General features: G+C 43.9%; 1 protein-coding gene and 1 long non-coding RNA gene across 5 annotated transcripts; one reads left to right on the top strand and one right to left on the bottom strand.

The window, feature by feature from the left end:
• The first annotated feature begins 21,405 nt into the window (after window positions 1-21,405).
• LMO1 (LIM domain only 1) lies at window positions 21,406-88,932 on the top strand. Of its 4 annotated transcripts, none has more exons than XM_072619520.1 (5): window positions 21,407-21,968; window positions 71,009-71,226; window positions 74,456-74,669; window positions 80,689-80,814; window positions 88,430-88,932. In XM_072619520.1, exons 2-5 carry the CDS (start codon window positions 71,205-71,207, stop codon window positions 88,533-88,535), a joined length of 468 nt encoding a protein of 155 aa, XP_072475621.1. In that variant the 5' UTR covers window positions 21,407-21,968; window positions 71,009-71,204; the 3' UTR covers window positions 88,536-88,932. The 4 variants fall into 4 exon arrangements, with proteins under 4 accessions (XP_072475623.1, XP_072475621.1, XP_072475622.1 ...); XM_072619521.1 differs by lacking the exon at window positions 21,407-21,968 and adding an exon at window positions 28,368-28,938; XM_072619522.1 differs by lacking the exon at window positions 71,009-71,226 and having other exon boundaries at window positions 21,406-21,968.
• LOC140510713 (uncharacterized) lies at window positions 30,034-35,467 on the bottom strand. The gene is made up of 3 exons (XR_011969350.1): window positions 35,131-35,467; window positions 30,589-30,777; window positions 30,034-30,494 (listed from the first exon to the last, which is right to left on the bottom strand). It is a non-coding gene; the product is annotated as an uncharacterized lncRNA (long non-coding RNA).
• Window positions 88,933-129,939: the final 41,007 nt, after the last annotated feature.

Here is a 129,939-nt window from a genome sequence, read left to right on the forward strand (position 1 = left end):
AAGTGATCTTTCTGGGACTTAACATTTTCATCTATAAAATGAGGAGGATGGGTTAGCTCTATAATCCCCTTAGAGGATTTTTTTTGTTCTAAGAATCTTCTCTATGCATTCTCTCCCAGAGATCATCATCCCCAACTGTATTTTCCCTTAATGTGCTTGTACTATTACTTTCCATAGGCACAAACATTTGCAGTTACAGGTCTAATCATACCCTCCTGTTCCCATTAATCGGGCTTCCCTGCAGGAATGAGTGTCACTTTGCCAGCCTTGCCCCTTGCATGGACTCCCCATTCCCACCCTACTGCCTCCCAAGCTGTAAGACTTCTCTTCAACTTGACTGTGTTGACTACAGGAGGCCTCTGTGCTAATGAGGTGTGCCCCCAGAAGGGACTAGTTGAGAGTGATGACCTCTAGTAATGACTCTCACAAGGTTAGAGACAAGGAAGATCTGACTGAGATGGTAAGAGAGAGGCCAGCTTGGAAGAACCAACTTAGAAGACCTAGTGGGTAGAAGACCAAGTCCCCACTGAGCCTTCATCAGATCTGGTGACCATTGACTGCTATTGGACTCAAGACAAATAGGCCTGCTTGTCCCTGGAGAGGTCCTAGACAGAGCAAAGGTAAGGAAGGTGAAAGCCCCAGACACTCGTGAAGTTTGGGGTGGGGTGGAACAGACAGAAGTAGCACACAGTCTATGCTTTATCTTGAAAGTAAACCTCCCCCCAAGAGGCAAGGTGACCATGGAGGCAGGATGGTGTAGGAGTAGAAAGACACACACAAGACTTGAAAACCTGAGTTAACCTTTGGGTTTTAACAGCTAATAGCTATAACAGTTAATAGCTATGTGAGCACTCTAAAGTGGGAAAATAATATTTGCCTTATCAAACTCAACAGCATGGCACTTCTTAGTGGCCCAGACAAACCTCTGAAACCAGAAGCTTCAGGTGAGTGGCCAAGCTGTATTGATGAAGGGAACTTCCACAATGAGAGTACCCTATACTAGTGAAATCATAGATTAATCCCTTCTCACCCCAAAATTTTCACTCATAGAATATCATAAAAAAGGGACTTTGGACTGTATCCCCAAGAGATCATAAAAATGGGAAAGAGTCCCACATGTACAAAAATATTTATTGCAGCACTCTTTGTGGTGGCCAAAAACTGAAAATCAAGGGGATGCCCATCAACTGGGAAATGACTAAATAAATTGTGGTATATGAATGTAATGGAATACTATCGTTCTCCAAGAAACGATGAACAGGCAGACTTCAGAGAGGCCTGGAAAGACTTATATGAACTGATGCTGAGTGAAAGGAGCAGAACCAGGAGAACTTTGTACACAGCAACGACCATAGTGTGCGAGGAATTTTTCTGGTAGACTTAGAACTTCATTGCAATGCAAGGACTTAAAAAATTCCCAATAGACTCTTGAAGCAAAATGCCTTCCACATCTTGAGAAAGAACTATGAAATTTGATCACAGAATGAAGCAGACCATTTTCTTTTATATTATGTTTTGTTTTGTTTTATGATTTCTCCCATTCATTTCAATTCTTCTATGCAACATGACTAAGGTGAAAATGTATTTAATAGGAATGTAGGTGTAGAACCTATATAAAATTGTATGCCATCTCAGGAAGGGAATGGGGAAGGAGGGAAAGGGAGGGGAAAAAAATCTAAGATATATGGAAGTTATTGTAGAACACTGAAAACAAATAAAATAATTTTAAAAAAAGAAAAAGAGACTTTGTAAACTTTATCATATAAATGAGAGTTACTATGGATTGTGTAAAGACAACACACCAGTGTACTAGATGTATGAATGTGCTAGATTAGTATAGTGACCTTGGGCTTGCCCTCACAAGGTCAGAAACATGGGAGAGCTGGCTCATATTACAAGAGGGAAGACCATTGGGTGGAGCTGTGAACTGGTCCAAACATTCTGGAAATAGACAAAGGAGATATGAACTGGGAAATCTTCAGCCTGGGTTTCCAGTCACAGAAGTGTCATTGACTCACTGGGTGAGTTTGAGCAATTGCCCTTCACTTTCTGGGCCCCAGTTTCCCTGTTTGTAAAATAAGGGCATTGGATCAGATGATCTTTAAAGTCTTTTAAAGGATTTCTGCCAATGTCAGTGATTCCTTAGGAAATGACTACACGTGCTCCCAATGCACAGAATGGAGCCACCAGATTCTATGGAAAGGGAAGTCAATTTTAGACAGGCAATGATGAAGGGTGATGAAAGAAGATTGATAGAAGAAGGGAGATGAGGGATGGGGAAAAGGTCAGAGGGGACCTATACTGATTAGGTCAGTCTTGGATTACTGAAAATCTTCATGGAAACCTCTGCAAATATGGGGCCATGAAGGTAGCTATTGGATTCTGCCTTCCTGATTCCCCAACTACTCTCTGGACCCCCAGAAAACTAGAGAGCCTGTGAGATCTATATCATAGATCCCTACTAACTATAAGCCCCGTAAGGGCAGGGACTGAGTCCTGGCTAAACACTATCTCCCTTAGTTCCTAGGATAGAGCACTGCACCCAGTAGGTGCTACTTAACAAATGTTTCTGAATGGATGAATGAATGAGGTTATTCCAGCAGGATGGAGTCAGCCCCAAGTCAATACTGGACAAGCTTTTATCTTCTTTAGGGAGTATATCCTAGCTCACTAATAGCCATGTTTCCGACTAACACCAGGGCAAACAGAAACTCCTTTATTTGTGGGAAGAGCTCCTAAGAGCTTCTGAAATCTTTATGGGGCTTTGATTCATAAAATCCTCCAGTTTTTAAAGCTTCCCAGATATTGTATTTCAAGAAAGACATGGATGGAGTTCATCCAGAGGACAGCAGGTGAGGGAACTGGGGAGAATGCCATAAAGGAATCAGGTGAAGGAACTTGAGATGCTTCAACCAGGCAATATTTGGTTGTCACCCAGAAGACTTGTGAATACCACTCCCATCAGATTATAAACCTTTTGAATGAGTTATATTTCATCTGTGAATTTCCCCCAGTGCCTAGCACAGTGCCTTACACATAGTAGGTACTTAATAATGTTTGTTCAATTTATTCATTTTGGTTGGATCAGATGAAAGAATGAGGACCAATGACTGGAAACACAAAGGATGCAAATTTTAGCTCAATGTAAGGCAAAACTCACTAACAGCTATCTAACCATTAATTAATTTATTAATACTTTCATCCATTTATCTCTAAAAGTATTAACTAAGGACCTACTCTGTATAATAGAGCCCTGGGTCAGGTACTGGAAGAAATAAACAATTTGGATAAGGTATGGACCTGGACCTCATGGAACTAAGAGTTCAGTAGATGGATTGGACACAAACATTCCAATTCACCGATATTATGGTAGATCTATGTTCTATGGACACTCTTTTCAGCAAGGAAATTCATAGGTCGTCCATGCCTGTCCGTCCTGTGTGACTCTTACCATATCCTCCCATAAATTCATACCTGGGGGTGTGAGGAACAAATGTGCTAGGGAGCCTTCCTGTACTTCTCTTGACATTTTGAGGATACCAGTAGAACATGCCAGCTGTCTGTTGACCATCCACAATACCAACCCATTCACTTGTTTTACCTTAGATTTTCCACGATGACATCCTCCCCATCACTCCTCCTTCATAATTTCATGTTTGTAATGAGTTGCAAAGGCAATTAGATGGTTCAGTGCATAGAGTGCAGGGTCTGGACTCTTCTTTCTGAGTTCAAGTCTCTCTTCAGACAAGTACTACCTATGTGACCCTGGGCAAGTCACTTCACCCTCTTTGCCTCAGTTTGCTCATCTGTAAAGTTGGAGAAAGAAATGGCAAACTACTCCAGTATCTTTGCCAAAAAAATCCCAAAGACGGTCATGAAGAGTCAGGCATGACTGGAAATGACCAAACAACAAATGAGCTACAGCCAGCTCAACCCCACCATGCACTTCCCCATTGCCATTTGGTTGTTCCACAACTGACATCCCTCAGGAATTGTCATGCACCATGCTTCACATCTACACAACACCACCAGATGATTAGTGGTGTTAAAAAAAATGAAGACAAAAGATAGCATTAGTCAATGTTGAAAAGGTGCACCAATATATTGTTGGTAGAGTTGTTTTACATCAACTTTTAAAATTTTAGCATTTTAATGTTAGCTATTATCATTACCAGAAGGTAATGGTCCAACCATTCTAGAAATAAACTTGAAATTATGCTAAGAAAATTGCTAAAATATCCACCCACTTTGTCCCAGGGATCCTACTGATAGGCATATACCTCATGGAGGTCAATAAAAAGAAAGGTCCTGTAGACACTAAAACATTTATAGCAGCACTTTTTGTAGCAGAAAAAAACCTGAAAACAAATGGATGATATCAGTCAGAACTGCCAAATGAAATGGAATATTGCTGTAACAAAAGATGGATTTGAAGAATACAGAGAGAGCTTACATGAACTGATACACAGCAAAGTAAGCCAAACCAGGAAAACTGGTTTGCATGATTGGCTACCTGAATGTAAGTGGAAAAAAAAAAACCAAATGAAATAAATGAATATAATGAAATAAGAGGTTTTGAGCTTAGTGAGAGGAGTGGAATTAGTAATTATCTTGCAGAATGGTAGGTAATTAGAACTAGAAAGGACCTTTGAATATCAAATTTCAGAGCTGGAAGGCACCTTAGAATACAGCACAGAGAATGTCAGAGGTAGGAATAATAGCTAAGCTTTACATGACACTAAAGGGTTGCAAAGAGCTTTACAAATATCATTTAATTCTCACAATAGCTCTGGAAGTAGATGCAATTATTTTTCCCCTTTTTAGAGATGATAAAACTGAGGCAGACAGAGGTTAAATGACTTGCCCAAGGATATCCAGCAAGTGTCTGAAAGAGTATTCAAATTAAGGTCTTCTTAACTCCAAAACCTGCACTGTCTCAGGAGGGACTGAGTTCAAATCTCACTTCTAATGCTTATTAGCCATGTGACCCTGGACAAGTTACTAACATCTCTTGAGCTTCAGTTTCCTCATCTGTAAAATGGAGTTAATACTACTTGCAGTACTTACATCACAGGGATACTGTGATCCTCTAATGAAATAATTCATATGAAGTGCTTTACGAATCTCAAAGTTCTGTAGAAGATTCATAATCGTTCACATTTATATAACATTTTAACGTCAGTCATTATTATTACTAGAAGGGCAGTGACCTCAGAGATACCACTTCTTTGATGAAGATTTCCTTAGCTACCCCCATTTGAGCTTGATCTCCTCAAATTTCTCATTGCACACTCCCTGGACCTCTTATGTACATTTATCATACCCTCCTTTGTATCAAGTTATTCTCACACATGTCTTCCCAATTAGATTATAAGATCCTTGAAGGCAGGTTCTGAGTTATATCTAGCTTTGCCTCTACAGAGTTGAGCACAGGGCCTTGCAGATAGTAAGCACTTGATTCCCTTTTGCTGGTGGGAGGAAGGAAGGAAGAGAAAGAAAGAAATTAAGAAAGAGAGAAAGAAAGAAATTAAGAAAGAGAGGAAGGAAGGAAGGGAGGGAGGGAGGAAGGAAGGAAGGAAGAAAAACTCAGCCTTCCTCCTGAACACTTAAGATGTCACTTAACTGGGTGGGAGAATGGAACCTCTCTGTGTAAGACTGCCATGTGCCTCCAAACCCTTGCATCACTAGAGTAGTGGGCTAATCCCTCCCAAACCCATGTTCCAGGCACAAAAATGCTATAAACAGTGTCTGACCTTTGAGATTTCCTCCAACCTCAAAGCTGACCTTAGGGACCAACTCGGAAAGCCCTGATTAGAATTACCTTCTCGAATGGAAGGAGGGGGTTAGAGGGGAAAGATCTGGCTTTCTAATTAGATTGGAGAGTGGGATGGGGAGGAGGGAGAGAGTCAACAGGAGAAGTAAGTGGCTTCTGTGAATGAACATCTGTAGGAAATTAGGAATTAGGCCTAGTTTCATATGGGACCTATTAGGAGGGAGGACTGGGTCCTCCTAGCCATAGCTGCCCCTGGGAGTTTCACATGATCTAGGCCTCCTAGTCTAGCAATTCAGCATGAGATGGGGGGTGGGAGAGAGAGAGAGAAGGGGGAAGAGTTATTCCAGGGAATAAGTTTAAGGACTAATATATACATTGCCATTTGTCATCTCCCGCTGCTGGACCACATTTCAAGAGGGAGCCCTGGGTTCTCTGGCCTTCTTGGCAGCCCCGAGGCTCTCCCCCACAGTATTTCAGAGCCTGCTGTTGACAGGGGGCTGTATTTTACCCATCTCCTGTTTAATTTAGTAAGCCCAGGTATGATGATGGGAATTAATTAGGGGAGGGGTGGAAGTGCAGTGAGTAATACACTTTTGATATTCACTTTCAAGGTACATTTATATCTATTGATCTATAAATACTTGCGGTAGATTTATGCAAATGTGATATACTGGCAAGGTAAGGCATTACAGACAATTTGCAAGGGTGTTATGGAGTAAATCTCCATTTAAGGCATCCGGCAGCAGCATGAGTGAATTAGAGCTCAGTGTTCGAACCTCTAGGCGGAAAAGAAAAGGCAGCAGCTATGCCCGAAGGAGCAGGAGGCAGGAGGTCTGGGATCCCAGCATCTGAAGACTTCAGCACTGGCCCTGATCAGCCTCCTCTTGAGACTTTCCAGTGATGGAGCACCCACTACCTCCTCTAAGGTAGCCTGTGAGAATTTGAGATGGCTCTGACTGTTAGAAAACTTACTTAGATCAAGCCAGAATCCGCCTCGACACAACTCTCACCCACTGCTCCTAGTTTTGTCCTCTGAGACTAAGCAAAATGTTTCCAATGCTGTTCTCCTCCTCTTCTCTCTGCGTCCTCCCCACCCCCAGCCTGCTAAAAGGCTGTAGGTTTGGGAGCCAAAAGACTTGGCCTCTGTCACTCACTCTCTCCATGACCTTGGGTGAATCACCTCTCCTGTCTAAACCACCGTTTCACCATCAGCAGTTCCAGAGATGTCATCCTAGAGCTACGAGTTATAGACCAATCGTGGTTAAAAGGGATTTTAATGATTGCTGAGCACACAAGCACACACCCTGCCCTCAGTTTTACAGATAAAGAAACTGAGGCGTGGGGAAGGGTAAGAATTGACTAAGGTCATTCACAAGAGCATCTAGTAAGCCAATAAAAAGCTCTTGGTGGACTTGAACTGTGAACACCCAAATACTTCTGTTTAAAATACTTGATGATTTTAAAGCAATTATCCAGAATTATTGGCTTGAATTATCCAGAAAATTAATTCTACGTGCATGGAGACATAGGATAAAACATTCTACAGGATTAGAGGGCAGATCCAAGATGAAAGAGTGGCAGGATGCCATGCATCAGGAAACCTCTTCCCAAACTTCTCTAAACAAATCTAGGAAATTCATTAGAATGAAGACTGGTGGAATGGAAGTGACTCCAAATTATTCAGTCCATCATCTTCATTTTGTAGATGAAGAAACTGAAGTCTTTGGTCCTAGATCAGGGCTTCTTAACCTGTGGTCTATAGACCTCTTCCTCCTTCTCCTCCTCCTCCTCATCTGAAGGACTAGCCTTACTAACACTGAAGAAGCTCATTATCTATTACCAATCTTGGCCACTAGGCCATTTTACAGATGAGGAAACTGAGGCAGGTGGAGGTGAAGTGATTTGCCCAGCTGCCCCTTTCTCCAACATGAATCCCAGCTCCTCTCTCCTTACCTTAGTAGATACATCCTTACTAGTGAGAGCAACGTTGAAATCTCCCAAGTTGGAGATGAGGAGGAAAGAAGCAGCTCTTGGTTCAAAAGGGAAGGGTTAAAGGTGAACAAAAACTCACATGGAAAGGGACCATAGGATCAAGGATTTAAAGCTAGAAAGGATCTTGGAAGTTGTTTAGTCCAACTCACTCGTTTTACAGATAAGGAAACCTCCAAAGAGGTTAATAGCTTACACAAGGCCACATAGTAATTAAATGCAAAGCTGGATTCCAACCCAGCTCCCTAATTCCAAATCCAGTGCCCTTTCCATGGTGTCATACTGGATGAGTCTGGGCTCCAGAGATGCCTGCTAATTCCATCCACCTTGGATCTCAACTCAAAACCTCTTCTTTTGCTGTGTTTATTTATTTTATGTGATTTCATTGCTTCAAGGATCTATGGTATTATGTCATTTACTCCTGAAGAGGGTAAATGGTTCTTTATTAATTTCTGTGTCCAAAAATAAGTCCATTGTCCAGTGGTCAAGGTTAGTGATAGATGATGAGCCCTTCCAAAATCTGTAAGATTGGTCCTGCAAATGAGGTTGAGGATAATGATGAAAAGAAGATGAGGAGGAGGAAGATGATGATAACTCATGTTTCTATAGCACTTTAATATTTGCAAAGGGCCTTCCTTGAAACAACCCCATGAGGGCAGGAGGTCCAAACCTCAGTTTCCCAATTTTACAGATGAGCAAACGGAGACTCTAAGAATTGAAGTGTCATGCCCATCAACAATAGGGGCACAGTTCCTCACTTGTCCTGTACTCAAAGCTACTTCAGCTTGGTAGCTTGTATTCCTCCAGTAGACCTTTGAGAATTCAGGGCCACCTCCATGTCATGCTGAGTTCCTGAGGGAAGCTATCACTGGTGACTGATAGAACAAAACAGAAGAGAATGCAAGATACCTGCTATGGGCCAGGCACTGTGCTAAGTGCCTTACAAATATTATTTCACTTGATCTTAGGTGCTTATCTTATTCTAATTTGTATCTTCTTTAAAGAATAGCTCACCTTTCTATGCATGATACATTTGCCAAGTGTTTCATATTTTAGGTGGCTAGGTGGCACAATGGATAGATTATTCTATTTAGAGCCAAGAGCTCAACTTCTTCTACCAACACTGGCTAGTGTGTGACCTTGGATAAGTCACTTAAACTCTTTTAGTTTAAGTTTTATCTGTTGTTGTGAGGATTAAATGAGATAATATAAGCAAATCACTTTGCAAACCTTAGAGCACTATGTATACAAATGCTAGCTATTGTCATCCCACCTATTATCTCATTTTATTCCTACATTAGCCCAGTGACTATTGTTGTTGGCAGTGTTATTGACATTTGATAGATGAGACTTTATAAATAAAATCTTATACTACCCTTATTGAAATATAAACTCCCGAGAATGGTGATGGGAATTCATTTACCATATCACTTTCAACAATTTTTCATGCTTCCCTTTTGCCTTTACAAATTCCTTAGCCTAGCATTTAAAAGCCTTTCCCAACTTGACCTCAGTCTACATTTCCAAAGTCATTTTGCATGACTCTTCCAAAGTCTTTGGCATTGTCAGACAGTTCGATATCAGAAACTGATAGGATTTTATCAGTGACAATGATATGAAAGAGACTATAGTCTTGCCCCTGAAACCTACTACATGTCTTGTGTCCCCTATTAGATGGTGAGTTCCTTAACAGCAGAGATTGCTTTACTTTTCTATCTGCATCCCAGCACTTAGCACAGTGTTTTGTACGTAGTAAGTGCTTAATAAATGCTTTACTCATTCATTCAATAAATATTGATTTTGTTATTGATTGCAGCCAAACTAGCCTATTTGCCTGCAGTCTATATCAAGCATTACATCCATCTATTTTCTTTTTGCCTTTGCATGAGCTGTTCCTATGCCCAGGATTCTTTTAAGAAGGCAAACTAGACCATTTTTACCTCAATTCTTACCTAGCCTTTAATCACTGAATGGGTGTTGCCTCAGTCAAACTGAGACCTGGGAAAGACCTTAGGCCAAGGTCAAGGCCAAGGTCTCCCAGGCTTGACCTCTGTCTTACCACTGGACTCCAAATGACTCTGGAGGAGAAAGTGAAGTTGCTCACTTTGCACAGCCCTGCCTCACTTAAACCCAATTCACTTGCAAGTCAAGACATCCCCCTCCCGTCATCATTCATCCTCTTCAATAATGAAGAAGAAACACCCACAACAACCTGTGCCTAGAATACATTTAGTCTTGAACTCAGCCTCTTAAAACATTTAGTTTCCTGTTAGTGAATTATACAACCATGTTTATTTAGCCGTTTTGATGTTTATTTAAGCTAGGAGGTTATAGGGGCTGATAGAGATAGATTTGTGGAACCTCAAGGAAAGGGAGGTTTCTGAGATTTACTTGATAAATATTATTCAATAAACTAGTATAGGGGCTCAGAGCTAATTTGCTAAGTAATTAAAGTTGCTTTTCTCTTAATTACTTTGAGGAAATGTCAGAACATACCCTTTGACTACTTTAGAATTGGGAGAGGAGATATAGTAAAGAATCAATTGACAGGCTGAGAGGTGTTGCTTTGGTTTGGTCGCTGGCTAACGCACATACTAAACTCCATCTAAGCTATATGTGGGGTGAGAGCCCCTAACCCCTGCTACATAAAAATAAAAGCTCCAAGGAGTGTTAGAGAAAAATAACAAATCTTTAGCTTCCTTCAAGGCTCAGTTCTGTTGTCACCTACTATAGGCAGCTTCTGGTTGTTTGTCTTCTTTCCCTCCTCAAATTATCTTGTGCTTCTTTGGTTGCACATATGTTATATTCCCACAAGAAATGTAAGTTGCTTTAGGGCAAGGACGATTTTAAATTTTGTCTTTGTTTCCCTACTACCTTGCACAATGTCTTGCACATGGTACGTAGCTGAATTGAATCAATTTGAATTGTCTTGATATGTCCCTTGGTTCTAGCACACAGTAGATGCTTTTAAAACCTCTGGGGACTGAAAATGAATGAATGAGTGTTCCTGAAAAGACCTGGCTTGCGACATCTCCAAAAACCTTACCCTGGACCACCTTCCTAGACAGATGGAGTAGTGGAGTGAACATTTTGCCTTGGAGTGCAGGCAATGTCCAGGTCCTTCTCCCAGTGTCTTTTCCTCTAACTAGCATCCAGATATGCACCAAGGGGCAGCCAGCATAATCCCTGAAAAGAGTTCTCCGATTAAGGCCGCTGGCAACAGCTAAAAGTGATGTCTTGTCTTTTCCAATGTGGAGGTTCGAGCCTTCTATTGTACCTCCCACCTGTGGCCTATTAGAAGAACTAGGGAGACTGACACTGCCTTAGTCTCATTATAACAGCTGCTGGGACCAGGTTACTTTCCTATGGTTATCACCCCCAGGGAAAGAGAATACCTTGGTAACAGCAGTGCTTCTGGGAAGCAGCTGAGACTGTCGGGCAATTCCTTTATCTCTAGTATTTTCTCTGGCAATAGGACTGCCCCTGCCTCTGCTCTACCACACCCACAACCCCAAACAGATCCAACCAGTGAAACCCCCAGGGTCTTTTCTCCCAAACAAACATAGAGCTAGGACAATAATGGTGATGATGGCTGACATTTTTAGAGGACTTTAAGGTTTGCAAAATACTTTATATATAAGGATATACTCTATGGATGTCTGATCAAGCCCCAGAGATAAAGAAAAACTCATAAAGAGGAGTAGAACATAGGATATATGTATCAGGGATGGAATTTTCCAAAAGAATTCCTCACCTTTGCATAGTGTTCCATGGCATTTCATACCTATACTTAGTGGGTATGGATCCTTGAAAGTATCCAATCAAAATCCACCTTACAGTTCTTATAATCTCACAAGTACTTTTCATGTCTACTAGTATTATATAGTTTCCACTAGCCTGAAAAGATGGATCATTTCAATACCTGCAGTCTCAGAGAGTCACAGAGAGCAGGGATGCTAGCGGGAAGGTCTTCCAAGTTGGTCGCGATGAAGGGGAACAAAGTGAGCCAAGGTATTTCAAGAGTGTGGGATGAGGCTGGGATCCCAGTCTGGGAGCATTTCTGGAATTAGAGAGGAAAAGAAATGATACATTGTGTTGCCTGAGCCCTTACCATAAGAGTCCTTAAACAGGAGCTTTACCACTCTCATGTTTAGGGTTGGAAAAGAGTTTCCCAATATCTTGCTAGGATAAGAAGTGCCCCACTCCCACCAAGGGATTTCTTTAAATTGCACAGATGAACCCTTCACCTGAATGTCATGTGAGATAGGAGGCAGGGGATCTCTTGAGAAGTTTTTGCCCCAATCACATAAGAAGAATAAGGCAAGAAGAGGGGTTCAGGCTTTAGGGTGAAGGGTGCCCCTTTAGGATAAACAAGTCACCTGCCTTTATTGTTGGAAAAAGACCAGGGCATTCACAGACTGAGAAAAGACCTAAGAATATACAGAAGAGAGAGTCCAAACAGAGACAGACAAAAGGCTGTTCCTCCATCTCCTTCCCTGCTAATTTAGGGAGTTATGTGACTGGCATTTGTGAGGCTCTTTGGGTGAGAAAAAGAGAGAGGAAGAAAAGAAGAGAGAGGAAGAGGAAGAAACATGGGAAGAGTTAGGAACAGGAGAGTTTGTGGGTACATGGAGAAGGAAAAGGAAATAGGACAAAGAAATGAGAAAGAAATTAGGGAGAGAGTAGGCAAGAGGACAAAGAGATGGGAGAAAGGAACAGAGAGGTGAAAGAGAATGACAGACAGGCACATTCTGGGCAGAATACTTCTTCTGAGTAACCACAGTAGAAGGTAATCTACTTGTGATTAGGGATTGTTGCATTCTTTACATTTGTGCCCTCTGTGTCTAACAGGGTGTCTGGCACATAGTAGGCACTTAATGACCGTTTGTTGATTGATTAGATGATTCATAATCCCTACATCAACCTCCCCACAAATTTATTGTGAGGAAAGTGCTTTGCAAACAGAAATCTGAGCCATTAGTGGTATGTCTGTGTGTGTGTGTGTGTGTGTGTGTGTGTGTGTGTGTTTAAAGGATATGCCCAAAAGGTACCTTTGCTTATCATATTTAATAAGAGCTATCAACCCTTGAGAGAAGCAGTGTAAGGATCATCATAACTATTGTACAGATGTGTTAACTGAGTCCCCAGGAAAAGAGTGATTTCTCTAGGGTTACAGTTTGGGAAATCTTCCTCTGTCATCTAGATTTTTTGAGGGTTGAAGAAATCAAGTCCCAGAGAAGGGAAATAACTTGCCCAAAGTCACACAGGAAGTTAGTGGCTGAGCTGGCATTAACACCCAGGGTTCCTGACTCTCTGGCCAGTACTCTACACCTAATTCAAAGATTTCTCCAAAAGAAAATCACTATTTATACTAGAGCTCTCCTTTACCTCTACATACTAAGCATGACTGTATATGACACTCAACAAAAACAAAAATGTCTTGGGGCCCCAGAACCAAGAAGGCATGATTCTGAGAATGCAAGATGGAATGTTTACAGAAAGTCTTCACATCTGGAGATTCCAGCAGATGCTTAACTGACATACTGAGGGCCATCTCCAGCCATACCTGACCACTGGACCCAGATGACTCTGGAGGATTAAGTGAGGCTGGTGACTTTGCACAGCCCTGCCTCACTTAAATCCAATTCACTTCCAAGTCATGGCATCACCTCCCTGAGGTCATGGTCCTCTTTGAAGGACAAACAACAACAACTCACATTTGAGCCCAACTGGTGGCTAGAAAGGAAGCTAAGGCTTCTGGGCAGTCTTAATGGATTTCAGAGTCCAGGTATTATGTTTTAATTTAACCAAATAAAGCTCACTTGAACTCTCACTCTGAGACTATTGATTCTTCCTTTGTACATGATTCTAACTAGCTGAGTTATAGGGATTTTAGCTCATTGGAGATTAGAAGAGTTGAGAGAAGGGATCGCCAATAACAAAGAAAAGTGAAAGCTAACAGTGTAATAGCACCTGGGAGAAAACAAAAAGCAGGCCCAAGAACATGAAAAGCATGGCAGCTTGGAGTAATTTTTTTTTTAATTCTAATTTATTTATTTATTTTTAGTTTTCAACATTCATTTCCATAAGATATTGAGTTCCAAATTTTTCCCCCATTTCTCCCCTCTGCCCACCCCAAGACAGCATACATTTTGATTACCCCTTCTCCCAATCTGCTCTCCCTTCCATCACACCCCTCCCTTCTTTTATCCCCATCCCCTCTGTTTTCTTGGAGGACAAGATAGATTTCTATACCCCATTGCCTGTATATCTTATTTCCCAGTTGCATGTAAAAACAAATTTTAACATTCATTTTTAAAACTTTGAGTTCCAACTTCTTTCCCTTCCTTCCTACCTAACCATCCTCACTGAGAAGAAAAGCAATTCGATATATGTTATATATGTGCAGTTATGCGAAAGACTTCCATAAAAATCATGTTGTGCAAGACTAACTATATTTCCCTCCATTCTATCTTGCCCCTGTTTATTTGATTCTCTCTTTTGATCCTGTCCCTCCTCAAAAGTATTTACTTCTAATTATGCCCTCCTCCCATTTGCCCTCCCTTCTATCATCCCCCACCCCCACTTATCCCCTTGTCCCCTACTTTCCTAAGATAGAATCTCATACCAAATTGAGCATGCATGTTATTCTCTCCTTAAGCCAAATGTGATAAGAGTAAGGTCCACTTTTTCCCTCTCATCTCCCCTCTCTTCCCTTTCATTGAAAAAGCTTTTTCTTGCCTCTTTTATGTGAAAGGTAATTTGCCCCATTCTATTTCTCCCTTTCTCCTCCCAATAGATTTCTCTCTCACTCCTTGATTTTATTTTTTTAGACATCATCCCTTCCTATTCAACTCATGCTGTGCCCTCTACCTAAATGTATATAATCTCTCTAACTACCCTAATACTGAGAAAAATCTCAAGAGTTATAAATACTATCTTCCTATGTAGAAATGTAAACAGTTCGACTTTATAAGTCCCTTGCGATTTCTCCTTTCTGTTTACCTTTTCATGCTTCTCTTGATTCTTGTGTTTGAAAATCAAATTTTCTATTCAGCTCTGGTCTTTTCATTGAGAATGCTTGAAAAACTTCTATTTCATTGAATGACTATTTTTCCCCTGAAGTATTATATTCATTTTTGCTGGGTAGGTGATTCTTGGTTTTAATCCTAGTTTTTTGACTCCTGGAATATCATATTCTAAGCCCTGCAATCCCTTAATGTAGAAGCTGCTAAATCTTGTGTTATCCTGATTGTATTTCCACAATACTCAAATTGTTTCTTTCTGGCTGCTTGCGATATTTTCTCCTTGACCTGGAAGATCTGGAATTTGGCTACAATATTCCTAGGAATTTTCCTTTTGGGATCTCTTTCTGGAGGTGATCAGTGGATTCTTTTAATATTTATTTTACCCTCTGGTTCTAGAATATCAGGGCAGTTTTTCTTGATAATTTCTTGAAAGATAATGTCTAGGCTTTTTTTATTATGGCTTTCAGGTAGTCCACTAATTTTAAAATTGTCTTTCCTGGATCTATTTTCCAGATCAGTTGTTTTTCCAATGAGATATTTCACATTGTCTGCTATTTTTTCATTCCTTTGGTTTTGTTTTTATAATTTCTTGATTTTTCATTAAGTCATTAACTTCCATTTGCTCTAATTTTTTAAATTAATATTATTTTATTTGTTTTCAGTGTTCTACAATCACTTCCATATATTTTAGGTTTTTTTCCCCTCCCTCCCCTCCTTCCCCTCTACCTTACTACTCCCTCCTTGATATGGCATACAGTTTTATATAGGTTCTACACATACATTCCTATTAAATACATTTTCACCTTAGTCATGTTGCATAGAAGAATTGAAATGAATGGGAGAAACAAACCAAAACATAGTACAAAAGAAAATGATCTGCTTCATTCTGTGATCAAATTGCATAATTCTTTCCCTGGATGCGGAAGGCATTTTGCCTCAAGAGTCCATTGGGAATTTTTTAAGTCCTTGCATTGCAATGAAGTACTAAGTCTACCAGAAAAATTCCTCACACTGTGGTTGTTGCTGTGTACAAAGTTCTCCTGGTTCTGCTCCTTTCACTCAGCATCAGTTCACATAAGTCTTTCCAGGCCTCTCTGAAGTCTTCTTGTTCTTCATTTCTTATAACACAATAGTATTCCATTACATTCATATACCACAATTTATTCAGTCATTCCCCAATTGATAGGCATCCCCTTGATTTCCAGGTTTTGGCTACCACAAAGAGAGTTGCTATAAATATTTTTGTACATGTGGGACCCTTTCCCATTTTTATGATCTCTTGGGGATACAGTCCTAGAAGTGGTATTGCTGGGTCAACAGGTATGCACATTTTTGTAGCCCTTTGAGCATAGTTCCAATTGGTCTCCAGAATGGCTGGATCAGCTCACAGCTCCACCAACAATGAATCAGTGTTCCAACTCTCCCACATCCTCTGCAACACTTATCATTTTCCTGTTTTGTCATGTTAGCCAATCTGACAAGTGTGATGTGGCATCTCAGAGTTGTTTTGATTTGCATCTCTCTAACCAATTGTGATTTAGAGAATTTTTTCATATGACTATAGATATCTTTAACTTCTTCCTCCAAAAACTCCCTGTTCATATCCTTTGACCATTTATCAATTGGTGAACTCCATTGTAATCTTTAAGAAATTATTTTCTTCAATGAGTTTTTGGACTTCCTTTTCCATCTGGCCAATTCTCCTTTCTAGGACATTCTTCTCTTCATTGACTTTTTGTATCTATTCTGTCATTTGAGTTAGTATATTTTTTACAGTGTTATTTTCTTCAGCATTTTGGGGGTCTCCTTATCAAGCAGTTGACTTGTTTTTCATAATTTTCTTGTATCACTCTAATTTCTCTTCCCAGTTTTTCCTCTACTTCTCTTACTTGATTTTCAAAATCCTTTTTGAACTCTTCCATGGCCTGAGACCAATTTATATTTTTTGGAGGCTTTGGGTGGAGGAGTTTTGACTTTGTTTTCTTCTGTTTGCATGTTTTTGTCTTCTCTGTCACCAAAGTAGGATTCTACAGTCTGATTCTTTTTCCAGTTTTTGCTCATTTCCCCAGACATTTCCTTGACTTTTGAGCTCTTTGTCAAGGTGGATCTTTGCTTCCAGTGGGGGTGGAGGGTGTACTGTCAGCCACTTGATTCCCTCACAATCTGTGGGCCTAGAACTCCAGAAACAGTCACTGTCTCTGCCCTTGCTGCAGCCATGGCTGCCATGGTTTCCTCCACTCCCTTCCCCCTCTGCCACCCTGGGGCTGGGGCCACACCACTCTACTCTCCCACTCTGGTCCCACAGGCTTTTTCCACTGACCTTCCAATTTGTCCTTGGTGTTTTGGGATCCTGAAGTCTGGAAACTGCCACTGGTATGAGAGAGTCAGTCTCCCCATGGCCTGCTCAAGTCTTGTCTGTGCCAGTGCAGCCCACACTGGACTGTGCTCTACTTCCTGCATGGCATGGTAGACACTTCCCGGTGACCTTCCATGTTGTCTTGGGCTGGAGATTTGCTTCACTCCATCATTCTGTAGGTTGTGCAGCTCCAGAATTTTTTAGAGCCACTTTTTACAGGTATTTAGCTGGATTTGGGGGAAGCACTCTAGAAAGTACATGCTGTTACTCCACCATCTTGGCTCTGCTCCAGCTTGGAATCATTTAATGAATAGAAAGATGACTTTATACATTTTAATAGTACTCCACCCCATTACAGCATAAAAAGCTCCTTTATTTGTAATTCCAATATTTCCAGTACCTAGGACAGTGCCCTAGAAGTTAGTGGATACTTCAGTCATTGTCAGTTAATGAGCTTTTATCAAGCATTTACTTACCATGTGCCAGGTTCTCTGCTAAGTACTGGGAACACAATAAAGCAGAAAGAAAGAGTCTTTGCCACCAAGGAGCTTACATTCAAGGGAAAAGACAACACATCAAAGGGTAAGATGGGAGGGTAAGATGGGGGAGAGAACCAATGCATCCAGATCAGGGGAACAGTAGAGTCCAAATGCAGGCTTGAGAAGAATGAGACCTGACTGGCCTGAGTGTCCTCCTTAAATAGAGATTCTGAGAGGAGTCAAAGGATTGGAGGGTACTTCCAATGCATGAATTCCAGGATTGGAAGGAAGCTTCAGGAAGAAAAGCTGTGATATGGGAGAGGAAGTCTGGAGGTCAGTCTGGGGAGGAATGAGACAAGGCTAGCCTAGGCACCTTAATAAATGCTTGGTGATTGACTGTTTGATTGATTGATAGGTATGGATGGATGCTCATAGCAGTTGACCCTGGACCATCAAGAGGTTAAATTATTTTCAGTCTGCTCTGTTGACAGAGGAAGTCTGTGATACCATCCACAAAGGATGTTTTTAATGATGATTTGGTGCTTGAGGAGGATGTGAAATAAGGGGAAGAAACAATCTTCAGTTATCAAGGAAAATTAGTCTCCATGAGTGTTCTGCATAGTTTAAATTTCCTCAGAATTTCAATCATTTTAGATCATTTAGGTCAAGTGACATAAGAATCTAGAGGTAGATGGGGCATAAGGAAAAGCTTGCTAACATGTAGGGCTATTCCCAACATGAAATGGATTGCTTGGGGAAGTAGTGAAATCCATATTGGAGATCCTCAAGCCAAGGTTGGATGACTACTTTTGGGGAGTATTGAAGAGTGAAGTTCTTGTTTAATTCTGGGTTAGGCTAGGTTTATGAGTTCCCTGCTGACTCAGATTCTGCAGTCCTATTGCAGCCAATTCTATTGGCTTTAGAGATTATCAACTTCATTCTACAGTGGAGCAAACAGACCCAGAGTTGGAAGAAGCAATACTAGAGCTTAGTTTCAAACTTAGGTTTCTTGATTTCACTGCACTTGTTTCTGGTGATCTTTCCCCCATATCATCTTGCTGCCTCCCCAGGTAAGTTCCATGGGTCAGACAATGAATCTTTGTTTTTAGAATGGTCCATTCTTGGCTGCTTTCTAGGTTCTGTGCTTGCCATGGACTTTCTGAAGCTTGATTTAAGTGGAACAAATTCTTCAGACTTACCTTCCATTTCCCCTCCTATTTTCCCTCCTCTACATTACAGAACGACCATTTCATGATGGCACAGTGGAAAGAGTATTGAGTGCAACCTGAGTTCAAATCCTGGGTCTATAAGACACCTTGGACAGGTCACTCAACCCTTTTGGGTCTCTGTCTCATTTGACCTAGATGATATCTAAGGACTCTAGATCTATGATCCTCTAAACAAACACTGTTTGTAAGCCTTGTAAGCCTTCCCTAGAAGATAAGTAATGTGTCTTATTATCTCTATACTCATTAGCCCTGCTCCACCATGCCAAATTCATAGCCATCTTGGTCATACTTGTCACTGGTGTGGATGAACAAGTAAAGCAGCTTTACTTTGGCCAACAAGGCTCAAGCTCTAGGATGTTTGACCAGCTTGGGGGTGGGGGTTAGGATTGTTAGTGGCCTCATCTGATTATTTAATTGTTAGGCACTTGGTAGTTCCAGGAAAAAGAAGGAACAAAATGTCCTGCCTTCCAAAAGCTTATGATCTTGAAAGTCAGATGACAAGAAATTCCACTGGAGATCTGAATTCTTACTCCAGCCCTCCCATGAAATTTTCTGTGTGACTCCTGAGCTTCAGGTTGCCTCCTCTAAAGGTGGGTGGGGATTATATTAAACTAGAGGTTCTTAACCCTTTTGGCAGTCTGGGGAAGCCTTAAGACCCCCTCCTTAAAGTAATGTATTTTTTTAATAATTGAAGGAATTACTAAATTTCAGTTAGATGTTAACGAAAGTAAAGATGTAATTTTTCCCTCATCTTAGTTCATGGACCCCCTGAATTCTTACCTTAGACACCAGTCAAGAACCTCTGGGTTAAATAATCTCTAAAGTTCATTTCAGATATAACACTTTATGGGGGAGGATAAAGAGTTGCCAAACAGCCCCAGCTGATGGGACACCTTAGCAGCCAAACACAACATAGATTCAGTAAATAAGTAACCCCAAGTTGTTATCAATGACAACTTCTGTTTGGACTCCTCATGTTTTTCCCTACATTCATATTCCTCCTAGTTCTCTCTATGCACTAGAATATATTTCTTCTCTTTCTTCTTTATTTATAAGAGGACTGGGGACAGAGAAGGGGTAACTGGTGGGCCCCTCTCCCCCTCCCAATTAAATAAAGCCTGTATGAACAGAGCTAATATTAGTTTCCTGATTTATAAAAGCCAAATGGATTAATGGATCAGCTCATTCATTGCCTGGGGGAACAAAAAGAAAATCTTCAATACCTCTGTGCACATTGAGAACAGGAACAATGAGGGTCTTTAGAAAGCAGAAACCTAATTTGGGGGAATCAATTACTCTCTCGGTCTCTGCGTCTCTGCCTCGGCAAGGCTTCTCAAGCTCGCCTCTCTCTGCCCCTAGCTTTCTCTGGCTCTGGTTCCGGCCGTTTTAAAGGAGATTTTCTGGAACTAAAATTTAGAAAAGTCCTTCAGCTCATTCTAGCTCGTCCATGTCCCATGGACTCCAAGGCAGTGTTTGTGTATGGTGCTGATAGGGAGGGAGGGGTTGGGGGGGAGGGTACCTCAGAGGTACCCTTGGAGTTGGTTTTCTGAGGGGTAGGGGATGCGTTGTTAGTGGAAATATGGACTATATGTTATGGGGAGGACAGGGGAGAAAGGGGAACTTGTTCCCCTTTCTCAGACCCGTCGGATCAGGACATGGAAGGCAAGAAGCCTTGTGTGCATCTGACGGCATGGGGTAAGGGTGAAGATGGGTGGCAAGGCTAAACTAGTGGGAGTGACTAAAGGGAAGAAGGGTTCTCACACATTCTGAGCCCAAACCAGTGAAGAGCAGCCCGAAAGGGGAGGGGGCGCTGTACCCCCACATCTCGGGAGGTCTCGAAAGTCCTTCTGCCTGAGGAGGCCCGGCTCTCTCCTTGCCCTATCTAATGAATTGTTCCAAGTAGTTCTCCGCCCCCCGCTTGCTTCCCCTAAAACGGCTGGGCGCTGCCCTCTGCTCTGGCCGGTCATTGAGGTATGGGGGTGGTGGTGCCGGGGAGAGTGGCAGTGGCTTATTTTCTCAGAAGCACGTGTGTGTGTCAGGCGCTTTTCTGCGGCTCTGCGCGCACGAACACACACACACACACACACATACTCTCTCTCTCTCTCTCTCTCTCTCTCTCTCTCTCTCTCTCTCTCTCTCTCTCTCTCTCTCAGACGCACGCACACACACACATACACACACACACACACACACACACACAGACAGAGACACGCACACTCGGGCTCCGCTTTTGTGTTTTGTCAGAATTAATGAGAAAAGTTCCCTTGCCCTAGGGGTAATTAGTGTCCTTGGAGTTAAATAAGCTAATACTTAGGCACCTCTGGCACAGGCAATTATGTTTGTGTATTGAATAATTGATTCAAAGGGGGGGGGAAGGGCCGCTAATCAGATCTGAGCATAATGAATTGATTTAATTAACAGGGGAATCTGAGGGTCCCTGGGAAATGCGGGCGTTTATTCAGCAGCTGGAGAGGGCAGAAGCACATAAATTGCGAGCGGGCGGCGGCGGCGGCGGCGGCGGCGGCGGCTCCGGCTCCTCCTCGCTCCCTCGCTGTCCCTGGCTGCAGCTTCGCCCGCCTGCCTGCCGGCCTGCCCGCCGCCGAGCAGCTGCTCCTGCCCCGGAGCGAGCCGGGCTCCGGGCTCCGGGCTCCGGGCTCCGGGCTCCGGGCTCCGGGCTCTGGGCTCCGGGCAGGCTCGCGCTCTCTTCTGCTCCCTGCCCGGCTCCCCGGCTCCCTGGCACACGGCCCGCCCAGCTCTCTCGCCAGGCTTCCCTTTCACAAATTCATTATTAATCTTCCCCCCTGCGCGCCCGCCTCTCGCTGCACAGCAGGGGCCCGGGCTGGGGAGCCGGAGCCGGAGCCCGAGCTCGAGCCCGAGCCGAGGCAGGGGCCAGGATCCAGAGCGGGAGAAGCAGCCCGGGCCGGGCAGAGGGCGCGCTCGGAGAGGGCCGCCGTCTCCCCAGCCCCGTGCCCCAGTCCCGGTCCCCTCTGGGGCGTCCGAGCTGCCGGGCAGCGGCGGCGTCTTGCTCACGCTCCCCCGGGCGGACAGCCGCAGCTGCCGCGGGTGGAGGAAGAGCCGCGGCGGCCAGGACAATGGTGCTGGATAAGGAGGACGGTAGGTGCCCCCGCTCGGCGCCCGCTCCGTGCGCCCCGGGCCTGGGAGGAGGAGGGGGCCCGGGCCCGGAGAGGGGGAGGGGGGCAGGCTGCGCGCGCCACCTTCCAACTCCGTGCCCGGCAGCCCCGGGAGGCAGAAAGTGGATTTGTGGTGGCTTGAACGGGGCCGGGATGGGGGGCTGGGAGGGGGGGCGCAGTACGCGTGAACGCCGGGGCCGGCCGCCCGCACCGCGCTTAGCCCGGACCCGCCGTGGTGGACAGGCCAGACTTTATGGAGCCCCCCCAACTGTGTTCTGGGGCTTGAGGGGGAGGGGAAGGAAGGGGAGGTGTGGTGTGCGGCGGGGCGGGACACGCTGGCTTCTCCCCTGGGATCCCGCCCGCGATCGCTTTGCCCAAACCGACAAAGGCGGGGGGCGGAGATTTACTTTTTAAAGGCGGGGGGAGGCCAGAGTTGACCCCAACACCCCTGCTCCTGATTCGAGTACTCCTGGTCCAGAGATCCCTTTTGAGGAAGCCAGTGGGGGAGGGGAGGGTCACAGCAGTGATCCAGGGCGGACTAGGACCTGTCACCAGGATCTGTCCAGGAGAGAGCCCCATGGCCTCCCCTTTAGAGACCTGTCCTGCTGCTGAGGGAGTTACAGGGCTAGGGGGAGACTCCCTTTTCCCACTTCTCCCTCTGCCCTCCCCCCCACCTTCCAACAGCTTAGGCAGTCCCAGGAAGCTCCTCTCCCGTCTCTCTCACTCTGCCTCTCCATTTCCATTCCCCAAAATAAGGCCTTCAAGTGACCTTCCCACCGTAGGTAGACACGGAGCTCAGAGCTCCAGGTAACACCTTCTAAAGGGTCCTTTGGGCATCGAGATCCTTTTTAAGAGACAGGATGAGAGGGAGCTCCGAGATGAGGGAGAGAGAAATCCTCAGACTGTATTCTTGTCCCTGACCCACAGTGGTGCAGTGAGGTTCTCGCTTCCTCATCCTCCAGCCCATTAAATTGCCTTTGTTTTCCCAGACTTCCCTTGGCTAGAGCTCTTAACACGGGTGGATACTTCCCTCTTCTATCCCTGCAGATGCCTTCCCTCCCAGAATAAGGAGAGTCTAGGGTCCGAGGAGCTATACTAGGCACTCCAGCTTTGAATAAGGAGAGTCTAGGGTCCGAGGAGCTATACTAGGCACTCCAGCTTTTGCTGGTGAACTTCAGAAGAAAAGTACGCAAATTTCCGCCTAACTCTCCCCAGCTGGGCTAAGCTTCCTATTATTGTCCTGGGACTGCTAGTCTCATAGAGGGATTCAGGTCGGTGATACATCGGCCAAGAATTCGGTGAAAGTGGGCAGATCACTGGACCCAGAAACAGAAGGCTTTTGCCTTTTTACTACTCTCCATCCCAGGGGATCCTAGAGCATCCCCGAGTAGTACTTTTGGGTGGCCAGAGCTATAAAATGTTCCAGGGGGAGGGAGGGGCGATGGGGAATATTCATGACTGCTTAGAGAGGGAGGAAGTCGATAGTTCAGTTGGAAGATAGTCATTTGAACCCCAGTCAGCGCTGCTGGTACTTGCCTGGAAAGATTGCAGAGCATTGTGCCTTTAGGATATTGCCCCCTGACTGTGCCCTGCTGGACCTACCAAGCATAGGACTTCTTAATGGGTTATAAGCCGGATGATGTGCTGTCTTTCTTACTTCTGATTAGTAGGGATGCAGGCAGGCACAGTTAGGTAGTTCAAAAATTAAGGACTGTTAAATTCTTTGTTCCTATTCAGGTCTACTGACCTGTAGCTACAAGAGTAGGTGCAGGTCAGCAATGGGAGGGAAACAGGCTAGCTAGGGGAGGACTGACTTATTGGTTCTCTCAGTATTACAGATGTGGTCATTAAACACCAGGTCTTGCAAGTGGTGTGATGGAAAGAGGACTGGTTACACACACACACACACACACACACACACACACACACACACACCTACCTTTCTCAGTCTCCAATGCCACCTAAATGCCAGTTGCTTGAAAGGAAGAGGAGCTGGGGATGATTCCTTAGGGCTGTGTTCTCTTTTGCCCTCAAAGGCAGCTGGGGCTGCCAGCAGAACATCGGTCTTCTTGTTCTAGTCTACTTTCCACACAAGGCTCAGAAAATCTGGGAACATTCTGTATCTATGTGCTTTCACTCTAAGCTAGTTTTAAAAATCCCAATCTACGTAAATTTCCCAAAACTCAGTTTGCAGCATGAGAATTTCTTAGTTTTTATGTTTATGGGGCAAAATGCTTGTGTGTGTATGTGTGTGCACACGTAGCACCTACGTATTTGCCTTGTTCTAGGGGGAGGCAGCTGAAGCCCTCAGTGACTTTACCCCAGTCTATAGTGGGATGTGAGATTTGAGAAAAGGCATTCTCCAGGCCCATGAGAGGCCTCAGGCTCTGAGTGCTCCCTGTGGAACTCTTAGCCATATTGACTATGAGCTCCTAGAGTTATTTAGGCTAAGTCCGATGCTCCCAGACTTACGGGGTGAGATGTGAGGACAGCTCAGAGGTGCTGGCTTCAGGCCATATTAATTTCCATGACAACATTTGGTGCCAGATCATAGGATCCTAATGTTAGAACAGAAAGGAGTATTCAAAGAAACAGGCCCAGAGAAAAGTGACTTTCCCAAGGTCACAAGGCAGCAAGACTTTCAACTAACGCTGATTGTATTTCCTATGTCCTTTCCACTGTACCATACTGTCTATTTGTTCCTGAGTCATATAATCCTGGCATCTGAAGTACTCTACTCTAGCCTCTGCCTCAGTACAGAAGTCTGTCTCACAGCATCTCTGACAATATTCATTGAACATAGGCTTGAACACCTCCATTGACAGGGAGCTTACCACCTAAACCTAAACCTTACCACCTGTCCTAACCTCTTTCTTGCCTTCCTCAGGCCCTAGAGACTAGTTCATCTGCTTCCTACTGCTACCACCAGACATGGGGCAGTTTTCTGTTGGTGTAGCTTCTCTTTTCAGTACTAGATCCACAAGTCAGTTCTCCTATAAGGCACAGGCCCCTCTGGACAGCAATTTAAACATTTGGCTACCTGTGAGTGCTAGGTCATTATTGTTGGAGTGGACACTTCAGGAAAAAACTGCCTTTCCTGACCCAATGTGATATAATTTTTCTGCCTTAATAGGGATTCTGAGACTGTTGAGGCCACTGCATGGTAGGCTGCAGAGAGCCATCCAAGAAGTCTGCAGGATACGTGATGTGACTTGTATGTTGTGAAATCACATTGGACTATATCAGCAATGCAGGCTCATTTTGTGTATCTTGGGGGACACCCAAGGGTCCTCCCTCTAGTGGAACCCGATATGATATCTGAAACATGATTCCAGATCAGCAACACCAAAGCATCCACAGATACACGAATTTGGGGAAGCAAGAATGGGAGCTTTTGTTCTCAGTCACAAGTCTTTCTAGGACCTGAGAGCTTATCTAGCTTAACCCTGTCATCTTACAAAGGAGGAAACTGAGGCTCAGGGGACTAAGGGATTTTACCAAGAATCAAGATTTTAACCTGGGTCTTAACAATAGCAAATTCATTGTTCTTTCTACGGCATCTGGTTGTGTCTGTCCCCCCAGGGTAGACCTTCTCAATGAAGGAGATTGACAATCCAACTTTAGTCCCTCTGTCCTGCAGCCCCAGGGGATGGGCTGGGATGGGCACTGCTGCCAGTCCTCTCTTCCCCTCCTTTCCCCAAATCCCAGCAAGTGGGATTTCAGTTCACACAACTCCTGCCCTGGTAGTGTTTAGATATTTTGTCCAGCTCTCATGGATTAATTATTGGAATTCTAGCTCTTTGACTACTAATTAGGTATCTTGGAGATTAAGGAGGAATATGATGTTGAAAATGAACTTCTTAGGGTGTTGAGCATATGTGGAAAGGTATGAAATAAAAGAAAACAAGCAAAACAAAGAAACTAGAAAACAAAAAATCCTAGCCTAATTCCATGATAGGAGGGAAATTTCTTCTTCAAATAATGTGGACAAGGAAAACGATGGTACTGGAATGATAGCTTTGAGTGAATGTCTGAAGGTTGGGATGTGAAACTTTAGGCTGAATATCTGAAAGAAATAACACTCCACTCAAGATTGGTCACTCAGAGGACCAAAAACTCTGGCCTTGGAAATCATGGATGATTGTTGATATGTCAGGAATGTGCTTTGGGATTGGGGGGGAGGGGGTTCAATGCTGAATATTTTTTGAAAGGATATACTTGAATATGAAATTCCAGGCTCTGGGTTATTGCCATGCCATGATTTTTGTTTGTTTGGGGAGGCATATAAGTAGTGGATGGAAAGTTTTCTTAATTTGTGGCTTGGGAGTCCCTTTAATGGGTGAGAATTAAATACCTTTTGAGGGCAGCTCTCTATCTTTGGGTACATCAGGCACATTGCTCATCTCTTCAAACTGTCACCAAGGAAAGGGAAAGAGTCCTTGCTGAAAGCTATTCTGTGCCAAATGAGCTACTTAGCTTCAGATATATCCAAGGACTCTTTGGATTAAGCATTCAAAACGTAGGGGAAGTGGGAAAGCATCAGAGCTGTGGATAAGGAAGCTAATTAAAAGCAGGTTGTAGAGAGGAATTGCCTGAACTTCCTTTTGTTTTCAAAAGTCTCACCTCCTTGCTTGGACCAAAGAGGGCAGAGCCCCTGAAATGAAGGCAGATGTGGCATGGGGTGGGGTACAGCATGGTCTAGTGAAAAGGCTACTGATCCTAGAGTAAGAATATATGAGTTCAAATGCTGGCATCAACACTAGTTATGTGACCCTGGGCAAGACATTCCCCTCACAGAGCCTCAGCTTCCTTTTCTGTCATATTGATGATAATAATCATTGCATTTCCTGCATCATAGGTTTATCATGAGGAAAAGTACTTTGTTAACCATATTATTCAATGAAGATCTACAGCTCTAGTTTTCCTTTGTTGCTAAAAATCATTTCATCACTTGAATGGTATTTTGTGGTTTACAAAGTGTTTCATATACTATATGTGATAAATTATATGAATCTCACGACAACCTTATGGTGAAATCAGGATAGATATTATCCTTGTTTTGCAGACAAATTGCAGTATTCAAGGTTTCCTTATTCCTATACCTGGGGTCTTTCCACTCATTAAGACAACCTGTTTCTTCAGAAATTTTCAATATCCATCTCTCTGTCAATATGCATTACCAAAAAAAAAAAAAATGCCAGAGTACTTGCAGTATGCTTGGGTCTGCTGTGGGTCTAATCTGTCATTCAGAGCTGGTTTGAACCCAATTTGGGGGCAGACGATGGGGGTAGAGTGGTGTTTTCCCCAAATGTAAGAAGGTAGAGTAGACTTAAACCTTATGCCGAACTTGCATGGCCCAAGAAACCACTTGGGAAGTCAGAATAAGACTCTAGACCAAGTTCTAGAACCATAGTATAGACTAGGAGGACTTGGACCTGTTGTCAGAAAGGTGACCTTCAAAGACCTGGGTTATTCCACTATTCTTTCAGTTTTAGAGATGGGGAGCAGAGAAAAGGGAAAGGTGGTACATGCACTGCCCCAATCACTAATTCCTACTTTCAGAGATTAAGTCAGACACCAAATACCAAAACTTGGCATAATGTGTGTTAGAAAGAGGCCTGGCCCAGAAGCTGTGAGACCTAAGTTTGAATCTTAGTTCATACAACCTGATTTTGTGACCTTGACCAAATCATTCCCCTCTCTAGGTGGAATCCCCTCCCCCTATGAAATGTGAGTTGCACATTCCATTAGGGTTGGAGAGTTGCTGTTTGACTAGAGAGGGAATGAACTCTTGAGGCTGGAAGAAAAGGTGACTTTATGATGATAAACATGCAGCCCTGGAGTGGAGTGGGACAGGAAAGGGGCTGGAGGCTATGTGCCTCTCTTATATAGCTGAGGGTTACAGTGCACCTCTGGTCCTGAAACATCTGCCAAAAGTGATGGGGAGACAGAGAGAGAGGGAGGGAGAGAGAGAGACAGAGAGAGAGATGGAGAGAGAGGAAAAGAGACAGAGAGAGGGAGAGGGGGGGGGGAGAGACAGAGACAGAGAGAGAGAGAAAGAGAGAGAGAGATGGAAAGAGAGATGGAGAGAGAGGAAGAGAGAGACAGAGAGAGAGGGAGAGAGAGCGAGAAAGAGAGAGAGGGAGAGAGAGAGCGAGAAAGGGAGAGAGAGAGAGAGAGAGAGAGAGAGAGAGAGAGAGAGAGAGAGAGAGAGAGAGAGAGAGAGAGAGAGAGAGAGAGAGACCTGTAGGTGGTGCTGGAGAACCAGGCAGCCTTCCACTCCCCATTAAACTCTTGGGGAGGGGGGGTAGTGTGGGAGGAGGGGGGCTGTCTCTGGGAAATGTGCGCATTTATTCAGTAGCAAGAGTGCAGACCTCATAAATTGAGAGAGAAAGGCAGCGGTAGCCAGCCTCCGATATTTCCCCTCCCATCTCTTTGAATATAATTTTAGATTTAGATTCAGATTAAATCTAAGGGGAAAGCACTTTATAAGACAGAGCTGTGTAGTTGCGAGAGCCAGGGTTATGAGCTATCAAATGCAGTTACATTAAGACAGATTATACTGGGCAAATTGAGCCATTTAGAAGGTGAGAATCAAAGAAAAACTCTGAGCCTCTCTTCCCTCCTACTCTCTCCTCTCCCTCTCTAAATTGCAGCCCCTAGTCTCTTGCAATTCTGAGGCACAAAAAAGTAGGTGAGACTGCTTTTGTATCTGCAAAGTGCTTCACTTCTGAATGTAATTCTAGCTGAGTGCAATCTAGGTTAAGAGCTGGACAACCGGGTAATTAGAGCTCACTGGCTGCCAAAGGGCTGTCCGCTGTGCTCTAGCTCATCTCGGTTCCTAGAGCCGAGACCTCTCGTCCCCGGAGCGGAGGCTGCAGCGGCTGGAGACGCAACGCCTGCGCTCGGACACTTCGTGCTGCCGGAGATGATGGTGTTGGACAAGGAGGACGGTAGGTAGGCTGAAGAGGCCACCCTACCCTACTGGGCTCCTTCTTCTCATGCCTCCCCATCCCATCCCGGCACTGTCCCTGCCTCTGCATGGCAGCTCTCCTGGCATGACCGGACAGGGGCCAGCAGGCACGCGAGTGTGCCTCAGTGCCAAGGGCCGACCCGCCGTGTTCGCCCTTCTCCCTGGCCTTAATGAAAAGTAATCTAGCCCAGAAGGCGTCACTCCACGCTCTGTTTGTTGAAGGATGTACAGTAGGAACCATTTCTGCCCGTTTGAATCATCCAGGCTGAGAGCCCAGTGACTCATATTGGTCCGGGCTTTCGAGGGCTTCTTTATATAGTTAGGGTGGGCGGGAGGGTGTGGTGTGGTGCGGTGTGGGGTGTGTGTGTGTGCATGTGGAGTGAGTGTGCATTCCTCTTTTGGAGTCAAAGGGCAGGCACTAAGGGCCCCCTTCGCTGCCCGATTGCCGTGATCATTTTTCCTATTCTGTATTTTGTCTTTGCGGCTTCCCTGCCCACCACAGCCATAAAGCCGGCAGCCTTAACCTAATCTTCTCCCTAAGCAGTGGGAGCAAATTGTCAGCATCCCAGAGCTCTGGGGGGAAGGAAGAAGGAGGGTCGTTCGAAAAGTGCACGGTGTGGAGAAGCAGCCCCGAGGTGTCGAGGGACTGGTCCAAGACTGCTCCCAGACTCACCTCTGAACTTTAGCAGCAGCAGGCATGTAAAGGCACAGAATGCAATCCCAGCACAGAGCTGGGATGAAAGCTTTCCAAACCCAGCAAATAAGTAAGAAAACTGCTCCATTGCCCCTGGAAAGGTCTAGGAGGTGGATTCCCGCCTCCCCGCGCCCCCCCCCCCCCCCATGCTCCATTCTGCAGTCTCTGATTATTGGACTCCTTGGGTATTTGTTCTTGGGCTTTGCTGTCTATTTCTCTGGGCTCTCTTGGAAGGGTAAGTGAAGTTAAGACTGGGAGCTTTGTAATGGCATATAATAATTTCTGTGGTCCCCAAGAGGGGCCTGACTGGTTGGACTCTCCTGGAAATCCCCCCCTCCCCAGACCTTGATCAGATGGGAATCATACAGAGGGTTGGTGGACTTTGGAGCAAAGAGATGGCTGGGTTTATTCAACAGAGTTGAAGCTCATCGGGTCAGAGCCAAAAATGAAACAGAAGAATTATTAGAGATGTGTTGCATAGGGCCCCCTCCACTGGTTAAAGAAATTGCTTGTGTCTGACTGCACAAGAAGGCAGTTGTCAGAGGCATGGATCCCAGCATCTCCCTGGCTAGGTGTGTGTTTGGGGGAGAGAACCGAAGGTACAACAAGAGATCTATGGGAGGAGAAAACAGGGGCAGCAATGTCATGAGTAGTCAAAGCTGGAACTCGAAGGCAAGACCCTCATGTACCCATGGAAGCCAGGTGCAGTGGAACATAGGGGTGCTGATCTGACCACATCCAACCCTTGCCAACACAGCCAGTAAGGTGTTTCCTCCAGAGGCCTTTTCCCAGTTAACAAAAACTGATGAAGAAATCCTTGGAGTGGAGCTGAGACAGGACACCTGCCAACAGAAGTGACTGCTTGAGTGGGAGCCCCCACCCCCAGCCCCCCATTCCCATCTCTTACCGTCTGTGGCTAGGATCCCTTCTTCTTACCCCTCTCCATCAGCTAGCAGACAAGAGAACTCCTCGGCGAGGCAGCCTTTGTAGGCTCAGTTGCAAGATAGGGTGATTTCCATTAAGAGCACTGATTGTGAAGTCCGAAGGCCTGGGTGCAGGTTCTGTTACTTACTATTTGTGTGACCTGGACAGGTTCTTGATCTTTTCAGGCCTCTGTTTCCTCATCTATAAAATACAATGTTGGACTAGGTGAGTTCTTAGATCCCTGCCAGCTCTAAATCCTATGAATTGGGAGGGTTGAGACATCTCAGTCATAACCAATACCATGGCCAAAGTAGTCAGGCCCAGGACAGCTGCATACCTCTCTGTTGGAACACCTACATCATCAGCGTCAGTGATGCCTTTAATATCATTTTACAGATGAGGAAACTGAGTCTGACAGAAGTTAAGTGTCCAGGGTCACACAGCTAGTAAATGTCTGAGACAGCAAACTCAGATATTCCACATCCAAAATTCTATCCACTGTACCTGGTTACAGGGTATCCAGGTGGGCTTCCCCCTGACAGAGGCACAGGCTTCTTCTCACCTTGAGGTAAGGTCCTGGATCCGTGGTGTTCATTGGGTTCTTAGGCCACCTGGCCCTCTCTTGGTCAATCAAGCTGATGAATCCTATGACTTTCTAGAAACTGTGCTGTCCCCCACCCTGAGCTTGAGGCCTGTCTTTCTTGTCCAAACTCACACCCACGCTTATAATAACCACAAGAGAAGTTTTATTCAGCAAGGATGAATTCAAGGATATTCTCCTACCTTGAACATCAATGAAGGACCATACCCTGAGCCGTACCCCTGGGCACTCCCAAGACTTGTGTTCTGCCAGGCAAGTGGGGGGTAGTGACAATGGGTGAACATGGAATTTAAGGGATTTGCCCCATGGTACGTAGTGAGGCAGAGATGGAACTGGGAACTAGGCTTTCTCCTGTCTGGAAGTAAAACGGGGACTTGTCTCTTCATTTCTGTATGGTATCCTGATGGCATGCTCCCAATCCAATTTAAGAGCTAGAATTGAACACTTGATTGCATTGGTGTAAGAAACTACTCCAACTAGTGCATGTCCACACCTCTAGAAATTAAAATCTTAGAGAGTTGTTTAGATCAATGATGTCAAATTCCCATATTGGATCACATATTGACTTAGACAACCATGAATTAACATTGTTTATGGTGTATTGTATTTTTATGTATTTTGCTTAAAAATTCCCCATTATATTTTCATTTAGTTTAGGCTGTACTGCTTATGGCCCAAGAGCTACAGGAATTTGACACCTCTGGCCTAGAGCATGGAAAATGTAAATGACTCACCCAAGGTCACACAGCTAGTATGCCTCAGAGAGGCAGGACTGAAACCCAGGTCACTATTCACTACTGCATATCACTTCTCAATTTTAAAATGATTGCCATATTTCTTGTAAGATGGGACTTGGCCATGAGATAACCACAGAAGTTGTGTGTGTGTGTGTGTGTGTGTGTGTGTGTGTGTGTAGAAGACACTAGATGTATGGGGCAGGTAAAAGAATTCATAGAAGGAAAAGATCAATACATTTCGGTTTGTCTATAGAATAGACCTTTTGTACAATTTGTGTCATTCACTAATCCCACTGTCTGAAATTACAAGTTCATATTTAAGAGCTGGTAGGATTCTGTCTGATGCTAAGTCTAAGCAGCAGAGAGATTCAACTAAATCTGATGGTTTCAGCCAGCCATCCTGTCCTCGTGGCAAAGAGGAGAGAGATGAGGCAGCTGCCAAGGTGCAGGAAAGATGGACCGTAGGTGTCCAATCTTCTCATTGAACAGGCGAGGAAACCAAGGCTGAGTTAAATGGTTTGTCCAAGGTGAAACAGGTAGTAGTAAGTAGAAGAGTTGGTAATAAGAACCCAGGACCTCTGGCTCCAAATGCAGCACTCTTTTTCACTAAACTATGATGTTGGGAGAATGAAAGGGCTGGTAGCCCTAGAGTTAAATACCCAGAATTCTATAACTGCAACTGGGGTAAGTGCCAGAAGTGGAAGAATCTGACTCTTCACTTCTGCAGCAGTGAAATAACCAGATAAGATGTGTTTCACATAATTCAAGGGCTCTTGAAATGTTCAGAGCCCAGGGCTCTGATGCTGACCAAAGAGCCCCCTGTATGAAGTAAGAAAGAAGACTAGCCTGGCAGGAAGACGCTATAGAATGCAACTTGGTTTTGCTCAAGTCTACATGACCTAGAGTCTCTCCAATCCCATCCCTCCCCTCCCCTAAGGGGTATGGGCAGCAAATGCTGAAATCTGGGTTTGGGGATAGAAGGAATCATTGGTCCCATCAGCAGCTCCTTCTGAGAAACACAAACTCTTATGTTCCCTCAAAGGCCCACATACTATTTTTTTTCTTGTGGTTCAGAGCATGTTAGAGTTAAGCCTAGTATCAAGAATCTCCCAGTGTTATTCAAGGTTCTTCCTCTTCTGCCCATCTTCTCTTCTTACAGAGAAGGACCCCAAAACAATTGTTCTATCTCATCCCCTCACCCCCCATTGCCTCCCTAGTGTTGTAGACAAGTAACAAGTAGTCAATCAACTTTTATTAAGCGTTTATCATGGGACAGGCACTGTGCTAAGGACTGGGGATACAAAGAAAAGTGAAAAAAAAAGACATTCCCTGCCCCTAGGAAGCTTACAGATTGATGGGAGCTGAATGGGGAGGGGGAGAAAGATCCTTCCACAGGGACCCGGGGGCAAAGTACAAGAAAGTCAGAAACACAGCCAAGGGAGGAATAAAGCCCTGACTCATCCCCAATTGGAGGGCCCCAGAACATCCCTGAGCAAAAGGGTCAAAATGGGATATTCCAAGGTGAGAAAGAAGCTGAGTTGTGGTGGTAAAGTTTAGGAGAATCAGGAGCACAGCCACAAAGGAAATGAAGTTCTGTGAACAGGTCTCCCAACCACAGTATGGATTTCCAACCATGTTTATACCACATTCATCATGGCAGGCCTTTAGAAATCAGCCTCATGGTCCCATTGGAATCCTCTGAGGATCGTATTCCTGATGGGGAACATGAAGGACCCCGGGGTTCCAAACTAGCCACCCTTTTTTTTATTTCATAGGAAGGGGTCTATTGAGACAGAACAGATTATTTTCTTTTTAACATAATCTCTTATAAATAAAAAAAGATCTCTTAAATTTTTTCCTTTTAAAATCTACCTTCCCCTTTTTAAAGTCTTCTTCCCTTGCTGAATTGTGGTGCAGTAATCCTAGGTTCCTGAAGCCTTTGTCACTGCTCATCGTTCTAGAACTGGAAGCATGCATAAAGGTCATTTGGTCCAACCCCCTCACTTCCCAGGTAAAGAGACCTGCCCAGTGTCCCACAGCTAGTAACAGACATGGGATCTGAACCCAATTCTCATGACTCACCAGTTCAGCATTCTTTTTTTCTTTTACAAATGAAATTTATTTTGTATATAAAGCAAATCTACCTTCTCTCTTTTCTACTCCTTTCCACTCAAAAAAAAAAAGAGAAAAACTCTCATAATAACTATTTATAGTCAAGCAAAACAAATTCCAGCATTTAGCTACATTCCCAAAAAACATGTCTCAATTTAAATCTTTGATCTATCAACTCTCTGTCAGGATATGAGAAGCATATTTCATTATATGTCCTTTGGAATTTGTGGTCAGACAGTACATTGATCAGAGTTTCTTCTAAGTCTTTCAAATCTGTTTATCTTTACAAAGTTGTATCGTATAAATCACTCTCCTGGTTCTGCTCTCTTCACTTGCATCAGTGCATACAAGGTTTCCCAGATTTCTCTGAAACCATCCTTTCCTTTTATCATTTCTTCTAGTACAATAATATTCCGTCACATTCATATTCCATAAGATGCTCAGTCATTTTCCAGTTCTCTGATACCACTGCAGTAGTGGTAGTAGCAGTAGCAGTAGTAGTAGTAGTAGTAGTAGTAGTAGTAGTAGTAGTAGTAGTAGTAGTAGTAGTAGTAGTAGTAGTGGTAGTAGTGGGAGCAGCAGTAATAGCAGCTAACATTTATATAGCACTATGTGCCAGACATTATGCTCTATAGACAATGATGTCATTTAATCCTCACAACAATGTTGAGAGGTTGGTGCTATTATTATCCACATTTTATAGATGAGAAAATTGAGGCAAACAGAGGTGAAATGACTTGCCCTAGGTCACACAGCTAATAAGTGTCTGAGGCTGGATTTGAACTCCAGGCCCAGTGCTCTATCAAGTACACCACCTAGATACCTTCACTTCAGCATTCTTTCTGCCACACCATGATGACTCCTCGGATGTCATCGTCCCACAACTTCTGGCAGATTCTGCCAAGCTGGAAAGGCTTCATTACATACTGTCCATATTTGACAGGCCAGCCTGGCTCAGAATGGCCATACTTCTCCCAAGAAGCTCAGCCACCAAGGGACGCACTTCTTATCCATAAATCACAACAAATCTTAAAGAGTTTGCAATGATCTGTGTGGATGGAAAGCCTATCTACACAGAGCAAACGGCGACTCATTAACATTTACCTTACTGGGTAGGTGGGTTTTGTTGGCATCATTGGTCTCTGCTCCAACCCTAGTTATAAAAGACGGGGTTATTCCTGACCTTTGGGACTGGAGACATGGCTGCGCCTCTCTTGCCTCCTTTCTCACTGCCTCTGCTCCAAAGTCCTTCTTGCCTTCCTGGGTTAAGAGAAAGAGGATATGATCAGCCCTCCAAGATCTTTCCAAGTGATGACTTGAGGGGAGAAGAACAGTGATAGATACTCTTGGTCTCTCCCTTCCCTCATTATGCTAGATCATCTGTTTTGTTTTGTTTTGATGCAAAGGAATTTGGAGAGCTGTGGAGTAGCACACAAGTGGTTTAAAGCCACATATTTCCTTCCCCTCCCAAAAGCTTGAAAATCTTACCACCTCCCCAAACTGAGTAGCAGGCTCTTGGAAGAAGCTTGTGCTCCAGTTTGCTCCAGAGTGGGTGTGCAAGGGACTCGGGACTATGAAAGAGCAAAGCAGTTAACAGTGGTGCTTGGCTTTCATGTTTCACTTCTGAGAGATAATAAAATATCAATCGGGCTTTGCTGTAGCAACGGTTTTTAAGAGACTTTCTGAAGTATTGAATTGTCAGATTTTTTTTTTTTTGCTTTTAAAGCACAGTGCATTATTAATAAAGTAATCCATTAGGTCGAACGGTGAGGGTCACCACAGAGATGGGCAGTGAGTTCAGCTTCTCAAATGGTTAAACTTAGGGTTTCCAGATTAATTGCTTTTATTTGGGAAGTGGTTCTTGGTCTTCTAGGCCCAGGTTTACAGGAAGCTCAGACACAGTGCTTTAGTGAGTTCCCACTGTCCATTCCAAAGCTGAGTTCAGTGCAACCGATGCTGTGCAGGTGACCCCACCCCAGCTCTAATGTAAGAACACAGGATCTTAGGTCAGGAGTGCTGAGGTCAGAGTCCCAGCTCTGCCCCCCATCCCCAGCAAGCTGTGTGACCTTGAGCAAGTCTTTTCATACCAGGCCTCATCTGCAGCTCAGATGAGGAAAGGAGATTCGGGTGGGACGTAGCTCGAGGTGATTTGGTGAGGACTGGTGAGTAGGGAAGGACAGGAGATCAAGAAAATATTTGATCCTCAGCTGGCCTGGAGTTCTGGAAGGAAAATATAGATGTAGGCAGCTAAGCTATGTGCTTACCCTTACAACCAAGTTGGGTCTTTTATGTCCTGAAAAGCGAGGACAAAGGCGTGACCCCCTATTAAAAAATGAAGAGGATAGCCATGTGGCATAATGGGGCAGGGGAACCCACTGGATTTGGAATTGGAGGGCCTGGCTTCCAATCAAAGCCCATCTAATTACCATTTGTGTGGCCTGGGGCAGGTGCCTTTCCCCTCCCAAGATATCAGTTTTCTCATTTTGTAAAATCAGAAGGCTGCACTAATTCATCTATGGATGCTTCCAGCTGGAGAGCTTTTGCTTCTGTCTTTTAAATAATAAACTTAACAAGTAAACAGGAACAGCCCCCATTTCTGCAGCATTTTTAAGTTTTACAAAGTATTTTTCTCCCAATAACCCTGTGAGGTGGATGGTGGAAGTATGGCTGTCCTCATTTTTAGATAAAGAAAATGATGTGCCCAAGGTCACACTGTAAGAGTCCCGGGACTTTGAACCTGGGTCTCAGTGACTACCCCTAAATCCTGACCCATGACAGCAAGGGCTAGTCGGCCTTCTTTCATTATGGACTGAATGTATAAAAATATCATGGGGTATTTTTAATAAAAAAGTGCTGAATGAGAATGAAATGGAAAAAAAATGAAACTGGATGTGGCTAAGCTATATTTTTAAAATTAGGCTTCTTTTTTTTTTCAATTAACAGAAGTCTATTTTCTCTTCCTCCTACTTTCTGCCCCATCTACCCCCAATTGAGAAAAAAACCAAAACCTTGTAACAAATATTAAGCTATAAATTGTTAATGCCATTGGCTCCAGGGCTATCACGGTGGTTTTAAGTTGAGTTTGGAACCCTTTGGACCTGGGTACCATTCTGGGCTGGTCCTATAGCACCCTTGAGTAGGCTTAAACACTCACTGCACCTCTGTCTAACAATATAGATATGGGTTCGAGGCCAAAGAGAGACTGAACTTGTCAAGGGCTGGACAGCATAGTGTATGGTATCTGGTACTAGGCTTCAGTAAAGGGGAGCATTTTAAAAAGTGACTATACAGAGCCCTCTGATTGCTCACCACTGGAGGACACATAATTTAAGTAAGATATAGTCTCTGTCCTCAGCTATAGTGTCCACAGTTCACTATAATATGCACTCTTGTATGATCATGTATTAGAGATAGTTTTGTGAGGTCATAAGGATAAAGAATAAGGCTACTAGTGACGAGGTAGTTTGGGAAAGACTTCATAGAAGAGATAGCATTTGAGTTGGGCTTCAAAGGGTGACTAGAAATTCAGTTGTTAAAGAAGAGGAGGGAGGGCATTCCAGAAACAGGGAACAGCATGAGCAAAGGCTTGGCAGTGGGAGAGCTGGTATGCACAGGTGGAGAGGGAGTAGTATATCCCAGGCCTGGTTGGGGGGGCAACCTGTGCTAAGACACAGAGATGACAGCTGGGACTGATAGAGGTAGAGTGCAGAGTGCATGAAAAGGAATAATAATGCGAAAGGTGGGCCAGAGCCTAGCTACTGGGCAGGGTTTTCAGTCCCAACCTGAAGATATTGCTTTATCTAGACACAGCAGAGAGCTATTGAAGCTTTGGGGGTTTGGAAGTGATGTTGTGAGCCTCCGTGCACCCTTGTTCACTGCGTAGAGGATAGATGGGAGATTGACACCACATCATGGGCTCTGTTCTGAAGCTCGGACCAGTAAAATACCTGGTACTTGTGCCTTGGGGCAGACTGAGTCCATGTATGGTGCCAGCCTCATGGCCTTACCCGTCGGTGGGCAGGGGATGAGAGCCTAGCACTCAGTTTCTTATCTCCAAGGTCCCAGATGTGTAGAACATCTGGTGTGCTAACTCTCCAAATATATAATGGATCACCTCAGAATATGATGGGCGAGAGTCCTCTTTGGTGAAAGCTCCAGATGCAGAAGATGCAGAATCTTAGGGTCTTAAGACCCTGGGCCAACTTATCCAGATGATCATATTCCCAGGGACTGTAGTAAACTCCTGATTTTTGATGGAGGTGAGCCCTCTTCAGTGAAGGGCCTTGAGCACCAATTGACTCCCTGAGGAGGACAGTGTGGCTAGGACCCCCACACACACCCTCATACTAAGCCGTCAGAGCCCCATGTTCCATACTGGTGCCACCCCTCCCACCCTCAGCCTCATAGCTCAGTGGACACGAAGCTCTGTTTGGAGTACTGCCCATGCCTAACCTTTAGAGAGGAGGCCAAATCCTGTGGTGACTGGAGGAGGGACTTTGCCAGGTGGCCCTGGAGGACTGGCTGCATTTAATGTTCCAGACACCAGGCACCTGGACCCCTGCAGAGAAGTCAGATTGCTGAGCTCTAATAAATACCCAGCAGTAATTACATACTTTTCCCTTCCTCCTTCCCACATCTCCCCACCCCCCAGCCCTCGCCCACAGAGATCTAGAGATGCACACACTCACTCTGAGGTCAGCCTGATGCGTATGTGGGCCTCCAGCCCACCAAGCCCTGATGCCAGATGGGAATTGGCTTTGGGAAAGGAGAGGGGGCTCCTGTCTTTTTTCCTTTGTGATCTCCCAGTCATTTGCCTACGCACAGCAATAAAAGGGAAAACGCAAGTAACATAAATTGGTCTGTCTTCCTGAATCCATGTCTCACTAATGTACCCAGATTAACTCAACTGTAAATTGTCTCCTTTGGATGCTGGTGTCTTGCTAAAAGTTTCCTCTATGATTCATGATTTGGATTGCTTTTAACAGCTATTGGCTAAGCAATATGGTAAGGGTACAAGGTGATGCAATTGGCATTAGTGGGAGGGTGCACAGGAGCATATAATGCAGTCAATACTACATTAACTACTGCTGCCCAATTACAGAAACGGGGAGAGTGGCTTTTAGGAGCATTAGGACTCCGTGGAAGCGCTGAGATCACCTGCTGCTGCATCCCTAAAAGCTTCACCCTTTGTGTGCTGGACTGGGGTCCAAACTCCCCCACTAAGTGGGCCTGTCTTAGAGGGGAAAAAGCCCTGCCTTCCTTTCCCCCCACTCCCCCCACCCTTCTAGAGCCAATCACCCCAAAGATGCTTTTAACACAAGGAAATGGAAATCTTCCTCTACTGGGAGCTGGCCTCTCTTCTTCTAGTCTCCTAGAGGAGGGCAGGCTCTGGGTTAAGACATTAAACCACCTTTGGGTGGCCAGGTTGCCTCCACCTGACTCTGAATTCCATTTAATTCAAGGGACCCTCTTTAGAGCAATGATGTTTTGGGTGTCCTCTCTGTGGGCCCTGCAAAATGAAATTCTATTTTGGTCCATTACCCTTTATCTAATCAGCATATGATTGTTTACAAGAGGAAGCTGATCAGCTCTGAGTGGTACCCATAGAACAGAATATCTGAGAGGCTGGCCCCTCTGAAGTTAATACATGTTCAGATGGTACACATATGGCACCCACCACCATGGCTAGAGCCCATCAAAGCCAAAAGTAATTGTTTGGGAAGTGGAGAGGTGCTTGTTCTCCAACAGGTCAGGTTAGGGGCTTTTTCTGAATAGAGTGTGTCTTAGTAGGCTCTGTCTAACCATCCAGGTCAGTCTTGGTCTGACCCCAATCAACCTTTCCAGCCCTATGTCACACTCCTTCCCTGCATTCCTGCTAGACAGGATGATTCCCCATCCTCTGTTCATGGCTTGCTTCTCCCCTCCTGTCTCCATGCCCTTGCTCATGGTGACTAGAATGGACATCTCTCCAACTAACTGCATCTCCTACCAATCTCTCCTCATTCAAATCTTTCCCCATTCCATGAAACCTTTCCTAAATGTGACCCTGACCCTCCCCTTGCAGTCCTCTCCCAGTGAAAGTGACCTCTCCCTCCTCACATCTTTTTAACTTAAAATTTCCTTTTCATTATGAATTTAACAAACAGCAAAAGATGAACATTTAACAGAAAAAGAAGATTCTATATGAAACTGTAAATTTCTATTATGTATTTTCTGAAAAAAGTGTATTAAATTTAATAAGATAGTAACAAAACTGTCCTGCTGTATGAACTTTATAGACTTAGTCTCACTCTCCCTGGCATCATAACTATTTATGACCTTGCTGTATCTGCACCCTCCCCATAGAGATCATAGATCTAACAGTAGCAGGTATTTATATAGGGCTCCAAGGTTTACAAAGTGCTTTACATATGTTATCCCAATTGATTCTCATAACAACTTTATGAAGTAGGTGCTATTATTATCCCCATTTTACAAATGAGGAAAGGAGGTTATGGGATTTGCCCCCTGACGCACAGCTAGGAAGCGTCAGAAGCAGGATTTGAATTCAGGTCTTCCTAAAATCAAGCCAACACACTATTCAATAATATATCCCCTGACTGCCTCCAGAACTGGCAGGGACCTTGGAAGCCATCAGTCCATCATCCTTATTTTACAGATGCATAAACTGAGAGCTGGCCCAAAGTTACAAAGGTAGTAAGTAACAGAGTAGAATTTGAACTTGGGTGCCCTGACTCTGGAGCCAGTGTCCTTTCTACTGTACCACTCATTAGATTATGAACTCCTTGAGAATATAGGTGTTGCGACATACATGCACACATACACATGAGAAAAATGTTCCCCTGGTATTGAGCACAAGGTTCATATTTAATGTGCACTTTGTCAAATGAATGAATGATTCTGAACCCTGTGTTTCTGGCCCAATAGGTGCTCCCTCTGTCACCCCAAGTTGCTTCGCCAGGGCAGACTCAGAAAAGAAAGCCCCTCCCTGGGAAGAAAACCTCTTTCAAACTGTGAATTTAAGGAGCAGGAGTTCACACAGTAAATTATTAATATAGCAATGACTTGAACTCAGGTCTCCCATGCTGCCATGGCTTCTCACCAGGCACCAAAATGTGACAGACACCAGGCACTTGGAACCCCACAGAGCAGTCAGATTGCTAAAAACCCTGATAACAAAGGTTAGAATCTCAGACTAGGACTGTTCATGCTGGATCCTAATCCAACAGTGCCAACAAGGATGGACCCAGGTTCCCACACTGACTCTCCAGACTAACCAGAGGGTGGGGCTTTCTCTCCAAATTCAGCAGAGGCTCCTGGGTGGAAAAGGAGAATCTCCCACATCTCCAGAAAGCCAGGCTTACTTTAACTAGCCAAAATCTTTTGAGAGGTAGGGCGTTCTCTTATGAGGTTCAGCTGAGCTAAGACCAGTGCTGCCTAATAGAGGGAAGACCTTTCTTAAAAGAACCTATAAAAAGAGCATTAGGTCACCTGGAGCTCTCCTTGGTGCTGGGATTAGCCTTGTGTTCGGCTGCTTTGCCTGGTTGAGCCTGCTTCCCTCCATGGGCTCTGGTACGCACAGATTATAAGCGAGGAGACATCCAGCCTGCCTGACTCAGGATTTGTCTGAGTCCAGTGCTGCTCCGGTGACCCCCATGCTCTCCTAGAGTCGAAGAGGATAGCCTAAGAGGTAGTGAGTCCTTCATCCATTTAGATCTTCAAGGAAAGACAACACCCAGCTGTCAAGGATTATTGAAATAGATACCTGCTAAGGTCTCTTCCACTTTCGTGATTCTGGGAAGTCTTCCCATTCCTGCCATGGTTTAGAAGTCCACAGACATAAATGGTACTGATTTTTCCTTTGACCAGTGTATTTCCCTTGCCTAGAAAGCTTTCTCTCCCTTGCCCTTCTGCCTAGTCCCCCTCCCCTCTCCAGTCTACCCACATTCAAGAGACAACTCAAACTCCCCGTCCTCTATGAAGCCTTCCCAACCTTCTCTGAGCTGTGCTGCTCACTCTCACTCTGGAATCCTACCTGAGATCTAGCACCCACTAGTTCAGTGCAGGAGATCTCAGCATGTACTCTTGGCTTTTCAGTATACGTTCCAGTACCACCTGTTCAAAATGAAAGGAAGCACATTCTAGAGTTAACTATGCACATGTGCAAAAGAAATAAAACAAAGGGAGACAAGTTCTGAGATTCCTGATTCATGGAGATAAGTTGTTACAAATGGAATTAACATTTTTTGGAATATTTCAATGTGATAATATAATTATTTGACAAATAGCTCCCATACCTTATTGGCAAGTTTTTTATACTTCATAGAGGTAGAAATACCCCAGGTTAGAAGGCCCTGATTTAGTGCTTAATTATCCCCTGACTACTTAATAAGACCAGAGTATAAAATGGCAGAGCTAGATGACAAGTTAGAGCACAGAGCTGGACCATCAGAGCTGGAAAGAATAGTAGAATATAGAATGTTAGAGTTAGGAGGGACCTCAGAGATTGCCAAGAACAGAAGCCCTAAACATTGTTGGTGTCGTGGACCTCTGGCAGCCCGGCAAAACCTATGTTGTCCTTCTCAGAATAATGTTTCTAAATTCATAATCACAAAGGAAATCAGTCATATGGAAATGCATTTATCCAAATATTTGTTAAACAAGTTCACAGAACCCCTGATCTTGTCCAACCCTTTTGATCTGAGCCTGAGGTTGAGGAGGGGAAGAAACATTCCCAATGTCACACAGAATGTTAGTAACAGACATAAGTAAAACCTCAATTGTCTAACTCAGTGCAAGGATCATGCTAGATCACCATGCTGCCACATTTAAAAAATGTATCACTCTTATCTATCATCCAGAATGAAAACTCTGTCTGCCCACTGGGTAGAAAGGATTGTGTGCCAAAGAGAATATGCTGGCTGGGTTGGTTAAGTCTGATGGCATTGAATGCCAGACTATGGGGAAGGAGAGAAATAAATGTCTGCCCCCAGAGGCAGAAGGCAGACATATCAAAGCCTCTATGGATTAAGCATCTCCATCCACCCACTTGCCTCCCTCCTCCCATCACTATCTAGGATGCCACCAAGATAGCACTGACAGCCTGTTCAGGGGCAAGACCCTCTCCCAGAATCTCCAGTTCTCTCTAAGAAGGATTACATGCCCCCAGTACTCTAGTGAAACACAAGTTCCTGGGAAGCCCTGGGGGATTCCTAGAGACCTGAGAGAACTATCTCCCTCTCTTCTCAGAGGTTTGTTGCCAGGAGGAGAGTTGCTTCCCCAGCTTGACTTGGCTAAAGTCACATTAAACCTCATACTGGACTGTTATGTGCAACTTTTTCTCTTCTTTCCCCAACTCCCAGAATCACAAAATTTCAGAGCTAGAAGGGACCTCAGGGATAACAACCATCATCATCATCATCATCATAACTGACAATCATGCAGTTCTTTATCATTACAAAGCACTTTATACACGTTTATCTTATTTGAGAATGTATGAAGTTCTAGATTATGAATTAGAAGGGATCTCAAGCCAATACTTTCATTTTACAGAGAAAGAAACTGAGGCAGAGGTATTAAATGCATTCCCCAAGGTCACACAGACAATCATCACCAGAATGGAGAGTAGAATCCAAATTCCCTGATCCCCCCACACACCCCCGGCCCCATTCCTCTAGCACAGCTCTCCCCCTCACAAGAAATAAATCCTAATTTAGAGAAAGTGAAACGGCTGCATTACCAAGACTGACTCAAAACACATGAAAATATGTAGATGGCTCTGTGTAATCAATTCACTGGTTAGCCTTTCCTGGTTTAAATGCACACCCTTTAAGTGGGCTGCTTCGGGAAATTTGTACATTCATACAATAGCTGATTGAAAAGCAATATTTCAGATAAATACACGCCGGCCATCTATCAGTGGCTGTAATAAAACCTAGGCTTCAGGCTGTGATTTTATTTTGAAATAATAAGAATTGGTTTATTCTTTTTACTTGAGTTACCATGGTAATTCTGTCGTGGAGCAGTGTTATATTGATTTAGAAAGTGGACAGTAATATTTCTTTTGTGTTATTCTGTTTCTCGAGGTTGATTTCTAATTTCCACTTGGAGATTACTTTTATAAATTTCTTAAGTCCTTCTACTTTTTTTTTCCTTGCACGGTGTAATTTTCCTCCCTCACACTGCCATTTTCTGAGCTTATTGGTTTGCTCTTATTTTAAATTAAACTTGCTGGTTTCAAATATTGAAATGACATCTTTGTCTGTGTCTGTACCTAGGTTTAGCAAAATATTACAGTCTGATGTCTTATGCTTAATAATTTAAGGGAGACGCTGTGTCTGCCATCATGGGTGCTGGTAAGTTATGACTGAACCAACACGGGGCTTAAACTCCTGACATTTTAATATTGTGTGGCTGGAGCTTCCCGCCCCCCCCCCCCCCATTCTGCTCCTTGCAGGAGAAAAATCTACTTGGTCACTCAGAATATGAGTTTTAATAATTAAACTTGCAGGGTGGGCACTGGTTTCTCTTGGAGAAGAAGGGGGGGTGAACCCATGGGTATAGGAGAACCCTAGAGGGCCCTGATATTGGCACCTCCCTCACTCTTTGGAATGTAGGTATCCTTTGCCCCCATCACTATCTTTTTTTTCCAATCCTTCCCCTTCCTCTTCTTCTATTCCACATTCCTCCCCATTCAGATCTTCAGAAACTTTCTGCAAGGGCCCTCAGAAGGCATCTGGCATGATTAGTACCTCAGCAAAAATTCCTTTCTATAGCATCCCCGATATCCAGCCTCTGCCTGAAGACCTCTGCTAAGAACTCACTACCAACCACACCAGATAGCCCTTCCCACTTTTGAGTAACTGAATATTGAGGAGTTTTTCTCTTATATCAAGTTGAAATTTACCTCAAAGACTGTATCTCATATTTACAATGCTCTCCCTTCTCATCTCTACTTCTCGGAGTTCCTGACTTCCATCAAGACTCAAGCTCAAAAACCAGGAGGCCTTTCATGATCTTCACTCTCTCCATCCCACAACCCCAATATCAACTCCTCCCTGTCCCAAGATTACCTCATGTCTACTTTGTATGTGCCCACAGGAACTTATAATATGTATATGTTATTCCATTTCAGTCTTCGCATCCTCCGTGCCTAGCATAGTACAAAGTAGGGGTTTAATGAATGCTTGTTGGTTGATTTACTTCCCCTTGTTGGTCCCAGTCTTGTTCTCTGGAACCAAGTTCCACAAAATGGTCTTCCAAATACTGGAAGATAGCTATTTTAGGCCATGTCCTCCCACACACATATATGCACACATGCATGCCAAGTTGATTTATATAAGGACAAAGCTACTAGCAACTTAGGACTCTTGACATGTGGTAATGAATTTAAAAAGTCTGTATTTTAGACCTGGATCCACCACAAACTTGCCATGTTGCTCTTGGGTGAGTGGACCAACACTTCTGGGCCTTAGTTTTCTCATCTGCGAAATCAGAGAGATGGACTGGATGATTACCAAGGTCCCTTCCTTCACTGACATTTTATCGTTCACAATTTTGAGGTGGCTAATCCTCATCCTGGTGTCACGACTAACTTGCTGGGTGACTTTGGACAGGTCACATCAGTTCTCTGAAACTTATCCTCCTTATGCATGAATTGGGAAAGTTAATATTTCCTACTTCTCAGGAATGCTGTTAGGTTCAAGCAAGATAATGGATGCTGAGCTATGCTCAAGTGATTAAGTATGAGTGACTTTGCATTTCCAAGCCTCAGTTTTCTTCTCTACAAAGTGGACATGCACTGTTTGCCTCAACAAGATTTTTATGAGGAAAATCCTTTGTCATCTTTAAAGCCCCACAGCAATGTGAGTTGTTCGTCAAGTGTCAGAGAAATAGCAGTGAGGATTATTTCAGGCCCAGTGTAAAAAGGACACAGTTGTTGTTAAGTAGTAATAATGGTATCTAACAATTATGTGGCTCTTTACACAGCTTCCTTCTTTGGGTTCTCATAGCACCTCTTCCATTTTTCCAATGAGGAATTGGAGCTCAGACATTTGATGACTCAGTATCATAGAACTCCAGCTAGAAGGGATCACCAAGGTCATCTAGCATACCTCTTTTGTATAAGGAAACTGAGGTCCATGGAGAATGACTTGCCTAGGGTCACGTGGCTAGTAAGAAGCAGAACTGAAATTGGAAACCAGGTCTTTTCCTGTGAAATCTAACACTCCCTTACCCTCATCAGGTGGTCAGACCTGGATAACTTTCCCTTTTGATGGAAGAGGGCTGAGTGTGCTTTTCCTGGAGCAAGAATTCTGCCCTTGAAGGCCAGAAAAATCAGTGCAGGCTGGGAGACATCCTCCATTTAAATGTAGTATCTACTGCATAAACTTACCCAGTAAGAGCTTAATTAGTGGTGTGTTGAACTGAGTAGAAACTAGTCTGTCTTCTGAAGAAGGGATCCCACAAACACTTCCCAGCCTCTACTGGAAGAGTTCCACTGACAGATACCTCATTAGCTTCCAAAAGAGCCCCCCATTCCCTTATTGGACAGCACTGATTCTTTTTTTTTTAAATTTAACCCTTTTATCCCTTTTTTATTGTTTTTTTAAATTAAATTATTTTATTTGTTTTCAGTGTTCTACAATCACTTCCATATATCTTAGATTTTTTCCCCTCCCTCCCCCTGCTAATCCCCCTTCCCTCCCCACTCCTTCCCTGAGACGGCATACAATTTTATATGGGTTCTACACATACATTGCTATTAAATACATTTTCACCTTAGTCATGCTGCATAGAAGAATTAAAACGAATGAGAGAAGTCATAAAACAAAACAAAGCATAATACAAAAGAAAATGATCTGCTTCATTCTGCGATCAAATTCCATAGCTCTTTCTCTGGATGTGGAAGGTATTTTGCCTTAAGAGACCATTGGGAATGTTTCAGGTCCTTACATTGCTGTGAAGGACTAAGTCTACCAGAAACATTCTTCACACACTGCAGTTGTTGCTGTGTACAGAGTTCTCCTCGTTCTGCTCCTTTTACTCAGCATCAGTTCATATAAGTCTTTCCAGGCCTCTCTGGTCCTCCTGTTCATCATCTCTTACAGCACAGTAGTATTCCATTACATTCATATACCACAATTTATTTAGTCATTTCCCAGTTGATGGGCATCCCCTTGATTTCCAGTTTACGGGCACCACAAAGAGAGCTGCTATAAATATTTTTGTACTTGTGGGACCCTTTCCCATTTTTATGATCTCTTAGGGATACAGCCTAGAAGCAATATTGCTGGGTTAAGACAGCATTGATTCTTAAGATATTTTCTCTTATACTTTGCTAAAATCTGCCTTTCTCTGCCACTTTCCCCCATTACTTTTAGTTCTTATTTCTGGGCAAGTGCCCCTTACACATGACAGCCCTTCAGATAGCTCAGGACAGTTACCAGATCTTCCCCCACACACATTTCTCCCTCACCCACTTCCCATCTTCTCTAGGCAAAGTATCCCAAGTTCCTCCATCCCATTCTAATCCAGCACAACATTCAGTCCTCTTATCACCCTGGCTGTCCATCTCTAGACCCTCTCCAGCTCATCTCTGTCCTTTCCCAAATACAATACCCAGAACTGAACACAATAATCCAGACACCGTCCCAACTCCCTAGATGTTGGCTCATCTGGACAAAGGACCAAAAGACTCTGCTTTTTTTTTCCTTTTTAACTAATTGTAATTAAACTGCTCTTTCAACACTACAATGCAGCAAGCATTTATTAAGTACCAATATAACTTTAAAAAAACATTTTTGCTCCTATACAGAGCTCCATTTGTCTTCATAAGAGTCTTGTGATAGAGCCCCAGCAGCAGGGGTATTACTATCTCCTCCTTGCAGGTCCAGAGAGGGGAGGTGACTTCTGTCAAGATGGCAAAGCAAATTCATGGTAGAATCAGAGAAGAGCTGGGTATCCTTTGACTCCCCTGTCCGCTGCCCCTTCCCCTAGGCCAGACCTGATCTATAAGCAGAAAAGCTAGTCTGTTGTTTTTTGTTGGTTTTCTTTCCTTTAAAAGGAGGGAAACTCATTATGAATAAGACAGGCTTTCCTGGAGTACCTGCTCCCTTTTTGCTTGAAAAAGGTCCATAGGTTAACAGAGCTTTGTGAAAAGAATTAGATTAAAAACTCATTCAAATGCAACCCAATTGTCCAGGCCTTGATTGGCTGCCTTTCTGGATAGCATCAGGGGAGTCAGGCCCTGGTCTGGAGAGCATTTGGGTCAGAGGTAGGCACAGGAGAGACTTGGGTTTTATCCCCATTGCTCTATCATGAACTCTTCAAAATCATGGGTAAATGAGTCCCTTCTCCTCTCTGGGCCTCAGTCTTCCCATCTGTAAAATGAGGGCATTGGATTTAGATCATAGAACAAGAAGTAGGAGGAACCTCAGAGATATTCAGTGCAGCTTCCCAACTTACAGATGAGGAAACTGAGGCCCAAGGAGTTTAAGTGACCTGTCCAGTCATAAAGGTAATCATCAGAAGCAGCAGTTGAACCAAGGTCCTTTGCCACAGTCAATGGGCTTTCCCCTGTACATTGCCTCAGTGTCAATCCTAATATATAGGTAGTTAAGGAACAAGCCAGTGGGTTGGAGCCCAGCAGAATGAATGGCTCTCCATCAGTATGTTCCAGGTTGTGATATAAGGCCCATGACCCCTCTTAGTCTGGGGCCACTCTAGGAGATTACTTCTCTGTGGACTAACCAGGATAACATCAAGAACTAATTTTTAACATTCCCTGGAGGGGTGGATGGGGCCAAGGAGAGGGAATTTTGATGACCAAATTCTGCAGGAAAGCCCGTTTGCCCTTGAGGCTCTCCTTTGCCCAGAGGTGCTTTGGGCTATCTAGAAGTGAAGTAGGAGCTGAGGGATATGAGTGTTCCTCTCCCCTTGACTCTGATCATTTCCCTAGAATCTAAAGTAAAGAAACCAAACATTAGATCACTGAGAAAGTAGAAAGAACTCTGGGCTGGGGAATCAGGAGGCTTGGTTTTGCCACTAACTCACTGGGCATCCTCAGGGAACTCTGTTCCCCTCCTCAGTCCTCACTTTCCTCTCCTGCACGTTGCATTTCTGCTGGATTGGACTCCACCTATGACTATCTCCGCTCAGATATGGTAAACTCCCCATGCTTGTCTGCCCTCCCCTTCTGTGTGGTCCACAGATCCTGCCCACCTCCAGATCTCATTTTATTGTTACTGTTTAAAGAATTAGGATGGAAGAAAGGGGGGAGGAGGCAGTGCCTGAGACCAGATGGTATCAGCTAGGAGAATGGGTAAGAAATAGACTCCTAACTCCCTCCCCTCAATCATTTTGTCCATGGCACTGAACTGCTCAGAGGGAGAATGTCTTCCTGCATCATCTGCACAAGTGGTCAGGGCACTGGGAGACCTATCTGTGGCTTAAATCTGTGGACCATCAACTAATAAGACTGGTAACCCAGCCATTAGCAGAATGCGGGACCCAGAACAAACCAGACATTGGAGACTAATGGAAATAAGCTTCTATATCTCAGATATATGAAGCACAGATGCAGTAGGAAGTGTGTGAGTAGGTAGGGTTTCAGCAGAAAGTGTTTGAGAGGTGTCTGAACCTGGCATGATAGGAACAGAAAGGTGAAAACTTCTGGAATCTCCCTGTTACTTATGGAATGATTCAGTCTCCTCCTCTCATTTTGGAATCCTAGCATGTTAGAGCTGGTAAGAGTCTCTGATATTATCTAACTCAGCTTCATTTTACACATAAAGAAACTGAGGCCCGGATAGGTGAGGTCATTCACCCAGGTCTAGAACCCAATGTACTGGGCATGGTAACAACAGTCAGCACCCCCTCTATTCCCCCCACTGCTTTCCTACTATCAAACCTTTGCTCCTGCTCTTACCTGCTCCTGGAATGTCCTTTCTTCCTATACATACAAGTCCTATTTATCCTTTAAGGCTCAGCTCACCTCCTCCATGTAGCCTTCTCTGACTAACCCAGGCAGAAATGGTTTCTTCCCTCTTCCAGCATTTCATGCCTCTTATGGTTTGATTTATAGTTACCCATACATGGGTCTTATCCCCCTCTCTGCAGTCAGGGACAGTTTCATGTCTCTGGATCCCACATGAAGCATATCTCACTACAGCCTGGAATTTCTGCAGCCTCACAATTTGGAGAGTCATCGAGAGACCTTGTGTTTTGTATAAACATACATGTGTTTTCTCTGCCATTAATATGTAACCTCCGAGAGAGCAGAAATTTTTGCTTTTGTCTTTGGACCGCCAGTGCCTCCTAGTCCAGTGAGTGGCACAGAGTAGATCCTTAATAAATGCCTATCGATTGATGGATTGACACTCCCATGTCCCATACAGGTTTTATTTTGCTTCAGAATGGAATTTTGGCAACCACACAGTTTGAGAAGAGTGTCTGGGAGCCTATGCTCTCTACATAGGTAGATTCATTGAACAGATGACCCGATAGAATTTATATTTAGTTCACTTTCAACTAAAGAACCTACTTAAAGGTGGCTGGAATTCTCGGAAGCTCTTGGGAGGCAATAAAAGAAAGAGTACTGTATTTGGAGTTAGTGTGTGTTCGTCCTTTGTTGCCAAAGAAGACTATGCCATCAGAGATGACATGACTTCCACTTGACTTTGTTTTGAGTGAGAGAGGGCTGTGCAGGTCACCAGCCTCACTTCTCCTCCAGAGCCATCTGAATCCAGTGACCAGATATTCATCAGGACGACTGGAGATGACCCAGAATGAGTCAATTGGGGTTAAGTGACTTGCCCAAGGTCACACACCTAGTAAGTGTCAAGTGTCTGAGGTGAGCTTTGAACTCAGTCCTCCTGACTCCTGTACTGGTGCTCTATCCACTGCACCACCTAGCTGCTCTAATTTGGAGTTAGTAGACCTGGGTTCAAGATAAACAGGTCTGCCACTCACTATCTAATTACTTTACTTCCCTGGTCCTCAGTTTCATTATCTGGAAAATGGGGGTAATAATCTTTGCCTCCTCCCAGAGCTGTTGGGGGCGGGGTGTCAAATGAGATCATGGAGACAGAAGACTTGAATTTGAATCTTAACCCAAACACTTACTATGTGACCATGAGCAAAGTATTTCATCTTTTTGGCCTCAGTTTACTCAATATAATGTCTATATTGAGTAAGCACTTACCTAGGGTAGGCTAGGCTAGGCTAGGCTATCTAGCAGCCTGGTACGGTAGAGAGGCAATCTCTGGATCAGTTTCAAGCACCCTCCCTCCAACGTTTACTGTCTTCATGACCTTGTACAAATCATTTAACCTCTCTGAGGCTCGGTTTCTTCATCTGTAAAATGGGGGGGGGGGGCGCTAGACTAGAAGGCTTCTAAGACCCTTCCCACCTCTAGATCTCTGATCCTAGGAAGATGCAAGACAGGTACCAAATTTGCATTGGTTGAGACAATTTCCTTACTGGGTGTTCCTTCCTCCAACGAAATCTAAGGGGTGGACCCGAAAACAAAATCTTAAAGGTGTTGTGATGAGCCCTGGAGACCTCAAGATATAAATGAAACAGACTCTGCTCTTGGGGACCCTATGCTTGCTGTGGGAATTCAGTGTGTGCTGATGACATAAATACAAGATAATTTGAGCAGAGAAAGCACTTTAAAAACTGGGAGGATCAGGGAAAACTTCCTGGAGGAGGCAGCAGTTGATCTGAGCAGTGAAGGAAGGAAGTGAAACAGGATTCTAAGAGATGCAGTTGTCAAGAGGAGGGGCAGGGGGGTCATTCCAGGCATGGGAGATGGCCTGTACAAAGGTCAAGTTCAGAAAATAGTTAGTCATCCAGTTTGGCTGAAATATTGGGTATGTAAGGAGAAGTAATATCAGATTTGTCTGGAGAGATTGGGAGTAAATGATGATCTGAAGAGTCTGTATCTATCCTAGGAGCACTAGGCAGCCACAGATACTTCTTGAGAAGGAGAGTAACAGGGTCAGACCTGTATTTTATGAAGAATGTTCTGCCCACTGTATGAAAGAATGGAAAAGGGAAGATTCTAGAAGCCAAAGAGTCAGTTAGAGGCTGTTCCATTACAATACTCCAGGTGAAAGGCAACGTAGGCCTGCCTGAACTGAGTGAAGTGATTCACCTGAGGTCTCACCAGTAAGAAATGCAGCAAGATCTGAACCCAGGCTTTGAGATGCCAAAGTCAGGGTTATTTCCACTATACCATGCTGCCTCTGAAGCTGTAAGTCTGGGTTGTGGAAAGATGAGAGGACCCCACAGAAATGGGAAGGTTTGTTTGGAGTGGGGATTATAAGGGGACATAGAAGATTGCATTCTGGACATCTGGGCTCGAGCTTTTGAGGGGTCATAGTGCCACTTCTCGAAGTTGTGAGGGGCCCCCGATGTACTATGTGAACTGGGAGGCAAGTGCTGTAGAGAGTGTGGTTATTGTGGAGTGCACCAGGCCCTGGGAGAACAGATTGAATGGGGGGTGGGGAGGGCAGGTTCTTGTCCTCTGCCTCCGGTAATGCAAACAGCTGGAGATATTAACTGCTGGCAGCTTCCACTGGAGAAGCCAAGACAGCCCCTTAAGAGCAGTGGCTTTCCGATGCCTTCCCTTCCCCGGGGCGCCGGCCAGCAGCGCCTCAGACTCGCTGGCTCTGTCTCCCTGGACCCCATATGCAGCTGCTTTTCGGAAGCCACGGGGCCCTCTGCGGCCGGGAGATGGTCACTCCCACCGGCCCCATGGCCTAATTGTCCATTCTCTTCCCCACCCCCAGCACTCACTGTGACCATGTAGTCATGCGTCATTAGAACTAGAGACAGGCCAGACCAGCCTCCTGTCAGCCCAGGGCTCTTGGCTGCCAAGGGCTTCAAGTCATGTGAGGCCAGGAATTGGGTAGTCAGAGCATTCCCATCTGAATAAGGGAAACTGAGGCTCAGGTGCAAGTCATCTCATCCACACCCTTCATCTTTTCAATGCTCAAGGGCACACAGTAAACGAATAGAACTGGATTTGCCCGCAGATCCTTTGTCTCCACATCCAGCCTTCCTGGATAATTTTGGTAAAGCCTTTAGCAGCATGCCTAGCACATAGTAAGTGCTATATAAATGCTAGCTGTTATTATTATCAATATCGTTTTCCACTGGGCCTTCTGCTTTCCTAACGCTTAAATGGATTGATGGTTTGCAACCTTTAAAGGGCTGTATAAATATCCATTATTCTTCCCATTCTCATCACCATCTCCATGTTGCCCCCTTCTGTTCCTTCCCATTCAGTTCAATTCAAATATGCATCTGTGAGATACCTACTGTATACAAAAGCCCCGTGCTTAGACATGGAGAGACAGAGACAGAAACATCCCAACACATGTGAAGAGACAGCCTCATGTAGAGGAAATAGCCCAGCAACAGAAGATGGTTCAGTGGATAGAGTGCAACACCTGGAGTCAGGAAGACCTGAGTTCAAATCTAGTATCAGATACTACTTACTAGCTAGGTGACCCTGGGCAAGTCACCTAACCCTGTTGACCTCAGTTTCCTCATGTGTAAAATGAACTGTAGAAGGAAATGGCAAACTGCTCCATGATCTCTGCCAAGAAAACTCCAAATGGGGTCACAGCTGAAAAAACAAGAAAAAACTTAGGAGCTGAAGTTTTGGCTGTGCCATTTACCTCCTGGGTGACAATGGTCATTTTACTCCCCTCATCTCTCCAAGGGAGGAGAATCGTGATGACCCTTGTACTGCTCCCTCACAAAGCATGTTGGAAGAATCAGGTGAGATAACGTGTGTGGAGGTGTGTGGTGTCCTTTATAAAGGACTATATAGATCAATCTTTGATAAAAGGTGTTTTTAGGGATGTGGAATTTTTTGTGGCATTGGAATGAGTGTCTCACCCTCTCCTCTTCGGTCTAGAGGCAAGAGGTTCATGGGGGGAGTAAGATTTAATCAGGGGCCTTTCAGACTTCCCCTGACCTGGGATTTTAGAGATGGTCCTGCTGAGTCAACTTAATTAAGCAAGAATTTCCTTAGTGCCTGGTCTGGGGTAGGTGCTGAGCAAGAGGAAGCATCAATAGGAGAAGATTAGACACCTGATCTCAAAGAATTCCGAGTCTTATTGATGCACTGGGCTGCTAACGCCTCCCCATCATTTGGAGGAGAAGGAAGGAGGAGGAAGAGGGTCAAATGTTGGCAGACACAAGACACCCAGGTTATCTGGAGCCTGCATTCCCAATACCAAAGAGCCCAGTCCACTGGGCAAGGGGCCGAGGAGGAGGCCACCTTATCCCTGCCCCAGAGCCCTCCTACAGGGCAGATGCTACAATCAATGCCCTCTGGAGCAGGTCAACACAGGACCCCATGCTGAGGTTTCTCTGCCAGGGCATTCATGGCCTTAAATCACCCCCAAAGAACATGAGAATTAGAGTCTGAGGACCCAGACTTAAATCCAGTCTTCCCACCTAGGGCAATTACCTTCCGAAGGCACAGCACAGTGTTCTGGGGTCAGTGGGTCTGGATTCAAATCACTCTTGTCACTAGCTCAAAGACCAATCAATTTCTCTGGGCCTCAATTTCCTTCTTTGTAATATGAAAAGATCAGAGCCAGGGGTGGGGAACCTGTGGCCTCAAGGCCACATGTGACCCTCTAGGTCCTCAAGCACAGCCCTTTGACTGAATCCAAACTTCACAAAACAAATCACCTTGATAAAAGGATTTGTTCTGTAAAACTTGGACTCAGTCAAAAGACCACACCCAAGCATCTAGAAGACCACAAGTGGCCTAGAGGCCACAGGTTCCCCACCCCTGTATCAGACTTTAATTCCTGTGACCAGGACCTCAGGTCCATGACCCTAAATCTCTTCAAGATTTTCCTTAGCCTTCATTAGAGCAAGGCTAATTAATTCTCTAGTTTTCTCCCATAAAACAAGAGGCTTAGTCAAGGATGAAGTCAGGGAGATGTGGGTTCAATCCCTTCCTCAGACACTTATTAGGTATGTTATCTCTCTCAGCCTCAGGTTATTTCTTTTATCATATGTAAAATGAGAGGGGTTGAACTCTGATCTCTGAGGACCCCTTCCAATTCCAAATTTGTGATCCTATGAAGGGTCTTCCTGAGGTACTGGTGACATGATACAGGGATTTCCTAGAGAGCTTGAATCCATTCCCCCTAATCCCAGGCACAGGCTAAGGGGAGAATCTAACCTTGCCACGGACCTCATCTCTTAGCATCATGATTTCCTATCTTCCTGTTGGAGAAAACCCTTTTCTGAGCTGGCCAAAGGGATGCCTTCAGTCCTGGTTCCCCCACCCCACTCCACTGCACCGTTGGTCTCAAACACTGATCAGACAGCAAGGCAGTCCAGCTTGGCAAAAAGCTTGTGGTCTTTAGATCTTGGGCTGGCCCTCTGGACAGATATAGAAACAGCCCTTCCCCATCACTCCCCTCCCCCCCCCCCCCCCCCCCCCCGGGCCGCAAGCACCCCATGCTTCGGCCTCCAGCTATTTCCAATCCTGCATCTGGTTCAGCCTAATGGGTGTTTGCATGAACGCTTTAGTTAGCCAGTAGTAATAAAACACTTTAAATTTATTGTGACATTTGGATTTAATTAAAAAGTACACACTTAGGGAAGTAAAACATAATGGGGAGAGAGGCAAGGGGTGGCAGTTCTCCTTTTTTCTTCCCCAAACTAATTAGAGTTGTATTTTAAATTGTTTATGTGCCGCTAATCATGGTAATAAATCATTTATACTGGAAAAGACACACTCGAATGTGCCCGTGTAACTGTTCCCGCTTTCAAGTTTCTATCATGGACAAATTGATCTAGAAGTGAATTTATTAACCACGAGGGAAGAAATCATTAGTGCTTTCTCCAAATATTCCCCAGGTGTGTTTTCATTGTGGCGGCTTCCTGCCTTAACTAAAAGTAGCTTCACGCAGCCTCACTGGTAATTATGATACAAATTGACTTTCTATCACTTCAAAGAGGAGGCTGCCTTCTCACCCCGCTCAGACTGGTCTCCTCCTACCCCAACTGGCGGATCTAGGGCATCACAGCCCTGATTGCTTGGCGCTGGAACCTCTGGGAGGCCCAAGGAAAGGATTCTCGTGGTGAAAACACGTTTGTGTCCTGCTCACCACCAGCTAATTACCTCAAAGGTGACTGCTCCCATTTCTGCAGGCCTTCTCGTCTGGCAAAGCATTTTCCCACAACAGCTCTGCCAGGAAAAAAAAGAATGCCTGTATTATTATTGCTGCTTTACAGAAATGGAAACTGAGGCACAGAGAGAGGAAATAGCTTGCTCTGAGATCACACAGCTAGTGAATGGCAGAAGAAAAACTGGAACCCAGAGCTTTGGACTCTGGGGTTCTTTCCAGGGCACACTTCTCATCACTTTCTGGATAAAAATTTATGAATTCTGACTCTGTCATCCAATGTACAGGAAGAAGGAAGGAACAGTGCCAGTCCCTGGGTTCAGTCTGAAGCAAGGGCTTCTGGGAAGCCTTAATTTCTTTTTGTCTTTGAGCAGGCTGGTTGGCTAGCTGTGCTTTAACTGAGGGAGAGGTGGGGGAGAAGGAGGACATGGACCCATGGGTACACAGTTTCTTTTGTTTGCTGCCTGTATGTGTAAATATAGCAGACTGGCACAGAGATGTGTGGCTGTGAGTGTACGTATGCATGCATACACACATGTATAGTTCTGAAAGGGTTCCTCTTGTTCAATAACTCTTCCAACCTTCCCCCACCCCACTACCAGGACCACCTCTAGGGGAGTATTCCCTCCCAGGAGCTCAGTCACCAGGAACGCTTACTAGCGTTCATGGACAAATCATTCCCCTACATTCAGCCTCAAAGTGGAGCAGGGGGGAAGAGGGAGAGTGAAACCGAGAGTGGGGAAGGTGTTACTAGAGAATCTCTAAGTTCTCCTCCAGCTTTAAAATCCATGATTTTATTAAATCTTTGGTTTGTCCTATGATCAGACTTGTTTCCTACCCTAGGGAGCAAATCATGTCCCTTCTGACTACTCTATGTAAGTTATAGAAAAATATGTAAGGGTCTAGATGATTCATAAAGTTTCTTCTAGCGCTAAATCTATAATCTATACAATTAGCCAATATAAGAGGAAGTGTGTCATAACAAATAAGTAAATATAGTACAAAAAAAGTGAATAAGTAAATGTAGTAAATAAGGCCTACCTTAGAATCTGGGTTGGCTGAATACAGGAAAATGCAGTAGGTATGTGTAGTTAAACTTGATTTTAGCAAAGCGTTTGAAAAAGTCAGAAAGATTTGAGTTCAAATCTAGCTTCAGATACTGACTAACTGTGTGACCCAGGGCAAGCCACTTAACCTCTGTTTGCCTCAGTTTCCTCATTTGTAAAATGGGGATAATAATAGCCCCTACCTCCCAGGGTGATTGTGAGGATCAAATGATATTTGCAAAATGCTTACTTAGCACAGTGCCTGGTATGTGGTAAGCACCATGTACATGTTAACAATTATTTATAGTATTATTATTATTATTAAAATCTTCCCAACTTTTCTTGTTGGGGAAAAAACGGAGAAATGTGGGCTAGATCATGGTCTAATTTGATAGATTTGGAGAAGGTTGAAGAGCAATGCTCAAGGAGTCTTTGGTGGAGTGTCCCAAGGATCTCTTCTTAATCTTACACTGTTTAACATTTTTATTAGGGTTATACAAAGACAAATGAGTTGGGTGAGAGAAGGGAGAAGCTGAAGCAGACAGACCACTTTAGGGGGCTACCAGAATAGCCTTTCTGACAATTGCAGACACCACAGTATATTTAAGTCAGGCATAGTCTTAGACTTGGAGTCAAGAAGATGTAGGTCCCGCCTTGGACACCTCCCTGTGTGAGCCTAGGTGAGATGGGGACATTCGCAGCAACCCACCTCTTAGAGAGAATTTGAGGAGCAAATGAGATCAGACCAAAGGTATCTGCTTAGTAGAAGTTGAACTAGGTCACCCCTGTGCTCAAAAACATTCAATGACTCCCGTTTGCCTATAGGATAAAAGAAACTCTGTCCTGGCATTGAAGCCCTCTCTGATCTGGTTCTATCTTACCTATTCCTGTTTATTTGGCTCTTTTTCCTTTCATGTATCCACTGTTTCAGTCAAACTAAGCTACTTACCATTCTTTAATCTAGCCCCACCATCTCTTTTCTCCTCACATTTATACATTTACTTTCATTTCTATCAAGATCTTTCTTTTCCTCCATGAAGTTTCCCAGATGCCCTCAGCTGAAAGTGACTTCTCAGATTTTCAAAGAGCCATCTTTCTGGATCTCCTTTTTACTGACCTCATATTATACTTATCCATGCACACGTTGTCCTACTTAAGAGACTATGAGCTCCTTGAGGGCAAGATCTGTGGGGTTTTCTTTCCACTTCTGAATGTTGTCTCATTGGCCCTATCCTAGAGTGTCTGCCTCATTTTATACCCTGAGTCCACCACCTCCCTCTCCGAAGGGTATCATGCTTCATCTGCAGTTGTGGTTTTGTCATTATATAAACTGGACTTCTAACAGTCTTTCAGAATTGTTTTTCTCTATAGTGCTTTCATCATAGCATGAATTGTTCTCTAGATTCTGCTGAGCTGCCTCTGCGTGGGTTCATACCAATACTGTTCCAGGTTTCTCTGAAACTGTACCCTGCTCAGAGGTGACAAATTCACTGCCTGTGGGGGCAACATGAAAGACTCCCAAGCATAGCCTGAACTAGATTAAAATGGAATTGGGAAATGCTGAACAAAATAAATAAAAATACAATAAAGTATAGATAATGTTCATTTGTGGTTTTCTAAATCAACACCAGGCCTAAAGGGATCCTTTTCTTTTTTAGTTTGACATCATTGCTGTATCATTTTCTTATAGGATTTGATTATATTCATATATCATCTTTTGTTTAACCCTTCACCAATAAGTGGGCACCCCCTGAGTTGAAGGTCACCTTGATATAGTCAGTAACATCTTTAAGGGATACATGTTTTTCCATTAAAATTCTTCTCCTGGACCTTAGAGATCATTTAAACCAAATCTCTTACTTTACAAGTGGAGAAACTGAGACTCAGAAGAGACTTATCCAAGGTCACACAAGTAGTAAGCAATGCCCAGTTTGAGCCCAGTCCTCTGTCTCTAAAGCCAGCATTTCCCACTGTGCCCCAATGCCTCTAGTTCCCTTCTGGACCTACAGTCTTAAGATTCTCTAGGTATCAGTCAACAAATATCCAATAAGCCCCTTCTATCTGTGAATCATCCTCTTCTAGACACTATGAGGGTTACAGGCAGGACTTGAACCCAGGTGTTCTGATTCAAAACTGTTGTCACTTCCAGGTGCTTCTCAGTTCACACTCACCAGTAAATGGTTCTCCTTGCTGTCTGGAAGTCCAATCTAGTCACCTGTCCTTCTAGGGACCAGCTAGACTCAGAGCCATTTGGGAATGCCCCATGGGTGGGTGGGGAGGGGGGGCTTCGGAAAATCTAGGCCTGGAACTTAGGACACACACACACACACACACACACACACACACACACACACACACACACACACGTCTTTCCACCGCCAAGCAGCTGGGTGACCCCTTTCTAGATGTCAGTTCCCTTTCTATGTAGGTTGGGCAGGGGAAGGGAGGAGCCTGACTGATGTCCAAGCGTCCCTTCAGTTGTCTTCAGCCCCTGTGCTGGCTTAGCGGTGGTCCCCTCCTCCAAAGAGTGTGACTGCCGTTGGGGAGGCAACCGTGACTCCCTCCAGCTTTCCCCAGAGTGGAAGCGCTCTGCCTCAATTGGAGAGAGTGCGTTTAGAAGTTTGAATTCAAAATTGATTTTGAAGGACTCTAATCTAAAATCCCCTGATGCCAGCAACGCGTCTCTGACTCCTGCTAGACTCGTTTTCCGGCTCACTGCTTTGGCATACAGTTCCCTGATGCTGTGAAATTGAGCCTCGTCTGGAGAGGCAAACTTTTCTTTTTTTAAGAGCTTGCAGGACACTTAAGACCCTGATTTCATTAGACCAGCCACGGGAGTCCTTCTGGGTGTCCCAAGAGCTGGCAATGAGCTGCCTTAGGAAGAGAGCTTTCAGATGCTCTGTGGTTGGTCCACAGGACATCAAAGGTGGGAGGGCACCTAGAATATAGAACACAGAGTGTCGCAGCTGGGAGGAACCTTAGAACATAAACTATCCCAGCAGGGAGGGGCCCTAGAACACAGAACAGAGAATGTAAAAGCTGACAGGGACATTAGAACATATAATATCAGTGTTGGAAGGGACCTTCGAACAGAGAGTGTCCCAGCTGGGAGAGATCTTGGAATATAAAATACAAATCCCATAACTAGAAGGGGCTTTAGAATGTAGAACGTAACATGTCGGAACCTGTCAGTACTTTAGAATGCAGAGGCATATTAGTGTCTAGATCATAGAACATATAGGTGAGACAGTTGTCAGAACACAGAACGTAAATGTTATAGCAGGGAGAGTCCTCCAAAGTCACAGCTTAGAATTTTACCCAAGGGGCTGGCTAGCTGAGCTCTAAAAGCCCTTCCCACATTTTACAAAATGAAGCTACTGGGGCTCAGGTTAAGTGACTTTCTCAAGCCTCAAGTGTTTGAGGACTCTTGGATTACCTGGTTCTCAGATGGTTCCCACTGAATAAACTTGTTCTTCCCCTCCCTGCTTTGACACTTTCCCATTCTCAAGTAGGCTCTGCCTTCCCCATCCTGTAGACTCTGCATCTACTGTCCTTGAGGTCAGGTGTCTAAGACCGGCCTTTTTGATTCTATTTCCAAATGGAAATGTAATAACCCTGAAAACATGATGGCCAGATCCAAGGGTAAGAAAGATTATTGCTGCAGCAATCTGAAAGATAAATCAGAAGAAGAGAGTGGAGGTGGGCAGAGCAGTTATGAGACTCCCAAATAGTCTGGGTAAGAGGTGAAGAAGGCTTATACTAGACTGTACTGTCCTAGCTATTGTACTAGACTGACGGCAGGAACAAGAGAGAAGAGATGGGCACCAAAGATGACCTTGCCTGGCTCATATATCATGCTACAGCAGAGAGATCTTTGTGCAGAGTGGGGAAAATAGGGCACTGGTGGACTTGTGAAAACACAGCAGCAGCAGAAGGTCTGAGGGGCTTGGGGCTCCTCACTGTTCTCTCTTGGGTTATTGGATCCCGAGCCACAACTGCCCATCTCCTAAGGCTCCTCTAGGAGAGGTGTCCTGGAACATGGACAGTTTATCCCATGAGGTTTCTTCTTCACTCTGCATTGCTGAGTTGCACCAAAAGTATGCCACTGATCTCATCATGGGAGGAGCTTGGGTATTGGTGACCTGGGTCCCAGGCTCAGTTTAAATCAGCTGGTCTGACTGTACCAGCTGTGACCATCCTTCAGAGGTATGCCCCAAAGGGGGCACTGCGGTATGACATACAGGATGGGTGTGGTAACCCTCTGAGCCTCAGATGAAACTTGTCCTAGAAGACTAATATTGATATGTAGATGGCACTTTGATATGAGTTACCTTAGCCTCCTGGAAGCTTATTATCATCCCTTCCCTTCAAATGGAGAAACTGAGACCCAGAGAGGGACGGTGATCTGCTTAAAAGTCACAGAAAAAGGAAAGTAGAAGAGCTGGGATTCAGACTTAGGTCTCTGAATCCAAATTCAGTGCCTTTTCCATTATATCACAGCTACTTTCATCTCATCAGAATAATAGACTTTCAAGGTTTTCTAGCCCAGTGTGTTCCCAGTCCCAATTTAAGAATCCTCCCTATGGCATCTCTGATTACCAAATACATCTAGTAATGGGGAGCTCACTACTTCTCAAGGAGGTTTATTCTGGTTCTATTTATTTATTTTCTTAAATCTAGTTTAGTTTTAGATGGCTTTCATTTCCTTTCTTGGGTATCAAAGGAGCCTCTCTCTACACTATGGGAAGGAAAGAAAATAATTTGTCTGGATATTGGAAAAGCCTCTTCCTCCATGCTGGAGGTGAATCCCAAACTGCGCTTTGTAAGCCCAGCACCACCACCACTGACTAAGGAACCAAGACCTGAGAAGGTCCATTCCTACATATGTATGACCTTGATGACCTATCTACACTAGGGACAGCATTCACTGGAGGACTCTCAATGGACCTTCAGGGGCAGCTCGATCTAGTCTATGGCTGAGGTTCTCAAACTCAATCCACCCCCCAGGGATCCATGGATAGATTTCAGGGATCTCTGCGAATTGTATTTTTAAAAATTATTTTGATAACCATATTTTAATATAATTGGTTAACTTGATAATCCTATATATTTAAAAATGTGATTCTGAGAAGCAGCTAGGTGGCAAAGTAGATAGAGCACCTGCCCTGGAATCAGAAGACCTGAGTTTAAATCCAGCCTCAGACACTTGCTAGCTGAGCAAGTCACTTACCACTGTTTGTTTGACTTTCCTTATTTGTAAAATGGGGATAATATAGTGCTTATCCCAGGGTTGTTGAAATGAAATGAAATACAAATTGTAAAGCACTTAGCACAGTGCCTGGCAACTTATCACAATTTTTAAGAAAGACTCCCTAAGTTTAACCAGACTACTGAAGGGGTTCATCTCTCTGTCTGTGTCTGTCTGTGTCTGTCTGTGTCTCTGTGTCTGTCTCTGTCTGCCTCTGTCTTTCTGTCTGTCTCTGTCTGTCCGTCTGTCTCTCTATCTTTCTGTCTGTCTCTGTCTCTCTCTCTCTCACACCCACACACACACAGAGTCAAGAACCTCTGTTCTGGTTGAGAGCCCCCAACAGGGACCTTAGAGAGACCTGTCATTAATTTGTTTTGTGGCCTTGAGCTACTCTCTATCTTTCTCTGAGTCTCAGTTTCCTCTCTGTAAGATGAAGCACTTAGACTTCCAGCCCCAAGATAGCAGGAATCTCTTGGAGTTTAGTTCCCAAGTGCACAACAGCTCCAGGCAAGAGAGCTGGACTGGGGCCATAGCGACAGAGGGAAGGAGGAGAGGGAGAGAACATGAGATCAGTCTGGAACATGTTGAGTTTCTGGCTCTGGTGGGGCAGATTCCCAGAGGAAGAGTAGTACTCAGCAGGCAGGTGGAGAGGAAGGCCTGAAACTTCAGGGAGAGCTCAAGGTTAAAGATGCAGAAAAGAGAGTCAGCCTTACCCCTTCTAAGATTTCAGAGCCTATAATGGTATAAATAACTAGCATTTACAAAGCACTCTACAAATGTTAACTCACTTTATCCTCATAGACAACCTGGGAGGTGAGAGATAGGATTATCCTCATTTTACAGATGAGGAATCTGAGGCAAACAGGGTTGTCACTTGTCCAGGGTCACACACCTTGTAAGTGACTTAGGCCAAAATTTTACTCAGGAAGATGAGTCTTCCTGATTCCAAGCTCTGTATTCAATCGACTTAGTTGCCCCTACTCAGGATCACAAAGCTAAAATGTGTCTGAGGCTAGCTTTGAACTCAGGTCTTCCTGACTCCAAGTCTAGCACTCCATCCACTGGGCCTCCTACCTGCCTCTGTGAAGCCCTGGGATTCAGAGTGATTCTCATGCATTCTAGGAAAAGGCTGGAAAGGCTCTCCAACTGACCTCCTTCACCACTCTCAAGTCTAATCTGCAGCCTGGAATTTAGGTTAGATATTAAGAGGCACTTCCTGAAAGTAAGAATTGGGTAAAGCTATGGGTAGACCACTGAGAGAAGTAGGGGAGTAGTGGCTTTTATTTGGACTTGCCTGGAGAGAGGAGGGTGGTCAAGAGGATACAGCCCCGGAACTCAAGTCAGGAAGACCTGAGTTCAAATGCAGCCCCAGACAGTTCCTGGCTGTGTGACCCTGAGCTAGTCATTGAACATCTTCCTCTCATTCATCAGTAACAGTAATGATTGTTTTAAGAGCATCATTCGGACATTTTTTTAACCAGTAAACTAGAGAAATGGAAAATAAGATTTACTGTAGATCAAAATCATGCTTTTGAAGGATAATCTAGTGGAAAGAAGGGATACTTTATGTATCTAGGAAAGAGTCTGATGTTTTCAAACAAAATGTATAAAGAAGGAAAACAGAAAATGAAGAGGTTATACTGATTTTGAAAATCTCGTCTTCTGATTTGTCACCCAGAAAAATGATCATTCAGTTGAGCGCCCAATTCACTCTTAAAATTCACAAAAGATATTCCATTCTTGAGCATATGCTGAGAATGGGAGCGGGGATTTATTCAAGTATCTGTGAACATGGGAGGGAGGGAGGGAGAGAGGGAGGGAGAGAGAGAGAGAGAGAGAGAGAGAGAGAGAGAGAGAGAGAGAGAGAGGGAGAGAGAGAGAGGGAGAGAGAGAGAGTGAGCGAGAGAGAGAGAGAGAGAGAGAGAGAGAGAGAGAGAGAGAGAGAGAGAGAGAGAGAGAGAGAGAGAGAGAGAGAGTGTTTTCCTGGGCAGCTGGTAATTACTGAAGGAGCAAAGCTGTTCTCTGAAGTCAGGAGCACATTAAAAGGTTTGCAGGGCAGGTTTGATTTTTAGATAACCTTAAAGTGGATCCCAAATGGACCTTGGAGAAGGTTCACTATCTCTGTAATGGAGGGAGCCAGCCAGGGCTGCCAGCCCAACTGGCCTGGGGAGAATCCTACGTCTAGACAGGTCTGTGGCTTGGTGTTCCCACCCCCATCCTGGGCCTGGGAAGATGGGGGAGTCTGAAGGGACAGAGGAGCTGGAATGACTTTCCTGCTGTCCTTCTAAGCATATCCCTGGCTTACCTCTCCCCTGCTCAGATGTAGGCTAGGGCCCAGATAAGGGTAGAAACAACTTGGTGTATGGCATAGAGTACTTCAGACAACTTTGAATTCAGTCAAAGGGCTGCACTTGACCACCTAGAGGGTGGCCTTGAGACCACAGGTTCCCCACCCCTGCATCTAGATCTTTTTTTTTTCTCAGAAAAACTGCTGCCTTGCCATGCCTCCTCCATCTTCCATGTAGACAATCAAATTTCAGAACCGAACTGCAAGACTATATTTATGCCCTGGCAGATTGCATTTTATTACATTTGACCCAACATTAAGATCTTCTTGGATCCTGATTCCATTGCCTGATATCAATCAACAAATGTTTATTAAACACATGCAAAGGGCCTGGTGCCATGCTAAGTACTGGGAGTACAAAATAAGGCAAATAACAATCCCTGATCTCAAGGATCTCAGAGACTAGTGGAGGAGACAACGTGGAAACATCCTGTGTTGTCAATCCCTTCTAGTCATCTCAAAGCTGATGAATATGACTTTATCCAAGTCATTCATGACAATACTCAATAGAACAGATTCCTAGGGCACTCTACTGGAGACTCTTTTCCGAATGTATCCATATAACTCTATTTTCCATATAACTCATTATGCTGTCAAGCAATGTATCCATTGAATTCTACTATCATCTAGCCCAGGTGTGGGCCTTGAGGCCACATGTGGCCTTCTAGATCTTTTGATTGAATCCAAATTTTACAAAATGTTTAAGAATCTATCTATGAAATAGATATCTATCTATAGATCTATCTATAGAATAGATATAGACTAGTACAAGAGATTTTGTCAAGGGCCTTCCCAAAAGCTAAATTAAATTATATCTATATTCCCTCACCTACTGACTTAATTAATTCTTTAATGATCTACGACATTTACGGTGGGAACTACCTTCACCAACACAGGTTGTCACCCCTCTAACTCATTAAGTACCTAGAGGGTTGCCTATGGATCATGGAGGTTAAATGAAGCCATACCTTTTCCATCTCTAGTTTCTAGGATGCTCATCCATGTCCCTCTGCCACCGTAGCTCCCTTTTCCTTCTCTCAGGGTCTCCATTTTGAGAAAGGGCCCAACCATGTTCCACTCTTCAGGCTTCACCACCTCCCACCCTAACAGATATCTCCACCTCCTCTCAGCTCCCTTTTGGTGCTGTTTTCCCCATTAGACTGTGGGTCCCTTAAGGAATTCCTTTGCTGGCACCCCCAGTGCTTAGCACAGTCCCTGGCACATAGCCCCTACGAAAAGCCAGTTGACTAGAGGGCAGGCATCAGTCCCCAGCCTGTGATTACCCGCAAGCTCCACGGACCTTAAACTGTTCTTGGAGATTAGGAGGAGGGCAGTGGGGAATTGAAGCATTTAGTGGTCACTGTCACTGCCGTTGTGGAACTTTCATCAGAAGAGACCTGAAGGACATAGAGGATTTGTCTGTTTCTAGTATCACTAAAGCACCCTTTTTATCCAAACTCATTAAAATCACTTTACCTCCTACAGAAATGCAATGCCTTCATCACCCTTTGGAACGAATATTTCAGAGACAGGGAAACATTGAACTACTATCGACAAGCATCTATCCAGGGTCTGCTCTGCTGGGGAGGGGCACTGTAGAGAACACTGGATTCTGAGTCAGAAGACCTGGGTTCAGATCCTAGCTCTGATTTTCAGTAAATGTGCCACCTGGGTCGAGTCATTTCCAATTGCCATCATTGTTTCTGTTGCTTCATCCTATAGTTCATAAGGTCAAAGACTTAGTCCTGGAATGGACATCAAGCCCAACCCTCCCATTTTACAGATGAGGGAACTGGACTTGCGCAAGCTCACACAGGTAATAAGTGGTAAGATTTAAACCAAATTCTCTGGATCTAAATCCTGCATGTTTTCCCTCTGAACCAGTTCCCTCCTCTGTAAAATGAGGAGGAAAATTCTGCTGCCATGGGTCCCTTAGCTAGGTTGTAGAGGCAAAGGTAAAGTAGGCCTGCACTCAGGAAGACCTGAGTTCAAATCCAGTCTTGAACACTTACTAGCTGTGTGACCTTGTGCAAGTCGCTTAACCTCTGTCTGCCTCAGTTTCCTTGACTGTAAAATAGGGATAATAAGAGCATCTACCTCCAAGGTTGTTGTGAGATCAAATTAGATAATATTTGTACAGTGCTGGCACATAGTAGGCACTTAATAAATGCTTGCCCCTTTTCCCTTCACCCCTCCTCTGTATGCAGGAGGAGCAGTTGCTAAGCTTTTGGTCTTGGTCTGCCCTACAGAAAAGTGGACTGTCTCCAATTCCCAGTCTAGCTGGGGAAATAAAATATCCCTACAGGAAGCATTTAATGCACAAGAGGCAGTGGAGGGTAGTGGAAAGAACGTTGGAAGTGAGAAGACTTAAGTTCAAGGCGTGACATTGGCTGGTTGTGTGACCTTGAGTAAAGCAGGTAGTTTCTGTGTGTGTTTTCCTGTCCTTAACAAGGAGACACTAACACAGTCTAGCAAGGGTCTTTGGAAGCATTAACATCACCATATAAATGTGAGCTATTGTTAATATAAAATGTCTTGGCTACGTGCTGCCCGAGCAGTGGTCCAGATAAGGAGCTCAGTGACAACTGAGGGGAGAGAGAGATGAGGACAGGCTGCCAGGCCTGGGATTATCCATCATTAGGCTGGTCCATCACTCAGTTGATCAACAAATAGTCACTGATTGGAACTGGGGTCTGACTGGAGAAGGGGTGCTAGCGCTGGGGTCTGATGGCCTGGGTTTTGATCCTCACTCGGCCGTTGCGTTCTGTCTGTGACCAAATCACATCCCTTGTTGGGAAAATGGGAATGATAAAAATATTCATGTAGCCCACAAGGTCAATGCTTTCTTTTTTCAAATCAGTTTTGACTGTAAACTTAATCATCAATAAATGCAAATACTTTCAGATACTGTTTGAGCAAAGTAAGAAAATCTGACCTGTTCTATATGACATTTTTCAAGAAAAACACATATTCTGCATTCAACAAGGCAGTAACAAAATTACTCTGTGGCTCTGAATTTTTTGGGCATTTAAAAAACGTTTTATTTTTTTAAAATGTCTATTGCTACCCACTAAACCCTGTCTCCCAGCCTGCAGCATTTTTTCTTCACATCAGTCCTCTGAGATACATAATGCAGAAGTATCATCCCCATTTAATTGATAAGGAAACTGAGGCCCAAAGAAGTGACCAAGCCAGACTTCAAACTCAAGTGTTGTGACTCCAAACCCAGCACTCGTTCCAATGTACCAGGTGTAATAAGCTAGGCAGAGAGTGGAGCAAGTACTATCCCACCTGAGAGCCCTATGGGGCGGGGACAGGCCCAGGAGATTCCCAGAGAGTGTGGCCTAGTGAGCTTGGGGATGGCACCAAAGAGCCAGGAAAGAGTTAAAGGTGACTGCCTGCAAGTGTAGAAACGCCGACAATGTGGGAAAAATAAGCCAATTACCTGGGCTTCACATGAGGCTGGGGGTTGACCTTTGTGTATAATTAGTCCTTTTATTTAAAGCAAAGATTTTTTTAGTGGAATAACTAATTAGCTGTCATAAACGGCAAATGGGAAATTTGGGCCTGCTCTGTCCAGTAGGGAGGGGCAGGACGCTGCCCCATCTCCCATCTTCTCTCAGCTCCCGGTAGCGTCAGCAGCAGCAGCCACAGCCACCCCCAAGGCTGGCACACTCTTCCCTCATTAGGGCCTGTCTCCGGACCTTTGGCTGGGGTAATGAGCAGAGAGAGAGCAGTTGCCACACTTAACGGATCCCCTTATAACAAGACATGAAATGCAAGTGGAACCAACCCACCCTCGGTACCAGCTCCCCTCCCCTTCCCTCCAATGCAGCTCTCGCCTGGACCTGGGTAGCTGGGAAAGGGATAGTCAGAGACTGGTTGGGCATCTTTGCTGAGTGCTGTACCCTCAGCTGGCTTGTATAAAGCAGGAGTCGGGGGAGCCTGGAGGCAGATATCATTAGCCAGCATTACTCCTTCAGACCAATTAACCTTTAGAGCAGCATTAAAGAAATTAGATAGTGAGCATCCCTACTTTCAGATGGGTCCAGGGGGAGGAGGGGACAGGGGAGTGGAAGAGGGAAGAGGAGAGGACAGATGAGAGGAGAGGAGGGTATGGGAGGGGAGAGGAGAGGAGAGGAGAGGAGAGGAGAGGAGAGGAGAGGAGAGGACTATCATGGTGGGTCATGTGCCTTAGGAAGATCTTTTGATCAGTTGTGGAGAGAACAGCTTAGAAGGAGGAGACCACTTAGGAGGCAATTGTGCAAGTGAAAGACACTAAGGCCCCAGAGTCAGGTGATGGAAGTGGGAAGGGACAACAGATATGAGAGACACCACGGAAGTTGAGGGGTCAGGACTTGGGAACCAAGTGACTTGGGAGCAGTAAGAGAGATGAGTTATGACTACAAGGTTTTCAGTCTTGGTACCACTGTCCGGATTTGGACAGTTGAGCAGGGGTCAGGCAGGGTAAGGGGAGAAGATGAGTTTCCTTTGGGATATGCTGAGAGCTTCTGGTGCTAGTGGAGCAGTAACTGGTGGTATCAGGGGCTTGGAACTCCAAGATCATTTTCCCCTCCCTTCTTCATACCCAAAGACCCCAGTAGCCATGCCTGATCCTCACAGTGTCCTAACCTTCAGCCCCTCTGCCCAAACAGCAAGGCTCCAAGCTGCCCCTGAAGTCTGGACAGAGCATTTCTGGTCTGAGATGGGGCCCACATTTGGGATCTCAATCAAACATCCTAACATCTCACCCTAAACCTCCCAGAGAAAGAAAATCCTGGCTTAGCCGGATCTAACAAAAGTCATTGATGTGGAGGGCAGGGAGTGCCAAGGAGCGGCTGCCACCCTCTCTTTCTCTCTAACAGTTTCTCCTCCCCCCAAACTCTCAGTAAGTCTCTCATTTTTCTCTTTCTCTGTCTGTCTTCTTGTCTCTCTCTGTATCTGTCTCCTCTCTCTGTCTCTCTTTACTTACGTGTCCCTATCAGTCCATAAGTATCTATTAAGCACCTCCTTTGTACTGGGCACTGGGCTATGTTCTGGGGATATTAATGCAATAGTGATACAATTTCTGCCCTCAAGGAGCTTAAATTCTCCTGGTAGGAAAACAACTTTTTCACTGCTAAGTAATATAAAAGGCGTATAAAGAATAAAAACATAGTGATTGAGGAGGAGGAATGGGGAAGCTATCAGCTGGGGGAGGCAAAGATCAAGAAAGACTTCTTGAAAAGGGAATAGTGCTTCAGCTGAGCCTTGAAGGGACTTCAGAGTGTCAAGAGGTAGAAGACAAGAGGGAGGGCATTCCAGGCATGAGGAACAACCAAGGCAAAGGTGCAGACTCAAGAGATGAAGTGTCATGTACTTGAAATACAAGTATGCCAGTTTGTCATGAGTAAAGTGGATAATCAGCCTTTCCTTCTCTGTCAGTTCTTTCTGTCTCAGTCCTCTCTAGCCATGCTTTTCTCTATCTGTTTAACTCTATTATCTCTTTTTCCTGCTCAGTCTCTGCCCTCATCTCTACATGCATCCATTTCTGCTTTGTTCTCCTCCCCTGTGTTTCTTCTTCTCTCTCTCCTCTTTTCTCATACCCATGTCCATCTGCCCGTCTCCCCCATATCTCCCAGAATCCTAGTTTCCTCAGTTGTAAAATAATGGGGTTGGTTCTAGATGGCCTCTGAGGGCTGTGGTTTCTCCTTCTTTTCTCTGATTTCGATCCTCTGACTCTTCTCTTTTATTACTATTTCTCCATCCTCTCTGGAGGCAGAGAGAATTGTAGGGGTGTGGGATAGATAAATGAGCAGAATCTGATTACTGGCAGAACTGAGGTTTGGGGTGGTTTGCATGACTGAAGGAAGGCCTCCGGCACCCTGAGGGGGCAAACCAAGGACAGCAGATCACTGGATCTGAGGGAAGAGGGTGTGCAAAGAATCCAGTCTCATTAAGGAATCCATTTTGGCCCCTTTTTCTATTTGGTCCCTGCCTGGCCCCGCTCCAGCACAGCCCAGACCTCTTGTCCCAACAGTAAAAGCTACAGAGAACAGATCTAAAAGAATAAGGGATGGGTGGAGAAATAAATGACATACTGCTGGTGGAACAAGGTCTCAGGGCCCCTCCTCCTCTAGAGGGGAATGATTATGGCAGCCAAGAGTGCCAACTGCTTCCCCACCCCCTGCAGGGAGGAAGTAAAGGCCTAACCGGGGCAGCAGAGGCCACGATCACCGAGCAATCCAGAGGCCAGCAAGCGGGAGGCTGAGGAAGCTCATTCTGCTTGGCCCCAGAGGGCAGAACCAGCACGAATGAATGGAAGTGGCATCGAGGCAGACTTGGGCTCCATGTAAAGAAAAGTTACCTAACAATCAGCTGTCCTCAATATGGAATCGACTGCCTCTGAAGGTAGCAAGCTCTCCTTTCTGGAGATCTGCGTGGAAATGACACATGACTGCTTTTTCTTATTTTTCTTTATTTTTCCATTTTGTTTTATTTTTTTCATTTAATAAGCATGCATTTTCTCTCGAGTGAGATATTCATAAAATATTTAGCACAGTGCCCAGCACATAGTAGGCTCTTTAAATAATTGTTCCATTTGACTGTGCTAAGTTCCCAGCACATAATAGGCACTGAAAAATTAATATTCCATTCTATTCCATACACTCTCTATTTAAAAGAAAAATCAAAATCAAAACTCTTATAATAAATACAAATAGCCAAGAACAAACTGCCAATTTGTCCGTGTCTAAAAATGTATATCTCATCCTGCACCCTGAGTCCACCACCTCTCCCTCAGGAGAAGCATGTGGTAGAGGATGTTCTGGGCTTCCACTTTGTCCCACTTCTTCCAGAAGAAATAAATGCCCAGTTCAATTGGATCTGACAATGCTGCGGAGGGGAATGTGATATACATTGGACCACATGTTCCCCAAAGTCCCTCCCAGCTTTGAAATTCCGCAGGACTATAATGTCCCTCATGTGAGGGAAGTAAGACTGTCTGGTCTAAAGAAGATTTGGTGTGGACCTGACTACCATCTCCTAGAATTTAAGAGGCTGTCATAGAGCTGCATCATAGCCAAATGGACTGCCTCTGGAGGTAGTGAGCTCCCCATCACGAAAAGTATTTTAGCAGAAGCTAGATAGCCCTTTGTTGAAGGTGTCATATAGGAGGAGCAGAGGAGAGAGAGCTGAACTTGGAAAGAGAAAGACAAGTTCAAATCCAGCTTCAGACAGTAGCTGTGTGACCCTGGCAAAGTCATTTAACCTTTGTATGCCTCAGTTTCCTCATCTGTAAAATGAGGATAATAATAAATAATACCTACCTCACAGGGTTGTTGTGAGGATCTAATAGTAGTAGCATGTAGTAGTCGTGGTGGTAGTAGTAGTACTAGTAGTAGTAGTAGCAGTAGTAGTAGTATTACTAGTAGTAGTACCAGTGGGTAATAGTAGTAATTCATGTTTGGGCTAGATTATATATCCCTCTTAGATCTCTTCCATATCTAGGATTCTATGACTGTAATGTGGTATGTGGCAAAAGTCAGAGAACCTGACACTCAAAGCAATGTGGCTTTGGGAAGGGAAGGGAAATAAGCATTTATATAGATCTTCCTATGTGCCAGGTACTGGGCTAAGCAATTTACAAATATTATCTCATTTGCCCCCTCCCCACCCCCAACAACCCCGCAAGAGAGGTGATAGTATGGTCCCCATTTTATAGTTAAGGAAATTGAGGCAGATGGAGGTTAAGTGACTTGCCTGGGGTCATATAGCTTGAGTATCTGAAACTGGATTTGAACTCAGGTCGTCCTGTCCCCAGGCTCAGCAGACTCTTCCATTGTGCCACCAGAAGTCTCAGTTTCCTCATTTGCTTCATTTCACCTTCCTGCCTTCCATTTTTGTGGTGGGGTAAATGATTCACAAACCTTGATGTAACCCAGAAATTCAGGCAATGATACAGAGGCCAGCTGAGACCAACTTGGTAACTGACTCTGCACTGTAGATCTGTCTTTTCCCTACCCCCACACCTGTCAACTCAGGCCTTAGTCCAGCTTTCCCCTATAGGCTGTTCCAGATCATGCCTGTTTGCTGAAGTCCAGTGTGAGTTCTGGGCTAGAGCTCCCAATCTCAATGGACCAGGAGCTAGCAGCAAATTCATTTGGTTCCAAAGCCTTGACTACCCACATAAGGTTGGAGAAGTCAGATTTACACCGCAGAGTCTCAAGAGTTGTAAGAAACCCCAATTGACGGGCCTTGTGAGAGACATTTGGAGATTTCAGTGAGCTGATCCACCTATATTGGCACAACAGCCAAAAAAACCTACCAAGACCTGCTCCATCTTAGGCTGTATTGATGGGGTCTTAGTATGCAGAATGAGTGGGATCGTAAGGTGGCTTCAGCCTGCTCAGACCACATCCAGAGTACTGTCCTTGGTTCTGAGAATCACCTTTTAGGAAAGACAGTAATGAATCAGAGTATATCCAAAGAAGGGGAACCAAAATGGTACAGTAGTAATAATAGTATCAAGTTTATGATGCTTTAAGACTTACAAAGAACTTGCTTTCTTTCTCCATATAGATTATATATATCATATGATATGTAATATTTATATATCATATACACATATGTATATGTGTATATACATATACGTATGTATGTATATATGTGTGTATATGTATATATTTATATGTGTATATATGTATGTGTGTGTGCATATATATATAATGTATATATAAAAATATATGTATGAATTCTCATTTGATTCTCTCAACAATCCTAGGAGCTAAGTGCTATTATTTTCCTCTTTTTACAGATGAGGAAATTAAGGCTGAAAAAATGTTAAGTGATTTGCCCAGGGTCTTCCTAACCCCAAGTCTATGAACTATTGTTCTTAGGACTGGGGACCATCATGTACAAGGATCATTTGAAGGAAATGGGGAAGTTAAGCTAAAGGAACAGAAGCCTTGGGGAGGGGGAGCAACATCAGAGCTGCTTCTTCAGGATCTGAAAGGTTGTCATGTGGAAAAGAGACCAGTCTTGTTCTTTACAGCATCAGAGGACAAAACTAGATGCAATAGGTGTAAGGCACAGATTTCAACTCACTATGATAAGAACCTTCCTGATAATTGGAAGTGCCTAAGGGGCAATGCAGCATCATGGAAAAGCCATTGGGTTTGGAAGTCGGAGACCTAAACTATGACTCATCTGCTGTTTACTCCTTATTTAATCTTGGACAATCACTTAACCATTCTGGGCCTTGATGCTCTTGTCTATAAAATGAGGGTAATAATCCCTAGTCTCCCTTCTATGAACCATGGGATGTCCCATATCTGTAGATGGGATTCCTTCACTATAAGAAAAGCTGAACCAGGAAAGTCCTTTCCTATCTTGCCCTGAGATACTGGGATTCCAAGACCCCCCTACAGACATCGCACACTGGGGCCCATGTGGGACTTTCCAGGGCAATCATAACCAAAGATGTCATTTGGGGCTAGGCCAAGAGATGGAAGCAAAGTGTCTGGTCAGACTCTAGTCCCCACCTGGGAATGGAGGGCAGTGATTGGGACTGAGCAGGACTCCAAGAGTCACTGTGATCACCATCCTGTGCACATGGATCTATCCCTCCCTCTATTCATAGGTGTGCCCATGCTGTCCGTCCACCCTAAGGGGAAACAGAAAGGCTGTGCTGGCTGTAACCGGAAGATCAAGGACCGCTATCTCCTGAAAGCCCTGGACAAGTATTGGCATGAAGACTGTCTGAAGTGTGCCTGCTGTGACTGTCGGTTGGGAGAGGTGGGCTCTACGCTCTACACCAAGGCTAACCTCATTCTGTGCCGCCGGGACTACCTGAGGTAGGGAGGGACCAGGGTAGGGACAGGAGGTGCCACCTGGGGAGGGGAGGGCAGCTGCATTTCACAAAACCATAGGGTTCCTGAATTCTCTCTGACTGTCCCTCCTGGCCAGGAGATAGGTAATAGCAGAGGTACAGGAAGGGATGCACAGAGTTCACTCACACATTTGGTACAGATAGTTCTCCAGAGGTTCATTAGTCTGTTATTCAATCAACATGCATTTATTAAGCACCTACTGTGTGCTTAATGTTAAGTCCTAGAGATACAAAAAGAGACAAAAAACAGTCCTCGCTCTCAAGCTCACCTTCTGATGGAGGAGACAACATGTAAATAACTATAAATTGAAGGTAATTTTAGAGAAAAGGCACTGGCAGTGAGGAAGGGAGGATGAGGGGGTAGGATCCAGAAAGATCCCTTGATGAAGATGAGATTTGAGGTGAGTCTTGAAGGAAGCCAGGAAAACCAAGAGACAGAGGTGAAGAGTGTGTGCATATCAGTCAGTGAAAAGCCATGGAGTTGGGAAAAGGAGCAGAATGTGTGGAAAACAAAAAGAAACCGCCATTAATGAATTATCAACAAACCCCATCATAACACCATGACCAATAATAATACTAGCTAACATTTATATAGCATCTACTATGTGTCAGGTACTGTGCTAAATGCTTTACAATTATCTTATTTGATCTATAGGTATGTGCTATTATTAGTCACATTTTACAGATGAGAAAACAGAGGTAGCGGTTAAGTGACTTGTTCAGGTTCACACTGCTAGAAATGTCTGAGGCCAGAATCATAACCTCCCCCCATTAGCTTATGAACCGCCATCCTAATATTATATTATATATAACATTATCTATAATTAGAATATAACGTTATACTAATTATAATATGTTATACTATTATAAGGCTCTTCTCTGGCCTTTGTGAGTACCACAATCTTCTCACTACCCATCATAAAGTCCTGCTTGTCGTGACAGAAAGAGTACTGGATTCAGAGTCAGTAGGCCTAAGCTTAAATCTCAACTCTCCCACTTACCTGTGCAAAACTAGGCACATTTCTTCATCTTTCTAGGTCTCACTTTGTGAAATAAGATGGCCCAAGCTACACAACTTCTTGGGCCCATCCAAGTTAAAATCCATGACTTCACGAGCTCTGCAAACCCCCTCTCATAACACTCTAGAGCCAATGTCATGCGTCTGATCCTCGTAGGGCATGGTTTCCAGTCCTCTCTCTCTCTCTCTCTCTCTCTAGGTCACACGCTCAATGTTATATTTTGTATTGTAGAGTAGTGTCAGTCAATAAGCTTTTTAAGCACTTATTAGTGCTCAGCTAAATCCTAGGAATACAAATACAAGTAGAAAGAAAATCAACCTCTGCCCTCAAAATTCTTACATTCTATTGGAGGAAAACAACTGAAAAGGGTGGGGGACAAAGGTACTCAGTGCTGGGGCATGGTAGAAGTAGTTCACAAGGGCAGCATGGAGAGGAATGAGATCAGAAGGCAACAGAGCTATTTTCATCATTGTGGACACTTTTGTGGTTTGATCATGTTCAATTTTTTGTGACCCCATTTGGGATTTTCTTGGCAAAGATACTGGAATACTCTGCTATTTCCTTCTCCAGCTCATTTTAGAGATGAGGAAACTGAGGTAAATAGAGTTAAGTGGCATGCCCAGGGTCACACAGCTGGTAAGTGTTTGAGACCAGATTTGAACTCAGGAAGATGAGTCTGCCTGACTCCAGGCCCAGTTACGTGTATCATGGTGCCACCTAGCTGCCCATGTGGCCAATGTTCCTCTCTAAATGGAGACAAATCATTCCAGCTTTTCCAGCTTCCCAGGGGTCCTATTTAGCTTGCAGTTCACTAAAATGACTGTGTCCATATCACGCCAACTATTGTCTAATTATGCTTCTTCTTTCCTTGCCAGTTGATTTCTTATACCACAATGTAGGACTTTACATTGACCCTCTATTATATTGTATCTTGTAATCTTGTATTACATTGTGTCTTGTCATCAGCTCACAATATTCTTGCCTATGGAGATCTTTGGGGAATGTTCTTCTGTTGTCTAACAAGTTAGCCATCCTTCTCTACAGGCCCTGGTGTCTCACACCCCTAAGCCCAGAACCCAGCTGAGTGGTGCTACTTCTTGATTAAGTAGGACGATTGCTTCCCTCCTTCCCGGCCTCCCCCACTGCCCCACACCTAACCTCAGCCCTTGGAATTGAAGCCACAGTCAGGGCTGCTCTCCCTCCTCAGCTTTAATTTGGGCCACTCCTGACATCACTAGCCCGGTGGAGCCAGACCAGCTGAATTTTAGTGTGTCTATAAACCAAGGAAAATTGTCCTTGGCTCAGCTCCTGCATTTAGATTGGCTGCCGACAATGGGGATGGTGAAATTCAGGGGAAGAACCATTAACCGTAATTACCACCACAGGCTAAGGGTTTAATTGTGCTCCATTTTCAATCTTGGGGCCGCTGCCGCCACCTTATTTACAAGCTGCTTCTCTCCGGGAGCTCCATAAGGAGAGAAGATTTACATGGGCACTCTGGGCTTTTAAGTTCCTGTCCCTTTGGGGGAGGGGAATAGGGAGGGAGAAAAGGATGGGAGAAGGTTTAAGTGAGTGAAAAAAATAGCCTGTGACTCATCTTCCCAGCCCAAAAGGGTCACTGAGGGCAGAAGGGGCTGGAGGAACCTTGCATCTCTTGTCAAGACTGAGGCTTCTCCCTACTCGCAAAGCACAAACATTTATTTTTCATACAATGTCAGAGCTGGGGAGGACTTAGAACATGGAGTGTTAGAGTTGGAAGGGACCTTAGAACATGGTATGTCAGAGTTGGGAGGGAATCTTAGAACATAAAACGTCAGATCTGGGAGGGACCTCAGAACACAAAACGTCAGAGTTGAGAGGGAATCTTAGACCATGAAATTTTAGAATTGGAAGGGACCTTAGAACATGGTATGTCAGAGCTGGGAAGGACTTTAGAACATGGAATGTCAGAGTTGGGAGGGATCTTAGAACACAGAATGTAGAATGTCAGAGTTGGAAGTGATATTATCAAATTTTAGAAATGTTAAGCTGAAGCCCATGGAACTGTTTTTTTAAATACATTTTTATAATTGCATTTCAATATAGTTTCCTTTAATAAGTCTTATTGTACGTATTTTAAAACCTTTTTCCAAGGAGTCCATAAGTCTCACCAGTCTGTCATGCCATGAAAAAGATTAAGAACTCGTCATCTAATCTAAACCCTTCATTTTACAGATAAGGAAACTGAGGCTCAGGGAAAGGAAGGCACTGAGCCAAGATCACAGAGGGAGTTCCCATCAGAGGTAGGACAGGATCCCAGAACCCTTGACTCCTAGGCTAGGGCGCTCATCACTCTAGAAGGCTCTCTGTGAGCACTCCTCCACAATGACTCCACCAGACTGAGAGGGGCACAGAAGCCCAATGAATCTGATGTCTCGAGGGACTGGATCGGACCCCCTGCATGGACCCAGCCTTAAGCCTAAGCCAGGAATGTTATGCAAACACCCCAACCATTTGCCACAGGGTTTTCCCTTAGACCGTGACAGTAAGACAGGTGACCAGCGGGTTGAATGGGGCGGGGGAGGGTGGGCTGCCTGCCCTGCTGTCTAAGCTGACTGTTTAGTTAAGTGAACATCTGTCCCAGCTTCCCCAGCTCTCATTTGAAAACTCCCCGCATTTGGAAAGGGAAAGAAAGGGCCTGTTTGGACACGCAGATGCCGTTGGGGCCCTTTGTCCCAGATAATCTGGAGAGTAGGCCCCAGCACCAGGCCCTAATGAATAATGGATCCGAACAGGGAAGTGCCTGGCATTGAAGGGGACAAATCCGGGATTAAAAACCCTCTGTAAGTCCATCCCCAGCCTCGAGGAGCAGGTTTCACTGGCTCAGCTCAAATTCGGAGAAAAGGAGCCAAGAGAAATCTTTACCCCTTTCACCAAAAGTGATGGTGGGGAGGAGCTCAGAAGGAACTCAGGAAGCTGGTGGTCCAGCAGGGACCTCAGCTCAGTCCACCACTCATGGAAAGTGAGAGATGGAGAGAGATGGTCCATCCCTAACAGGAGAGGCGACTTGGCTCCCCAGAGCCACTGGGAAAGTCCAGAGTCCTCCCAGGTCCACGGTGCTCTGGGCCATTGTGCTGGTGGTGACCTAGGCCTGGTTGAAACTGAACAAAATTTGATTCTGTTCTAATAGAAAAAAAGCAGGATTAATACAGTCTAGAGTCCGGAGTAACTTAGGCTCAGATACTTCTTCCAATACTTACTAGCTATGTGACCCTAACCTCTCTGATCCTCAGTTTCCCCATTTGTCAAATGAGCTGGAGAAGGAATTGGCAAACCACTTCAGCATCTGCCAAGGAAACCCCAAATAGGGTCACAGAGAGTTGGAGATGGCTAAACAGCAAAAATGAATATTATGCTTCTGTATGTTTCTGTCTCACTTTACTCACCCTCTACAACTCTGTGAGGTGGGCAGTAGCAATGTTGTAATCTCATTTTAGAAAGAGGGAAAGTGATGCGCTAGCCAGGGACAAAGACAGGATTCAAACCCAAGACTCCAAAGTCCAGCCTTCTCCCTCGGTGCTTGCCCTTTCTTGTTCGAAGCTGGATCTGTATAGCCTTTCTAAGCCTGTTCCTTTTCCTTGGAGCATGGGTCCCCACTGGACTGAAAAGACTTTGACAAGGCCCCTTGAAAGCATCACCAACTCTCCTTTTGGAAGTTCCCTTACCCTTTTCTCTAGGTCAAAGGACCATTTGGGATGAGACGGAAGGAAAGACCACACATGGTCATCCTTGTGTTCACAGCCTCACCCTGGGAGAAATATATCTGACATATGGCCCCTGGCCAGAAGTCTAACTCTGCCCATAGCACCAGAGGTCTGACCATAGCAGCCAGCTTGGGAAATATTAAATGTCAGAACTGTGAAGGACCTTACAACATAGGACATTGAATATCAGAGCTAAGAGGGACCTTACAATATCAAATCTTAGGGGTAGAAGAGACCAGAGAACATGGAAAGTGAGATATCATCTAACTAACCCTATCCTTTTACAGACAGGGAAACTGAGTCCCAGAGAGAAGTGATTGGCCCAAGATCTCATACAGGTCTCCTGCCAACCAGGTCAGGGCTTTTTTCTCTACCATAGCCACCGGGATTAGACTGAGTAGACTGAATTTATACCTGGAGGGCACAATTGCCCCTGATTCTTGCTGACCCACTGGCAACCTTGAACCCATGATTCATACACATTTCACTTCCCCAAGACAGCCTTGGGTGAGGGATATCTCTTCCCTCACAGCCCTAGGCCACCTCAGAGACCCTACTGGCCTGGGCCCAGACTCAGATGACTCAAAGGAGGGATCCATCGTGACAGAGGAGAAAGTGCAGAAGTCAGAAGACCTAAGTTCTTGTCTCTGTTTAATATACACCCTGAGACAAGTAATTTCCCTTGTCTGGGCTTCAGTTTCCCAGGTAAAATGGAAAGGAGGATTGGTCTAGAATCTCTAGAACTGAGCTTTAAAAATATTTTTTAATAACTGTATTGCAATATAATTGGTTTCCTTCGTAATCTCATTTTACTTTATGCATTTAAAGACACTATTCTGAGAAGGGGTTCGTGGCTTCACCAGGATGCACCCAGGGATCCCTGACATCAAAAAGGTTAAGGACCCCTGGGGTTCTTTTGGGGTCTTCCCAGCTTCCCCAGCCCTTCAGCTTAGCTCAGATTTTTGCATTCCTGGGGGAGATCTCCTTCAGGCTAGTAGGAGGATCTGGAAGATGCTGCAGAGAAGAGGAGGCTGAGATGCCGCATGTCCATCCCTAGGCTCTCCTGGGACCTCCCCATCCCACCACCCTGCAGCGGTCAGCAAGATGGAGGCTGGGCTGCCTCAGCCTGGTGCAGTGCTGGAGTTGATACTGCTAATTAGACTTAATTAGCCCTTCCTCCATTTAATTAAAATGGCTCCTAATGAATGTGCTTTCTTGGCAGGCTCTTTGGCACCACGGGGAATTGCGCTGCCTGCAGCAAGCTGATCCCAGCCTTTGAGATGGTGATGCGGGCCCGGGACAACGTCTACCATTTGGACTGCTTCGCCTGCCAGCTCTGCAACCAGAGGTGAGGATGGGCCCCCCATGCCCCAGGTGGGGAGCCCACCTCAAACCTTCACCTGGGGCAAGCCCATGTGCACCAGTGGATCGTAGAATTCCGGTGCCTGGCAGAGCAGGTCCAACCTCCCATTTGAGGGAGGTAGATGAAACTTGCCTGAAGTATCATAGATAACTGGGCCAATTTGGAATCTTGACTCCTTCCACTATACTGATCAGTCAGCCTATCACCAGGCATTTACCAAGTGCCATGCACTGTTCTAAGCACTGGAAATAGGCAGATATAGACAAAGCACTGGTAAATACTAGCCCAGTCTCGTGCCAAGCAGTAGAGAGAGACAAGCAAAAAGAAAGACAGTCCCTCCACTAAAGCCTCTTACATTCTGATTAACAGACAACACAAAAATAGGGGGTTGGAAAATAATGAGAGGGAGGATCCTCCTGAGGGGCCACGGTGAGGAGGCTGGGAAGTGATAAGATAAGGGCTCCCTTGTCAGGTCTTGGGGGAGCCAGAGGTGGAGTCCAGGTTACCAATGTGTGGAAAGCGTCAAAGTGCCATAGTGGGGAGATGACCCTGATGCAAAGAAACATCCCAGATGTGGAATCCTGGAATCTCAGAGTGGGAAGGGACCTCAGACGTCATGTAGTCCAGCTCATACCTGAACAGGAATCCCCACAATAACATCTTTGTCAAGTCTCTGCTTGAAGACCTCTAGTGATGGGGAACTCACTACCTTATGAGATACTACATCCCACTTTGGACTAACTCCATTAGATTTTCTTTTTATCAAGCCTGAATCTGTCACTGGAAATTTCTTACCCATCCCTCTTCTACAGGGTGGCACTTCAGAAATTTGAAGATAACTGTTATTCTCTCCACCTCAAGTTTTCTCTTATCCAGGCTAAACATCTCCCATTCTTTCATGGCATGGTCCCATTTGCTTCATTTTTCTGGTCTCCCATCCCAGTCTGTCAATTTTCCCTTCCTGAGTACAGCATCAAGAACTGGACCCAAGATTCCAGTGGTGATCTAAGCAGAGGACAGTGGGACAGACGCCTCCCCTTCTTCTATTAATGCAGCTTTTCTATATTTCAAATAATAAGAGTGGAAAGAGACAGAGTGAGGGAGAGACAGAGAGACAGCGAAAGAGATGGAGAAGTAAAGTCCCCAGAATTGAGCAAAAGCAGTGAGGCTGGCAACTCTTCCTAAAGTAATAATGCCTCTTGGTTTCCCCATCTGTGAAATGGGCACAACCTCATAGGGCTAAAACTTATTAGGATCAAACAGGAAGATGTAAGAGCAAGGAAGAGGGGTTAAGGGGAATCTGGGCAGGTTCCTGGCAGAGATACCATTTGAATTAAAGCTTGAGGCAGGGGTGGGGAACCTTTGGTCTCGAGGTCACATGTAGCCTTGTAGGTCCTCGGGTGTGGCCTTTTGACTGAGTTCAAGTTCCACAGAACAAATCGTTTTATTAAGGGAATTTGTTCTGTGAAGTTTGGATTCAGTCAAAGGTCACACTTGAGGACCTAGAGGCCCACACATAGCCTCAAGGGTTCAGGTTCCCCACCCCTGGCAAAAGATGAGGAAGATTTGGCCACAGGGAACAGGAGAAGGAATTCTAGATTGGAGAATGTGTGCTGTAAATGAGGAACCTCTTTCTTGCCTTGATTTCCCTGCAGATCAGAGGGAGGTGCAGGATCCATTAGGGAAAGATGAGGATCATGGGTTCAAAGCTGGAAAGGAACCTTAGAGATCTCATCCATTGCCCTCATTTTACAGAAGGGGAAACTGAGCCTTAGAGGGGTTTCCCAAAGGTCACTCAGGTAATAAATGGCAGAGTCAGGTCCTCTCACTCCAGATCCCTCCAGGCTCAAGCAGCTTCCAGCAATTGTACTTCACCCCTTTCCTAGGCTTTTCTCTCCCACCATGTCTTGGGAAGGTGGTATTTGTTATAGTCTAGAGGGTGCTTAGAGATCATCTGATCCCGTCTTCCCCCATGCCCATTTCCACCCCCATTCTTTAACAGATGAGGAGACTGAAGCCCAGAGGGGGAAAGGGACTTTCCTAAGGTCACACAGCAAGTCTAGGACAAGAGGGCATTGGACCTCAGACCTCCTGATTCCCAGGGCTGGCCTTTTGCAGGCAGGGAAAGCATCTCCCAGAATCCAGAGAGAGGGAAAAACTACTGGCTGTCTTAACAAAGCAGGAAGTGTCCTCTCGAGGGTACACAGCCTTAGGGATGGTGGGTCTCTGGCCACCTCACTGGCCTGCTGGCCCTGGTTGCTCGGATGAGGTTGTCGCACCACCTAGCGGCCAGCTGGTGAACAGGCCCAGGTCGTTCCCAGCAAGAGTGAGAGGAGGCCCAGAATGTCATTCCCAGTCAGGATGCTGTCCCAGGAAGATGTCTGGGGGGATACTGGGGCCAGGTTCTGTCTGGATCCCTGAGAGACAGATAGAAAGGGACTGGGACAGGGGCTAGAGGATAGAGGGGGACTTGAGGACTTCATTAGGGCCTTCAATACTGCCTAGAATAGGAAGTCAATTCATCCCGTGAGCCTTCATGGGGCAGAACCTTGAGGCAGAGGGAAGGAAAGAGTTACTTAGGGCAATAGAAAGATCCACAAACTTGGAGTAAGGAGAACTGGGCACTGCTATAGTACCTCTTCTACTTATTAACCATGTATATGAGGGTACAGTAGAAAGAAGATCACTGATTCTAGTCAGAGGATCTTCATTCAAATCCTGACTTGGATGCTTACTATCTGTAGGACTTGGTTTAAGTCACTTAACCTACCTGGACTTCAGTTTCCTTGCCTCTAACATGAGGAAGTTGCATTGGATGGCCTCCAAGGTCCCCTCCAGCTCTGAACCTATGATCCTGTGACAAATCGACTCATGTCTCTGAACCTGTTTCCCCATCTGTAAAATGAAAGGAATCAGGCTGTATGGTTTCTGTCTGGCCATAACTTCATATTCTCAGATTGCTCCCAGCTCTGAGTTGGAGCAGAGGACAGGACCATAAAGTTACAAGGCCATGAGCATCTTCATTTCTATGGGTGAGCCAGTTTCCTGAGCTGGCCTACCTTAGACTTACCAGGAGAAGGGACATGGAGAGGGCTAGCCCTCTCCCTTCCCATCCCAGATTCTTGGCCTTTCTGCTGGAAGTACAGCTGGGTGGGAAGTGTCCACTGCCAATCCAAGCTCTAACTGACTAGAGAAGAGAGATGAGGACAAGGCCAGCTCAGAGGGATCCTGGGTCTTTTCTCACTCCCAAATTTCAATCAATCAACATTTTAAATTATTTATCAAGTGCCAGGCACAACTATGTAAACGTGCCTTGGAAGACAGGAGGTCCTGCCTGCCTCCTTCCTTCCCTTTCCTCTGCCTCAAGTTCCTGAGTTGCAGAAATCATATGTGTGGAAAGATGTGGTAAAGGAGGGAAAGAGGCAGGAGAAAAGGAAGGAGGAAGGGAATGGGGCTAGGCAGAGGCAGCTCATTCAAAATCTAAGAGAAACATCCCTCTCTGTGAACGCTGCTGGTATATAGGAGCCGGTGAGAGTAACTCTCCACCCCTAGGGAGGCTGGGGATGTGGAGGGGAACAGGACATATGATCATAGAGTGGGCCAAGGAACCAGTACCATGCAGCTATGGATCTCTCCCCACAAAAGAGATCCTAGAACTTAGAACATCAAAGCTGAGAGAGACCTTAAGAAATGGGATGGGTTAATTAGAAGATAACCTAGAACCTGTAATATCACATCTGAGAGTGAACTTAAAGCACAGGATTTTAGAGCTGGGAGGGATCCTAGAACGTAGAATGTCAGACTAGAAGGGAACAGTGGAGGGGACTGTGAAGGGACCTCAGAATGTAGAATGTAAAATTTCTCTCCTCTTACTAGTTGGGTCACTGCTTTTCCCTTTATAGCTCACTCTCTCTCAGATGCTTACGAGCACCTGAGGTTTGTCCTGAAGGTAATACAAGTCTTGACACCCTAGGGAAAGTTTCCCTGTTTAGGCAAAGAGTTCTCTTATTGGACCTTATGGAAAAATCAAACCAAGGCTTTGAGGGGATCAGGGGGGGAGGCCTTAGCTAAGACCTAAGTCTGGACATGCATCTGGGAAGAGACAGTGTTCCCTGGCCCTAGGGAGTTGGTACCTGATCCAAGAGGGGGAAAGTCTTTGTGCCCTTTGAGACAACCAACCTCAGAGCCAGAAGATGTCCCTATAAAGGGGTCCTGAGAAAATCAAGCTAGTGAGTGGAAAGGTTAAGTTTTGTTCCTAAGATTGGTACTCAAAGGAGAACTCCCAGTCCAAGTGAATTATTTCCAGGTGAGGTAAATATGGCAGCCCAAACCATGGGCATGTACTTGCAGAAGAATTAGCCAAATGGCCACAGGCAAATCCTACTACTCTGAACCTCACTTTCCTCATATAGGAAACAGAGGTAACATTTGAACTACTCTCTTCACATAGAGAGGGACTGGGACAGGGGCTGGACTATAGATATACCAGCAGCGTTCACAGAGTGGGATGTTTCTCTTAGATTTTGAACGAGCTGCCTCTGCCTAGCCCCATTCCCTTCCTCCTTCTTTTTCTCCTGCCTCTTCTCCTCCTTTATCACATCTTTCCACACGTGATTTCTGCAACTCAGGAACTTGAGGCAGAGGAAAGGGAAGGGAGGAGGCAGGCAGGACCTCCTGACTTCCAAGGCACGTTTACATAGTTGTGCCTGACACATGATAAGTGCTTTATCCTCTTCATAGGGCTGTTGTGAGGCAAGAGCTTTGTGAACCTTAAAACTCTATAGAAGTGACTTATTACTATTTCTTTTCGTTACCCTGGGCTCTGCACACATTCAGTGAATGTCTGTGGGTTTTTTATGTGGCTGGGGTTTTTTTCCACAATGACAAGCTAAAGTAAGCCCAGAGAAACATGGATGAAATGCAGAAGTCACTGAAGACCAAGGAAAGAAGCAACTGATGAAAATGTCCAACCAGAAGAAGAAGAGACTTGGTGGACAGAGAACAGATGATAGCTGCATGTAGGAGACGGAAAGGCAGTTAGGTACAGGAAACCCAGGCTTCTGATGGGGCAGAATCAGGTGCAATAAGTGAAATTACATGGAGGAAGATTTTGTTCAGGACAAGAAAGGCCATCCTCCCAGTTAGAGTTGCCCCCAAATGAAATGGGTTACCCCAGGAGGCAACTGACTCTCTAACACAGGATGTCTCTCAGTGGAAGCTGGATAGCCACTTGTTGGGGGCATTGTAGAAGGGAATACTGTCCAGCTAGGGCTCTTGCCAGATGACCTCTGAAGGCCTTTCCTATGCTAGACAAGGAAGCTCTCTCCAGGTGGCGCCATTCATGGACCTGGAGACAAAAATGGAATTGTTGGCTAAAGTCTGGTTTAGGAGAGACAACATGATCAATATTCATATTTATCCCTTTTATCTAAATTGTGCTTTTAAAAAATAGTTTACAAAGCACTTTGCCACAGTCTCTCTTATTTGATTTTCACAACAGTCCCCAAAGCTAGGCAGGGCAAGGGATATTTTTCCCATTGGACAGGAGAAAAATGGCACCTAGAGAGGGAAAATGAGTTACTCAAAGTCACAGACTGGATTAGTGGCAGAGCTAGATTTGAACTCAAGACTCTGGAAGATTAGAGAAAGAGGGGTGAAATTTCAGATATGTCCTTGAAGGAATTTGTAAAAAAAAAAAAAAAAAAAAAAACCTTTATTCTTGACTTGGACATAAACTTGGACAGAAGAGAGCACCTGGCTGCCCTTCATAGTTCAGGTCACCAGGTCTCAGTGAACCTATATTCCACAGCACCAAGAGAATTGGCAGATGTGAATACTAAGTCCATTGCCTTTTAAAAATTATAAAGGATGGTAGAAGTGCTGTGGGACTGAAGGAGAGCACATATCCTGATTTTCAAAATAGGAAATGAACATGAGTCTGCCAAGAATGGGCTGCAGGCAGCTTAACTCAATTCCCAAAAAAATCTGAGAGATATTAAAGGGATATTTTGAGACTAACTGGAAAATGAAACAATGATCACAAAGAAACCAATATGGCTCTGTCAGGAGGTCATTCCTGACCAACTTCATTCCTCTTTTGACTTTCTAATACATCAAGAGAATGCCCTAGAAACTGTTCATCTAGATTTTAGAAAAGCACATGACCATCTCTCACATCGCTCTTGAGGGCAAACCAAAGCAATACAGGCTAGAGGCTAGACAATGATGTAGTTTCATGGATCCAGAATTGTTGAATGGTTGGACTCAATGAGTGGTCTTTTGATCACTTAGTGTCACCTTGAAATACCCCAGAGATGCCAACCAGGATATGAAATTATTTTAAAAGATTAAAATTGATTTGAATTTGAAATTGAATAGAAATAAATGTAATGTATTACACTCAAATTCAAAAATTTCAGAAGTACAAAATGGTGGAAGTGTGATCCCACAGCACTCCTCTGAAAAAAGACCTAGGGTTTTCAGTGGACCACAAACTCAATCTGAGTCAATATCATTTCATGTGTGGTGGTCAGAAAAGCTAACAGGATTTTAGGTTGTATTGAGGCAGAAAGTTTATAAGCCTAGGGAGGTGATAGGCTTATCAGATCATACAGCGTTCAGTTCTGGATATCCACATTTTGGGAAGAACATTAAGAAGCTGAAGAGCACTTGGAGGAAGGTGATAGCTATGAAATGGGGATTATAGATCATTCCTTATACATACTGGTTGAAGGAACTGGGAATGTTTATCTTGAAGAAGAAAAGATTGACAAGAGAAGAAAGGAGAAATTCATGCTATCTGTCTTCAAGTATTTGTAGAAGAGAGATTATTAGCTTTATTCATTTGGCCTCAGAAGGATGGCTGAAGAACAATGGGTAGAAGACAGAGAAAGACAGATTTAAGCCTGGCATAAGGAAAAACACCCTAACATTCGAGCTGTTCCAAAGGCAAGCGGACTGCCTTGGAGACCCATGATGTGAGAACTCCAACGTCCAGAGAATGTCCATATAATCACTTTTCAAGGACATTGTTGGACAAGGCATTATTTCTGACTCTGAAATTTGGTCATTCTGTGAGTCGGGGAGTATAAAACATCCGACCCTAAGCTTAGGTCTTGTGAATCATGGAAAGCATCCCAGGGCATTCTCGGATTCTCCCAATCCTGACATTTCCCATCTTCCAATCCTTCCCTTTACCCCCCAAGGCTAGCACCATTTGGGCAGATGGTGGTCATAGGATTCTGAAACATTATATGTAAATCTTATTGGAAATGGAATATATAAGGAGCCCTGTCTATTGAACCATCTGGTCTAATCTATACACACACACACACACACACACACACACACACACACACATGCACACACACACACACACACACACCTTTGCACATGGATAGACTAAAGCCCAAAGAGGAGAGGTGACTTGCCCAAAGTCACACAAGGAGTTGGGACAGAGTTGGGGCTAGAACCCAGAGCTGCTGACTCCCAGCCCAGTACTCAGCCATTTCCAGATTTCTTTCTTCATCTCACTCTCTTTTTTTTTCTCTTTTTTTCTCTTTCTCTCTCTCTCTGTCTCTATCTCTCTTGGATCTTCCAGATTTTGCGTGGGAGACAAATTTTTCCTGAAAAACAACATGATCTTGTGTCAGATGGACTATGAGGAAGGGCAGCTGAATGGAAGTTTTGAATCACAGGTTCAGTAACCCCATCCCTTCACCTGTCTGGGGGCCCTGGGCTGCACCCCGATGGGCAGCTCATCAGCCTGCTCTGGCTGCAGCAAGGGGGGTGGCTATTGGCCTGGCTTGGCCCGCCCACGATCTTTTTAAAATTCTCCATCCACAGAGGGACCCCCCTCCCTCCATGGTCCCATGCCGTCCCTGCCCGGCACCAAGCAGTTACAGGTGTAGATGTGCGGTTGTGCCCGTGTTCCTGAGCACTGCCTTGCCTTTCCCCGCCTCACCTACTTAGTCTGTGTGTGAGTCTCTGGGGGCCAGGCAGGGCCTGTACAGCCTGTCTTCTGTATATAAACTGGAACATTTATTTTATGAGAAATGTAATGCAATTTTATTACTGGTGTGAATTAAAAAAGTATGAATGTTTCCTGGGGAGCGTCCCTGTGGTTTATTTGGGGGTGGAGATGAAGACCAGCTCTACCCAAGAGTACTCTGCTAAATACTTAATAATAATACTAACCATAACTCATACTTACACAGTGCTCTACAGTTTACAAGACACATTCCTTTAATATTTCCCACCTGATCCAATCTCCTAGAAGGTGAGAGCTGGAAAGGCCCTAGTTCACCTAGTCTGACCCCTACTCCCATTTTATAGATGGGCAAACAGAAACCCAGAAAACCAGAGACTAATAATAGCTAGCATTTGTGTAGCACTTTACAAATTTTAACTCATTTGATCCTTACAACAGCCCTGGGAGGGAGATGCTGTTATTATCCCTATTTTATAGATGACGTCACTGAGGCAGACTAAGGTGAAGTGACCAGGGTCACACAGCTAGGAAGTGTCTAAGGTGGGACTTGAACTCAGGTCTGTCTTCCAGACTCCAAATCCAGTACTCTATCCACCATACCCCCTAGCTGCCTCTGAGCCAAAACTGATCTGAGTTCTCATAGTGAATCCAATCCAATTTAACTCAACCAGCATTTGTGTACCCATTGTGGTCAGAGCCCTGGTGCTCACATTAAGTAAGACAGTTTACCTGTGGCCTCATCCTACGTTCTCAGAGGGTTCAAGCTAATAGGAAGATGACATACATACACTGATGAATCTATGGTAGACAGTATTAGCCCATTATACGGGCCAAGAACACAGTGTTCTGTAAGATCTGCAGGAAAAGATCACAATCAACTGGGGAAAGACACGGCAGACTTCCCAGGAGGTGGCAGAAGGGCTGAGTGTAAGGGATGGATAAGTGAATTCAAAAGTAAAGAGTGGGAGGAAGATAGTGGCAAAACTGGGGCTGGGCCAGGATTTTTCTTGCTCTCCTCTTCCCAACCTCTAAAAAAGAAAGATAAAAATAGACATGAAAACAACCACAAAGATAACCCCAGATCCACACCAGCACTGTAAGATAATTTGTAAAGATCAAAACACTTGATCAGTGTGAGTTAGGAGAAGCAATGTGGTTATGTTACAAAGTCTAAGTATTCTTTACTTACATTCTCAGAAATGGGAAGAACCTCAGAGAGCAATGACCAGAATCTCTTCCTGAATGAGTTCCCATTAAGGCATTCCCAACAGGTGCTCATTTGGCCTCCACTTGGAGACCTCCAGTGATGGGGAGCTCATTACCTTTTGAGGCAGCCCACATCTTTTCTTTTTGTCTTCTGAGGCTCGCAGAGAAGTCCCAATCTTCCATGCTTGGCTATAGAGTGAGATAAGGTGGAAGAAAATGGTAGCTCTGAGTTAGGAATCCTGAATTTAGGAGATGGGATTAGGGTTAATAGAGTGAGAAACTCTGAGGCTTAGAGATGGGGAGCCAAGGGTCACACAGTAACTTTTCAGTGGCAGAGACTGGCCAGACACCCAAGTCATTTGACTCTCAAGGCAGAGAAGTGTTTACCACATCAGGCAGTTGGGACTGAGTGACTTGTCAAAGGCTCATGGGCCAGGTATGGATTCTCAGGGTTATCCCAAGATCTGAGGATCTAGGAGAACTTTAAACTTGTCTTGGCACCCAGTGCTGAGATGTCTGCCTAGTCCTTAAGCCCAGGCCTTAGAGGGGGTTATTGAGAACCTGCCATCCAGGACGCTTCCCACCGACCTCAGTTCCCTTCCCAAAGCTCCAGCCCAGCTGTGCTTTTGCGGGGGGATTCCTCCATTCCTTACTCCTCCTACCACAGACCCTGGAGGGTCTTTGCAAAGAGCAAGAATAGGGCCTATGTACAGACACATAGAGATGTTCGTACCAAGAGACAACACAGAAACACAGCTCCACAGCCAGACAACACTACCCAGACACAAAAGTACACACACAGACACACAAACACATGCAAACCATAGGATTCCAAACAAGAGGGCACTGTAATTGCCCATTTAGTCCTAGCTTCACTTTAGTGCACATAGATAGATAGACATAAGTCAAGGTCATTCTATTTGCTACCATATTTTTCTTATAAATAATACTATGTTATAAAAGTTTTGTTTTTCTTTTTTTCCTCAACAGAAGGGAGAAGTGGAAGGGAAAGAAATTAGATTTTTAATGAAAAAAAATTTAATTTTTTAAATAAAGTCAATAATTTAGGAAAACAAATAAAGTCAAAATCTCACATGATTTGCTGAAGCGGACGCCCTTAAAATACCCTCCTTCCCTGGGGGAGGAGTGAGGGATACTTCAAGTAGGGAACCTTCTTACTATGTAGGCTGGGCAGGGGGCCTTCTCCAGACCTTCAGTACAGACAGCCTCACATATTACACAGACTCATGGAGGTAGGGAGGAGGTGTCCAGCTCATCATGATGGAGGCCAGCAAAGTGGAAATCTCGGGAGAAAGCCAACCCACAGAAGGAGACAATTATCTGGCAAGAGAGGAACTTGGGAAGGCCCAGGAAATGGGCCAAAAGCTGCCCCTAAATAAGGTTTCTGTTGAGTTTCACTACCATCACTCATTCCAGTGTAGAGGGAGCCCAGAGAGAGTGTAGCACAGCCCCATGTGTGTTGAGTAATGCTCTTGTGTGGCTCAAACAGCTTCCTTCTTATCTTCTCCACCTTCTCCATGGAAGATTTTCCTTTGAGCCAAGGGGGGAAGTAAAAAGGCTGGAGGTCACCACCTGCCCTGCTCAGAGAGAGGAGATATTAGGCTAGAATGATATATAGATTTCTAATACATATAAAGATATATATAGATAATATATAAATATATATCTACTCCTTAAACATTGTTAGTCTAAGGGATATGACCAGGTTCAATCTAACTTCTGATTGCTGTTTCTTATTATTGGGGGGAATGAAAACCCCAAGCTCTATATCCAAGGCTTGACCCCTTTCCCACCAAATACCAGTTCTGCAATGAACACAAATAGTGAATAGCAAAGAAATCTACTTATCCAAACCACAGCAAAACAAAAATCGAAGGAGGTATAGATAGGAGACCATAGAAGTTCAATCACCAAAGAGCACCCCAAATCCCAGAGAAACCCCCCAGAAGTTCTGCAGTAGCAAGCCAGGGATAGGGACAGTTGGCTTCTCTCATGCCTCCCCAAGAGTCTTTTCCTTCAGAAACCTGAAGCAAGGTTGGCTTCTTCCATCATCAAGCAAGGTTGGCTTCTTCCATCATCCCTCTCTTGAAGCTGAAAGCCAGAAGTTACCTAAAATAACAGGATCCTTGAAGAGTTCCAAAGAGGACAGAAGACTGAGCAATCCCATTCTCACTCTCTACCCCATCCCTGCTGCAGGGAAGGACATCCATCTCCATCAATGAGTAGGGAGTCTCATACCAATGGCTTTGGAACACAGGTTACACCAGTAAAGAAGAGGATGTCTTTCTTCTGACTTAGTCCTTCAGGGGCAGCCTCCTTCCCTCTCACGTGAGAAAAAGACCTAAGGTCCTCTTACAGGCCTAGCTGACTGCCTCTAGATACTCCCACCAGCCAACAAATGGCCTCACTTGACAGGGAGGTCTCACTCTCACATTCAGACCCGTTCCAGTACTGCTCTGGGCACCTCCTCCAGACATATAATCCTGGTAGCCATGCTACCCAGAGTCTCCAGCTCCAATCCAATAGGAAGGCCAGAATTCAGACAAGACAAGCAAGTGTATAAAGAAAGGAGACCTGGTCTGGCCTAAGGAGTCGTGTAGGACACGAAAGATCCCTTCAGCCATGACTCCCATGCAGACATCTCTTTTTCTCAGTTTTCTGAGGGTTATCAGGACAAGAACCATGGCTTCTCTAGACACTATCCCAGGGACTGAAAGAGGTAGAAGAAGAGAATTTCAGAAGCTCTGGTTTTCTAACTCATGTTTCTGTCCTCTCTTAATCTGTCAGGCACAGCCCCAGATGGGGCCCCAGTGCCTAAGGGAAGGGAGCTGGATTGGAAATGTCTGGTCAGAGCAGACAGACTGGGCTCACATTCACACAGCTTCCCTCACTCTATAAAGGGGAATCTGTTGCTCCATTTTGAGACTAGTGTGGGAAAAGCCAGGTGGAAATGGGGGGGGGGGGGTTCTCTCTATGGTCTCTGTTTATGGATCTGTGTCAGTGTTGGGGATTAATTAAGAAGTATTAAGAACACTAGACTTGGAGTAGGAGAGACCTGTGCTCAGAGTATGAGCGTAACCCTGATTATTTGAGTAACTCAGCAATTCATTGAACCTCTGAATATCTATCTCATCAGCTGTGGAATATGGACAATAATTTTGTAGCCCTATGACCACTAGTATTGGAATCTGGGAGATTTGGGGTCCAATCTTGTTTCACACTTGACTAGCCATGTGAGCCTAAGGAGGTCAGTACTCCTCAAGGATCCTCAGTTTCCTCCTTTGTTAGATGGAAATGATAACAGTAGCTGCCTCACAGAGGTGTTGGAAGAGATAATGTATAAATACAAAGTGATCTGCAAGCCTTAAAGTGACACATGATTATAGTAATAGTCAAATATTCTTTTATTGTTTTTGTGTTCCTGTGCACACATCTGGATCTATATAGATTCTTGAATTGCAAAATGTCAGAGCTAGAAAGGACCTTAGAAAGCATTATATGTGACCTCCTCATGTTACAGGAAATAAGATCACATCTACCTGGGAGATGACACACATAATATTACTTAGTGACCTTGGGCAACTTTCTTAACCTCCCTGGACCTCAGTCCCCTTATCTACAGAATGAGGAAATTAAGCTAGCCAGCCTCTGAGATCCTAGAAAAGAATTCAAGATTTTTCAATCCTTTGAAGATTCATGGATTCCTCTGTGGATTACTCTTCACATAGATGCATCCATGCATGTTTTAGTAAATGGGATGCCAACTTATCCATACATGAGTGGCTGGTTTAGCAGATGGGATGCCAACTCAGCCAGGCATAAGGAGATGGTTGAGGAAATGGGATGCCAACTCATCCAAGCATGGGGAGATGGTTGAGTAGATGAGATGCCAACCCATCCATGTGTGAGTACATGGTATCATAAGGAATTTTCCCATTTTCCCCCCAAAAAAACCAAACAACCCAAACTATCATCTGGGGACCCCAGCTGTCTGGTGATGAGCCTCTCCTGGCTTAGCCTAGTCAATCAGTGAATGACAAATCCACAGCCATCCCTATGGTGAATGGTTTTCATCAAAGCCTTTCCATCTGAGTTGCACCATCTAGCCTTTGTGAACACAGAGTGATCATCATGCCACAAGGCCCTGGAGGAAAATCATGGTGAAGACTCTTGCCATATCAAATATTTTATGGCAAGCAAGGGGATTTGTTGTCATCAGGTCTGAAAACACATTGCATATATTAATTCATTTAATCCCCTCAATAGCTCTATGAGGGCATACTAATTATTTTCTAGATTGGGTAAGCATTTTCTGGTGAGGAAACTACTTCTACCAACACAGAACAGCAACTATTCAACAAATTATACTTTTAAGGAGTTGCCTGAGGGGACTAAGATGTTAAGTCACTTACCCATAGTCATCCAACCAGTATATGTCAAAGGCAGAGCTTAAACCCAGGTTACACTCTGCAAGCCACAGGTCATAATGCAGGTCTTATTCTCTCCATTTTATGGAAAAATAAACTGAGGTTTAGAGAGATGAAGAGGGATTTAGAGAGACTCATCCGGGGTCATCCAGCTAGTCATTGTCAGCAGTGAGATTTGAATTTAGGTCTTCCTACCTCCAAATCCAACAATCTTTTCACTACCGTGTTCTGAATGTTGCCTTTAAAAGCAAACCTTTTTTTCCCAGTACACTGTAGTGTATGTCTGTACCAACCCTTCTCTTGGCCCCAAGAACAGTCTTTTTGTGTCTTTAGGATCCCCTTTCTTCTCTTTTCCCCCCTCCCCAAACTTGGGAGCTTGTGGCAGATAAAGTCGTCACCCACGTTAATTACATGGTTATCAAGAGATAGCAGGGCCCCAGAATATGCCATTTCTGGGCAATTACGATTGTTTCCAACAGAGTTACCATATTGTAGTCCATGAAATAACATGTCATTTTGCAGTAATTATGTAATTAACTTGTCTCACCACTCTAGGATGCACAACAATTAATTCCCTCACAACGAGAGAGACTAAGAGTCAGGCTCCCAGATTCAGAAACCCTGAAAAAGCAGAGAAGGACCCTCAGAAAGGGAGGAGGAAAGCCACAGCTACCAAGAATCCCAACCCTGACCAGGAGCTGGGTGCAGTCTTCTGTCTTCCCCTCTACCTCTTGGTAGGCCTTCTTGACCCCACTTATTCTCACTGGGCTCTGGTTTACACACTCTGATAAGAGCCCTGGAGGCTCTAAGGAAGAGCCTCATTCACCCGGAAGATGCCACACCCACCCTGCAATCCTACAGGGGGAAGATGAGGTATCTTGTGGGTGGTTATGGAGCAAGTCAACTTTCTGATGGAAGGCCTTTATCTCCACATAGCACTGACTTTTGCTCATTCAAAAACTCACCTATAATTAGCAGCTCTACCTACCACACAGCCAGTTCTGAGGGAACATAAAAGATTGAATAGAACATGTCCCTGGTCCTCATGGAAACTACCTTCTAGAAAGGAGAACATCATGTCCGATGTTTATCTCTACTGCACTTCATCTTACTAAATTCAACCCAACATCCTAACCCAACAGGAATTCAGCACTGACTACATCATTCAGTGTGCTAACTAGAGTATGCCACCTATTGCCCAAGTCATTGACAAAAAACACAAGCACAGATTTACGGGACACTGTACTAGAGACAATCTTCCAAGCCACCATCAAGCGATTGGAGGTAGCCATTCAAAGTGTCCAACCGACAGCTTTTCATCTCATCCCTCAATTCTCAAGTACTTATTAAGCACTTCCTAAGAGTCAGGCACTGTGCTAGTAGGTAAAGAGACAGATATAATGAATGAATCTATCCCCGCTGGTAGGGAGCTTACATTTTAATGGTGGAGACAATGTGTGTGTGCATCTAGATAAATAGATGAAAAGTATACATAGAATAGATATGCATATGCACATAAAGTACGTAATACATACTATATATACAGAATAAATTTAAAGATAATAAGTACATCTACGCACACATATATATGTGTGTCTATATAGAGAGAGCTACTTCATATACTGACAACATGCCTCATGCTTGGGAAGCAACACAGATGGCACACACACACAACACACACATATACGTACAATAAATACAAAATCTTTTTTTTTTTTAAAAAAACCAAGGTATTTTGGGAGAGAGGGCATTAGGAGCTGAGAAGGAATAAGGAAAGGCTTCATGTAGAAGGAGATGCATGAGCTGCATCTTGAGCAAAGAGGGAAAGGTGAAGATGAGGGAATGCATTCCGGGCATAAGGAACAGCTGATGCAAAGACCTTGAGACTGGAGACTAGGAATGTGAGAACAGAGAAGCCAGTCTGGATGAATCAAAGCAGCAGGCAAGGGGACTAATTTTCAGTAAGGATGGAAAAATAGGTTGAAAGCTAGTTATAAAGGGCTTTAAAATATCAACAGAAAAGTTTATATTTTATCCAGTTAAATGGCACAGTGGAGAGAGCACTGGACCTGAGTTCAAATCCTGATTTAGATGCTGTCTAAGTGTGTGAGTCTGGACAAGTCTCTTAGACACTCTCTACCTCAGTTTCTTCATCTGTAAAATGGGGATAACAATAATAACACCCTACCTCCCAGAGTTGTTGTGAGGATAAAATGAGACAATATTTGTAAAGTGCTTTGCAAATCACGAAGTACTATATAGATACTAGCCATTCTTACTTTTAATTGTTATCCTGGAGGTAATGGCCATTTGAGTTCATTAAGTAGGTGATTAACACAGTCAAATCTGCTTTTAAAGAAAACCACTTTGGCACCAGTGTGGAGAATGGACTGCAATGGGAAGAAAACTGAGGCAGGAAGACCAGTTAGGAGGATGTTCCAACAATCCAGGTCTGAGGAGATGAGAGCTTGACCTAAAGTAGTGACTGCATGAGTAGAGAGAAGAGGTCAGGTGCAAGAGACAATGTGGAGCAAGCCGATTTGGAAACTGACTGTGTAGGCAGGATGCGTGAAAGTGAATCACAGAGGATAATATCAAGCTTACAAATCTGGGATACTGGACGAATGGTGATGTCTGACAGAAACAGGGAAGCTTAAAAGAGGGGTGAGTTTGTGGGGAAAGGTAATAAGCTCTGTTTTGGACATATTGCATTTCAGGATTGCCTTTGAGATATCTACTTTGGGATGTCCAGTAGGCATTTGGACAGTGATTTGAGACTGATATTCCAAAGAGAGACCAGGGCTGAATATATACAGTCTATGAGTCATCTGCATAGAGATGAAAATTAAACCCATGGGAGCTGAGAAGGTCCCTGAGAGAGAAAATGTAGAGAAAAGTAATAGGCAGTCTTAGAGAACCCTTCAGGAAAATACATAGTTAGAAGACTTAATATGGATGATGAAACAGCAAAGGAGAATGAGAAGGAGCAGTTAAACATGTAGGAAGAAAACCAGGAGAAATGGGGAGGAGAGAAGAGAAGATTTGGAAAAGTTAATGTAGGAAGTTGGATAGGGAACCAATTAGTAAGGAATGAAGATTTCCTTGCAGCAATGAGAGCCCATTTGAAGTTAGATAGCATGAATGTATAATGTACCCAGTTGGTATGGTTGTGTGACTTCCTTTAGCTTTGGTCAGCAGCATAAGAAGGTAGGAGCAAAGGACAGTGTGAGTAATACAGGGTTAAGGTTTGACAAAGGATTAGTATTAATAGGTTGAGGGTCAGTGATTCAGGAGTAGGAGACAATGAACAGTTAAATTGGTTGAAGGAACAAGGTTGGAGAGGGAGGAAAGGAAAGTCAGAGCCAGGTACTGAGAAAAATTCTATGAGAAGGAGGGATTGGAGATGAATGAAGGTGAAGAACAATAATGGGTGAAGCACAGGAAGAAATGAACTGAAAAGAGGTTATGGTCACATGGAAGTGGAATAAATAGGTAATGTTGATCTCCAGTGTGTCCATGTAGCTGAGGTCATGTAACTGAAACTGCCTGAGGAATTGGAGGGTTAGAGAGCAACAACATAGATCTTGAAGTACCCCAGGAACTAGGGAGGAGAGGGCCGCCAGTAGGCCAGGTGCCAAACTCTTTGAGAAAGGAGGAAGAGTGACCTGGGGGCTGGTATACAATAGTCACCACAGTTTGAACTAGGTAGGACATTTTAATTAAGTGAACTTCAAAGGAGTGGAAGTTGCTAAGAGATGGTGGCAAGTCTGGAAGAGGTTCTGTGAATTTTTTTAAACCTAGGTAAGCTAGTCTAACTAATAACTGCCAAGAAGGAAATGAAGTTAGGCCAACATGACCTGTTCTTGATTAAGTTATGCTGGTTCTTTGTGATCACCTCTTCCCTTTTCTCAACACCCTCTAACCATTTCCTGCTCTAGAAAAGTCAAGGTTAGTGATGTCATTCTCTTCCTTATTTTGAAAATCCAAGCAACATTTGCCTTTCTTCTGTCCTATGGCAGCTCCTCTCTTCTCTATGATCTTTCAGAAATCACTGATGATAACTGTAATCATGTCCTCCAATTCTTTCTGTACCTTGAGTTGTACTTTGCTTGTCTGGGTCAAATGCCTTAAAAATCAGCAAAGACCCCTAGGTTCTATCTTAATATATCTCTGTTTCTCTTCAATACCCACTCTCTATTAAGGCATTTTAAATTCTCTCCTTTCTGATCCAAAGAATGTTCTCCTTTTATAGTAATCTGTTTTTTCTGGGTCCAGATTGTGTTGTCTCTACTTGAAAGACACCCCCTTTGTCTTACTTGGCGTCTTATTACTTTTCTGTAATCCTCTATGTCTAGAAACTTCCAGCTTCTAGACAATTAAACAAGATAATCCTCCCAAGGCTCTGCCATTGATCAACATCCCAAGTTGCCCCCATGCGTGGAATAATAGTGGATCTAGGAGTCTTACCCAACAAATCAGAAAGATGTAACATGAGGTGGGTGCGACATATCAAATGAAGATGAGGAGCCCTTGCACAGGACTGTCACATAATCCTGCCTTCATCCATAGCCTGAAAACCATTGTGTCTGAGATCTAGCAACATAATTCTTTCCTTCCTGCTTGGGAAATGTTGGATGCTGCTGTACTTGAGGGGTAGGTGCTATTTTGTTCTCATTCTTGGATGTGTCACATAAGGCACATAACCTTCTCTTATTCTAGTTTAAAAGGTGCCAAATAAAAGCCTACTGCTTCTCATCCCCAGCCAGTCTAATTCTTATGGTTCCCTTTAGGATCCAGAGATATTGCAAAGGACATCTTGGAAAAGCAAATGAAGGCAAAAGGAGAATTTGACATTTCACCTCTCTATCATCTAGTATCTTCGTCCTATCAACTCAGAGGCCTTACCTGAGTCGTTCTTTAATCTTCCTATTTTTCCAATATTAAAAAACACCTATACATTTGTCCAAAGACTGCATGGCTTAGTGGGTAATGAACCAAGCTTGGAGTCAATAAGTCCTGGATTCAAATCTTTTCTCTAATACATACTAACTGTGTGACCCTGGTAACACTCTCTGGGTTTCAGTTTCCTGACCTAGAAAACTGGGGAGAGAGGAACCTTCAAAGTCACCTAATCTAATATATTAAAGAATATGGAGAGGAGATCCAGTGATGTCAAGTGTTTTGTTCAAGATCACACAAGTAACAAATAGAGAAGCCAGGATTCAAATCCAGTTCTTCTGACTATGGATTCTTTGGGATATTGATATTATCATCATTAATTCCCCTTGGCTAGTCTCTGCTCATTCTGAACATTAACACTCCTATTATTCTTTCAATATTGTGGCATGCTTCTGTATTCATCTTTCATCACCTGCCCTGGCTTGCATCTTTTGTACATGTTTTTTAAAAGTCTAGGTTGGTCAATGATTTTCTTAAACATCAACTAGTATCTTTGGACAACTTATCTTTTTTTTCTTCTAATTGCAGCTGTTTCTCTTGAGAACTTCCCATTCATTTTGGGCTGGCCTGCTAGTCCACAGCTTTCTACCTATTATATCATCTGCAAAAGATGATAATTTTGTTTTCTCTCTGCCTATGCTTATTCTCTTGATTTCTTCTTCTTGTTTTTATATCTAATATTTCCAAGACTATACCAAATAATAGTGGTGAAAATGAACCTCCTTGCTTTACCCCTGATCTTACTGGAAAAATATCTAGCATTTCTCCATTACAGATAATGCCAGCTCTTGGTTTTTGGATAAATATGATTTATCATATTAAGGAAAGGTCCATTTATTCCTATACTTTTTGATGCTCTAACAGAAATGAATGTTGTGTTTTGTCAAAAGACTTTTCTTCATTTATTGATATTCTAATGATTTTTGTTTTTATTGTTATTATGTTTATAATTTTCTTGATACTGAATGAATTCTTCACTCCTGGTGTAAATACAACCTGGTCATCATGCCAATATATCAAACTCCAAAAGAACAGATAAGTAAAATGGAATAGGTGAGGAAAGAGGAAGTACACTATATATTAAGAAAATACACTCCGGTGAGGAAAATCAGAAACCAGAGTGGGATGGGGCCATATGAAAGCATTTGAATTAACATCAGTGTCAACAGAAGAAATACTAAATTCCAAATTCACTACAAATCACCCAAACAGAAAGAGGAAATAGATGAAAAGTTCTAGAGACAGATCACAAGCCTGGTACATAGGCAACAAATAGTAGTAGTGGCAGACCTCAAAATATGTAGACATACTGCATATCTTTTTCTGCCCAAAGAAGAATTAATAATTCCTTGATTTGATTTTTTATTCTTCAAAAGGTAGAGGTTCCAATAAAGGGAACTTTTGCCCTAAATCTAATTCTTACCAGCAAGGAGGAACTATAGGTTGAAGTGGAAATTATATAACTCTTGGGGGGAAATGATCATTCCATCTTAAAATCTGTGATAAAAGAGAGGAAAGCTGGGGATCTTCTGACATGCCTTCTAGATTTGGGTAAGCTTATTTCAAATGGTTAAAGAAATGGATAGATAGGTAGTGGTCCATCAGTTGGATTGAATTTAATTTGAGTGCTTAGGGGATTATTAATTAATCTCACACTTACCTTCTATACCCAGCATGGGAACATTTTAGATCATTAATACCACCATGATGGTCCATGCAGGTTGAAGTGTGCAATATTTGTTCAATAACCTGTTGATGCCTTAGCCTGGACTGGGTACCAGTAAATGCTCAAAAACATCTCAGTGACCATTCACTTTAAGCTTACACCAGAATTCACCAGTAACAATCTTTTCTGATTGCTTACTATCTTACTATCTCAACATTGATCACCTTATTGTCATCCCCAACAAATGTATAAAATTACAAAATCTTAGAGCCAAATGGAACTTCCCAGGGCATCAACCTCAAATATTATTTGCAGAGAAATTTTCTCTTCAATATTTCTTATGACGCAGCCTGTTTGAAGAATATGAGGACCCCATTCACTATCTTCCAAAGCAAATGACTGCTCTTAGACAATCTTAATTATTCATTGTTTCCACTACATTGACCTTTACAGCTTCTTTGCTCAATTCTTAGACCTACCTTAGTAAGCCAAGGAAGCTTACTATCTGTGTGACCTTGGGCAAGTCATTTAATCTGACAAGGTCTCAATTTTCTCATCTGTGGGCCTTGATGACCTCTGGAGTCCCTTTCATCTCTATCCCTAGAGTCCTATGCTATAGTAGGATGACGTCTTCACCATGACAACTCTTCAGACAAGTATCTTCAGATACCTAGAAAACCATCATATCCCCTCAAGATTTTCCTCTCATTCTCCAGTGTCTTTTCCCAAATCCTTATACAACAGGGCACTCTCTCTCTTCCCATCCTAGTTTTCTTCCTGTAAACATGTTCCAATTGATCAGTGCCCTTCTTAACATTTGGGCTGAGTAAGATAGAACACACAGGGACTACCCCTTTCTTCCATTCTGAACACAATGCTTCTATCAACGCAGCATAAGATTACAGGGTGTTAGGGGTGAGGGATGAGGGGGAAGATTGACTGTTCTACTCACTGTGTCCACTGATTATTGTTCAGGGCTTAGTCTTCTGTTTCCTTTCCAGAAATTTTGTGTAGGAGGTAGGTCAGAAGATAATGGTTTCTTGGCCTCAGAGAGGAGGTCTAGACCTTGTGGACCCTTCCTGAAACCTCAGTGGAAGAAAGATGGAGAAGTACAACTAGCAAAGACCTGAACTTGGAGGCAAAAGACCTGGACTGAGTCTCTGCCACTAACATACACTGTCCCCTTGGCAAGTCCCTTCTGCTTCTGCCTCTAGACTCTGATTTCTTCTGTAAGATGAGGGTATTGGATTCCCTACTTAAATGAAGTTCCTTTAGGTCTATGATGTTAAGGTTATATGGGGAGGCATGAATAGAAAGGAACCCATTGTGGGCTCAAATTCTGGATCCCCAGCTAACTTCACCATCTAGAGGAGTGCCATAGAGGAAAATCTGGAAAGAAGACAAGATGAAAAGGGGAAGTCGTTACACTCAGTCTCAGTAATGTATTTTAAGTCATGGTCTCTTTTTGTCTCTGTCTCTCTTTCTGTGAGTCTCTCTATCTGTCTGTGTCTGTTTCCCCTTCCTAAACACCTAGATTTCAGCTTGTAATTATAACTTTCTGAGTTTATTATTTTTCACTGTCTCTTTATGTCTCTCTCTTCTCTGTCTTCTCTAAGTCAATATCTCTTAGTCTCTGTCTGTCTCTCTCTGTCTCTGTCTGTCTGTATCTCTCTCTCTGTGTCTCTCCATCCCTCTCTCTCTGTCTCTTTTTCTCTGTCTGTCTCTCTCTCTTTCTCTCTCTCTCTCTCTCTCTCTCTCTCTCTCTCTCTCTCTCTCTCTCTCTCTCTCTCTCTCTCTCTCTCTCTCTCTCCTACCTTTTTATAATTCTGTTAGACTGATTCCTTGGTCCTTGATGATTGACATTGCCCTCTCTTCCCTCTCCACTCACTTATAACTCATGTTGACCATGTTTGTGACCTATGTTGACAGTAATGATCTGGCCCCTCTAATGGATCCCCTCCTTTGCTTCTATTTCTGTCCCTTTGTCATTGTCTGCCTTGATTCTATCTCCCTGCTTCTGTCTTTTTCCATCTCAGTCTCTCTGTCTCTCTTTCTCCCCTCCCCACTCACCTGCATTTCTGTTTGTGAACATATTGGAAGTAATTCCCTGGGCATTGCTAAGTGACCCACTCCTCCCATCTCTTGCTTACATTAGAGACAAGAGAGCTAATTATTCAGTCTCTCTCCCTGGTGCTGCTGCAGGGCCATTTCGGAGCTGGTGCAACCCTTAAATGATTTTAAAAATCCATTTTCCCTCTGCAGGCCGGAGTAGATCGTGCTGCTGCTTCCTCCTCATTAATGCTAATTAGTGCACAATTCATGTTTGAGCACGGAGGGGACTGTGTTGGCCCTTCTCCTCCTGGCCTCCAGCATCTGGATCCTGAATTCTAACGATTGTGGCCTCTACGTGGACTGTACCTGGGCTGGTCAAAAATCATCACTGAATGGCAAGAAACTAGGGATCAGGCTCAACTGAGAAGTAGAAGTCTTGGGCAGGTGGGGAGCATTCTTTATACTACCAAAAGGAGAAATAAATGTGGGATTGTTCAGAAACATGAATCTTTTATGCTGCAGGCAAAGATGGGTAACTGAAGCAAGAAGATATATTGGTCTCTCACAGCACAGCACTGAATGTCAGCATTTGGATGAACTTCAGAGAAGATCCAGTTCAATTTCATTTTACAGATGAGGAAATTGAAGTTCAGGAGAAATGACTTTCACAATGTCTCACAGTTAGGTTGTGTCAGAGACAGAACTCAAATCCAGGTTTTCTGAAACCAAATCTGCAGTCACAGAATTTTAGGGCTGCAAGGGGCTTTCAAGACCCTCTTGTTCAATCTATGTGCTATATAGATAAGAAAAATGAGGATGATAGAAAAGTGACTTACTCAAGGACACATAGAGAATTGGTAGCTGATCTAAGACTTTAACTCAGGTTTACTGGCTAGTAGGCTAGTGTTCTTTCTGCTGGAAATCAAGAGTCCTGGATTCTAACCCTGTCCCCATGCCTAACTCATAGTGGGATATTTGGCAAGTCTCTTCCTTCTCTGAGCCCCATACTCCCCCATTTCTGTGAAATGAAGAAGCTAGATCATTGAATCTCTAATGCTTTGTCGCACTCTGAAAGTCTGTGATTCTAAGACGCTTGTCTATTTGCAGGACATTAAGTATAAGCGAAGAGACAGAAAGTCAACTAGACTCCAGAACATGGAGTGCTCTAAAGTTCTTTTCATAGAATTTCAGAATTGGAAAGACCCATCTAATTTATAAAGGGACATTCATGCTGATGCTCCCTCAAAGGCCTTAATCTCCTAGTCCATAATATCTTTAAATCCCAAGAGGCAATAGGCTTGAAAAGAACAATGGCTCTGAAGTTAGAGGAGCTGGGTCCAAATTTTGTATCTGATGCCTGGACAAATTATTTAACCCCCTTGGACATCAGTTTCCTCCTCTGTAAAATGAAGTGACTGGTTTCTGGGATCACTGACAGTTCTAGATCTGTGATCCAGCAGTCATACACAAGTCATACACACCACACCCTCAATCTCACCATCACCCATTTCCATGATCAGAAACTGTGACATTCCTTTATTGGACCATAACCACATTTCAGTCCATCTCTCCCTACACCTTACCCCTCCTGAACCTATTTCTCACCCCCATAATGACCTTCAGTCTTTGCTCCCCTCCTTCTACTTTATCAAGCCATTACTTCTTCCCTGATTCCCCAATCTCAACCCTATATTTAGCCAGTCTACTCTTGAAGCTCTTGCCCCCTTATTCTACTCCTACTCATCCATTGCCATCCCTGGATTATTCCAACCACTCTTCTCCTCCAATACTACTCAGGGGCTGCTGCACAGAACTAGAATAAGTGACCCAAAGGGGTGGACAGGATACATTATAAATTTGCTATCAGATCTCAGCTGAGCTCTCAATGTAAGAAGGCAATCCTATTGCTCCTCTATTAACCCATTCATTACAGAAGCTGTTCCAAACTTCCTCTTCTATCCTCAAATTTCCCACATCTTCCCAACCCCCTTTAAGCTGAGGATCTCTCCTCTTACTTTATTGAGAAAATGAGGTCATTTGCCATGAGCTCTCTCTTCTTCCCCATTCTTTATCTCAAGACCCTTTGACAACATCACTCCAGCCCACTCTCTCCTCCTTTCTCCTAGTCTCTGCCAATGAAGTGGTCCTTCTCCATGCCAAGTCCAAGCCTTGTATATGTGCCCTTTATCCCATACTCATTCCATATTTTCTAGCACACTGCAACCTCAGTTATTCTTCTCTCTCTCTCTCTCTCTCTCTCTCTCTCTCTCTCTCTCTCTCTCTCTCTCTCTCTCTCTCTCTCTGTCCTCTCTGCATGCTGATTCTTTTCCTACTGTCTTCACACATGCCCAAATCTCTATAATACTTAGAAAATTTTCATTAGACCATTCTTTCTTCTCAAGCTATTGTCTTATATCTCTCCTTCCTTTTTCAGCCAAAAAAGGCCTTCTACATTTCTTGTCTCCACTTCCTTACCTCTTACCCCTCAAAGCTTTGCAACTTGGTTTCTGATCTCATTACTCAGATGGAAGCAGTCTCTTTCAAGTTGCCAAGGATTTCTTAATTGCCAGATTTGGTGATCTTTTTTCAGTCCTCACCCTTCTTGACTACTCTGCAGTATTTGATGTTTATAGCTGTTGTCTTTTCCAGGATACCCTTTCCTCTTTGAATCTTTATGACACTACCCTTTCTGGTTCTTCTCCTACCTCTCTGACTACTCCTTCACAGACTATGCTCACCAATCAGGTTATGTAACCCTATGAAAGACACAACTTCTCAGAGCCACCAGGTAATACTCTGAGACCATAAGTTGTAGAACAGCTATCTATCTGCATTGATAGAAGAAGATTCCTTGCCAAGAGTTCTCTATAGTAATAAAATTACCAGTCTCAACCCCCAAAATCACACTGTTGATAAATATTGAGCGTAGAGTTCAGAAAAACTCCCACATAACAGGGTTGCTTTCACAGGAACCATACTCCATTCCCTAAATTGTCTTCGAACCCCAAATTTCAGTAACACTGGGGATATGGGGACATGAAATAATGAGGAAACAGAAAATAACACCACCAGCCCTAACAAGCCTGGTTCAGTTTTTTGACCCTGCAGGTCTCTCTGAGGATGTAGAGTACTTCAGACAAATTTACTTTCAGGCAATAAGATGTGACCTTACCTCCACACTTGGTACTGGAGGTTTCCAAGTGTATGAAGACATTTCACTTCCTTCAGCATACAATGAAGTTTGGGGAACAAATGGCTTATTATCACTGGGATTTTGAGGAATCACAAAACCTTCAAATTGGAAGGAATTTCAGAGATCATAGAGCTGCCAGATATCTGAGCAGGTTTTCCTCTCTACAATGTCCCTAATAGAGGAGCACTCAGTCTCTGCTTGAGAAAGACCTCAAGTAAATAGGCTGCCTTTTGAAGATAGCCCATTCTTTTGTAAAATATCCCACACTGTTACCTTTCTTTTATGTTGACCCCAAATCTGCCTCCCTGTAACTTCTACTCATTTCTTCTAGTTTTGCCCTCTAAGAAAAGAAGACAAATTTGAATCCCTCTTCCCTTTGACAGTCCTTCAAATATTTGAAGCTTTCTCATCTCCAGACTAACCCTGCTACCCCTGTGGCATGGTTCTAAATTCCCTCACCACCCTGATTATCCTCCTCCTACAAATATGCCCCAGCTTGTCAATGTGCTGCCTTGGTGTCAAGAGCTGCACCCATCATCCACCCAGCTTCCCCTAGAAGCCTTCAACATTCTGCCAGACTACAGTTGTGGTGCTCTCCAGGGTCCTGAAACCACCTGGCCTAAGCACTTTGAGCAATTGGCCTCCAGCCACTCTTCACTATTCAGCCTCCGTCTACTTAAAACTTCAACAAATTTTATTTGTTTGACTCTGACCAGGAACCAAATACCTGCTGACTAGCTTGAACCATAGTCTCTTAAGAATGACAAAAATCTCAAAGTCGCATGGGAGCCAAAATCTTCCTCTCTGTAACTTTCTCCTCTTTTGAAGTTGGTTGACTACTTGTTGGATATATTGTAGAGGAGGTTTTTGTTCAGGAATAGGTTGAGTCAGGTGATCTTAGAAGTTCCTCAGGTTTGGAGATCCTGTGATTCTTTTCATTCTGCCTTCTGGGGCTAAGCATACAAGTCTAATCCCCCTTTAAAATAGCAACCTTTCAGATACTTGAAGACAGCTATCATTACCCTCTAAGTCTTCTCTTCTTTGGTCTAAATACCCCCAGTTCCTTTAAATAATCCTCAAATAATATATGATGAGGTCCATCATCATCTGGTTCTCCCTTCTCTTGACATATGCCAGATTGTCAATATCTTTCCTAAAATGTGGACCCAAGAAATAAGTGCAGTACTCCTGAAATGGATAAAAACCAGTGATAACCTTAACTGATCTGACTTTGTCCTCTCTCACAGGCTTCCCAAAATTTGGCAAGTATTTCCCAGTCATGGGAGACAGAATGGTACAGGGGAAAGAATACTGTATTGGGTGTCAAAAGACCAGGTTTTAAATCCCTGTTCCACCACCTGCTACCTGTTTGACCTTGGACAACTTACTAAACCTCTGTAAGTCTCATATTCTTCACTTGTATAACGAAGAGATTGGGTTGGATGACCTCTGCTGTCCATTTGAGCTCTAAATTTGTGATCTCATGAACTTTTCAATTCAATAAGTACCTTACTTCCCTCCATAAGACATCCAATGCTTTAGGCAGGATCCTGGATCCATAAATATGTGGTAGTTAGAAGATACTTCTTCATTCACTTGTCTCACAAACATTTCCTGTCTTGTACTAATTAATATTTTTATCACCAACTTGGATGAAGGCAAAGATAGCATACTTGTCAAATTTACAGATGACACACAGCCAGAAGGGAAAGCTAACAAGGTGGATGACAGAATCAAATTCCAAAAGAATCTAGTCAGGCTAAAACATGGAGCCAAATCAAATTAAGTGAAATTTAATGAAGATAAGTATAAAGTCTGACATTTGGGTTTTTTAAACCTCCACAAGTACAAAATGAGGAAATATTGGTTAGACAACAAATGATTATTTGTTGAATTAGATCTGGACTATAAGCTTAAAATGAGTCATCGGTGAAACGTGGAAGCCAAAAACACTATGGCATATGGGACTAGAAGGTGACAGCCTCACTATGCTTTGCCCTAATTAAGCTATATCTCGAGCATCATGTGCAGTTCAGGGTACCATATCTTAGGAAGACTGTTGATGACTAGAGTATGTGCAGAGGAGGATGATCAGTATGGTGAAGACCTGAAGACTTTGTGATACAAAGGACATTTGGGAAAACTTGAAATATGTGTCCAGGAGAAGAGAAATGTGGAGGGAGGAGCACATAGGAGAGCAGCTTTCAAATATTTGAAGGGATGTCTCATGGAAGAGAGGCTAGATATGCTCTGCCTAGCTCTAGAGAGTAATGAGAAGAGGTTGCAAAGAGGCAAATTCAGATCTTTAGTAAGGAAAAATTTCATAAGCTCAATAAGCTGAGGCACCTAAGTGATGCACTAGATAGAGCACTGGGCCTGGAGTAAAAAAAAAAAAAAACCTGAGTTCAAATATAGCACCTACCTTAGAGAATTGGTGCAAAAGTCAAATGAGTTATTTGTAAAAGGGCTTAGCACAGTGCCAGGTATGTAGTAGGTGTGCTTATTCCCTTCCTCTCCACTAATTCAAGCCATTCCAAAAGTAGAATAGGCTGCCTCTGGAGATAACAGGTCCCTTCTCATTTGAGGTCCTAAAACAAAGATTGGATGACTTCTTTTTAGAGACTGTCATAGAGAGCGTTCTTGTGGACTCTAAAGTTCCATCTGAATTTTTAAAAAAATGATCTGCATTGTGCCAAGTTATGCTGGGCAGTATTTGAGGGGAGGGTGGAATTAGTCAATAAGCATTTATTAAGTACCTACTAGGTCCCTGGCACTGGGCCTTAGCTGTGCTGGCTAGGAAATGAGCTATGCCTGCATCTGTCTCTGACTTCTGGGAGCTCAGTCTAGCTGAAGAGATGATCAACGATGATGTGATATTTCATAACTTGAAAGCAGTTTATGCCTTCACATCTAATCAGGACTAAGAAGACCATCACCTCTACAGGTAGAAAAATAGTCCAAGGAAGGAGAAAAGGCCCTGGCTTGGGAGACAGGAGACCTCTCTGGGCCTCAGTTGCCTCATCTGTAAAATGGGGTCTTGTTCTATATCTACACTTGCCTAAAGATAGGAGGCGGGGCCAGATTATCTGAGATCCCTTCTAGAATGATGATCTGTGATTTGATAATTAGGTACTTCGATCCTTAACTTCATTGGTTTGGACACCGCTCCCTCCAATGATGCAGATTACTCTCCCTCTCTTCCCATCCTATGGATTCTCCCATCCATGAATTCTCATTCATGTCTTTCTACAAATCCTCCATAGAAAATTCTTCTGATTCTTTTATTATCTCAGAGAAAACCAAAGGGGTCCTCAAGCTGTCCTTCTGCTGCACCTCTTTTTTGATGCAAGAACAGCCCATCCCCCTTTCCAGTTATATATGTCTTCAGTGATGTCTGTTCATCATTTCTCATGCACACCCATCCTCTCTGGCATAATTCTGTGGGCTATTTACGTTCACCATCTGGCTTTCTATGACAAGGAGGCAGCACAGGGTAGTAGCAAGAGCATTGAAAGTGGCATGAAATGACTTCCATTCAAATCCCACCTGTGGTAGGAGCAATATCTATTCTCATCTCATTAAGATCTATGCCAGTAAGGATAGAAGGTTCCTGCCTCAGAGATGAGTTTTTTTCCCTAAAGAGGTCATGAAGCCATTCTCAAGACTTAATTGTTCCAGGGAATTAAGGGTCAAACTCTGGATAAAACTACTCCATCACCTAAGGCAGAAGAGATCAGGGTACAAGTCTAAGTGCTCTTCAGACTTAACAAACTTCCCATTGTTCTTAAAGTCAACACACCCTGCAATAGAGCCCATTACCAGAAAAAAGGCACAGGGGAGGGGAGCTGCACCCAAATGAATCAATATAATGTTTATACTAAAAATCCTTTCCATGATTTTAGTAAGTAAACTCCCTTTTGTTAAAGAGCTAAGTGGCCCATGAGTGCCTCATTCTTTTTCTAATCCTTGAACCAATAAACTAGCCTATATCAAACCTGACTCAGAACCCAGACTTTTGATTCTTGCTACCTATGTGATCTTGGAGAAGCCTTTCTGGGACTCAGTTCATTTATTTATAAAATGATGGAGATGACTTTCATGTTTTCCAGTTCTAGAGCTATGAGCTCAAGATCTAAGGCAGGGGTAGCAAACCTGCAGCCTCAAGTCCACATGTGGCCTTCTAGGTCCTCAAGTGCAGCTCTTTGACTGTACCCAAGGAGTTCCCCACCCTTGAAGGGAAGAAACTCTTTCATTCCCACCTCTATTTGAGTGAAAGGGGTGAGCTTCAGGTTTAGCTCCTAGGTTCCCTTTATTTCTTACTAATAGATATCCTCAGTCAAACACTACTTGTTGGTCATCATTGTCTCTCCCTCTGTCCCTGTCTCTCTCTGTCTCTATTTCTATCTCTGTCTCTCTCTCCTTTAAGTCATTATGCAATGATCTAGTCATTACAAATGTGTCCAAGGCTGAAGTCTAAACTGCCCTTTGAATGAAGTCCATGCTGGTCCAGGTCTAAAGGTTATAATTATTCTGCTTCTGTCCTCACCCCTTCTGGAAAGACCAAACACCTCAAATGGCTCCCAAAGAGGTGACCATGATGAAAAGCAGAGAATTCTGGGTTTATATTAGTCATGGAGCCAGAAGATCAGGTTATAGGTGTGCAGGATTGTTCCTCATGGAAAGAAGTGGGTCAATGTGAGCTATCCATCAGTGAGGATAGGGACACAAATTAGAGCCCGGGAGGCTGTGTTAAGTGGAGACACGACTGGCTTTGCTCCAGCCAATCTAAGCAACCACTCTCAGCCAGAGCTAGCATGGTGTAGTGGAAAGAAAGTTGGTTTAGAGTCAGAGAACCTAGGTTCAAATTTCAGCCATGGCACTTAGTGTAAATGTTCCCATGAACCATATTCTGGGCCTCAGTTTCCTAATCTGTAAAATGATGGAATTCAACTATGTGATTTCAAGGTTCTTTCTAGCTCAAAATCATATGATCACTAGGGATCTGGGGATGGGGACTAGAAAAGAAGAGGAAAGGTGTGGAATAGCAGGAAATTATTGGTTCAGGTTCTATCTCTTACTCTCAGTCTACCATCCTTGGACCTTGGACCCAGACCCAAGCAAGAAACAAAGAGAAATCTCATAAGGCTTTCACAGGGGAGCTAGAAGAGACTTCTAGAGCTCAAAAGACTCTCAGAGGCTATCTCTCTATTCCTTTTTTTTTTTTATACAAACCAAGGCTCAGGGAGACTGAGTTGCCCAGCGTCACCCAACAAGTAGAGGCAGGATTAAAATGCAAGGTCTTTGACATCGTTCATACCTTCCAGTGAACCAACAGGATACAGTAGTTATTTGTGGCAGAGTGAACATTGTCCTGTCCTTGGATGATCCTTGTGCCTCAGACATGAAGAAATTCAATGGAAATTGATGCAGCAGCTCCTGGGGAACATACATACACTGTTCAAGGGATCAGTGTCAGCCTGGATGGAGGTCCCTTATCAAGTGCCCAAGTGACCTGTTTTTGGTCCTTTGTCAAATCAGCAATAACTTTGATGAAGGCATAGATGGTATATTTATTAAATTTGCAGATGACCCAAGACTGAAAGGAATGGCTAATGTACTGGATAACTGAGTTAGGATTCAAAAAAATCACAGCAGGCTTGAATGATGGGCTGAATTCAATAAGATGAACTTTAACAGGAATAAAGCCTGTTTATACTGGACTACACAAGTATAAAACCCTTCCAGTGAATCAAAACAATTAACTATAAAACTACTGGATGAGAGAAAAGTGACTATAGAATAACTATTGGTGAAAATAAAATGATCTGGGGGTCTTAGTGGACTGCAAATTTAACGTGTCAACTGGATGAGCTGGTAACCAGCAAAGCTAACATTTTCTTAGAGTTTATTAACAAAAGCAGTATTCAGTATGATGCAGGCAATATCCTCACTTTGCTCTTTCCTTGTTTTGTTCAGTTTGGGATGCAACATTTTAGAAAAAATATTGACAAACTAGAGATTGTTCAGAGGAGGATAAATATCCTGAGGCACTTCTAGCTTTGAGATTTTAGAATTCAATGATTCTATGATTCCTCCTCAAGATGTCCAGGGGGAGATTGTAGGAGTCAACTGGTCCTCTCAATCCTAAGGACAACTGAGGCTCTCAAGTCTGAGTTCTTCCATGAAGGTCAGAGCAATCAGCTGGGACAGCTCATTCCACAGGGGCCACACTTCCCAAGTACATTGTCCACAGAACTAGGCCCAAGACCTTGTTCCCAAAGTCAAAAGATACAAAGCCATTATGAAAAGGCACGGACACCCAACTTTTAGGACTATTGGGAACCTGAGAACTCACCTAATCCAAACCCCCTCATTTAAAAGGAAACTGGGGAACAAATAAAGGAAACAACTTATCCAAGATCAAAGAGTGGGTCAACCAACAGCAAAACTAGTACTTGAACTGGTCTCCTAATCTTGGAAGATGCAGAGACTACGAGTCGATGCATAACACTGATGGCAATGAATGGATTCTAGCATTTTTCATTGCTCAGACTCTATTCTGGAGAGTGCTCTAAATGGTGAGCACTATATAATTCACTAAGATGATGCAATCCTTTCCTGTGGGGGGCAGACAGAAGAGTTGTGCCAACTTTCTACAGATAAAAATCCTTCTTCATGAAATAAAACTATTCTATGTTTTCAAGCCTTGTGGATCTGGGTACTTGAAAGGGAATCTAACGGCCATCATTAGGGAAGGGGAATGGCCAGATGAGCTAATCTCCCAATCCTGGATTTTTTCCATTACTGTTTGTTATTGTTAAGGCAGGGAGTCAGGTGAACAAGAGCCTGAGGAAATGAAGACTGACCCAGGGTAGATTAGTTTTTCACTAATTGTAGACTCATAGAATGCTGGTGGATTAGACCTGGGTGCTATGTGGTACCTGTGGCAACCAGGAGTTGGGGAGGGGAGAAATTAAGTCATACCAACAGGAGAAAGACTCATGATGGGGAGGTCCCCAGCCTGCCCCAGGACTGGTAACTACAGTTACCAGACTGATTCCCAGTAATCCCAGTGACACATTTCTCCCCTTCAACAGTTTGTCAGACCAGTCTCCCCAAGGTAGAGTCTGACAGGCCATGGTCCAAAATGAAGGTCTCTGCTTCTAGGTAGTGTCATGCCTAGGGACCTTAGGGAAGGGGGTGGATCTCCCAGCTATTTATGGGAACCAGAGCCTCCCCAAAGTGTCCAATTTGTTCCCTTTCATTGGCTAGGAATAGGGCTGGAAATGCTTAGGTATTTTCAGGGGGCTGAGAGATTAGGGGTAGGATGCACATTTGATGATCTAAGACAGGGTCAGCAGTTGACATCCCATTTCCCAAGGCAGGCAGGTTTCCATCACTTCAGGGTCCTTGAGTGAATTTTTTATTCATTTGGTTTAAAAAGTTTTTAAAAAGCCGTAACTTTACATTTTAATTTTTCCTCCTATGGCCAAACCCTACCTGATCTTACTATGCATCCCCAGCACTTTCTACCATTTTCATCCATCTGGCAAACTATGCCCTGATGTGGAAATGGGTGCACTTTGATTGACTCATGGGCTAGCAGCATGAAACAAAGGCTAGGAGAAAAAGACAGTATTTACAGAATAACTTGGAAAACAACACAAGGATACATCCCAGGACCATAGATGGAAGAGACCTGAAAGATTATCTAGCTCAAACTCTCTCTCCTCATTTTACAGAGGAGGAAACTGAGGTCCAGAATGGAGATGAGTGACTTGTCAATGTCACCCAAGCACCAAGTGACAGACCTGGGATTTGAACCTATATCTTTTGATTCCAAAGCCCATTTTTTCCATTTCGTGACCTCAGTGGCCTCTGGCTCTGGGGACTTTAGATGTATCATAAGGCAAGCTCTCTATTTCTTCCTCATACCCAGCTCTAACCTCCTGACTCTTGACTGTATTCTGAGACTACCGCATTCCTCAAGACCATCTCCAATGCTGACTGCTCCCATATACACCCAATTTTTTCCATATTGAATAGGAAAAACCTAATCCTTCTACCTACATAGGAGTCCTCCCTATGTGCCACAGGTCAGAGACAAGGAAGCTTAGAATCTCAGAGGAAGAATTTTGAAATTCCCCCTTGAATCTTTCTAGTCATTTGGCTTACTCTTATGCACTTCTCTCATTCCAATTTGTTAATGTTATTTGTGAGGGGGTAGGGGAAGGAGTTCAATTTTTTTAACATCCCAATAATGCAGGTAGGCCCTTGGAGGATGCCAGCCCACATTCTTGGGTACAATACTTTCTCAGACCCCTAGGGAGCTCAGGGTAATATCTTGAAGTCTTTCCAATGGCCAGAACAGCTTCATCAGTGATTCTGAAAGGGTGAAGAGGCCTGATTTGGCTCAAACACTTCCACCAGCAATATTGCTAGCCACCACCCGTGTCTTTATTAGGGGAGTTGGGTTATACACCCCTTCCCCAGCGTGCTTCTCCAGACACAAACAGACTGCTTAGGAAAAGACTTGATTCAATCAAGTAGTGCCTAGCAGAAGGGCCCAGGTCAGCTTATTACAGGCAGGTGCTCACTTTGGGGGGCTGGGGAACCTTCGAAATGGAATATGGAACAGAGATTTATTAAAGAGTAGCCTTGGAAAAGGGCTAGGGTAAGACCTGAGGGATATCCCTGCTCCCTCTTTCCCTGCCTCTCCCTCCCCCTGAGAAACTCCATGATGGAGTAGTGGAAAAAGCTATAAGATTTAAAGTGAAGAGAGTTGAGTTCCAATCCCAGCTCTACCACTTGCTAGCTGTGCAAATTAATACAAGCAAGCCTCCTCTCCTCTCTGGGCCTAAATTTGCTCATTTCTGAAATAAGGGGGTGGGACTCAAAGCCTCTCCAGTACTAACATTCAGTGCTACCTCTGGGTCAGAAAAAGGACATATACGTGATATACATACATACATACATACATACATACATACATACATACATATATATATATACATATATACCACAGCTTTATAACTAGGAGAAACATTAGAGATCACTCCATCATCTTAAAAGTTGAAGAAATTGAGGCAAAGACTATATGACTTGCCCAGGGTTACCCACCTAGTTAGTGTCTAAGGCCAAATTTGAACTCAGCTCTTTCTGACACCAGGGCCCAGTGTTCTATGGACTGTACCACCTGGTTGTCCCAAAGTAAGTCACTGAGATTTGGAGTTGTACGTGGGTCTTCCTGACACCCAGTCCAGTATCTTTGACAGATACTGGCTCTGGGAACTGAGAAAAGTCATTTAGCCTATCCATGATACATGGCATCTCTTTAAGACTATAAGGTACGAGTAAGATGTTTGTCTGCGTTGATAGCTTTTCCTCACTGGGACTTTTCTACACATGAAATTACACGATTAGACAAAAAAGAAGCTGTGCTCAGTCATTTTTACCTGATGAAATACAATCACCATCTAAGCTAATAAATAGCAGATCCAGAAAAGAGCCTTCAGGATAGCAGAGTCCTGAGTCCAGGCCATAGGAGGACTGAAGGAATTGGGGATGCTTAGCCCAGAAAATGAACACTCTAGAGGAAGGTGGCACAAGAAAAACGTGAAGTAACTGTCTTCCCGTACTTGGAGGATGAATGTCAAACAGAAGACTTTCTCTGCTTGGCCCCAGAGTGGAGAACCAGTAACTGGAAGATTCAAAGAGGCAAACTCAGGATCAACATTAGGAACAAACTTCCTAAAAATTACACCAATCCAAAAGGAGAATGAACTGCCTCTAAAGGTTTCGGCCTCAATGGACGTCTTTAAGCAGAGGCTGGACAGACCACTTGTCTGTATGTTCTAGTAGAGATTCCTTTCTAGCATAGATTGGACCACATGACCTCTGAAGTCCCTTTCATCTCTCAAATTCTGAGATTCCATGAAATTTTTGCCCCTAGAGCAATTGGCTTTGAGGGCAGTACCCAAAATTTATCTATGCCAGAGCATAATTATAAGAAGTTTCATTATGAAAAAGGTCACCTTTTATAGAGCACTTAAAGCTCACAGAGCCCTGTAAGGTAGGTAATAGACTCATTACCGTCTCTGTTTTCCAGACCAGGGAACTGAGGCTCCCATCCAGGAGCTAGAGGGATCATCTACCAGGATCATACACTTACTAAGGGTCGATTTTGTTGTTGTCTAGTCGTTTTTCAGTCACATGTCAGACTCTTTGTGACCCCATATAGGATTTTCTTGGCAAAGATACTGGAAGGATTTTGCCATTTCCTTCTCCAGCTCATTTTACAGAGGAGGAACTGAGGCAAACAGGGTTAAATGACTTGCCCAGGGTCACACAGCTAGTAGTGTCTGAGGATGGATTTGAGTTCAGAAAGTTCCTGACTCAAGGTCCTGAGCTCTATCCACTGTACCACCTCGCCTCCTGAAGGGTCAGTTCTGAGCCTTCTATTTAGCAAGACATCGATCTAGCTCAGTGGTTACCAGGTTCGAAGAGAGTTGTCGGTGGTTCAAGGGGTTCGGGCTAAAAATTCCTAAACTCCCGGGGTAGTCAAGAGGATCAGATGAGATCATTATGTACAGCGCTTTGCAAACCTTATTTTTGTAAAACATAGCTATCAGTGTCTGCCCTTGAAAAAGCAAAGCCCGGGCTTCCCGACTCGAGTCACCCGCGGGGGAGAGAGGGAAAAGCCCTTGGTTTCAAGTTAGGCTCGCAGGGGAATAAAAGAAGGGGGCCTGTGAAACGGACCCCCGGGCTCCCCTCCCCGACCCGCATTAGAGCAGGAGGGGTAGGGAAGGGAGGGGAATGGATGCAAACATTTGTTCCGCCCGAGAAGAAAGCAGTCGGAGCCCTGCTCCCGACCGCAGCCGCGGCTCCCTCCTTTTTTAATTTTTTCCCCTTTTTTTTTTTTTTTTTTTTGCCAAATCAGGCAGAAGATGCTGGCAGCTGCAAATATTCAATTATGCACAATGAGAAAAATAATTTACCAAAATAATGGCACTTGGAGAGAGAGAGAGAAGAAAACCTCGTCCTCTCCAGAAACGGCGTGGAACAATAAATCCCTTAATTAGCTAATTAATATTCAATTGGGGTCAGTGGGCTTCATAGAACCTTTTCCCGGGCCTCGAGAAATTCCAGCGCGCCGCCGCCACCGCGGCCCGCACTCATTATCGCCCGGGCGCAGGCCGCCTTATCGCGCTGCCAGTTGTCTGCCAACAATGGCAGTGCCTTATCGGGCCCGGGCAGCCGCGGCGCGGGGGCCTCCCCACCCGTGCTGCCCACCCCCCGGAGGGGCGGCCGCCGCAGCCGGGGAAGGCGAGAGGCTTCGGCATCGAGCGTAATTGATCTATGGCTCCGCCGCATTGTTGGCGCGGTGTGTTTGCTCTCCTGGTATTTAAGGCGCCCGAGCGGCACCCCATCCCCACCCTGGCTTTCATTGGCTGACGTTCCCCCTCCTCCCACCTGTCAATGACAAACTGCCAATGTCGCATCCAGACCAATAGAATCCAGAGAGCGCCCAACGCCTATGGATCGGGCTATCGGCTCCGAAAGGCGGAGGCGGCCACCTCTTCTCTAAGTTCGAAGTCCGGGAACATTGATAGCGTTTGTGCGCCTTGGGTTCGGCCCCATAGCAGGTGTAGGGGGCAGAGAGTCGGGAGCCTTTGAATCTTGGCTCAGACACTTCCCAGCTGAGTGACCGTGGGCAAAGCCCTTTCGTCTCTGGGCTTCAGTTACCTCTCTTCAAAAAGGAGTTGTGCTAAATGGATTTCTCACGGTCTTTCCAAGCTGTAAAACTATAATTGTAAGTCTACTCTGAAAGCCCCAGATAGGGAGTCCGGGGGGTGGGGGCTGTATTTAAATCTTTGCCAAGCTTCTGAATAATTATAATATAATATGGGTATCATATTACATCATACAAAGTGTTCTAAAAGTCTTTAGCTTTAATAGCTTAAAACTGCACCATGGCCTTGGAAACGTCGTGTATTAATTATGTAACACTTTAAGGTTTGCAAAGCATCCTTTTATCCTCAACAACCCCCAGGAGATAGGCACCCCCATTTTACAGCTGAGAAAACTGAATCTGACAACATAGTCCAGGGTCATACAAATAGTGCCTAAGGTGGGATTTGAATTCAAGTCTTCCTGACCCCACTCTATCTGCTGTGCCACCTAGCTAAATATAATATAATTATATAATATAATATAAATGTAATTATATTATACTATTTTATATCATATTAATTATATTGTAATGTAACTTAACAATATAATATCACATAACATAATGTAATGTAGTGATGTGATGTGATATTATATCAATATATTATGTTGTTATGCTTATTTTTTATATTATATCAGGTCATGTCATGTCATATCATATTATGTTATATTATAAAAATGCAAAATATCATAACATAATATGGTATGGTGATTGTATAACATAATGTAGTATAACAGTATTTTTATGTTCACTTTAAGATCTGCAAAGCACTTTACACGTTACGTCATAACAACCCTGTGTCATAGGTACTATTATTATCCCCATTTTACAGATGAGGAACCTGAGGCTAAGAGAAGTTGAGGAACTTGCCAGTCATACAGCTAGTGAGTGTATAAGGCAAGATTCAAACTCTCAGACTCTATGCCGCTAAGGCACCCTGCTGTACTGACATAAGACTTAAAAGGTCTTCAAGGTAGATCAGCCTCTGTGAGTTTCGCACAACCCTGGGAGTCACCCACAGCTGCACACCGAACAGGAGGGATCTGTGCTCTTCTGGGAATGTAGAAGACGAGATGTCCTTTTCCTTGGATCAGTGTCCAAGGTAATGACCAGGGAGAGAATCACACAAAGGTAGAGTTGGGCTACAAATTAGATATATAAGGGTAGAAATCTTCAGGGAACAAAGTTCCAGGAGAGGTAGGTATCATTTTACAGAAGAGGGACACATACACCTTTGACATTTCACCCCTCTCTCCTCAGTTCCTTTATCTGGAGAATGGGAATAGGAGGGAGAGGATTGACATGGTACCATGAAAAGAGCACTGGTTCTTGCAACGGAACTGAATTCAAATGCGACCTCTGACACCTACCACCTGTGCAATTTTGGGTAATCATTCTCAGGGTCTCAGTTTCCACAATGCTTAAAAAAGGAGATTGAAATAAATGGTTTTCATGGTCCCTCTCAGCTGCAGATCCTTGCCTCCATGACTCCTAAGCCCAGTTGGAAATCCCTGATTCTATGACTGGAGATCATTATACTTATATTACCCACGCCACAGAGTTATTGAAAGAAAAACACTTCTTAAACTTTAAAAACTCTTATAGAAATATGATTTTATTAGTCCAGGGTGTTACTTGAACAGAGGGTGTGGTCAAGTCTCAGGACCCTAAAAGACTATGTCACTATGCCTCACTCTGCTTCTGAGGAACCCTTCTTTCATTGGTCAGTTCTTCCCCATTTTGAGGAAGGTCCCCGGAAGAGCCACTCTCCAGATATAACCACCAACCTTCTTCAAGGGTACCTCCTTTCTTTCTTCTCCTGCCCCAAACACTTCTCCTTTTATGTATTTTCTTCCCCTGTTAAAATACAAGGTCCTTGAGATCAGGGGTTGCCTTTTAGCTTGTATTTCAGCTCTTAGTGGTACCTGGCATATAATAAGTGTTTAACAAATGCTTATTGACTGACTGAAGTTGCTTGCTGTGATGGGCCTTCCTCTTTGCTAGGAGTTCTCATTCTCTCCCTTTCCAAAAACAAATCTAGCCAGGAGAGGCTGGTGTCAGTTCTTATCATTAGCAACTGCTGTCAGTAACCTAACCAGCTTGGACCATACTCCTGACTCTCTCCTGACACACAGATTAAAGGGATCCCTATAGAGATCCATAGGCTCGGAGAATACAGAAGACCCCATTTCCTTTGGAACAGTGATTGAGACACTTATTAGGAAAGGAAATCCACCAGAGTAGGTTTTTCTGGTGACCATACACCCCAAGCTTGAAGATTCTCCAGTACAAAATCCCAGGCAAACTCTCTCCCTTGGCTCGAAAGCCACCAAGTCTTCTAAGTGAATCCAGATAGGGGCAGGCAGATCACACTGGGTGTTGGTTTATGAGTATCTAGCCCAAGGCAGCTGCTAATCTGCAGGTGGGAACCCAGCTGTGCCCCACCTGTGACTACTGACAATCTGTTTTACCTCGGTCTCCTCCCAGTGCCTAAAGCATATCCCTTAGTGATAGCCATCCTTGGGGTTACTTGTGATTGACATGCTCCTGCTGCCCCTTCCCCAAGCTGTCATCCTCCAGTTTTTTAGACAAGGAATCAGCCCCTGTTGCACCCAACCCTCAGAAGGAGAATGAAGAAATATCATACTAGAAGCCTCAGCCCATCATTGCAGTTCTCTGGGGTGGCGGGTGGGAAACCGTTGCTTTATGGGGTGCTAGCACATTTTAGAAAATAGTAGTGATCAGAATTAGATTTTGTGTTTAGTTGGTAGTAAATTTTCTAGGTTAGTTTGGAGAGGCCATTTAGGCCTCAGCTGTCTGACACAACCACTCTAAATCACTGCCTGGGATCCCTGACATGTAATATACTCTCCTGATGATTAGATTGTAAATGAAAAATATAGTCAGCATTAACACCACAGAAAATGAACTCTCATTGCCCTGCATGCACCTAGATGCCTCCCGACCTCTTCAGTTCAATGTGATAAATGGAAAATCATACAGATGTCCCATGGGTGTGGTGGGGAAAGGAGGGCATGGTCAGTGTGCAGAAACCTGTCCATTTGCAGAGAGGCATGTCTGCCAGCAGATGTCTAAATAGGTCCTGCCCAAGGGCAGCAAATTAATTAAAGGAAATCTCTCTACCCAGAGCTAAGAATTCAAGCTACTGCCCAAGTGAGAAATAGTTCTGCTGCTTTCTCAAAATATCCCCCGAGGAATTCACAGGTTGATCGATTTTGAGTTGGAAGACACCTCAGAAGCTATCTAGTCCATTGCCTTTATTTTACAGTTGAGAAAATGTAAGTTCTGAGGAAGGGAAATGACTTGTCCAAGGTCATGAGTTAATATGTTTTCTAAGCCTGACAGTCAACTAAGTCCAAAGTTTCACTCTTTGGTTTAATTTATCTTGGTGGGCTCAAGTAGTGGATGAGCATTACAGGGAAGTCTCAGGGAGTCCAGTCTGCTTAGTACAACAAAGAGCTTCCCTACTCTCAGACTACGCAATGATGTAATGGAAGGCCTTGGAAAGTAGTGAGTTTCCCATCATTAGATGCCTTGGAATAAAGGACAGATGATCACTTATCAGGGATGTTGCAGTGGAGTTTCCTGCTCAGGTCTGTGTTGGACAGTGGAAGAGTGTTGGTGTTAAAAAGATGTGTTATGGAGGCAGGGAGCAGTTTAAGATCACTGATAGAACTGTAATTTCCCAAATGCTATGCAACCTTATCAGTCCTAGGATCAGCTCACTTGTTATTTGTAATGCCAAGGTATATTAATTGCTGGGTTAAATCAATGGACTGCCCATCTAATGGCCAAAATATATTCTTCATCCACTTGGTTTCTCTTGTGTGAATTGTTAGATTTGGATTTCTTTTGAATGACTGTGGAGCACAAGAAGTGCTGTAATATTCCTAGACATAAAGCAATCAAAATAATGTCATCTGCAAATAAGAATGTCTGAAGGACCTCACCACTTGTCTGAAATCCCCCTTCCATTTGGATTCTGTGCAAGACATACACCATGACCATGGTGAACATCTTGCTCTGTTTTATGCCTCATTTAACATTGATAATCAGAAGATGGTTCAACAAAGTTATGCCTGTGGGTGCAGCTATCAAGAAATCTTATGGAATCTTTACATACTCATGGCAGATACATAGTTGCTTAAAAAAACCAAGATGTGAGGATTTTATAAAGAGGTCAAGGGAAGGATGTGCAAGAGATGACTTGTCTTTCTCCCAGCTAATTTTTCCTCTGTAACAGTCTCTAGCAACTCACAAGTGCCTGGTAGGAAGAGAAAGAGACAAGAGTCAAGCAGGCAGGCAGCAGAGAAAAAAGAGAGAAAGAAGAGATATTGAAAGAGAATAGAAGAAATAAAAAATAAAGGTAAAGAGGAGAAACAGAATAAGGGGAGAAGAGGGAAGGAAGAGGGAAAGACAGAAGAGAGACTAGTGAAAAGAAAGAAAGAAGAGATAGAGAAAAGAAGGAAGGAAGAAAAGGAAAGAAAAAGAAAGAAAGAATGAATGAAAGAAAGAAAAGAGAGGAGAGGAGAGATAAGGAAGGCACTGAAAGCTTAGAGAAAAGATAGATGAAAAATGAAGTTGGATAGATTTGTACGTGGTGAGCTGACTGTGTCAGGCTGGGAAGTCGATTATTCATAATAGTCTGGCACTAGTAGAAGTCCTTGTGCCTTGAATTAGACCATATGGATCAAACCCCAAAGGGTGAGGGAGATGCTACAAGGTCACCAAGTACAGTCACTGTAATGTACCAGCCTTTGCCCTTCCTTTGGGCTGTCTTTGGATGCAAAAGAGAAACTGATGCTTTTCCTGGGTGAAAATGGACTGACTGGACTAGGACAATGACAGTTACTTAATCTTCAAATCTTGGAGAGTTAGAATAGTAAAACCTTACAGAGCCTCCTGACCCAAAGAGATCATCCAGTCACCACTTTCAATTTAACAGATGAGGAAACCTAGACTGAGAGATAGTGCCCAGTTGGAGGTCACACAATTCAATTCCAGTACAGTACAGGTACTTTACTAGAGGCTGGGGAAACAGACCAAAATCAAAATAGTCTGCCCTCTAGGAGCTTACAAAATTTACTAAGGAGAAACAGCATGCACCCAGATAAATAGAAATAAAAATAGACACAGAGTTAATATGAAGTCATTTTAGGAGTCCTGGGGTGGGAGGAGGGGAACACTAATTGGTGGGGGAAGAGAGATGCAGAAAGACCTTATATAAGAGATTGCATGGCTAGTTTTGAAGGAAGTTCACATTTCTCCTAGGCATAGATGAGGAGGGAGTGCCCTCCCAGCATGAGAGACAGAGTCACCCATGCAGAGGCATGGAGTGTCATGGACTGGGAACAGAAAAGGGGCCAGATTGGCTGGCAGTAGAGGGTTTGAAAAAAGAAAAATGAATGCTCAGTCTGGAAAGACAAGTTGGAGCCAGATTATAAAGGGCTTTAAATGCCAGACAGAGAAGCTGGTTTTTTATCCTGGCGGCAATACAGACCTGCCAGGTAGTAAGCTCCAAAGGCTGAATTCAAACAGAATAATAATCCTCTAAGAAGGATAGTGTATTTTACTCCCATTTTATAGATGAGGAAGGAGATTCAGACAGGGGAAATTATTTGGCCACATCCATGCTACTACTAAGTGGCAGAACCAGAGTCAGTTGTGAGTCCTGGACAGACACTGTCTTTTGCCTTTGTACTTCCAGTACTTAGCACAGTGCCTGGCCCATTGTAGGTATTTAATAAATATTTATTGATTAACTTACTAGGACCCAGCACCAGAGCTTCTACAACCCCAAGCTGCTGCCCTGGTGCCCAGGTCTGCTTGGCTCCCACGCAGAATTTTGATGTAATAACAATAATTCAGGTTACCATAGAATTTAAAGTGTACAAAAGACTTTTCTCACAAGAACCCTATGATATGTATCATGCAATTTTTGTTATCCCCTTTTTACAAATGAGTAAACTGAGGCTCAAGGATTAAGTGAGTTGCCTGAGGTCCCAGGGTAGCTGGGCTTGCTTGTGGCCTTTCCACACAAAAGTCCAGATGCTAAAAATTCCATTTCAGTAGGGGTATGGGAGTGGGCAACACCAGACCCTGAGCTTCTGGGAAAAGAAAGTTTCTCTAACCCATTGCCTAGCCTGAAAAGAGGCTTCAGGCCCTGGGAGACCTGAAGGGATTGTGCTGCCTGGAGATCCTTCAACTTAATGACTAATTACTGCGGAGCAGTGGGCGGGATTTTGGCTAGAGATCAGCCCTGCCACTCCATGAATAATTTGCATACAAAATGCTTGATTTTGGCAATCTATTAAAGAGCGGCCCAGTGCTAGGGGCTTATCGCAGGCACACAGCAACTGGGAGCCTTGGCTATCTCCGGAAGTTCTGTTGATGCAGAACAATTTGAAGCCCGGCCCAAGCTGGTATGACATTTAAAGATGCCTTCACTTAATTATGTTACACAAATATTGGGTTGTTTATCCTGGGGAATAAAGTCTTTGGGAAGTCAAAGTTGGCGTGGGCGAAAAGGAGGACGTACTGACTGATTCTTCAAGAGAGAGCTTCTGAGCTCTTACAGAGAAGGTGGGTGGGAGAATAAAGCTACAGGAATGGGGGAGGGGGAAAGAAAGGGGTGGCTATTTTCCAGAGAATGCCCAAAGAGAAGGACTCTTCGGGTGAGTAGCAGAATTTGAGATTTGCTTGGTTTCATTCTTTGGACTGATCTACCCAATGGTCGAAGGGTCATGGATCTATAGCTGAAAGGGACCTCTAAAGTCATCTGTTCCTACCCCTCCTTTTACAGATGAAGAAACTGAGGCCCTGGGTTGTGACTTATCCAAGGTCACATAGATAGTAAAGGTCAGAGGCAGGTATTTAACAATGAACCCACTGATAAAAGCTGACTGGGGAAAGGAGAAATGATTAACTTTGTGAATTGGATCATATTAACTTCCTTCTCTATGCTTCTTCTGAACAAATGGGGGTGGAAGTATATATGTGTTGGGGGGGTTGGATTCACTCTCATGTTCTGTATTCTAAGGTTCTTTCCACTCTAACATTCTCTGTTTTGTGTTCAAAGGCCCCTCCTCACCCTGACAGTCTATGTTCTCTGTTGAGAAGACCCTCCCAGCTCTGATAGGCTCCATTCTACAAGAGCAACATATGCGTTTGCTCCTTCTTTGCTGTCTACCCCACTCTACGAGAAAAAGTCATTCATTTTTCGGAAAAATATTTTTTTAATTTTTTAATTTCCTTTGTTTTTTAAATCACCTTTATTTCTAAAAACCATATATTCCTCTATTCTCCCCTATCCAGTGAGCCATCCCTTATACTAAAAAATAAAAAAGAAAGAGAAGGGGAACAGTTCAGCAAAACTAATCAACTGTCTGATAGCATACGTGATGTTCCACACTATCGTCCCCCACTTACACAAAAAAAGCTCTGTTCTCTCTCCCTCTATCTCTGTCTCTTTCTCTGTGTGTCAGTCTGCCTATCTGTGTGTGTGTGTCTCTGCATGTCTCTCTCTCTGTCTTGGTCTCTGTCTCTCTCTGTCTCTCTGTCTCTCTCTATCTCTGTCTCTCTCTCTCTCGTTGTACACAAACTTAAAGACCATTCATTTTTTAAAAAACAAGGACAAACTAACCCTTTCAGCTTTCATAGTTTTACTGTTACAAAAGAAACTGAAAAAGAGAAAGTGACTTGCCCAAGGTTACACATCTAATAAGTCAGAACTCAGGCTTGAACCTAAGATCGATGAGACAAAGCTTACAATGAACTGCGAATTCCCCAAAGATAAGGGAACCTGAGACCTGGAAAGAAATGGATGGAAAGAAACAAAGTGGGGACAGAAAGGAGATTGAGTTTGTCCTGGGAAAGAAAAACAAACTAAAGGTTTTTCTTAAAATACTGGCAAATACTTCAAAACTCAGGGCAAGGGTGGCAACACACCGAGAGGGGAGCAAAGGGCAAAGGGACAAGGTGATTGGGAAAGCCTATTCTGAAGAGAGTTGAGTTTTACTGATCAGTCTGGAGAGCATCAGTGGCAAGGCTTTGAAAGCAACACAGATGTAGTGGCACCCAACATGTACCTGTCCCCCTGCCATTCTTGGAGTTAGATTTATGACACGAAGGAAGGTGTCAGTCTCTGGGGTGGTTTATTAGCATCCTGTTCCAGCACAGGGATTGTAGAGACAAACAACCACAGTGAAAGTGCAGATCACAGAAAGCAGCATCTCCTAGCCCCTAGATCTAGATTCTTCATATAGCTGTGAGAAACATGGATGTTTCCACAGTGTCTTCTTACCTAGCCCCAAATTAACTGCATGTATTCTCTTTTTCATAGGTAAGTGAATAGGATGGAATCCAGGCTAGAAAGAGTAACCATCTTAAGTGGGGTTGTGTCCTGGAATCAAAAGAAGTGCACAATCAGTGTTATATGTGTATAATTTGATTAGCTTTTATTTAATCCAATTAAATTATTGATTGAGCTGGTGACATCTTGGACAGAGGTTTTTGATTGACAGTTGTGAATGGAAAAAAACGGAGCGGCCAAGTAATGGAGGTCAAGCTAAGATATTTGATTAGTGGACACACACGTGTGTATGGTTGTGTGTGTGTGTGTGTGTGTGTGTGTGTGTGTGTTCCTAGACACTGGAACCCTGGGTAGTCCAACCCAGAATTGGAGTCAGTATTACCTACTGTAAAAAAAAAAAAAAAAAAAAAGTGATAAGCAGCCCCGAGGCTTCTGACTGAGAGGCACAGGCAACTTGGATCATATCCACTGCTCCCCCTGGTGGTTAAACTATGGATCTACTAAAAGTGGTGGCAATTCACTTCAGCATTGTTTTTGTGCATCAGTCACTGATGATGCCTATTCCTCTCATTATACATTATTTTCCTTCCCATCAGATTGGTCTTTTGGCTGCACTTCACAAATGACACTCCCTCCCTTGGATCTGTTCTTTTGCACTGGTCATTCCCTACACTTGGAATGTACTCCCTCCTCAACTCCGTAGAATTCCTGACATCTTTCCTGATTGTCTCCCCCATTTGCTAGTGCCTTCACCTCCAAAATTACTTTACATTTATTTTTTAGAGACTTCTAAATGGATATGGTGTCTGCCCTAATGGAATGTAAGCTTCTTGGGGCTGATTCATTTTTGTCCTTGTATCTCCAGGACTATGGGCTCTTTTTTAAAAAAAAAAATTAATTTAATTTTAAATTTTATTTATTTCTTTTTAGTTTATAACATTCAGTTCCACAAGCTTATGAGTTAGCACAAGCTCTTAGCAAGTGATTGTTGATTCACTGACTGATTGATTGATTGACATGATAACTGTCTATCTGAAGGGCTGCCCTGAGTAAAAGGTCACAAACAATGAAAAATAGTGGACTGAGAGTTGGCTTCAGAGCCAGAGGGACCTGAATTCCGGTCTCTGACACAGACTGGCTGGAAGTCATATAATCTCTCCATGCTCTAAATAATTCTCTGAGACTCTAGATTTAGAGAAGAGGTAGACCTAGCATTTTCAATAGCTCTATGGCTACAATGCTAAACCTTTCAGTGGTAGAGGTAGTTCCCTATGCCAATGAAGTCATACGTCCAGTCGCTATCCCCAGGACCTACCACAGAGCCTGGCATGTAGGAGGCATGCTCTTTAATTGATTGATTGGATGGTGTGCAAAGCACAGAGCTTTGCACAGGGGATAGAAAGATGGAAAATAACACAATCTCTGACCTTCAGGAGATTCCAGACTAATAGAAGGGATCTAACACTCATTCAAATGGATACAAATAGATCCTGACAAGATGAACTGGGAGTTGAAAGAAAAGGCAGCTTTTAACATGCAGTGATTTGCAGTGAGTACACACAACAAAGGAAAATCATGTTCTAACACAGAGAAGTGGGAAAGGGCTGGACGAGCATAAGGAACAACACACACTCTCATCAGTCCAGAATTGAAAATGAAGGGGAGTGGCATGCACTAAGTCTGGGGGCCTGGGCTACAGTCAGATAGTGAAAGACCTTGGATGCCAAAGTAAGGAATTTGTGCTTCATTCAGTATCTGGTGGGGAACACTTTTGAGCAGGAAAGTGACTTGGTCAGATCTGTGTTCTAGGAAGATTATGTTGGCAGTTGTATAAAGGATAGAATGGAAGGGGGAGGGGGAAACCGAAAGCAAAGAGTCTTCTGGACTAGGAGGCTACTACTGTAGTCCAGATGAGAGGTGAGGATGAGCTGAATGAGAATGATGATTGGGAGAGTGGAGAGCAGAGTCCAGATGCCAGAGATATGGTGGAGGTAGAACCGATTGGAAATGACAGAACCCTTTTACTGACCCTAAGTTTTCCATAAACAGCAAAGTCCATCTCTGTGATATAAGCATGCATTTCCTGTATGACACCAAGACCAACAGCACCTCTCCCTTCAAAGAATGAAGGATGAGCATCATACAGGATCAGTGGACCATTATATGGTATGTGTGCGCAGGTAATGTAAAACAACAGAAACAAGAGCAGTATTGATATAGGACTTTAAAGCTTGCGAAGTACTATACAAACATCTCATGTGATCCTCACAACAATCCTGAGGGTTAGGTGCTATTATTAGCATCTTTTACAGATGAGGAAACTGAAGCAGATAGTGACTTTCCCAGGATCACACAGCTAACAAGTATCTGAGATTAAATTCAAACTCAGCTCTTCCTGACTTCAAGTCTAGCTTCATCCACCTGCTTTATACAACCAGTGAGGAACTTTGAAGAACAAAGAGTTTGTTAAATTGATTGTATTTGCATCCACAAATATGATAGCAGGTCCATAATAAATGCTTGTTGATTGAATGATTAGGGAATTATTTGACAAAAATAGAGGAAGGGCTGGCCATGTGATGAGAATGAGGGATGGCAGGTAGGAGAAAGCCAGGGTCTTCCACTGTTTTCTTCAGCTGTCAAGAGAAAACTAGGAAGGCCTCCAGCGCATTGGATGGACCTCCTGTAGTAAATTTTTTGAAAGACATGGATTAGAATACAGGATATATAGGCAAAGACAGTTTACAACCTGTATCATTGGATAGAAGTTCCAAATTGATGAGATCACAGATCCATTTGAATATTTGAGAAGAAAACTAAAAGGCCTTAGTAATCAATTGATTGCAAGGGGTAAGGGTGAGGGAATAGTCAAAAATGTATCAGACTTGGAGGATGACAATGCCCTTTCAATTTGATAAACATTCATTAAACACCTACTATGTCAGTAAATTAACTAGAATTTATCAATGCCTACTATGTGCCAGGAACTGGGCCAAGCACTACGGATCTATGGAAAGACATTAAACACTGTTACAGTGGGACAGGCAATATGCAAGACAATAAGCAAGATGAAGACAAGATAAACTAGGGGAGTCTTCAAGGGAAGACAGTAAGATTAAGGGAGATTGGGAAATTTAGGGAAGTTGAGAGGCAAAGATAAGGGGGAAGAGTGTGTGTTCCAGGCATGGGGGACAGTCAATGAAAACACTTAAAATCAGAAGTGGAGTATGAGAGGAACAAGAAGAAGGCCAGTGTCACTGATCGGAGAGTACATGAGGACAGGTAAGATAAAAGAAGACAGGAAAGGCAGAAGCGGGGGTAGTTTTGAAGGGCTTTAAAAACCCAATAGAGGATTTTTGTATTTGATCCCGGAGGTAATAGAAACTCAGTGGAGTTTATTGAATGGGAGGGGAAAATCAATTTGACAGCTGAGTGGAAGATCTATTGAAGTGAAGAGAGACTTGATGCAGAGAATTGCAACCTCTAAGCATGAGGTAAGGAGGGCCTGCATGAGGGTGGTGATAGCAGTGTCA

This window comes from Notamacropus eugenii, chromosome 6, assembly GCF_028372415.1.
Source record: "Notamacropus eugenii isolate mMacEug1 chromosome 6, mMacEug1.pri_v2, whole genome shotgun sequence".
Classification (NCBI taxonomy): domain Eukaryota; kingdom Metazoa; phylum Chordata; class Mammalia; order Diprotodontia; family Macropodidae; genus Notamacropus; species Notamacropus eugenii.

What these genes read in the sequence shown, in the direction of transcription:
- LMO1 (XM_072619519.1), top strand. Translation starts at nt 28,914, where the DNA reads ATGATGGTGTTGGACAAGGAGGACG. An exon ending in TGCCGCCGGGACTACCTGAG is followed by an intron (nt 74,670 to 80,688) that starts GTAGGGAGGGAC and finishes CTTTCTTGGCAG; the next exon opens with GCTCTTTGGCACCACGGGGA. An exon ending in TGCCAGCTCTGCAACCAGAG is followed by an intron (nt 80,815 to 88,429) that starts GTGAGGATGGGC and finishes TGGATCTTCCAG; the next exon opens with ATTTTGCGTGGGAGACAAAT.